At 41.9% G+C, this 130998-nt stretch overlaps 6 protein-coding genes, 3 long non-coding RNA genes, 2 other non-coding genes and 2 pseudogenes across 14 annotated transcripts; 5 read left to right on the top strand and 8 right to left on the bottom strand.

The window, feature by feature from the left end:
• Positions 1 to 1971: 1971 nt before the first annotated feature.
• On the bottom strand, positions 1972 to 2043 carry trnaa-ugc (transfer RNA alanine (anticodon UGC)). Its single transcript has one exon. It is a non-coding gene; the product is annotated as a tRNA-Ala (tRNA).
• A 413-nt stretch (positions 2044 to 2456) lies between these two features.
• LOC146524079 (alpha-1,3-mannosyl-glycoprotein 4-beta-N-acetylglucosaminyltransferase B) lies at positions 2457 to 35023 on the top strand. Its single transcript, XM_085184059.1, has 15 exons — positions 2457 to 2785; positions 5359 to 5532; positions 7106 to 7234; positions 7505 to 7638; positions 9653 to 9699; positions 10700 to 10813; positions 11937 to 12012; positions 12502 to 12616; positions 14327 to 14457; positions 14842 to 14949; positions 19541 to 19734; positions 23362 to 23440; positions 28633 to 28699; positions 29498 to 29610; positions 30472 to 35023. Exons 1-15 carry the CDS (start codon positions 2695 to 2697, stop codon positions 30487 to 30489), a joined length of 1590 nt encoding a protein of 529 aa, XP_085040185.1. The 5' UTR covers positions 2457 to 2694; the 3' UTR covers positions 30490 to 35023.
• On the bottom strand, positions 32051 to 36053 carry LOC146524080 (short coiled-coil protein B-like). Its single transcript, XM_085184393.1, has 4 exons — positions 35907 to 36053; positions 35265 to 35333; positions 35107 to 35187; positions 32051 to 34256 (listed from the first exon to the last, which is right to left on the bottom strand). Exons 2-4 carry the CDS (start codon positions 35278 to 35280, stop codon positions 34114 to 34116), a joined length of 240 nt encoding a protein of 79 aa, XP_085040519.1. The 5' UTR covers positions 35281 to 35333; positions 35907 to 36053; the 3' UTR covers positions 32051 to 34113.
• A 372-nt stretch (positions 36054 to 36425) lies between these two features.
• Positions 36426 to 41184, bottom strand: mgst2 (microsomal glutathione S-transferase 2). 2 transcript variants are annotated; one of them, XM_085184387.1, is made up of 5 exons: positions 41073 to 41184; positions 38184 to 38248; positions 37212 to 37311; positions 36832 to 36984; positions 36426 to 36714 (listed from the first exon to the last, which is right to left on the bottom strand). In XM_085184387.1, exons 2-5 carry the CDS (start codon positions 38245 to 38247, stop codon positions 36612 to 36614), a joined length of 420 nt encoding a protein of 139 aa, XP_085040513.1. In that variant the 5' UTR covers position 38248; positions 41073 to 41184; the 3' UTR covers positions 36426 to 36611. The 2 variants fall into 2 exon arrangements, with proteins under 2 accessions (XP_085040513.1, XP_085040509.1); XM_085184383.1 differs by lacking the exon at positions 41073 to 41184 and having other exon boundaries at positions 38184 to 38507.
• setd7 (SET domain containing 7, histone lysine methyltransferase) lies at positions 41080 to 51294 on the top strand. Its single transcript, XM_085184079.1, is given in 9 exon segments — positions 41080 to 41188; positions 43395 to 43524; positions 45056 to 45257; positions 45359 to 45548; positions 47592 to 47673; positions 47769 to 47886; positions 48982 to 49087; positions 49090 to 49138; positions 50749 to 51294. Coding segments are annotated over 9 exon segments (1167 nt in total). The 5' UTR covers positions 41080 to 41091; the 3' UTR covers positions 50942 to 51294.
• A 514-nt stretch (positions 51295 to 51808) lies between these two features.
• On the top strand, positions 51809 to 60298 carry LOC146524083 (uncharacterized). Of its 2 annotated transcripts, none has more exons than XM_085184367.1 (6): positions 51809 to 53040; positions 53198 to 53257; positions 54081 to 54212; positions 55437 to 55583; positions 57095 to 57149; positions 57762 to 60298. In XM_085184367.1, the coding sequence occupies exons 1-6, from the start codon at positions 52876 to 52878 to the stop codon at positions 57869 to 57871; spliced, it is 669 nt and encodes a 222-aa protein (XP_085040493.1). In that variant the 5' UTR covers positions 51809 to 52875; the 3' UTR covers positions 57872 to 60298. The 2 variants fall into 2 exon arrangements, with proteins under 2 accessions (XP_085040493.1, XP_085040503.1); XM_085184377.1 differs by having other exon boundaries at positions 57765 to 60298.
• On the bottom strand, positions 58316 to 66109 carry rab33ba (RAB33B, member RAS oncogene family a). The gene is made up of 2 exons (XM_085184320.1): positions 65691 to 66109; positions 58316 to 62444 (listed from the first exon to the last, which is right to left on the bottom strand). Exons 1-2 carry the CDS (start codon positions 65916 to 65918, stop codon positions 61950 to 61952), a joined length of 723 nt encoding a protein of 240 aa, XP_085040446.1. The 5' UTR covers positions 65919 to 66109; the 3' UTR covers positions 58316 to 61949.
• Positions 66110 to 66346: 237 nt separating this feature from the next.
• Positions 66347 to 66418, bottom strand: trnam-cau (transfer RNA methionine (anticodon CAU)). The gene has a single exon. It is a non-coding gene; the product is annotated as a tRNA-Met (tRNA).
• A 1282-nt stretch (positions 66419 to 67700) lies between these two features.
• Positions 67701 to 73636, top strand: LOC146524086 (uncharacterized; annotated as a pseudogene). The gene is made up of 9 exons (XR_014869784.1): positions 67701 to 68355; positions 68444 to 68510; positions 68640 to 68764; positions 68952 to 69047; positions 69151 to 69228; positions 69423 to 69491; positions 69592 to 70682; positions 70818 to 71897; positions 72027 to 73636. The product of XR_014869784.1 is annotated as an uncharacterized LOC146524086 (transcript).
• LOC146524087 (uncharacterized) lies at positions 72426 to 74055 on the top strand (annotated as a pseudogene).
• A 27017-nt stretch (positions 74056 to 101072) lies between these two features.
• LOC146524088 (uncharacterized) lies at positions 101073 to 102082 on the bottom strand. The gene is made up of 2 exons (XR_014876530.1): positions 101616 to 102082; positions 101073 to 101228 (listed from the first exon to the last, which is right to left on the bottom strand). It is a non-coding gene; the product is annotated as an uncharacterized LOC146524088 (long non-coding RNA).
• Positions 102083 to 117035: 14953 nt separating this feature from the next.
• Positions 117036 to 118735, bottom strand: LOC146524089 (uncharacterized). Its single transcript, XR_014876260.1, has 2 exons — positions 117580 to 118735; positions 117036 to 117191 (listed from the first exon to the last, which is right to left on the bottom strand). It is a non-coding gene; the product is annotated as an uncharacterized LOC146524089 (long non-coding RNA).
• An 8162-nt stretch (positions 118736 to 126897) lies between these two features.
• Positions 126898 to 127878, bottom strand: LOC146524090 (uncharacterized). Its single transcript, XR_014869180.1, has 2 exons — positions 127547 to 127878; positions 126898 to 126972 (listed from the first exon to the last, which is right to left on the bottom strand). It is a non-coding gene; the product is annotated as an uncharacterized LOC146524090 (long non-coding RNA).
• Positions 127879 to 130998: the final 3120 nt, after the last annotated feature.

Below are 130998 nucleotides of genomic sequence, written 5' to 3' on the forward strand. Positions count from 1 at the left end.
CTTGAACCTGCGTTCTCTTTAATTACCAGCAGGGGGTTAGCTACTGTGGCAGCCAAAAGAATTCTGCTTGTATAGACCTACAGGGGAAAACAACGCTAGGCTCCTTTATTCTATGATCTCAGATACTTTCCTGGTGGGCTCATGGCTTCAGTTGCTTGTTTCAAGGGTTACTGAGTACATCATAAAGCTGATTTTGTAAAATATGGTCTCCTTTAGCTGCTACAGTATATGAGAGTGCACTGTCTGTGATATCCACTTCTAAAAAGCTAAGATCACAGTACAACAACTGTTCTAGTCCTGGTTAGTTACAGCATATGGTACTCCAGCTTAAAACACTTTTGCAGTCAGAAACATCACCATATATATTTCCATACAGGGATAAACATGTGGATAATAACAAAAATAGTCAGATTTTAAACTTTTTATTCCTTGTGTGTTTTTGTTCACTGTTTAAGAGGTAAATGAAAATAAAACTGCTCCTCAGTCACCGTGACAACAGCCTATTTCCCGATAAATGCAGCTGCTGGGAGGTGTCAAAGGTCACTCTGGGGTAATGGGTGATGGATGACGGGTGGGGGGATCTTGGTAAATATGTGAATGGGGCTGTGTGTGGTTCATAGTGACAGAAATGGCCCTTTTTGGTGTGCATGGTGTCTCTGTTAACTTGTCTGAATGAGCCTTTCTGAAGCGCTGCACACATGGGATCGCTCTGAACACATCTGTGCTGCAGTGGGACTGATGTTCTAAAGGCCATGTGGTTATTTTGAAGCTCAAGCTGTTAAAAGACAATATATTGTTTCAGTATCCGTGATCTTAACAGACATGAAGTCAGGGTGTCCGCAGCTGATTACCTTATGATGGAATATGCCATTAGCCTGAGGTCAGGCTACACTGTATGGCGCTAACAACGGCCAGCCGTACCGCTGGTCCTGATGGAGTTGACCTGGTGATCTGATGGTGGCAAACCCCAAACAGAGCTGTGGGTGGAGGAGAGGTCATGACCACAAAGAAGGCAGTGTGAAGAGTGATTACTAATGTAGATGTCAGAACTGAGATCATCAGACTATGAAACTCACAACAAAGTTAACTTGATATTTCATGTAAATCTTTCTTAAATTCATAACAGGATAAAATCATTACTTGGTTCAACAATGACACTGCTGTCAGCTGGAATAGTACAATAGCACATGCTGTGTTGCCAGTCTTGAATGCATTTGGCTACGGATGCATTTTCTATTGCCCTGAGTGTTCTCTCTGTTCCAGTAAAGGTGATGATGGTGATGAAAACTACGGGAACTTTTTTCTGACAAATCATTTTGTTCTGAATTTCTTGCACAGGTGGATCTCATGATATGTAAAGTGGGCAGTGGTGTGGTTGTCCATACTGCTGACTCAGAGCAAGAAGATTCTGGGTTTTGCTCCATTCTCCATGCCCTCTCTGTGCCGAGTGGTGCATGGATTCTCTCCAGGTAATCCGTCTTCCTCCAGCAGTCCAAAGACATGCATGAGTTTGGTTAATCGGTGATCCCCCCACTTAGAATAAATGGATGGTAGGAAAGAAGTCTCAAAGGAATCGGATTGAGCAGGCAGGACACAATGACAAAAATATAATTGTTCTCTACAACCTAAAATCGTCTTTAAAATACGGGAAACGGGGATATGTCATCTAACTGAAACAGTCACTTCCTGCACTTTGTATTTTGTCTCAGACATCAATTAAAATATCTACTTTAAAATAAATAATTAACTTAATTTTACTTTGAAATCTTCTTGCTTTTGTTTTGAACATCATACTAACAGTGCTTTCAAACACAGAGTAACTAGTGCATTTGGCAAACTAGTAGCTTAACCATGAAACGAGATATATATTACTAATTGCTACTTTTTTAAAATTAGAAAATTTGACTCGGATACAGAATCCAACTGTCAATTTATGAATTTATTTAAAAAAAACAAAAACAAAAAAAACGCTGGAGATGCCGGGGATTGAACCCGGGGCCTCATACATGCAAAGCATGCGCTCTACCACTGAGCTACATCCCCACACGAGGGCTGGCTTACACCGTAGCCTATATAAACATGGCACGTTTCGTACTACTATATTCTCAGCGTAAGCATAGATTGTCAGTGGTAACTTTCCGTACCGGTCACTTAAAAGGACTTACACAGGCTACCTTGAAGTACACGTTTCCTTAACCATACTGCGAACTACGAAACACGTGATACTAAAAATCTGCTGCCTACTAAGACTTGGGCTAAGGTTTATTTCTCATGCTAAACCTGAAATATGACATAAAGAGATAGTAAGACTTTCGATTGCTACTATTTATTTTATTGTTCTGGGGTTTCCTGTCATAGACCGGTTCGTCCGAGGCTGTGAACGCCATGACACGACCAGCAGGTGTCGCTGTTGGCCGTGCGTGCCTACAACACGTTAGATTGTGCTCTCCGAGAATTTCACAGCGTTTTGTCAGGAACTGTCATCATGCGACCGTGTAACAACGTTTTCAACATGCGGAAAAGCATGAAAGCGGACACGCGTAGATGCTTGGCTTTGACATAGGCTAGAATCACAGTTGTGACCATTCACTAAGCGTTTCTTCTAACTTACGTGCATTTACCTGGTCCGCTCACATCCACCTGTTGTCCCATCGGCGGCAAGTAGACACACAAAGACTGTGAGTGAGGAATGAAATGAGGTTTTACCCCTATAAGTTAGCATGTCTCTTGGCGTTCGGGTGTTTTGTGTCGGTTACTTGGATTAAATCGATTCCCAGTGATGAAGGTGAGTGTACCTGCTTTTACTTTTCACATGCTGACTCAAACGGAAACTTTATACTCATCTGCTGTTTATTCTCATGGAAACAGAAAATACCGCAGGGTTAAAGTTCGCGTCACAGTGTCGCATGGGCAACTTTTACATTTTTATGTTCTTAAATTATTTATTTATTTTTACAAATTATTAGCATAACCTTCTCGATAGTCGGGCGACGGTCTCTCTGTATACAACACTATCTGTTTCACATGGAGTACAAACGTCTTATTGAAGAGGCTGTGGGAAATGTTGTTTCCTAAGAAAAAAAAAGAAAGTTATACCGGTTATAAAGTCTTTCCCTAACGTCATAACATCACCGTGTGAGTTTTAGTAGTAAGCCAACACACCCACCATACAGTTCTGATGTAGGTAAAAATGTATCTCGTCCTGCCAAACTGCTCCATTACTAACATCACTAACCATTACTTTCTGCTGTTGCTTTTTCTGTTCTTCTTTATCAGCCTCATTCCGAGCTCTTGTATTTTATTGCGAATGACTTTGTTTATCTTTTAAGTACAAATACTTATTTTACCTGGTAAAGAGAAGGGAGTAAAGACCCTAGCAAGCTGAAACACAGTTTTATTGAAACCAACAGTTTTATTGAAAATATAATATTTACATGATTAATAAGGCACTGCAGTCAGACAACACACATCTTAACATAACAGCGAAAGCACAGGTATCTTCACAGCTGGGCTCCTCTCAGCTGCTGTCGTGGCTTATTGGGATGCTTGATGGAAATGAGCCATTGTCATTAGGCTTGTCCTTTTTCCTCCTTACCTTAACACAGTTTTATTAATAGTGGGATAGTAGTTTAAAACCGGAAGTTAATACTAGAACTTTAATTTGGTATATTTTGAGTTATTTGAGGATTTTTTTTTGACATATTCAAGCTGTGCAGGTAAATGATCTATCACAAATACTCCAATAACTGTAGAAACCATCAATGCTGGTGAGCTCTCATACCAGAGCTTTCATCTTAATGCCAGAGCCACACCTGTGAAGTTGGGTAGACAAAACCCGCCCACAGAAAAGCAGAACTGTATGGCTAGCTATAGAAAAGCTAAATGGAAAGGCACATACTGAGTGCTCTTCTAATCAATTTGAGCACCTGATGTGCTTTCTTACTACAAGCCTGCATTACAACAATGCCTAAACAAAGTCTTATATGAGATTTTTATCAGTGAAGTTGAGCTCCCGTAGGAAGACTAATTAGGGATGGGTATCATCCCTAATTGCCTTGGTGGGTTGCGCAGTATGGGGGTGCCTGCAGGGGTCAGCGGGGCAGCTGGCCCCTTCCCTCCCCATCTCCAGCTGCCTCCCTCTTCCCGCTCCACCATAATCACCCACACATGCAGGGCCTTGGGGTAAAGGTGTGTCACCAGGGTGCAGGGGAGGCACCCCCACCCCCTACCTCCTCACCCACCCCCGTCCCCTTCTGGTTGCCTGTGCCTCAATTTTATTCCACAACTTAGATATTCACATTACTCACACTCTCATAACACATACATATAGGACCTTGGGGGCACAGCAAGCTATCAAATACGGTGCATTTCTTGGCTTTTTTAAAAAAAGCTATGCGTCACCAGGTGTTTCATCAGATACGAGGTGTTACCTCCTTTGACAGTATCACAGTATCAGCTTAAAGCACTTGTTGCAGCTGCTGAGTTTGCATCTTTTGCTGTGAAGTACAGCCAGACCTTTGACCGCTTCGCCTTGGTCATTTTTAATCTGTAGCTCTGCTCTAAAAGAACGTACGTACCTGGGCCCGCCTACTACGCTTGCAATGGTAAAATGATTGGCTAGAATCCAAAGTGTATGACATCTCAGGAAAAAAAGCACCAAAATGTGCGCTGCTTTTCAGTTTGGTTACTACCGTTTATGTCAGAACCCAGCACCCATCCCTAATACTAATGTGACCCCAAGAGCCTCTACAGCTTAGGAAAACTCAAAGTCATTCATGCATAAAAAAAATTGATTGTTGAACGTGTAACATGTCCTTTCAAAAGTAATCAACTGTCATTTATAAAAGTGGCAGATAAAAGCACAAAGTGTGAACTGATTACATGAAAATGTTCCATGAGTGAACGTTGATGTCAGAGAGTTGAAAGCAGTTGAACAAAGAGATTGGAGTGATTGAAAACAAGAATGTCTTCAAGTGCTGCAGACGGTGTCTGCACTACAAATAGAGCTGCCTGGTGTATAAACAGAGAGAGAAGCGTCTGTTAGAAACATGAATGTCATTGGGAAAACAAAAATATGGGAAGATGCTGAAATGCCAGCTCCCAAGCAAAGATGACAAAAGCTTACTGATTCCAACTTCTTTGAAGATTTGCATATTTATTTGTTTTCTGTGGTCATTCAGATAAAATAAGGAAAGTTGACTCAAGTTAGGCTTTCCACCATCTGAAGGGACATATCTGCTTAAGGTGGGCGGTTATTATGGAATGATGTGACTTCAAGTTAGAAATTAAGCCGATAAGCAGTCAGTTTGCAGACAACTAGTGTGTCTTAACACTTTAAACTTTGCTGTATGCATCCAGGTTCAACAGTGGTGCCTGACCTGCAGATCCTGTACAAGCGTCTGCTGCTGGCCGAGGAGCTGGGGGGGCAGGTCAGTCAGGATCTCAGCAGCCTCCTGGAACAGCTAAAGAACCTTTCCAAAACTGGCAACGACACCTATCTTTACTCTGTCCACAACTGGACAGGCTTCAAAGGTGGGTAGCAGAGAACCCAGCACTAGTTGTTTTTATGACTTTGAATAAAGGCAAATGTCTTTGGAAATGCACCATAAGAGCAAGATATTAGAAACAAAAAAGATAACTACATGGATACACTAAACAGCATCAACAGACCTAAAGCTGAAAACACTGAACACCGTCCATGCTGGATAGCATGTACTGACCAATGCTATTCACCATTCACTGGGAATCATTCCCTTTATGTGTAAGGCAACACTGGACTCGACTTTAAACACAGATTTCTTAATGTAATAAAAATGATAAAAAACAATAAAAAAGACAATCATGGTGCTAAAGTTCTACAGCATCTTTGAACTTGCCAAGGCCTGTTCATTTCTTATTAGTGATCACGATTGACTCAAACTGGCAGTTAGTTTGACTGCACTGTTTGATGGCACTCATTGGACTGAATAGTAGGCCAAGTAACTCAGCGAAGATCTGAGGGGAAAAATTGTAGTTTGGAAGATCTGTTGGAGACATTTTTAAGCAACTGGAGATTCCAAGGTCGTGAATTCAAACAAGTGTAAGTTGGTACAGATTATTCAGTTGGAAGAAGACCCAAAGTGTCACTCTCAGATGAGAGGAAATTGGTTCAGAACAACTCAGAGGCCAACGAGGCTCAAGCCTGCCAAACTGAAGTTAGTTTTATATTGCTGTGGACTGAGGGCGTGCCAACCAAGAAAAAAGGCCTCTGCTCTAAAACTGATCCCTTCAAGCTTGACTGGAATTTGCAGCTTGCGCTATCTGGCTGTAATGACAAAGGTATGTTTGGAGGAGTAAAGGTGAGGCTTTCAAACATAAACACTGAAGCCAATTGTGAAGCATGGTGGTGACAGTTCCATGTTCTGGGGCTTTTTTGACACCAGTGGTAGTGGAACATTGCACAAAGTGGACGGAACAATGAAGGAGGACTAGCTCTAAATTCTTTAGCGTAACATCAGATGAAGAGCTAGTTGATTGAAACTTGGACACAATTAAATGTTCAAACAGGACAAACACACAGCAAAGCTGCTTTTAGAACTGAAGCAGGCTAACATTATTCTTTCAGAGTGGCCTTTCCACAGCCCTGACCTCAACCCTATTGAAACTTTGTAAATTCATGCAATGGTGAATACACAGTATTTCTAGGATTTCTCTGAATCTGGTTAATTCAATTGGCGTTTTTTGGCTTAATGAAGAAAAAAAAAAAGTCACAACAGAGACCTCTAGCTGAAACTGTACTTTGTTTAAGCATTTCCACACAATCAAAACAAATGTGGACCTAAGTCATTTGACTTGTAAAACATAAGATCACCCAGGTTTCTCTCTGTGTAATGTATCATGGGCAGTTTATCCACAGAAGTTGCAGTTGATGGTTGACACAGGAGCACAGGTCTCAAATTTTGTCTGTCTGCCATAATTCATATTTATTTAGTTTCCTGTATGTATAGGAAACAAAATACATGTGAAAGTTAATCATATATTTTTACCTGGCCTATTAGCATGTTGTGTGCTAACTGTGCTAACTATAACACCACATGCCTCTATCCCTTTTTCTTTGTGTTTACAGAAACAGAAAAGCAACCTACAGGCTTGAAAACATTCCTTCAGCCCAATATTTACATTTTCATGCCCCACCTCAGACACCATCCGGGCAGCCTTGTGCCTAATGTAGTGCTGGGACAGGGACGTCGTGGAGGTATGAAGCCCTCACATTTAATAAAAATGCACAAATGTGGATGGTCAATTTGGTAAAGAAAATCCGTTGGGCATCTTTCTTCGCCTTTAGACAATAATTCTGATGGCAAAAGAGCCAAACGGGACAGGCAAAAAAAATAAAATAAAAAATAAATAAATAAATAAATAAATAAAAATGCACAGCCCTACTATTCAATGAATCTTGGTAGGATAATATATATATATGTATTTCTCTGGTTTTTCTCTGGTTCTCTATCCTGTCATCGCTCAGTGTCCATGGTGCTCGGCATTCCCACTGTGAAGCGTGACAAGCAAAGTTACCTGGTCAACACGCTTAGCTCTCTGCTTTTTAGCCTGACTTCATCACAGTGCCAGGATATCCTCATCATCGTCTTTGTTGCTGAGGTTACACACACACACACACACACACACACACACACAGTCAGTGCTCGTGCAAGCTAGCATCAGCCAAAACAGATATGAGACATGCATATAATTCTGTATAGTTCTGTATTATATGTATGTCATGGAACAGTATTATAAAACATACATATACACATGGGGCGATCGTGGCTCAAGAGTTGGGAGTTCGCCTTGTAATCGGAAGGTTGCCGGTTCGAGCCCCGGCTCGGACAGTCTCGGTCGTTGTGTCCTTGGGCAAGACACTTCACCTACCGCCTACTGGTGTTGGCCAGAAGGGCCGATGGCGCGATATGGCAGCCTCGCTTCTGTCAGTCTGCCCCAGGGCAGCTGTGGCTACAACTGTAGCTTGCCTCCACCAGTGTGTGAATGTGAGGGTGAATGGGTGGATGACTGGACGTGTAAAAAGCGCTTTGGGGTCCCTAGGCGGGACTAGTAAAAGCGCTATACAAATACAGGCCATTTACCATTTACCATAATGAATATTAGTAATATGCCAGACACTCATATAATGAAGCGTGTGGTGTAGTTAAATTCTAGCTGGCTAACTGCCTGTAAATTTGCTGTTACTTTACAAAACAAATGTAAGTTATTTATATCTTTGTTTTGAATCATTGGATCATTTCCTGCTAGACACAGTGTAGTTTCATATTAAACACAAGTTACTAAGAAGAGTAATGTTAGCCAGTGAAGTAATTTGTCCTGCTATATAACTTTAATTTCTTGCCAGAGTTTCGGGTGAGTTCATTGTGAAACCTGGCCCCACCTTAACATGCGAATTCCTGAGGTCAGATGGCCCAGGATGTGAATGGGCGTTAAGGCGTCTGGGAAGGGAACTCAAAACTGGATTATAGATGGCAGACAGTTGGTGTTGTAAACCACCGCCACCTTCGCATGATAAGGTGGGGCCAGGTTTCACAATGAACTCACCTGAAACCCTGGCTGATTGGGACCCACACCCAGTTCCACACCTTGGCTCAGGCGATTAGAGGATCATCAGGGGGTCCTTTTGTCCCTCTGTGGGGGGAAACTCCCACTAGGTTTAAATCTGGGACTCTCCACCATTTGACCTTAGAACTGAAGAAGCTTCTCGGATGAAGGTGAAACGTCTTCAAGTAACTTAAAGAAGTCCAGACGCTTTTCTTTGCAAGCTCCTTTGACAATTATGCTAAGGTATAGTTAGCCAGCTACATGTAACTTAGCTACGGTGCATTCATGTGGTGGTGGTTAATTTATAAAGTTAGCTGATAACTTTAAAAAACAACCACCAAATCTCAAGCACAGTGGTAAAAGTTTCACGTTGTGGGGATGTTGTTTTCCCCTCTCACTCAGATGGGCTTCATTGGATTAAAGTTGTTTTTTCCTTTCCAGCTTATGCTAGCTAATTTTAGCTTGCCTATAATAAATTCCTTGATATGCAGTGTAGCAGCTGGCTTGGCTTACCTAAGGCACATCAGTGTTTGTTCAATTGCATGTCATAAATTATAATAAATCATAAATAAATACCATAAATAGTATTAAGGACCAGAATGACCTTTGCTTCCTTCTTTGCTCCCACATGCTGATTTACATATTGGGTGAGATGTGACACACAGCAGTGCCACTAAAGAACTTTTTCTGATGTCAGTCTGACTCACTGAGAGTGCTCTTGCATGTGGACTATAATGTGCTGTTTGCTAGACATCTGAGAGAAAGGACACATGAACACCTAACGACTTACATACCTGCTCATCTTTGGGGTTTTCTTTTATTGTTTTTTTTGTGAGTAACAAAAACTATAAACAGGAACACAACAAATCTTTATCAACCCCCAAAACTGAAACTGATAATATGTCTGGCCTTCAAGGGACTTACACAGTTATAGTCTCAGTCTGTAAGAGCACCAGCGTGTATTCATTGTTGCAAAAGCCTCGAGGAGCTCAAGTTTAATATTAACTCGGTCAAATATGTCCCCCCTCCCCATCACTGACCCAGTCCTGTCTCTCTCTCTGTCTTTCAGACAAACTTAGACTATGTGAACAGTGTAGCAGAGACCATCATGAAGAAGTAAGTGAGCTAGATTGCCTCCCATGGGGCAGTTTCTCTGTTGTATCAGTGTTCACGTTAGACTTAAGTTTCATGCTCTTTATTGCTTGCAGCACCTTTCTTTCTGTAAGTTTATAAAAAATAAGATGTTTATTGTTACAGTAGCATTGTATTGCATGTGGGCATTCACCAATCTATCTTTCTTTAGTCAGCCATGGACTAACTATGGCTGATGGTCATATGTGTGAGATTTACGTCTACTGGGGAAGTATTTCTCTTTATGTGCAACTTCAACATGGAAATGGTCTGTTTTATGTATCGCTTTACAAATAAAGGAAAAGTTAGGCAGCTACATTTCCATTTCTCTTCTTTGAGATTCAACCACAGATTAAAAGAAATAAACCTGAGATAACAGGGGTCATCTGTAAGCATAAAACTACACATTGGATGTAATTTTATGCAAAGAGAACACAAGAAATGTCCAAATCTTAAATGACTGTCTCACTGGAGTGTATAAAACTTGTCTTCATACATTCATTCATTTTTTTGAACTCAATTAGATGTTCTGGTAAAATGGAACTGGAAACGCCTGATTACATTTCTGTTTACGCAAATGCTTCAGTGTAGTCTATGTGCACCGATGCTTTACATTAGCCTCTACTACATGCTAACAAAAGCTGTCACAAAACAGGTTTTTAATGTTGTTGCTGCTCTTCCTCCCGGCAACGGGAAAGTGTGAAAGTTGGTTCCCAGCACATGTTTTCAGGAATTTGTTCTCTAATTAACCTAAACGCCTGTTGGTCAAATACAATGTTTGATCTGCGATTTAGGAAGAACTTTTCAGGACAGCTAGGTAAAGTGTGAGAATGAAACGCCCTACAGTTCACAAGACTTGTTATTACATATTTTGTTAGCATACACATAACTGTTTGATTAACCTCTAAATACTAACAAAGAATGTCTATTATTTCCTTTGTATCTTGATGTTGATCTCTGCAGTTAACTAGCTCACTCTTTGCAGTTTTCCCAAGGAGGTGCAGTCTGGATTGCTGGAGGTCATCTCTCCTTCACAGTATTACTACCCTGACTTCGCCAGCCTTAAGGAGACCTTTGGAGACTCCAAAGAAAGAGTCAAGTACGGTGCATATACAAAATCACATGATGCAGTCTCGAAATGCTACAAATGTTTTGTCAGTGATGGTAATTCTGAAGTGTTTTTTACCGTATTTTTCGGACCATAAGGCGCACCAGATTATACATTACAGAATCCTGCCATGCGATTGCATTTGTCCATAACCATCGGGAACCTTCGCATTAACATTTTTGTCGAGTGGGGAAAACAAAGTTAGCGTTCATCCTCCAGCTTCACTGTATTTATGTTATGCTAGCATAGCTGTGTCGCTAGCGAGCACGTAGCACAACATTATATACCAGCTAGCCGAACTTTAGTAATGCTACAAACGTCACTGTTTAGTTTAATTTATGTTAGAAGTCATAGTAGAGCTATACGTTTGAATTTTGTCACAAATCTCTCAGTCAGAACATGCTATATCATGTTTAGGTGAAAGCTAGTGAGCTAACTTCCTGCTAACTTCTAACTCCGTTAAATTTAATAAATTCTGTTTTCATGGATGCCTGGATGTTAAACTTAATTGTTACACCTGGTAAAGCAGCAACGCTGATCATTTTATTAAAGATGAAAGAATTTAGACAGTTTTTAACTCTCAGTGATGCTGCAGTGTATGTTTGACTTTGGGACCTGAAGAGACGGAGTTTAGGACCCAGATTACTGCGCGAGGCTCCTGCCTACGGTAGCCGTAATGCTCAGACAATCCATCAGGCGGTGCGGCTTCATAGCTTAGCAAAGTCGTACTAAAACACTTTTTGACAGATTTTTGAGCGCCATGTACCACATAAAATCGGTTCGAGGTCAGTAAGCACAACCAGTATTCATACATAAGACGCATCAGATTATAGGGCGCATTGTTGATTTTGGAGAATATTAAAGGATTTTTAAGAGCACCTTATAGTGCAGAAAATAGAGTAGGTGCTGCTGCAGTGGCACAGAGGACACAAAACCCACATATACACCATATAACCTGATAAATAAATGATGAACAGTAGGTTCATCATTTAAAGAACAATAAACTTTGATTTATTGAATGCAGAGTGGTGTATAAACACACAGTGAGTACCAAAACCAAAAAGGGGAGTGAATTTCTGCTCGGGTTATATTTGTGCTTCTTGTTTGTTTTTAGATGGCGAACAAAACAGAATCTGGACTTCAGCTTCCTCATGCTCTACGCTCAAGACAAAGGAACGTTTTATGTTCAGGTTAGGGTCAGACTTTAGTTATTATTTATTAAACACCTTATTTCTATTGTGCTTTGCATATCATGTTTCAGGAAAGTTATTTTTAGCACCATTTATTTGTTTGTGATATCAGCCAGAGTAGTTTTGTATGTTATAATTCTTCCTTATATATCTTTCGGGGCACTGCAGATGAGCTCAGACTATAAATGCTTACAGAAGACCCAAAGATGACATCACAGAAATGTGAAACACAAAAGTCTGAAATGATGGCCTGTTGTAAACTCTTTCTCCTTTTCACCAGGAGTGGTCTGATTGGGCTGTAGCTGTGCTAATCTTTAAACTTTTTATAAATAGTGTCTACTTCCTGACACGACTGTTTTTAACAAGCTAATCAGATCTAAAATGTGTGGTCGAAAGCCTAAGTGCAGCACAGAGTCCTGTTACGTTTAGGATAACTAATAAAAAGGGATAAAGGAGCGAAATTATTATTTGTTGTCTGTTGTTTTCCAGTTAGAGGATGATGTTGTTGCTAAGTCGGGCTACTATGACGAGATGAAGGCCTACGCCACAAACGAAGATTCAAAGCCATGGCTCTACCTTGAGTTCTCCCAGCTTGGATTTATAGGTGTGCTTTTGTGTAAAATACTGAAGTGATTTTTTGTGTGTGTGTGTGGATTTTTTCAAGTAATATTACACGAATGCATTTGTGTGTACAGTGGGGCAAAAAAGTATTTAGTCAGCCACTGATTGTGCAAGTTCCCCCACTTAAAATGATGACAGAGGTCAGTAATTTGCACCAGAGGTACACTTCAACTGTGAGAGACAGAATGTGAAAAAAAAATCCATGAATTCACATGGTAGGATTTGTAAAGAATTTATTCGTAAATCAGGGTGGAAAATAAGTATTTGGTCACCTCAAACAAGGAAAATCCCTGGCTCTCACAGACCTGTAACATCTTCTGTAAGAAGCTTTTCTGTCCCCCACTCGTTACCTGTGTGAATGGCACCTGTTTGACCTCATCATCTGTATAAAAGACACCTGTCCACAGCCTCAACCAGTCAGACTCCAAACTCCGCCATGGCCAAGACCAAAGAGCTTTCGAAGGACACCAGGAAAAGAATTGTAGACCTGCACCAGACTGGGAAGAGTGAATCTACAATAGGCAAGCAGCTTGGTGTGAAAAAATCAACTGTGGGAGCAATCATCAGAAAATGGAAGACATACAAGACCACTGATAATCTCCCTCGATCTGGGGCTCCACGCAAGATCTCATCCCGTGGGGTCAAAATGATCATGAGAACGGTGAGCAAAGATCCCAGAACCACACGGGGGGACCTGGTGAATGACCTGCAGAGAGCTGGGACCAAAGTAATAAAGGTCACCATCAGTAACACACTACAACGGCAGGGAATCAAATCCCGCAGTGCCAGACGTGTTCCGCTGCTGAAGCCAGTGCATGTCCAGGCCCGTCTGAAGTTTGCCAGAGAGCACATGGATGATACAGCAGAGGATTGGGAGAATGTCATGTGGTCAGATGAAACCAAAGTAGAACTTTTTGGTATAAACTCAACTCGTCGTGTTTGGAGGAAGAAGAATACTGAGTTGCATCCCAAGAACACCATACCTACTGTGAAGCATGGGGGTGGAAACATCATGCTATGGGGCTGTTTTTCTGCCAAGGGGACAGGACGACTGATCCGTGTTAAGGACAGAATGAATGGGGCCAAGTATCGTGAGATTTTGAGCCAAAACCTCCTTCCATCAGTGAGAACTTTGAAGATGAAACGAGGCTGGGTCTTCCAACATGACAATGATCCAAAACACACCGCCCGGGCAACAAAGGAGTGGCTCCGTAAGAAGCATTTGAAAGTCCTGGAGTGGCCTAGCCAGTCTCCAGACCTCAACCCCATAGAAAATCTGTGGCGGGAGTTGAAAGTCCGTGTTGCTCGGCGACAGCCCCAAAACATCACTGCTCTTGAGAAGATCTGCATGGAGGAATGGGCCAAAATACCAGCTACTGTGTGTGCAAACCTGGTAAAGACCTATAGTAAACGTTTGACCTCTGTTATTGCCAACAAAGGTTATGTCACAAAGTATTGAGTTGTATTTTTGTTATTGACCAAATACTTATTTTCCACCCTGATTTACGAATAAATTCTTTACAAATCCTACCATGTGAATTCATGGATTTTTTTTTTCACATTCTGTCTCTCACAGTTGAAGTGTACCTCTGGTGCAAATTACTGACCTCTGTCATCATTTTAAGTGGGGGAACTTGCACAATCGGTGGCTGACTAAATACTTTTTTGCCCCACTGTATGTGTGATTCTCCAGGCAAGTTGTTTCGGACCCGGGACCTCCCAATGATCGCCGAGTTCTTCCTCATGTTTCACAGAGACAAACCTATTGACTGGCTGCTGGATCACATTCTGTGGGTGAAGGTTTGCAACCCCGAGAAAGATAATGTAAGTCAATTATATCAAGAGTCAAGAAATGTAAAGTATAGATTCATTTGTGTTTTGGGAAAGAGTCAGACCACTTCAATTTTTTACACACTTTACAGTTTGTTACAGCCCTACAAATAAGAAAAAACACGCTGTTGTTGTAGATTTTTGTTCAAATGGAGCATAAATCTCTAAATAAATCTGTGGTTAAATAGATCTATGACTCAGACTCTACATACTCTATGTAGATGACACCTCTTGTCTATACAAAGCATGGTATTTCCAGTACTGAGAAAGCATTGAACAGTACATTTTTTTCCTATTGCTTGTTTTTTTTTTGTTGTTGTTGTAAAGAGCAGCTTTTACAGTGTGTTTCAAACTCACATGTTCTCATATTTTATATAGAAACACTGCACAAAGCAGAAGGCACTACTCAAGCAGAGGTACAAGCCTTCCCTCTTTCAGCATGTTGGTCTCCACTCTTCTCTGCCCGGGAAACTGCAGCATCTGAAGGTGAGAGTTCTGTTGGGGTTTGAATATATAATCTGGATGCGTATTTGCTGATTATATTGTTTTAATATAGGAGAGGCCTAACTCTGAGTACAGTCTGTGCCAAAAAGACAGGAATCTGCATGCTTTTGCAGAGCATGCTTTTGCAGAGCATGCTTTTGCAGCCAGAAAGTGAAACTAAGCAGAGTCTTTGATCGAAACTTATAGTGGTGTGACGTAGAGAGCAAGTATATAAATACCTAGGCTTCCGTTTGTGCTTCAGACCTGGGGTTGTGTGTCTTGTGTTCAGGTCTGTAAAATAAAGATAATCTTTAAAGTAAAAGGACCACTTTTGAGCTGTGTCTTTCTTGGCCGTAAAGAATACAAAAGAACCGGATTTAATAGTTCCTTTGACTCCCAGGAAACGTGTTTCATGGTGGATATGAAGGTTTATCTGTCAGAGCCATTGGAGAACATTGGGGATATTTGGTGAAAACAAGTGCATCCGCATGTATTCCTCATACCATCTGTGAAGCCACTGAGTCGACCATGAACTCCTCCCTATACCAAAGTCTATTCCAATTGAATCTAAGGCCAGATGTAAAGATAACACCTGGGCTAATTTGGGTAATGCAACAGGACAACGGCACCAAGCACAGAAACAAACTGAATGGCTGAAAAAGAAAAGATTCAGGGTGTTGGAATAGCCCAGTCAAAGTCCAGCAGGAGTCTGATTTACTCTTTATGACACTTGTAACACAGTAAATGGAAAGTTGCTCTCCCAGTTTTTTTGCCGTCTTTGGACTCTATCAACCAGATGACATCTTGTAAAATGCCAGTGAGTAAATAAAATGTGTTTGACCCTGTAAATGGCCATTTCCGTGCATGTACTTGAGCCCTGAGCTTTTCTGTCCAGTGGAGGTTGAGGTGAGAATGCAAATGTCTCGACCCAAACCAATTTGTGCAGATTAAATTCAGGCTTCGAGCACTACTCGGCCAGCACTCTCCTAAACCAATCAGGTCATTAGTGAGAACATGGCTGATGTTAATGTCCCCTGCTGAACATTTTCTACAGTTCATTTGTTATAAAGAGCTTTGATAACAAGGTTCAAGGGTCACATGTGCAGGGGTTGCATATTACTAGAATCTGGTGGTGATGGTGTCAGGACACCTGAGTGGGAGTAAAAGAGAAGGTGCTTTTCTAGTCATCTTCTGTTAAATTAGTAGGCCTTTACTGAAGACTCGTAAAATATTTTTCAGATTTAAATATTTAAAAGCTGTTTTACAAACATGAACCAGGAAATGTGTCAAACGTGACTTAAACAACAGAAGGCTAAAGGTGAACAGGGTGGTAAAACATCTCTGAACTACCTGTAAAACTAGAGTTACATAAGAAAGCGTGACAGCTGAGCAATGAAAAGCATTCCTGTGAAACACTTCAGGGCTTTGGAGTGAGATGTCACGGGAGGGGGCGTGACCACCGAGGCGCCATTTTGGCAGGCCAAACAAAGGAGCGAAAGCATCAGCAGTGGTTCGCACTTGCTGTGTTGTCGGTTGTAATGTTAGATCGCACGATCGGGAAGGGAATAAGCTGGAAAATGGGCTCTCTTTTATCATTTCCCCACCTGGAAGCAACATGAGGGAGCTCATGTATCAATGTTACCGAAAGAAGGCGTCTAGCCTGGATAGCAGCTGTGAGACGAGCTGATATCCAGTTCTCTACCATCTCCAGATATCTGTTGGTGCTCCAGATATTTTCATTCAGGTAAGATCTAAATAAGTTCATATTACTCTTTTTAGCCTAATAGTTTTATTTTCAATGCGCTCTGAGGTCATAGCAAATTAGAACAAACATTCTAATGAGTGATTTTGTAGATAGAGATATATATATATATATATATATATATATATATATATATATATATATATATATATATATATATATATATATATATATATATATAAATAGAATTCAACTTTATTGTCATTGCACATGTCGCAAGTAAAGGCAACGAAATGCAGTTTGCATCCATCCAGAAGTGCTTTAGCCATGATATAGATATATTACAGAAACGGGTCTGTTATAGGTATGAGGGTACAAAATATGGGTCTATTATGGATATGTTACAATGTACACAGTATGAAGGTATGTTATGAATATGCTATAACTATAAGTATGTACAGGCTGTAGTGAGTGTACAGGCTATGAACAGGATATAAATATGAAAACTATACAGAAATATGAACTATGCAAGTTATAAACAGTTATAGAATTATAATTATTATATACGTTCTCTTTATAGAGTTGCTAATTGTTTTTCATTATTGCAGCAAACCAGTCTATGAAATGGATGAAACAAATCCTGACTGGGTTCCAGCGCTACACATGGGGCTCTACGAAATCCCTGCTTCAAACCACATGCTGCACACCACCATGCTACTCAGATTACTTCTTCCATGTGAGGGTGAAGAGGTGACCCTTCTGGATAAGATGGTGAAGGTTTGCTGCGTTTTGGTGAACATGTGCCCCAGTGTGGTAGTAAAACCAGGGGAAATGCTTTTGTTAAATACTCTTAAAAGTCTTGTGCTGTATATGTAGTGAGAAGTTTTCAAAAGAGACAGTAAATTACAAAATGCTGTGGTGGGTGATATTATATAAATGCTGTCATGATTTTATGTGAACATTTTGTCATTTGTAAACTAAACAACATTGATACATTGTTACTGATGTGATGTTCTACAAAGTGCTTTTAATTAAAGGCAAACATTTATTTGTTTCTTTATTCAACTTTTGAACTGTGGTACTTCGTAACTACATATTCAGTAAATGCTAATTATTTACATGGCCCCCTAAATAAAACATTATGGGTTATTCAGAACAGAACTATGCTTGGAGAAATATTTTCCCATCAGTTGATCCAACTCCTCCATAGTAGCGGGTGGAAGTTTTCTTTTCTGAGGACGGCTTCTTTTACCTGTCACTACAGATGGTCTGTTTATGTTTTGATGGAGAGCCTTTTTTGGGCGGCTAAAGAGGAGAAGTTTATCTTATGGCCAACCTCTGACTGTATCTTGGTCATATAAAACAGCAAAACCCAGCATGCAGGTTCATCTGTAACAGTCCTTGTGCCACAGATCAACACTGTTGCTTCTACTTTAAACAGAAGAGCAGTGACGTGGGTGCAGGTCTCCACGACTCCGGTCATACAGCTGCAGTGGGCGGCTTCAACCGTCCCTGTGATGCTCACAGTGACGCATGGCTGCAATGCTGGTTCATTCAGTCTTTGAGAGTGCAGGACCTGAAACACACACAAAGTTAATTTAAAGACAAGAACTATGAGCCAAGGCCGACATAAATCTGTTTTTATCTACTTTCAAATCCATGTATCATAAATGTAACAAATAAAGTGTTTGGAAAGTTAGTTAAATTTTTTATCTTTTTATGTATCCATCTAAAGAACGCTGCCTGTTCTTGTTCAGAAACCCGCCTGCAAAAATGAACCTAAAGTATGTAATGCAAGGATGCAATCACTATCAAGATGGAGAAAGCATAAAGTTCGGGACAATTATGAATCACCTAATATGATAAAGAGATTCTGCAGGTCATTAATCGATGTATAAAACCAAAATGGAATGTATTTTTAGTTACACAGGACACAAACACGGAAGCAAGATGTGTGACTAAATCCTTCAGGACAATGTCTCATCAATGCACTGAACTCACTGTTATCCCTCTGACAGCCTCCACATGTTCTCACTGTAATTTCCCCTCATGAATGAATTTATGCTGCACTAATCTGAATGTTCGGGGGGAAATCAAACGCATTTTACTCGCATTACTCGAGCTGACTTACCTTTGTTTGAATGACGGCGTACTCACAACGTGGAGGCTTAAAAATAGCCAAATCTTGTACCCGGTCCTTGGTGGATGTGCACCTCCACAGAGATTTGTAATTGCAAAATTGGTTCGCCGTGTACGCGCTGACTCCACAGACAAGGTAGGAAAATATATCAGGCTAAGTCAATAGCGGTTGGCTTAGTGTTTCTACTCCACTGTCGTTATTTTATACGGGTCCACATTTCCAGTGCACGCTATTTTTTGCAAGTACCGTCTCTTTGCATCCGGACGCAATCTGTCTCTATACCGTCCTTTTTGTTTTGAGCTGCTTTTAAGTGTGCTTCATTCCTTCCAACACAGTGTGGTTGTTTTGATTCGTGGCCTGCTGAAATGGTGCCGCGCTCCCACAGTGCATTGCGGCGTGACGTCAACTCCAGAGCCCTATAGGATCAGCCATACAGTTTAACCTGAGCAGAAAAAATGTTGTTGATCTGCTGTTTGCTTAGCTGACAATAGAGTTCAAGACAAGAGAAAGTGTGAAAGAATGATGGTGTTTGTCATGGAGCAGATACCTGACAGCACAGCCCGATGAGTGAGAACATTTAACATGAACACTGGCATATAATGTGAATGTGCAGCTTTAGCATTTTAACTGTATGTGTTTTGAATTGACTGCAAGCCCAGAATCATTCATCTATGTTGTTAAGTGTTCTCGCCTGTGGATGTGCTGTGCTATGTGCAAAGATATTTTTCTCTTCTTTCTCTTATCCACTTCAGGACAAAGACTTTGGGAAGCAGACGCTGTACAAGGCTCACAATAACCCACCTGCAGAGGTGAGCAGCACTTTGAAACACTACCAGACGCACAGTTTGAAAAGTGCTTACGAAGGACGAGATTTCTTCTGGGCAATAACTCCCCTCCAGGGTGACTACATCCTCTTCAACTTCTCCCAGCCAGTCTACACTTCTGGGTTAGTTTGATTAGTTATTTTCCATACATTCTGTAAATTTTGCAAATTAATGTTTCCTATTTAAAGAAAAGAAGAGGACAAAGACACAAATGCTGCTCAATCAAATTCATCCAGACGGATGATGGTGACCCAGTCTGCACATTAAAACTGCTTTCATTCATACACACGCATGAAACAAGCAGCAGCTAGAGGATGATAAGGTACAGCACAAATGCTGCGGCAAGGCAGAGCTAGGATGTTGGGTCAGGGGGAAATGTCATTATCACCACCCTCAGAGACCGGGTACCAAGCCCTAAGAGCAACTGGTGCGTCGAAGGTGTTGAATGTGAGAGCAGCTGACCCGAAAGTGAAGGTCGTGGCTAAGCTGGAAAACATGAAGTACCCTCTGAAAGTCTACTAGACATTAGAAACAATCCCTACTGTGACCATTACTGAAACCGACTGATCTACACCACAGCAACAGTGATCATCAGTGTTGGGAAGGTTACTTGTAAAATGTATTCCACTACAGAATACAGATTACATGCCCCAAAATGTATTTTGTAACGTATTCCGTTACGTTACTCAATGAGAGTAACGTATTCTGAATACTTTGAATTACTTAATATATTATCATGCTTTTTACAACAACATGAATGTACTATTGCTGTGTGAATTATTACTTTTTACTTTTACTGAAGGTTACTCTCCATATCAATACCAACTAGATTTTTAAATCTGAATATATTTGCAGCGATCTCGTATAGAAAAGTATTCCTCGCGTATATAAAACAGGTCAGCGGCTCCGAACTGTAGTAAAGGGACCTCTGGCTAATACGTCGGGTTCGTGTCGGGCTCGTAGCCGAAAACTAGCTTTACTTTGTTGTCTGGGTCAACTTTGCTAGCAGAGACAGAGAGAGGCGTTGAAAGGCTGCTCCAACAGAACTTATTGTTTTGGAGGAAAACACGAACACGGTGTGCAGTCGAGTCTTAACAGCTTACTTACAGCTGGGCTCGTCAGGCTCTCTTCTTGGCTGCAGTGGTTATTATTATATTTACATGCTTCCAGCTCCTGTTTTTGCTCGATGACAGCTCGGACTTTTCCATTTTCTCCCTCCTCGCTCACAGACACATCACGGGTCCATTCTCCCTGCAGCACGGACTACACTGCCTATGATGCTACATTCTTTAGGGTGATGCCTGTAACACTCTGCTATTGCCTTCATATTAAATAATTTTTGTGAATAATTTTTTAAAATATTTCTTCACATCATTATGCTGCTTCAAGCAGTGGTGACATGGGCGGCGAGATTGAGACACAGACATTAGAGCCTCTTAATGCGTGTTTTGTTTGGGTCTCCATCGGCATGGAATTACTGAAAACAGAGAGGGCATAGCCGAACATATGAAACAGGAAAAGACCGCCGTGTAATCCATTTATTTCAACAAAGTAACTGTATTCTGAATACCCCTTTTTAAACGGTAATTGTAACGGAATACAGTTACTCATAGTTTGTATTTTAAATACGTAACGGTGGTACATGTATTCTGTTACTCCCCAACACTGGTGATCATTCAGATGCTTGACTATAAGATGAACAACGGCTACAAGGAGCAGTACCCTCCATGGAAAACTGTATCAAGGCTGCATGGAGAGAGGTTAGCCAACTATCAGAATGGCAGAAAGGATTAATGAAGATTGTTGTACAACAAACTGCCGATACCTGAGGCCTTAGAGACAGTCAAACAAAGACTCAAAGCCTTGGCTAACTGCTTGAACAAGACCGAAGGATCCAGGAGAATAAACCAGCCCTGCTCCACTGAACTATCCAAGCTGTACTCTCAGTAGTAGGGAAGCAATGTGAGAACAACCCCAGAGAGTCTGGAGACGGAGCAATACTGGAAGAACATATAGGAGAAGGACACAGCATATAACAACAATCCTTATTGACTAGTGGATCTAAGAATAGACCACAACAACCTCCCTAAACAGGACCAACCATCACAATGGCAGAAATCCAAGAAAAAGTTTCCACTATAAAGAGTTGGACAGCAGCACACCCTGACATGATTCACTCCTGCTGGCTAAAGAAGCTAACTGCACTCAGTGAATGTCTAGCAGCACAAAGGAACCAGCTGCTACTGGATGAGATGCACCCAAAATTGAGGCCGGACAGCCCTTATCCCCAAGAAACCCAAGAGCTAAGCAGAAGGAAGGTGGCCAGGGGCAAGTGAGTGTCAGAACCTCTATCCAGGCTCAAACATTTCACCAGGAGTACATCAGGAAGATGGCCACAACCAACCACGTGCTTGGTGAGAAACCAGAGAAAGAAGAGGAGCAAGGAGAAGAACCATAATGGACCAGGTAGAGGAAGTGGCTGACATCCAGAAATTCAACTAGTGGCTGGACTGAAAGACGGCGCAGAGGCTGGGGTCTACCACACCAGGCAAGACCCCAGGTGCAGGCTGTGTAAAGATTAGACAATCCAGCACATAACAGCAGGGTGCAAGATGCTAGCAGGCAGGGCGTACATGGAACGCCATAACCAAGTGGCTGCCATAGTATACCGAAACATCTGTATACTATCACCCCCTAGGGTGATTGAAAATGACCAAGCTAAGATTCGGTGGAACATGTACAGACAAACGGTGATGGCTAACCAACCGGGCTTTCAAAACATGAGATTTAAAATGTGTAACTAACAGATATCAGGAAGAAGGAATATGGGTGGCTCAAGAAGTCCCAAGGATTGAGAGAGGAGCGAGAGAAGATGTGGAAGGTGAACGCATTAGTAGTCCCCGTGGTAATTGGAGTACTCAGGGCAGTGACGCCCAAACTGGGCGAGTGGCTCCAGAAGAGCGCAGTCTTAAGTACATCAAAGATACTGCACAGGAAAAAGATACTCAGATTGCTATCTGAGTATCTTTTTAAAAAAATGTTAGCACTCATATTCTCTACCAAATTTGATAAGAACTGATTATTTAATAGTTTGTGATATATTTCCTAAGAATGTTTAAATCTCCTTGTGCTACTAAGTAAAGAGAAACTGGAGCATCAAAGTCAGTGTGTCACTCGTTTTGTGAAACCTGTGCTGTTATGGTCAAACAAAAAGCGATGATTGGTTGCACCACGTCTTTCTGGAAAGTCAACATTCTCACTGTATGAGCTTTATGACTTTTCCTGTACATGTGCCATACGCTGATCCTGTGCTGACAGGACCGTCTGGTAGTCACACAGCTGTTTGCTTGGTTCCAAAGAATGACTTCCCTCCATAATATGAACCAACTACAAAAATGCATCAAGATGAAAACTAGAAAAATGACAGTTTCTTTGCTCAATTTTAAATATTTTCCTCCTGTCAGGTGATACTGTAGCAGTTTAAAGCATCTTTGCACAGGTTTCAGTTATTATTCAGAATCATTTCCTTATGTTAGAGCAGTAAAGTTTAAAGTCATAGGTTGAAGTTTGTTGGGTTTTTTTTTCATTGCACAAATGAACATGAACGCCAGTTTAAGGAAAATGTCATTTAGAAATTAAACTGATATGACATGTGATAATAATGCTGCGTGCAGCAGCATCTTTGTGTGTAGATGTTACCAGTTTGGCGTATTTATATTCCACCTGTGCTCTTTTCGTTAACAATGCAGGTACCTGTTTCGCAGCGGAAGTATCGAGACCAATGGAGATAAATTCTTCAATACAACAGTGGAAGTACTGCCTAGCAGTGTGAGTCACGTGTGTGTGTGTGTGTGTGTGCTTATTTTCTGGGCGTGTATTCTTTAGTTCTAATGTTGCGGTTGAGTAGGTCTTGGTTTTCATCTCGGGTGTTGATGAAAAGAGTAGCAAGGCAACAAGAAACATCTACCACAGCAAGCTATCAGCCTGCAGCCTCTATTTAGCCGTGTGTGTGTGTGTGTGTGTGTCAGTTGACATGTATGTCACGCTGAAGGGGAAAAGTGGTCAGGCCAGCGGTGGCCTTTGAGTAAAGTTAGACAGACATGGAATCCTTGTGTGGAAGATAAGAGGGAAACCTCATCGTTTAGTTTCAGGTCCACAAGCTTTTCAGTTCACAATAACAACAAACAAACAAACAAACAAAGGATTGGAACAAGATTTCTGTTTTTATTATTTATTATGAAATATCCAGTGCTAGATGTGGTTCCTTAAAGGCAGGACAGTTGATTCTGCTCATCCGCACACAGCAGTGTCAGTGGGAGAAACGCTCACTCATCCAAGTGACTCAAGTCAAGTCATCTTTATTTATATACCACAAGACATCAAGTGTCGGCCAAAGTGCTGAACAGAGGGATAATGTGATAAAAAGAATTAAAATAGATGAGATGAAAACGTTCAGTTTTAGCTGACTGCAGGTTTCTCCAACCTCACCAACAGTAAAATTACATAATGATGGAAACTATCACAAGTTTTTCAGTCGCAGTCACGCACAGACAAATCCCACAGTAGCAACTGATCACAACCATAAAACAGCCGTTTCAAACAATAACGCTGCAGATGTCTCAGCAATACAAATATTAGGAAAATGGTGATGGACAGATTAGGAGGAATTTGAATAGGGCACTGATACTGATCAGGCCTCAGCGCAGAGTGTACCTGGGGAAATTACACCAAGTCTGTATAGTTTGCCTAAGATACACAGCATAAGCAGCTCAGGCCTTTAAACTTCTCATAAGTGATCGTGATTGACTGCGAGGGGTAGTTTCTTTTTGCCATTATTTATTTGAACAGAATGACATCACTAGTCCCCAGAGTCTGTCTGTTCCCAGACCAGCTGAATACAACTTTTGACTCAAACAGTAAAATGATTAAATGCGGACGATCCAATATTATGTTTCTCTTTTCTAAGTTAATAAATGATTTAATAATTGATCAAAATACAGATTTTTTGTTTTGTTTTCCTTCAAAAACCTGGCTGCAGCTGGATGAGTTTGTTTAAATGAATAACCCACCCAGAGTTCTGCTAAACTGCTCATAGCACAGGCTGAGGACGAGTTTTTACTCAAAGAATTATCAAGAAATCCAAATATTTTGACAGGTTCATAATTCATTTGAAAGCCTCACTCTTGGCCTTGTACCCTCTAACACATAAAGAAGTTTGGTTTAGTTTCTTCTGATTTCTTAGACTTTTTACCTGAATTGGTGCTCATAACGTTCACGTGGATGCGCCAAATGACGACCCCGACACTGCATTGTTACTCTTTGCTAAATATGAATGAACTGACTGTTTTGATCACAGACGACATAGAAACTGACCAATAACCCAAATCTGTCTGGACAGCAACGTTTTACAATAATGGACTGCACCGTTTCAGTACACTCTTTATTTATTTATTTATTTTTTTATAAAAGTGCTTTAAGGCAAGTTTATTTATATAGCACAATTCAACAACAAGGTGATTCAAAGTGCTTTACAGAGACATGGTAATAAAATGTTATCTTCTTCAGTGGAAGAATATGCCACAGTAATGTAGAGCAGCTATGTAAATTTTATTCTCAGAAGTCAAATATCTCGTGTTACATCCTCACTGCACACATTGCAGAGAACTGTGGCTCCTCTGAAAAAAGCTTGAAATCAGAGGTTTGATCGGCTGATATAAGACAGATAACTCGTAAACTGGAGAGGAAATGACATCGCACTCATTTAAAAGAACTTTGTTTTGCACGGAAAGATAGTTTGCAGCTCTGTAAAAATCCTTCCACAGACTAGGTCATTTTACTACTGATGTAGTAAAATGAGATAACCCCAGGCTGACAGTCAGGGCTCTGCTGCACCACGTCTTCCTTTTTTTACTTGTTTTACTTGAACTAATAATGAATTTTACCACAAATAAAATGTTCCAGTCACAAAGAAAAGAACATGTACATTTTATTGCATACGTATACATTTTATTTTTGCGGGTCATACCCAGATGTATTGAGCTATGAAGCTGGATGACACCAATTTAAAGCAGCGGTCCCCAACGACCAGGGCACCGGTACCGGTCTGTGAGTCGTTTGGTACCGGGCCAGGAGAGTTGGGCTCAGGTGTGAAGTTTATGGTTAACTCTGTTAACTCTGTTTCCCGGGGTCTTTTCCCGTGGTGTAGCTGTGTGTCTTATTTTGAAAGTAATATTTACACGTTGCCATAGTGACCAGGGAGCGTTAAGGGGCAGAGAGGAGGATGTTACTCTCAGTGTTGTCTGCGAATTTCAGGAGGGCGCTGCTAACAAAGTTACACAATTACACAGTGAAGTCACATTTGCTATTATTATATTTACAAAATATCTTTGTCCTGTCAAAGACAGCTTAAAGGTGAAAATATCGTCTGATATTAAACCGATACGTGGCGCAAAAAACAAAAAATGCTGGACTGCTGATTCAAAGTCATGTCTTAATGACATAAAAGGCTGGCTGACTTCTAATTTCTTACTTCTGATCTCAGACAAAACTGAGATTTTGTTACTCGGCCTGAAAAATCTTAGTAACATTGTTTCTAACCAGGATGGCATCAGCTTGGCCTCCAGCAACACTGAGAGAAATCTTGTCCTTCAGGGTCCAAATGAAGCAAATATGTAGCGCTGCTTTCATCCACAGAGTATCTCTAAAGTTATATCCTGTCTCTGAGTGATGCCGATGCTTTGGTGCTGGACTGCTGTAGACCAGGATTAGGAGGTTGTTCTAAAAGTTCCTGAAAAGCCTCCAGTTAATTCAAAATGCTGCAGTGGGAGCACAGAGAGAGACTGTATTTCTCTAATACAGACATCCTCTCTTCTTTTAAGATTAGATTCAAAACTTTTGGATAAACCTTATAGTTGGGGCTAAATCACATGACCCTGAGCCATCTCTCATTTTGAAGTGCAGTCGGGCATCCTGGCAGTCGTATGACATCAGAGACAGATGACACCTATGTGTGCAGTCTATTCTGATTGTATGGGTAGAGAGCTGTTGGGAATATCGTCGCGCAAACCTCAGCTTAAAACGGACTTAAACTCTGCAGAAGACTGCCTGCTTCCTCAGTCTTCTTGTGGTGACGGACCTTGACCTTCAGTTTGGAAACGGTACTAGTGCCTGTACTGGGTTTACACTTTCAAATGATGACATATAATCTAATGATTTCTCCCCTTATATTACTCGTTGACTCTGACTACATGTACTGATAGGACTTCGTAAAAACCTGTAAAAATGCCAAAGCAGTAAGGTAACCAAAAAGACAACATGATGGTTGTTACGTAAATTTACAAGTTCATAATTGTTCCATAAACATGCCCAACACTGGTAATGCTGTCCAAGTTGCTTTGAAAAAGTAATTAATTATAGTTACTAGTTACTTCTTCAAAAAAGTAACTGAGTTAGTGAGTTAGAAGATTCTAAAAGTAATTAATTACTTGAAAAGTAACTATTGCATTACTTAAAAAACAATGTTTAACCCTCTGGGCTCCAGGGTATTATTGGCCATTTTTAACTACTTCTGATGTTTCCTCCACATTTCACCATTAAAAACTATTTATTTGCCTTGTTTGGTCTCATCAGCACAACCTCACGTGTCTGAATTTACAGTCATGTTTTCATTTTGACAAACTGTATTAACACAACTGATCTAAAATCAGACAAAAAATATAACTTTCTACTCGGATTTTATATTTTTTACTGTAACAACCACAAACATGTTTATTGAATCATATTTCATAACTTTAAATTTCATGTACACAAGTTTTGCAAACAACAAAGTTATTTGCAGCCATTTACCTTTTACCCCTTTTTAAAAATAAACTATTTATAGAACAATCAGCTGTTCTTCAATAAGATGCCACAAATTATTTGTATCACTCCAAATATTTCTGTCCACTGTAAAGGAAACATCACAGCCTGATACCTGCAGGTCTGACAGCAGCAGGTGTGTCACTGCTGTTTCTACCTGGAGACAGCAGTCGCCTCATTGTTCTGACACACAACACAAAACTATCCACAACACTACACACTAACTACACAAGACAACACACTAACTACACACTCCAAACACGCTAAAACGTCACAAATCTCTCACATCTCAAAACTCGCTCTCTCTCTCTCTCCTCCTAAACAACCAAACGTCATGTTGCCATATCATTTTTTTGATTGGTCGACATGGTGCATTCTTCCACCAACACCAACGGGCTGTTTTTTTAGTTTTTTATTTTTTGCTCATAAGCAGAGAGGTCTCGCTGCGCTTCCTTAGACATTAAACGTCACGAAGCTATTCAGGAAAAAACAGGCGTACATATTGTTTATCATGACTCTGGTTTTACGTGGCCGATCAACACAATTTAAAACCTTGTTGCTTTGTCATCTTGAAGTGGTCATGTGATTGGCTTACCACTACTTTATTACACTCATGCCATTGTTTTGCCCCCTGAGCTCCAGGTGTCCAGGTGTTACTTACTTCCATGCAGCTGATATAAGGCGCAGTAAGCTGAACACAGCTTCATCTGTCTGTGTGTTGAAAAATAGTAGCGTGATCGCAATTTCTTATTAGTAATGGTAACACCGTTATTCCCATGACTGAGCATTACCTCACATTACACACTGACAGGTCCAGAGTGATCAAACTGGTTCAGGGAGCAGTGGTGTAATCAAAGCATTGCTGTGGGTGTGACAGATGAGCTGGTGTGTCTGCGTTTCGTCGTCGTTTTTTTCTCTGCCCCAGTGATTTAAAATTAACGTCCACACACTCACGCTCTGATGGTCGTATCTACGGTAACTCAGTGTTCAGTGTCCTGCTCAAGGCTACCACCAACCCTCAGCAGTAACCCTCTCTACCTCCTGAGCTGCCCCACATTACCTGGAAAAAAGGGAACCATCCAGTATACATGCAGAAATACAGGAAGTCAGTCAAATGTCAGTTCTTGCCTTTTACACCTGAGATACTTGTTTTCTTCTTTCAGGTGCTGGCAAGGCACAAACTGGCCCTTCCTCATTACAGGGAGTCGGGCAATGGCTTCATCATTGTTGGTACGTACATAAAGCAAAGGAAGGGGCTTCCAGCGTGTACGAGCAACTCTCAAAAACACTCAGTTATCGTACATTTAGCAGCAATCACACATTATTCATCAACCATCTGTGTTAACCCTCTCAGGCTCAAATTAAGTTTTAGTTGCTAATGCACAACCGAGTCCTGCAGTGGTACTTCTGAGTAAAACAAACTCATAAAATATGTATGTGGGGTAATCAGGTTGTTCGTTTGTAACTGTTGCAAATCGGCAACGCCTGCCTGCAGAGGGTTAAAACTAATGAACAAGGAACAGCATGCCAACAGGTTCCTATTAAACGCTGTATGGCCGAGGAGGACGCAGCTACTTATTATTCCAAAAGGGAAATATTATTGTACATTTAGCCGCTGCTCAGGTTGCTCCAGCTGATGTAGCAGCAGCTGGTGCTTTGAACCTCTGCTGTGATGCCTGAGAGAAGCTTCCCTGTTATAGAGCGGCAGGTAATTGGCCAGTAGTTTGATGATGTCACAGCCTTGTAGGGTCATAATCAGGACTGTTCTCTGTTAGCGAGTCGCTTTGTGATGCTCTGGTTCTGGGAGAGAACTTCACCAAAACTCTGAGCAGCTGTTCTTAGTTTGTTCTTATTACCATCAAACGTGTTCACAGCAAAGTATTTTGCATGTTTGAAAAAGCTTTTGCATTGTATGAGAAAAGGAAGTTACTCTGTTACCTGTGCTTTTTATAGACCCCCCCCCCCCCCCACACACACACACACACACACACACACACACACAACCAACCTACCGCTGTGTGTTTCCAGGTGAATTTGTGAATGGATTAGCTGAAGGAACGATTGAAGCAGCGCTGCAGCCGGTCTCTGCACTGCGCCTGGTGGTCCACTCCAACTCTGACGTCTGGGCTCTGCTGAGTGAGGTCTGACCCAAATACTTGTGTTAAGTGTGTTTATGCACGTAAAAACAATCTTGTGTTAAAAAAAAAGAAATGCACAAAACTAAAAGCGAGCAGCCATCAAACGAAAGTTCTTCCCTGTTCTTATGTCACATGATGTGATGAAACGTATGTGATCAAAGTGTCTTGTTGGATTTCTGTCATTCAAGTTTCTGATTCTTAAGATGAACCTTTAAAACGGACTCAGCACCACTGTGGTCGGCTCACAGTAGTGCTGGTAGATTAGGCCACATGCTCTGGATGCAACAGTTTCTCCCGTCAGTGTCCCAGCCACTTCACATACGGCTGCACCCCCACTCCCACAGAAGATCATCATCTCAGGAAACAGAGTTCAACTAGTACAAGAAAAGAGTCAATGTTGTGGTTTCAGACCACCTTCAGTTCCTGTTAAATCAAACAGGAATATTCATTAAAAACAGATCAGGTAGAAAACCAGGCGTGCTGTACAACCGGTCCGACCTCTTACTCTCGTCCTACGACAAGTATGAGGTCAGACTGGAAAGAACAGAAATAATAGAAAAAAATAAATATGACGAAACGCCCTTATTGAGCTCCGCTGTTACTTTCACACCTGGGCTTGTGGTGGCATGCAGACGTTCAGTCACACAGCAGCTAGTCTGACTGAAGTTAATCTGAGGTGCACCAAGTTGTTCCAACATATACCGCATGCATGCGCGCAGGTTTCCCTGCAATCTACAAAGCTCAGTTTTTGTGTTACTTGTTAACCTAAACGCCAGGAAGAGGTAGGTGGTGGCGTCAGTGGACGCTGTGTGTGGTTTTCTTCAGCTATGGTTTGCTTAACACTTTTCTTTTTCTGTCTGTCAGATACTCATTAAAGTTTGAAGACCACAGACAAGAAGGAAACTCACTCAGATTAGTGCGCCACCTGCTGCACAAAGACTTTGTCGACATGGACGTCCAATAAAAGACTCACATGTGCCTAAACTGCCTGTTATGTGAATAAGGATGGATGGAAGTGTCCAAATTGGCCACAGTGGTGGCTCATATTAGCTGCTTAAATTCACTCCGCTCAAACGTTTCACTGATGCAACACCAGAGCTATTCACTGAGTAAATTACTGCACTATTCTATTTTTGTTACAAATAAAGAATATCTGGTATCAAGTTGTCTTGTAAGGATTTCATTTCAGCTCTTTGTTTACATGAAAAAACGCAAAACAGGTTCTTCAAAGTCCAAATAATCCCCTGCAGCGACAGCACTCTTTAGTTTGATGCTCAGAGTTGTCAAGTTTCATCTCATCATCTGATACAGGCCATTCCTATAGGCTGTCCAAGTATGGTGACACTCGATATTTTACTTGACGTAAACAAAATCCAGCATTAAAGCATGCAGAGGATTCTGATGTAGTGTTTGTATCCACAGTCTGATGCTGTATGGATGCACAGAAGGTAGCAGCTGCATCAGTTCCCTGAGAGCTATACACACACTGTAGTTTCTTCTGACTCAATGATACTAAAGCACCGCTGATATAAATATAACCGAGCAAAATATTTTTAAATTCACATCTGCAAAAATTAAATATTGCCTTTTTTGGTCTTGAGCAGCAGTTCTCCAGGCTTTCTGAGGGTCTTTCTTTGGATAGTGGCGTTTGATGCTGGTCACTTTCACTCGAGTCCTGAACTGACCACTTCCAGAGAAATCGTTTGTTTGTTAAGCCACTTAGCATAAATCTATGAACCATTCAAGCATGAGAAACTCGAGATGATCCAGTGTTGTTTAGACCAGCGGTCCCCGACCTTTTTTGCGCCATGGACCGTTTTAATGTCAGACAACATTTTCACAGACCGGCCTTTAAGGTGTTGCAGATAAACACAACAAAATAAAAACTGTGGTATCTTGTAAATATAATAATAAATGCAAATTCACTGTAATTGTGTAACTTTGTTAGTCCTCCTGAAATGCGCCAACAACACTGAGAGTAACATCCTCCTCTCTGCCCCTTAATGCTCTCTGGTCGCTATGGTAACGTGTAAATATTTATTTCAAAATAAGACACACAGTCACAAAGCAAATATAAGGCACATGAAAATATATCGAAAAGTTATAACACACAGGAAAAGACCCAGAGAATCAAAGTTAACCATAAAAACAACTCAACTCTTACAATGCAGATGTAACGCTGTAGCAAAGATACGATTTTAAATCGCATCTTTGTCATCATTTGTATATATTCTTCTTCTTCTCGTTATTATTATATAGTTGAATATACCAAAATTGTTTCTTTCCTTGTTTTTTAGTTTGACCACCTTTCTGTGTGTTCTTATTCATACAGCAGCTGCTAAATGCATAATGGATGGTATCAGGTCCTGGTGAGCACCTTTGACTCCGTGAGCGGCAAATAAAACAAAGAGATTGTTAGCTCAAGAAATATCACTTAGAAACGTCATGAAAAGATCGTAACTTTATTTAACTAAGACTTGCCGAGTCAAACTGGCAATCGAACAAAATGTAAACAGTATACAGCATGGTTAAAGAGAAGTTCATCAATCAGCGCACACAGGCTCAAATCAAAATGACACATCATGGTTTTAGCTGTGAACTCAAACAGCGCCACTAGTGTTGTTTAATCCCAACCTGAGCAGCACGAAAGAGGAAGTGACATCACGCTGAAATGACAAAGACCAGGAGTTTGGAACTAAAGTAGCCATTCAAAGATCTGCTGGAGCTGTAGCAACGGCAGCAACACTGACTCAGAATTAAAACAAGGTGTGTCAATCCCATCTTAGATCAAGCTCCTCACTAACGAGTATCGAGAGCAGAAGACAGAATTTAACATCTGTGGTGTGGAAGTTTTCTTTTTGTGTGTCTGTGTGCAGCGTTCAGGAGCAGTAACGTCACCGGTATTTTCAAAGCATCATCTGAACTGTGACAACTGGAATCCAGTTTCAGTTCTTCGGTGATGCCTTCCTGTGTCAGAAGATCTGCAGGAGGTGTAACACTAACCACACTGACTGGAAGCTAATCTATTATTCTTGTTTCCGCTGATTTACATCTGTGAGCACCGAATACATGAAAACACCGAGACTTTTGTCACACTCACAGAATAGCCACATAAAATCAAACCATTATTTATTTAATGACTCCAAACCGTACATGCAGTACAGCTCACAAGACCTGTCTGCTGCCCCTCGGCAGGCTTCCTAAAGGTAGAAAGCTAACCACGAGTTCAGCTTGTTTGCTCGTACACACAAGGCCAGTGTAAGATTGCACTTTTGTCTTTACTTTGTATGTGTGCAAAATGCCAAAAAACAAAGTCTGAATACATAAACATGGCACAAAAGCTGAGCTCTTACGTCTTCTGAAACTCAAAGCACTCATCCTCGCTTAAACAGGAAGCCCATCTTACACACTGTTTGGGTCTGGTTTCTTTGTTTACATCAACAGATTACACAACAGGATTCTAGAAAGTCGAGTTCCATTTATCTCACCGGTTTCCTGTTTGTGTGCCACGAGTTTGCAAACATAACTGACTGACTGTGATGTCCACAGAGTTGGTGTTACAGTTAACCAGGTGACAGCTGCTCGAATCGTATCTCATCATTTAGATATTCCAGAAAAACAAACGGGATTGACAGTGTTGTGTAAAAGTGTTCCTGCAACTTCCTGAGGTCGTATTCTTTTACATATTTGTCACACTTACATGTTTCAGATCAAACAAGCGTTCATATTAGACAAAGATAACCGGAACAAATATAAAATGTAGTTTTTAAATGATTATTAGATTATTTAAGGGAAATAAACGATACAAACCTACCTTTCTGTCCCTACTTATGGTTATTACCCCCAAAGACCAAATAACTGGTTGTGCAAAAACTGCTGTCAGTGGCAACGAGTCTCTCACATCGCTCAATCGGATCAAGTCGGGATTACTTTTCCCACATAGGTTGGTTGGCATAGCTTTAACATGTGTAACAATCATTTAAAAACTACATTTTACTCATTTCAAAGTCTAACTTTTGATGATCTGTAACAAATATGCAAAGAAAATAAGAAATTAGGAAAGTGCTAAACACCTTCTCACAGAACTGTACTTTATGAAATAGGACTCATTATGTGGGACAAACTTAGCGAAGCATGTTTTCCTTCTGTAGACTTGCACAGATTTCAGGCACTCAGATATCAGAAGAGGATTCAGGCCAGCTGTCCTTCCTGACACAGAGCTGCAGTGTGTGTCAGCTCGTTAGCTTTAATATTAATGTGCAGCTCTGGATCAGGTCTCCCTTTCTTCTTTTTCTTCTGGACATTCTCTTTTAATGAATGCAACACTGGCCACTGCAGCCACATTACGAAAACAACAAATTCCCTTATTTGCACATGTTAGAGACAGAAACGGTTTCAGGTTTCAGCAGTATTAAAGGGTCCGTGAGTCCCGTCCTCTGGTACGGTCTGGGCTCTGTTAGGGACGGTGGAGGGGTGGATTTAGGTCAGGCCTCTCTGAAGGTCTCCTTACTTTCGTTTGCTCTTGGTGTCAGTGGTCTGAAAGACACTGGAAGCCGACATGAGGTTCTCAATGTACTGACCCAGGACCTGGTTCTCCGACTTCAGCTTCAGGTTCTCTTCCTTTACAGCATCGACTCGGGCCGACAGGTCTGAACACGTCAACAAAAACATCAGTCAACCATACAGGAATGTGGAAACTACAAGGGTGGTGAACGTATTCATTACAGTTTAAAACGTCATCATTATCCTAGAATCCATTAAAAACATTTATAGCTCATTCATAGTTCAGCAAACACTGTTATGTTAGATGCACCTATTCTGTGTTTCCTTCATTTCTGTCACACCTGATCTTTCCACTCTCCAAACACATAAAATAAATGTGTGTCTGTTCACACAACACATCTCAGTGTTGCACGTGCAACAGGGAAATTAGATTTAACCATAATAAGAAGATTTGTATTGATTCAGAAAGTAAGGCCACCATCGACCACTGACTTGGCGTGAAACACCAAGGACTTTGTCCACTCTGCAGAGACTGTAGGGTTGTGTTGAAGTCACTTCGACCCACTGATGTTCAAACACTGCATCCAGAACTCTCAGAATGAGTTTCTACTATCAGCCAGACGGTGCAGAGTTCAACGGGCCAAACTAAGCTGGTTTAAAAATGAGGCTAAACAGCTGCACTTCAGCTCAAATCCACTCTGAGTGATGTAGTGTTCCTGCGTGTTATCAATCTGTATCTGCTGGTACAGACACATTTATGAGTAACATTCACACAGAGAAATAAACATTCTGATGCTTCCCACTAAAAGCTCATCTACAGTGTAAAGTTAGGGGCAACTTTTAAAAATGTAAATGCACAATTTCATCTACAAATCCCAGCGTGACATGAAGCTGCAACACGAGTCGAAGCCACCCCACAAGAAACCTCACAGTTTATATTTAAAACATTCATTTTCCATTTTAACAGGTAACAGCTGTGAGGCTGCACGTGCCTACCCTCTAAAGTGTGCTGAAGCTCCAACACCTGGTTGATGAGCCTGGTCTTCTCTTCCAGCTCAGCCTGGTTCTCCATGTCACCTGCAGCAGGCGAACGGAGCCGTCAGGCACAGGAAAGAGTGAACATGCACACTGTGGAGGGGTGTGTGTTGTCTCACCATCCTCTGAGCTCATGGTGAAGTACTCGTCTTCCTTTTTGGAATGCAGGGCTGCGACTCTCCGGGACACTGCAGGAACATTTGACAGTTAAATATCTGTAAGCTAGCTTATCCACTGTTTGTAGCAAAAGCTACGCATGCTTGAAAACGACCGTACAGCTGTTCACACTTATGTTACACAACATGATGAAATGCTGTTTAGCAAAACTGCTCTGGGCAGCTGCCTCTGCTGTCACTTGGCAGTAAACGTTTACATTTTGTTGTCATGCGGTGCACACAATTCTTTTTAATCATCACTTTTGCCACACCTATAATAATAACAACACGTTTTAACAAGTTTATTATTGTCAGCACACCAGTGCAGCGCCGTGACTAAGACAGTACCTACAACAGCGTTAATAATGCTAACAGCTAAACCCTAAGACCGCTTGTTTGTCTGGTATCTGACCCTTCTAAAGGTCACGTGAACCACGGATATTTTTAAAACTGATCAAAGAGACCAGCTGGCCAAAGTAAACCACACCGTGCTAACAGTGTGGTGCTAACTAGCTGCTGCTATGCTAATAACCGTTAGCCGGATGCTATTTAAAATTAGCTGCCACACGCAGTTAGGTATAAGCTGTAAAATGAAAGGACCCATACCCAGCGACGTGAAAAACAAACGTTGCAGCGCTAAATATCGATAGGAAAATTAAAGACTAGCGTAATTTAGCACTGCTTGAATGTTCTCGGCAGTGCTAGAATTCATTGGATATTATCAGGCATTTGCACCTCACAGCCGCCAGGGGGCGCCGTACAACCCTGCAAACAACAGAACGGCATCAGAATAGTTCATCTTTTTCCCCTTTTTTTTCACTGTTTGCAGTTATTTCATTGTACCAGAGTTCTTGCCGGAAACAACACTTAAGGTGTTGCACACTTGAAGGTAAATCGCTTAAAGACACTTCTTTTTTTGAAGTTGGAAAATGCTGTTTTAGATAAGCTATGCAGGCCATGGTCACACAATTAAATATAACATATATTTATGCTATTATATGTCTTTGTTCCAAGATTATATTAATGAATCAAAACTAAGCTAAAAGTATAGAGAAAGAAAATAGTTAACTCAAAAAGTAAAACTGAAAAGTTAATCGTAAATACACACATAGTATAATAATAAGGAAAAATATACAGCACTGAATCAAACACTGAAACTAATTTAGAAACAACAACAACTGAACATGTAAACCTACTCTAAACTATAAAGAACTGAAAATATAAATATTGGAAAATAATTTTATAAAAAATTCTACCAAATACAAATAACTTTATTTGTTGGTTTGCACAGTTTGATGACATTTTTCAAAGTTAGATAAGAAAGTATTTGTATAGTATTCCACGCAGTACTCCAATCGACCCCAGCAGAGACAGAATGCCGAGGACAACCAAATTCAGAATAAAGCCAGGTAACCTGCAAACCAGAAAGTACTCAGTCAGCGTGCTGTAATAGGTCAAACATCAGATACTTTAAAGTCAGCGCTGCCACCATGTGCTTTTAAGTATTTGATATTTTATTATCATGAAAGACCTTTTCTTGGGGGATGTGATATATCCACTGAAATACATCTGTCGAGCGACCATGTACACTAGCCCTCCTGCAGCTGCAATCACCTCACTGAAGAAGGTACCACAGGTCCACATCGACACCAGGAAGAGAGGGTAGAACTCCACACAGTTCTGACTGAGAACAAACACAGGTAATGTTAGGACATCCGTGGAGCTCTTCTTAACCTAGCTTCAGAAACTCCTTTGGATAACTTCATGGTATGGTACCAGTAAACTGTTTCTCCATTCCTCAGGCATTCTCTCCCATATCACTCTGTAATCAGACTACTTTAAAGTAGTCTGTTTAAACTAGTTTTACCCTTCAGTTCATTTGACTATAGCATTACAATCAGATCTTCTTACTGTGCACGGAAGGTCCTCTCAAATTCTGGAGGTCCAGTGACAACAGGCGGTACGATGTTGTAAGCCATCCTGGATCTTCCTACCCGCCGAGCCAGGTAGCCTGAGAGGAGACAGTGACAGAGGTTTCTTTACATTTTTCTTTGTATAATTCACAAGTATATTTCCTATTTTAGCCACCTAATTTGTTTTGCACAGTTTAATAAATTGTAGATTTTGTTTTCAAGGGATAAAATTGAACATTGGAACAAAATCCAAGCTATGAACTTCTCTCTGTAGACCTCCATGATAAAACTGACCAAGCTCCATGAAGTGTCAGTTGAACAGCAGGCACTTCTCAGCTCCTCTATCTCAAAGCAGATTCGTAGTTGTCCAAATGCTCTACAGAATCTAGATTCTACCCAGAAGAATATTCTGAGCTTCATGGTGAGCCGTGGTGTTCGCATTATCGTGTTTTTGACATTCTCCTCAGAATGATTCCACATTAGAAAATGCATCAAGAATTCTGGTTAACACTGGCCTGGTGATAGTTAAACCTTTTTGGGCAAAGAAACGCTTGAAGCCACATTTAAGGCCCACAAGAATCAAAGTCTGAAAATACTATAAGAATACTATACTATAAAACACGGCAACATATACTGCTCAACATATGTGCAAAAAGTGGAGATTGCTCAGTATAAATCAATAAACTAGCATAAAGTTAAATGTACACATTTAAAATAATAAGGATATTGTTTGCATTTAGAATGTATGTGCTTTTCTGTGTGGGACACCATGTTCAAGCTGCTGACAAGAGGAAATCCGTAGATGTGATCTGATGATCACTAAATGAGTGGAGTGCTAAGTGTAAAACTTGCCTTGTCTTGCTGTTGCACAGTACCTACACAGGAGTGGCAAACCACGCCCACATTATTATTAAGTTGGGACAATACCTTGATATGCACAACATCCATTAAGCTGCTGTGTTTTACTTACCCATGTGCAGAACTGACAGCAGGGACACTGCAGCCAACAAAAGAGGGGAGTCCGCTTCCATCATACTGTTAGGAAAAAACAGCCGTCCTCACAGTTTGCTCCTAAACACAAAGTCAGCTTTACATAACAAATAGGAGGGACTTCCTGGGGCAAAGGGACTTTAGCTCATCCCACAAGTTCTGCAAGTAAGCAAGTCCTGTGACTCTTGTGCAGCTAAAGATCTGCCATGAGTGGGCAGCGCTCTCTGTGAACTCTATCACTAACACTCCACAAGAAAAACCTGGCTAAAACTTGCCTAATAATAATACCTGCTGTTAATTTATCATCAGCATATCATAGTCATATATGCACATGTATAAATGCATGCACAGAACTGAACAATTAAAGTGTGATGGTCCTTAATTACAGTGGCTCCAGCTTCATTTATCATGCCACTGTATACCACGCGCTGTGCGCCATGGCAGACCCAACGATGTTTGCATGTACATGCTTTTTTCTTTATTGAACACTTTTCACACATTGTTGCTGCCGCCACACAGCCAGCGGTAGTTTTCCAGCTCACAGCCCGACACAACAGCAGAGACAGCACACACTTTAAGGCAGCGAGGCGTGATTGCGGATGCCGCTCAGGTGCGTCCGCCTCCCCTGTAGCGTGCAGACCACGCCCCGCCACACACGTCAACCACTTAAAATAAACATTTATACAGATATTTTGCAAATATTTATTTTTCATTTTTTTAGCAGTTGAGTGAATTTTTCCAATTACTTTCAAAATTCCGCTCAACGCTACAGTTTTTGTTCGGTATATGAATAATTTAAGTTCAGCTTTTTAATTCATTTAAGAGAGACCTTCAGCTGTCTTTCCTTTTTGTTATATTTTTTAAGAGTTCAAAATGTGTTCATTCCATAAATAAAATTTAATTTTCTCTGTAGCACTTCATTGATTTCACAAGCAACACAATACAGGCGTTTATACAAAGCATAACAATAACAGTGTTATCTTCATTTTAGATGTCAAAAAGTATTTGCGGCTCCCAGTGTTTTCTTTTCCGTGGAAACTGGGTCCAAATGGTAGACTTGTAGTCAAGACTGCCTAAACCAAGAGAATACCAAGACCAGAGGGAGACCGAGACAAAAAAGTCTCACCCTCTCTGTTTTTCACATAATGATATTATCCTATATCCTCGCATGTGATTGGCCACAATATGGAGGGATTGGAGCACAGCTGAGCCACTCTGTGAGAGCTGAGCAGCGAAAGGAAATTAAGTGAGGAGCCGGCTCTCACTCAATGGGAGTCGACTCTTCTGATTCACAACAAAGTACTCTCTAAGCACGGCTCTTAGAGCTGATGTTTGGCACATGACACATTATTGAACGTTACGTTGTTACTGTTGACTCCAAATCTCCCGACCACTATGTCGATCTGAGACAGCAAGACTGAGACAAAAGTCAGTCGAGACCAAGACCACGGAAAGTCTCGAGACATCCAACTCTACCAAATGGCTCTTTGGGTGTTGCTGACCCCTGGCATAGTCTGTATAAACTGCAATTGTATGTGAATGATACGACAAAATATAATGTATGTATTTAATGTTTGAGAAATGAATGATTACATCTGTATGGAAACTTTCACCACATATTCTTTGTTTTGAGATAGTGGTGATTGGTTGATTTTAGTGGATTTGTAGGTGAAAGAAAATTGATAATGAGAAGGTGTTGGGTAGGTATGGACATGAGAGTAAGAGGATGACATAAAGGGATGTTAATGAATCAGGAAGTATAAGGAGGAAGTGAGGGCAGCTAGGAAAAGGCTGTGGGAAGGTAGTGAGACCTGATGATTTACATGTGGAGATATAGAGATGTCTGAGAAAGAGGGCAGTGGACTTTTAAACCAGATTATTTAACACAGTTTTGGAAAGGATGCCTGAGGAACGAAGAAGAAGTGTTCTGGTACTGATCTTCAACAAGGATGCGGCTATAGGAAAATCAAGCTGATGAGCCATACAACGAAGTAGAAGCTAGAGAGGTGACGTCAGCGGGCAGCAGTAGGGCTTCATGCAGAGAAACAGTGTTGAAAGTGTTCATGAAGATGTACAAAGAAGGCAGGTGTAACACTGAAGCTGCAAGGAGTAGATGTAGGGAATGAGGAAGGGTTGAAATACCAGGAGTCAACCATGTAAAGAGGCATTTTATAGAGAGGTGATGAAGAGATTGTTACAGAAGGATAGGCGTAAGAGTGAATGGTGGGTTTACAAGATGGCAGTAGGACCTGTTATGATGTTTGGTTTGGAAGTGATGCCACTGACAAAAAGAGGTGGCAGAGCTGAAGGGCTTTTCCCCTGGGAGTGACCAGCATTGACAACATTAGAAATGACCACATCAGAGGGACAGCTCAGGCGGACTGCTTTGGAGATGAAGCTGAGCAAGTTTGCACATGGATGTTGACAATGAAGTCGCCCGGCACAAGGAGAAGAGGAAGACCACACAGGACGTTCATAGATGTAGTAATGGAGTACATGCTGGTGTGACAGAAAAGGTTAGGGTGAGATGACCTTTTCTTCTTCTTAGTGCAGAAAGAAGAAGAAAATGTGACCTTATATAATGGTTATTTCGAAACACTGGTTTTTGTAGAAAACCCCACTTTGAGCAGCGACAGATGTCATTAAATGTTTACATAAATTCTTTATGTAAATTTTGGCTCTACTGGGGGGAATCTAGTTGCACTGTCAGTTTGTTTACTCTTATTAAAGTAAGCTCGTTGAGATTTCTTATTTTTAATAATAACCTACTAGTTTTAAACACGCTATATTTCCGTGCAAATTACTGCTCAGTGAAAATGCCCACGAAACGTGTGGCATGTGAAAAACGTGTCGCCGGTTGTCATGTTACCGTCCCCAAACGACGCCACATGGGTGGCAGGAAAAGCAGTCGAAGCCGTGGGTCGGTCACAGCGGTCTCCTGCAGCATGGACAGCGACGATGAAAATGTAGAAGAGGTTGTAGAAGGTACGTGACCTCTGCCATTTGTGCCGTGCACGCGTGAACGACTGCATTTGCACTGCGGAGAAGGTATTCTCAGCACTTTGGCTGAGTGGTGTCGATTCTCATTAAACAAATCTTCAGGAGTGGATCTGTCGGCGGGCCTGCGCGGTAGCTCGGAGCGCCAGGCCCTCTGTTTGACAAGGAGACCCGCCGGTCAGGCGCGTGAGGGCGGCATGTGGGGTATTAGTGCTCCGCTGCCAGCGTGGCTGCTGTGTTCAGTCAGCAGGGCAGGAAGTGCAGAATGACACCAAATGTTACTTTTTGTTTTAGTGCTGCGCTCGTTTACTGCGCGTCTTTGTTTTTAAACCAGCACCACCGTCACACGCGGGTTCTCCCTTGTTCAGAGGCTGGACTGAGATTTCACGGTGTCGGACTAAAGTAGTGCTGTCGCGTTAGGAGACCCGGGCTAAGAGAAACCCCGCTGTGGTGCACACAGCGCTGAAAGCTACGGACCCGAAGCCCCCGTTAGCACACAGCCACACAGAGCTAATCACAGTGCCCTTTCAAAGGAAACCGACTGGACACGTTTTAAGAAGTCAGAAGGTTTAAAAAGCCCAACACCGTCGTAAAGGCTTTCTACCCACCCGACTAAATAACTGCCCCTCGTCTCAGTGGTTGAAACGGTTTAACCCGTTTCCCTGACTCAGCACTGCTTTGCACGTTGGAAGTCTGGCCTACTGAATTCTGCAAATACAACGGTATCGTGTTGCACTGCTGTTTGTTTGCCTCATTCTAGCTGTAACTTAGTTTCATTTGCTGTAATCTCAGTTATCTATACTCACTGTGAGTGAGTAACAATTATGTACAAATATGCTGTCAACCAAACTCTCACATAACAAATATTAAGAAATGTTATTGTTACTTGAGTACACGATGATTGGTGGTTGGTTAAAAGTGTGTCGAGTTATTATTGTTGAATTTATTTATTTATTTCCAGGGAGTGTAGCTCAGTCAGTGATGTCTGATTAGCACGTGTAAATGAAGCTTTTATTTCCACTCCAGGGACGCACTGATACTTCTTTTTGTAATAAAATAGATTTTAGTTGGTGTTTTGTCACCAGCATTGCCGTTTCATTTCCTGACTGCAGTAAAATATTGTAACTGGTTCCGTGTGTCATTAACAACTAATTGGAACTGATTAAATTATTCTTCTGTTCGAGTTTTCTTTGAAAGGAACTTTAGTGCAATTAAACATAGAGAAACAACCGTGTTTGGTGTTTAATTGCATTAGAGCCTGACTGGTTTATCAGCAGGCTGATAATATGTTTGCCGGATTATCGATGGCTGATAAGAACCTATAAATCCAATAAAAAGAAGAGATGGGAGAAGCACTCAACAACTTTGAGTGTTGATGTTGCAGTTTGTCCAGCAGAGGGCGCTCTTCAACTTCATTGCTTTTTAATTTGCATTGTCACGATCTTATCACAAAACCTGTGATATTAGAAACCTGGGTTACTAAATCACCAAATATGAGTATCAGTCTTTAAAGAAACAAACCCTGTATCAGTTGGGGTTTAATTTCTATCGCCGTGTGGAACGACCAAGTGTTTCTGCTGAGCTATGTCAGCACCACTGAAGAAACACCTGATGTAACCTACACTGAACTTCTGGAACATTGAAGGATACTTTGTTTATTGTGAGGATTTTGAAAATAATGACCCATCTATGCTAAATAGACTTTAGGCATCCTTGGTTCATACTTTACAAATCACAACTGATGTTTTGCTTGGATGTAACGGTTAAAGCAAGAGGTTAACAAGTAAGTTGTTGGAGTAGACCAAGAGAGAGTAAAAATAGAGATGTCACTATTAGCAAAAGTGTCCAAAAACAAATTATTAGAGCTTTAGACTGACATGTCTTTTTAGCCCGGTGCCTCTGTAATCATCCACGGGTCATGCTGCTCCATGAGGGACGTGGCTAAAATGTAACAATAGATACAGGAAGTACTTTAGGCGTTTATGAAGGGCGCTTGAGGACCTCAGCAGAAACCTTTACAGGCTTTATTTGTAGTACTCGTTTAAATCAGCTGAACGTGCTTTGTTTAGTATTTTGTGGTAGATCCATGAAAACAAATGGATGGGCCTATCTGGGATCTATTTCAGATAACCTGATTTCATTATAAAAACACATCCTCATCACACTGAAACATTGTTTCTGCGTGAATTTTCAGGTCCATTGGATGAAGATGGTCAGCCCCATGGTTTCTGCACTGTGACCTACTCGTCCAGTGATCGCTTTGAAGGACATTTCACCCATGGAGAGAAAAATGGCAAGGGCAAGTTCTTCTTCTTTGATGGAAGGTACTGTAAACATAACAAACTAAGGACTTAAATAATCTGTTAGGATCACTGATGAGGACGTAAATCTGACATTTACTATATCTGACCGCTGTCACAGTCAGATATGAAAGATGTATGTTCTGCATTTATCTGACAAACGCCTCATTATTGTGGATATATTGGAAATAATAAAAGAAAATTAAGATTATGCTCGTGACAGCAGAGGACATGGCTTTGAGCAGCAGTCAGTTTCCTCCCAGGAGAAGAGTGTAACACTGCAGGAGCAGTCAGACTCAGGTATTGTGATAGTGTGCTGTGTGATAAGTGAACATCTGTGTTACTGCAGCTTTCCACCTTTCCAAAGCTACATATTTATTTGCCAATAGAAGGTTTTGAGACTTGCTTATTAATATTGTGTTAATGCATGTGTGCTTTTCAGTAGAAAAACAGTAAAGTTCTTGAGCATTACAGTTACAAACATTACTGGATTACAGGCAGTGGCATCAGAAGTAAACAAGAAAACAACTACTCTCCTCCTTCAAGTCCAAACATACAGTACAACACATGATTGAGCGATTATTAATGGGACCATTGCAGATATACCAACACAGTCTGTTTGTGGGGAGAAAACCTGTGACCAAACCTGTCCAATGTAATTATAAAACCATCACAGATGGAATTTCCTTTTAAAACTACCCTGAAAATAGTCTTGCAGTACACATCGTATAAACAGTAAAGAATACAGTTTACAATTTCTAACCTCAGAATCTGACTCTTGTATTTCTGTTAAGTAGACTCAGATCTTGTTTTCAAATATATTGCCTGTTTTATCAAAAATGCTCTCTTTAATTACAGAATATATATTTTATAACTTTACTTTTATAACTTTACCGCAGATTTTTTTTCCATATTAGTTTTAATTGTAGAATATGAGTTATTTTATGCCATACCACCACTACCTCTCTCAAAACAATACCACAGAAATTTTAAAAAGTTTTGTTTGTTCTTTTTTAATAAATGATATTATATGACTGATATAATGATAATATTATGTTGTACTTTTTAGAATGTCAGCACTGGGTTTGTTTTTCAGGATCAAAGTTTGTCCTGAATAAGAAGGAATAGTTAGACCATAGGTGTCAAACTCTGGCCCACGGGCCAAATTTGGCCCACAGCCTAATTACATTTGGCCCGCGAAGCCATACCAAATTACTATTAGAGCTGGCCTACTGGTATTATACAGCTTATATATATTGTTTAGTATTAAACTTTACTTGTTCCATATTCAGTTTTTCAGCAAAACATGTTTGAGTCCATAAGAAAAGATTAATTCTTATATCTGGAGGAATTAACGTTAGCCCACGACTTTGTTCCAGTTGTGAATTTTGGCCCACTGTGTATTTGAGTTTGACACCCCTGAGTTAGACAAACCTCAGAAAGAAATACTGGAGACATAAATAACCTTCGTCTGGCCCTATTCACCTTGAAGGTTGAATTTAGACTTTAAATGTAAAAATCTTAATTGCAGTTGTCCTTCTTTTCCCTCCCACAGCACTTTAGAGGGGTTCTATGTAGATGATGCTCTGCAGGGCCAAGGAGTGTACACCTACGAAGATGGGGGCGTCCTCAATGGGACATATGTGGACGGAGAGCTTAATGGGCCTGCTCAGGAGTTCGATGGCGAGGGTCACCTGATGTTCAAGGGCCAGTACAAAGACAACAACCGCTGTGGGGAATGCTGGGTCTACTACCCTGTGAGTCAGCTTACTGTCTAACTTCTGCTTATACAGAACATAGCAGAAGTATTTCTAACCATGTGTATTGTGCATGTTGGCGTGTACTGTGGTGCGTCTAGGACAGAGGCTGTGTGTTTGGGGAGGTAAACGAGGACGGGGAAATGACTGGTGACTCTGTAGCGTATATCTACCCTGACGGCCGAACGGCTCTATATGGAAGCTTTGTGGACGGGGAGCTCATTGAGGCCCAACTTGCTGCTGTCATCTCCAACCAGACTGGGAGACCACGCTTCGAAATCAGCCCCAATAGTAAGGAGTGATGCGAACGTCCACTTAGGCTGAGTTGGTATTTGTTTGTCGAGACTTTTGTTCAGGAGTTGATGCATTTAATAAGAAATTGCCCTTTTCCTAAAATTGATTATGTTGGATTTTCAAGATGCAAAAGGCTAAAGCATGAATAGATGTAAATAAATAATAATACATTTATTATCAAGAAACTGTGTTATGGTATAATGCATGATGACATGGATTGTTTCAGTACAATGTAATATACTGGAAACGTGATGATAGAAACCTCAATCATGTGCACGGGCAAGCTGTTAAATTGTTTAGCAGTTTAATAACTTGCCAGCTTGACAAATGAACCAGACTAAAACATCCCATTTCATAATTTGTACTTCCTGTGTGGAAGTCTCTCCTTTGCATTTTGCTGCACTCTGCCTGGACAGCTTTACTTTCTGCTCCTACCAGGTTTAAGAAGATTAACATATAACCAAGTTCACGGTTCATGTATGCTAATATGAAAGTTTTCGGTTGAGCCAAATTGTGAAACTGTGTTAAAACCTACAAGAGCTGATCTTATGTTCTTGAAAGTTTCCCCTTAAAGTTCTAAAGGATTTATTAAAACTGCTTTAAGTTATACACTAACTGCTTCACATCATGTGATCACATAAGTGATCACTAAGTGCTGCTCCTCTCTCAGCTGGTCAGTGTCCAGAAACGTGAGACACAACAACTATTAATATTTAGGCTAGTTTCAAGAGCCAAAAGCCAGCAGGAGCCATGGATGCAACCGTTTATTTAAGATGGCTAATGTGACTGAACAGTTCTGAGACATATGTAGAGGAATTACTGTCACTTTGGTATCATTCTAATTAGGGCTGCCATGATTAGTCGACTAGTCATGATTACGTCAACTATCAAAATCGTCGACGACTGATTTAATAGTCGACACGTCGTTTGAAGCTTTGTAAGATCACAAAAGACGCAGGAATAAGTAGTAGGATTTAAGAGTGTAATAACGGACTGAAACAGAAGATGGCAGCACTGCATGTACAAGGATGCCAGCTGCTGTTAAACCCCGAAGAAGAAGAAGCTGTGTCCCAGAATTCATAGCACGGTCCTTCTCAGTTTCCAACAATGGTGGCAGCTAGTTAGTTTTAATATTACTCTTATTATTCTTTCTGGGTCACAAAATAAACGTTTAACATATTTTCAGGCGAGAATGTAGCTGTGTAAACCTCAAATATCTGCTCAGTTTATCAAGACACCACATATTTTCAAAAGCGCTCCGACGTTTTCGGAGACGTCTGTTACCCACTAGCTCGATAGCTAGCCGGGGGCTAGGCTAACTAGAGCCGTGAGAACACCGGACTCCCGGCAAATCGTTTTCAAACCCACCGCTGTCTTTCGCTACTCGAGTTAAATATATATAAGTCACTTAGATAACTTAAAAATGTTATTGTTTGGCTTTTTTTAGTATTTTATTTGTTCCTGAGTAAATCGGTTTGGCTGAGATTAAAGTTATAGTTTTTACACAGCTGAATAAAAGTCAAGCAGACAGCTGATTATCAGAAGTGTGAGATGCTGGAGAATATACTCCGGTGTCCTGTTATATTTTAGATGGCAAGGAGTTTATTAAACTTCACCGAAACAATCTGCAAATTTCATTAACATTTAATAAACTATCATCTTGTCTTTATTTTTAGTTAGCACATACCTTAAACACTTAAAGCTGTAAGCTAATGATAGTTATATAAGAGCAGATGCTACTGGTGCAATAAGCTGTACGTTTTACGTCCAATGGATGATGATCTGATTAGTCGACTAATCGCAGAAATAATCGGTGACTAGTCGACTATCAAAATAATCGTTTGTGGCAGCCCTAATTCTAATTGAAGTTTGTTTGTTTTTTTACATTTCACTCATTAACCAATGCTGCCTTGCATGTCCTGTCCACCACCCATGCTCGTGTCATTTCCTGTGGCCCTGGTTAATATGGTTCCACTTGTATTTCATGGAGAAAGGCCTGTGGTTAAAGAATCCCACTAATCTGACAATCTTCTTTTACAGGTCCTGTGTACTCGTATGACAAATCCACATCCACCTGTATCGCCACCCATACTCTGCTTCCAGATCCTTATGAGAGCCAAAGGTAGATACGTTTTATAGGAATCCTGACCAATCACATTGTTCCTCTTGAATTCGTGGTCAGTATTTCATTTTCTTACCCTTGCCTCTGTTTGTCAGAGTGTTTGTGGCAGACTCTACAATCAGAGGAGCAGGACAGGGACTTTTCGCCAAGACAGATGCTGAGGCCAACACTGTGATGGCTTTTTACAATGGAGTACGCATCACCCACTCTGAGGTATGAAACACAGACCACAAACAACGCACCAAGGTCATTAAGAGTCATCATGTAGCAATTTCAAATATCCAGTGGCCTCGAGGTTTCTATTGATGAAGAATGGACCCACTATCGTTGTACCCCATATACCACACCAAACCATCACTTTTGTTGTTCCAACAGTCTTGGAGGGATCCATCCAATGTGGGTTAGTGTCAGACCAATAGTGGTGGTTTTGTTTGTTAACTTCACCATTCACATAAAAGTTTGCCTCATCACTGAATCTTATGCGTGAACTGAGGGTCCTGTTCCAATTTTTGTTTTGCCCATTCTGCAAATTCTGTGCTGATCTGGGTCATCCTCGTTGAGATGCTGCAGCAGCTGGAGTTTGTAAGGGTGCCATTTGTGAGTAGCTAATATCCGCCGAAGAGATGCTCGACTAATGCCACTCTCCAGTGACATGCGGCGAGTGCTACGCTGTGGGCTCTTGCTGAATGAAGCTAGGACAGCCACTGATGTTTCTTCATTAGTGACAGTTTTCCTTGCGTCCACATTTTGGCAAATCCAACACTGAACCAGTTTCACGAAACTTAGCAAGCAGGTTGCTAACTGTAGCATGGGAGATGGGTGGTCTCGTAGGGTGTCTTGCATTGAAATCTGCTGCAATGCAACGGTTACTGCGTTCACCAGATATCAACACAATTTCGATCCGCTCCTCACGTGTTAACCTCTTCGACATGTCAATGGCTGTGAACAAAGAGAAACTTGTAAATAACTCATTGGTAATGTCACAAGAAAAACAATGGTGTGCTTGGTTTCAACGTAACTTTATTCTGTCATAAGTTTGATGTGTCACATGGCCCTCTTCCTATTGAAAAAACAAAAGTTGTATCCAAGATGGCTGACTTCTAAATGGTCACCATGGTCACCGCCCATCTTGAGGAGTTTGCCCCCTCACATATACTAATGTGCCACAAACAGGACTTTAATATCACCAACCATTCCCATGTTATTACGCTGTATCCATAGAAATGGCCCACCCTGTAGTTTTATCCCCATTAAATGCGCTTGTGTTTTCTTTGTGTTTTCTTTGTGTTTTTATCCGTGACTCATCAGGTGGACAGCAGGGACTGGGCACTGAATGGAAACACAATTTCACTCGATGAGGATACCGTGATTGACGTCCCTCAGCCATTTGACCAGACGGACAGATACTGCGCGTCTCTGGTCATAAAGCAAACCACTCTTTCATCCCCAACTGCAAATATGACCCGTGAGTATAAGCTGACAGGTTGACCAGCAGAGTCTGACATTTAAAAAAAAGAAGCCTGATGTGATTAGAAATTGAACAGAAATAACCTCACTCACACCAGCTGAAGACTTTCTATAGTCATGCACCACCAATGTTGTTACTGTTCCCGAAGACATCAAGCAATCTTTGATGAGTTATACAAAAGGGAATTATTCTTAATAGAAGTGTTTTTCCTCAGCTAGATCAGTGGTTCTCAAACTTTTTCATCATTCCCCACACATTCACGCCCCATCGAAGCAAAACAGTGACAGAAAGCTGCAACTTTACTTAGATAACAAAGTCATTCACAATGAATCCTTCAGTAATTTTTGTTTTAAACAAACAACTTTCATTTCAAACAACTATTTGAGGCTTTTGTCACTCGACTGCTTCATTAAAAAGCAACAAGTTAAATAGAATGTGAACATTGCCAAACATGGAAAAATAAAGTTCAGTCTTAGTTTTATTAAAGAAAAGAAATCCAGAAACTTGTTCACAGAGATGAAAATATATAATTTAGTGAGAGTTTAATACTCTTCACTGTTAGTGGCTGCAGTGAGCCTGTTTCTGACTACATGGTCTGCGGCTGCAGGGGAGACGGGCACACCTGATCACGCCAATCCCCAATCATGCCTCGCTGGCTTAAAACTGAATGAACTGGGTCCTGTTGTTGTTGATGTGTGTAGGCTGTAGCACAAAGCTGCAGCCCAGTGTGTTAGTGGACAGCTGCAATAAGAAGTATATTGAAAATGTGAACACGTGGTCGGGTCTCGTGACCCAGTCCTGGTTTTCGGCACCACTGTAAACGATGCACGACAGACCCGACCACGTGTTCACACTTTTCAGTGCACTTCTTATTGCGGCTGTCGACTTGGACACACGGCTGCAGCTTTCAGCGGAAGTGCATATTATTAATCCTAATTAATTATAAATTTCTTTGTTCTGCCGTAAAAGTTGTTTTTATAAGCAAATATTAGCATTAGCAGCTTATATCTCATCTGTGTAGAGTAAACACTGAGTTCAGGGTCATCAATCAACCATCATTACTCTCATCATGCACACATTTATTTATTTACGTGTTCGTCTTTGTAAACCAGCGAGGTTTCTTTCCAGGAGCAGGTGCTTAGAGCATCGTTTGCCATCCCATTCAATAAAATAACCATTCATGTGGAAGCTCCATCTATTCTATCCTTGTGTTAGCCTGCCGCACCATCTGAGAGTACAATGTAGAAGTCTCTAAAACACAAAGTTAGATGCTTTGAGAATAAATTCAGGCACCTGTTTACTTTAGTTAACTTGATAGCTTTAAACTATTTTAAACAACACTTTCAGTCACTGCCACTTAGAGCAGTGGGTGATTCTAATAGGACCATGTCCATGGTGCATCCTGCCTCCGGCCCTGTCTCATATCACCTTTCCTACACCAAAAATGTTCAAAAGATTTGCCTCGAGACCCAGTAATATACTAAGCCTCTAACTTGTGGTACCATGACAGACGTCACGGTACCACAATGTCATATCTCACAATGAAATCACAAAGTTGTGTTTCTTGCCTGACTTTGTGCATGTGTGTTTATCCTGGGTTTGCACAGGTTTGTCCATCCTCGTTTTGGGCCAATCAAGTGCATCCGAACCTTGAGGGCTGTGCAAAAAGACGAGGAGCTAACGGTCGCCTACGGTTATGATCACCAGCCAACTGGAAACAATGGCCCAGAGGCTCCTGATTGGTACAAGCGAGAGCTAGAGGCGTTTGAGCAGAGAGGAGGGGCTCCTACTGGACAGTGAGATTGCAGATGAATACCTCTGGACAATGAAAACGTTCCCCTCTACCTGTGCTACCACCTTACAAGACTGCTGGAGCATTGTGGCAATTGATATTAGAGAAATATTTGCAAAGTTACCAAGTTTAGTGTTCAAATGGAATACTACTGGAGCAATTCAGGATGATTGGAGGCCTCTCTCAGGCCAAAGAAACACAAGAACTATGCAAGAAACCAAATGATATTAGAGGAGACACATCTGTGGCTGGAGGTGCTGCTCTGTCTGACATCCTCTTCATCACACACACCCTCATTCAAATCAAGATTTCTGTGCAATGATGACTTCCTTCAGTTTCCACTGTCTGAATCCTCACTCACTGTATGTGTCTTCTAGCTGCTGTTTACCTAACAGAGCCCCCCTCCAAACACCACTATCTGGACCCCACAGTCTTTGTGTTGTCTGTTTCAAACTGTTCAGCCCACACTTCATTTGCACTAATTTACGTATCCCAATCTATACATTTCATAAAGTGTAACTTGACAGATCTGTTTACTTGCCGTACAGGATAAACATTGCAGTGGCTAATTTATTTCTAAGATCTGAAGTGGTTTGGTACTGAACTCCCTGAGCTTTGTAAAGGGAGTTTCTAATCCAAGAACTTCGGGAGAAAATAATGGAACGTCTGCCATTACTCACCTGTGAGCTTGTTTCACTTTTCTAACCAAACTATCTGTGTGCATATGCTCTCGGAAATAAAAGTACAAGGTAAGGAAACCCAGTCTGCATGCATCATCATCTTAAGACATAAGAATGGAAAGTTTTGACTGTAGCAGCAACTACCCCCATAACATCGCTGCTGATTTATAAAACGATGAGAACAGACTATTGACGAGTTCTCATCCTCTCTTTACCCGTGTGCTCATTATCCTGTGTCCTGATTTATCACATCAGCCAAAACAGCGCAAATACAGTCACTAAAGAAAATAAGTTTTCACAGCTCTGGTTTCAGATCTCCAGGAGGCTACTTGGTAAACATGAAAGTAAATCTTGGCTCCATACTTTTATTCCTTGACTCTAGCTTTGTGTGAGCCGTGTGCCTGACATCATACAGATGCAAGAATAGAAAGACTGTTTGAATCCTAAAGGTTTGGTTCGTGTGGATTAGGTGTAGATATCACAAAGAAAATCATGATCAAGATCTTAAAGATAACTTGTAAACACACTGACGCTGTACAAGAACAGCTTCTTACTGCAGCAAAACAATGTCCTGTAAACTTGTCTTCTCCACAAAGCTACTTGTGCAACAACCATTAACCTGACAGATGAGAGGTGGATCAAAATGTTGTCTAAATCGGGAAAGTCTGGGAGCTCCATTGCAAGTTTTATTTCAGGGGAAAGCCTGGCTGCTTCTATGCAACGTGTCTTATCGATTTAATTCATTATCGTGGCTCAAAAATCCACACAGTTGAGAGGATCGCTGTTTTCAGAGTCCATCCATCGTTGTGCAGCTTAGGAGACCGCAGGGCTGAAAGTCTTTGGACTGTGGAGAGCACAGTCACTCCACGCCGAAAGGAGCGGGCTGGGTTTAAGGTCAGGAGCTTCCACAGTGTGAGTGTTAAACCTGCGGTGAGGGTGGGGCTTGGCTGCCCACGGTCCAGACTCTGGACTCGGAAATCCCTTCCTGCTCCACCTGCCGCCGGGCACAGGTTAATGGATAAACTTCCCACCTGCTGAACCAACATCGAGATCCGTCGACTGCCCGGAAGATTCACTTTACCCGATAAAAGTTGGACGATAACAACAACGACACAGGTGTCGGTAACGGGACTCATGTTTCTGACACGAAAACCCAAGAAAACCGCTGCGAGCATCAAAGTAACTTCAGCTCCACTTTTCTTCTGACCACAGTTGGCACACGAAGCACTTCAGTGCGCTTTGCGTCGGGTTAGCACCCGGACATGGACCGATACAGGTACTTTATTTTTAACCAGAAGGGCGTGCTCGGCCTCGGTATCCTCCAGGTGGCTTGTGCTGGTCTCTGTGTGGTCTGTGGGCTCATGGACGCTGTTTTTCGCAAGGACACTCCGCTGAGTACCACCAGGACGCCGCTGTGGGGAGGACTGGTGAGATCTCCCGCTAGGATCCTTGTTTTGTCATCACTTTCCTTCTAAGCACTGTTTTCACCAAAGCTTTAGGCAACGAGTCTCTCCGTGAGAAATACACGCGTGAACAGTCTGTTAAAGACTTTCTCCCTGCATTTTAAACTGTCACTTTCTTTAGATCATGGCCTCTCCAGGTGTGCTGGCGCTGTTCGCCTCCCAGAGGAAGAACCCAGTACTGGTCAGTGTGATGTTGCCATTTATTCTTGACTGATAATGACGTCAGCATGAATGAACGTGTCTGTTTCTCTGGAAAACAAACAAAAATAACAAGTAACACAACTAACAAGAAAATAAAAAGATTCGGCAAAGTAGGAGGAGTAAATGTTGTACTTTAGTTAAGGTATTGGTGCGTCTCTCACATTCACATTAAAGGCCAGCCATGCACCTTTGCTGAACTCACCTGTTATTTGATGCCTGTGTTTGTCCCCCACACTGCACTGTGAATAAGAACACTACAGCCAGTGAAACTTCACACAGTGTGTGATGGGTGTTACTTCAGCAGCCCTGTCACAATAAATAACCGTTTAAGGACCCCTGGTTCAAACGTGGATTTGGGCCGTTCCTCACCTGCCAACCTGCTAATGTTTACATATTAAATCTGCCACCAGCAGGTTCCTGTTCAGTCCATCAACAGGGATTTGGACTAAAAATAAATTATTTGGATTATGATGGTCAAGGATGCAAGGGACCAGGCGAGGTAGAGGCAGACGATCCAGTGTGGAAGAAGAAAGTTTATGATGGACTTAATTTATTTTCCTCTTCAGATGTTCTCTAATCGAACTCTAACAAACCGATACCCCACCCTACACCTAACTCTAAACCAATACTAAACTCCTACAGCTCTTTGGAGCGCTGTAAGAACCAGCCAGACTGTATTCACTATCTAAAAATGTCCTTTCTCTAATGGTTTGAAACTCAAACTTGGCTTCATTAAAAGGTAGTCATACACACATGTGCACAGAGTCCTCTTTCTTTGGCTGAACTTGTGTGTCTGTCCTCAGGTGAGTGTGATGGTGGTGGCCTCAGGCCTGTCTGTTTTGGCTGCAATCATCATATCAAGTTACTCCTGTCTGACCCTCACCTATGGGCAGGAGGATAAAGAGGTCTTCCATCACCACAACAGTCCTCAAGTGGTAACCAGCACACACACAATCACTGTTTTAATCAGTGACTCATTTCTTGACAAAGTCAGTTGTAGTAAATAAGACCTGGTTGCATTTCATCAAGAACGAACACGTCCTGCTGTTGTGAATGACCAGCTTCAGGTGCTTTTACACCACGAGTTTCAGGAACTTTAACTTCTCAAGATCATCTGCAGGGATAAAGTGGTTGAAACATTCAGGAAAATACGTTCAATCCCTGTCTGCTCCAGTCTGCATGCCAAATATCCTTTGGGAACATACTGACCCCAAGTTGCTCTCCAGTACATCCATCGGAGTATGAATGTTAGATAAGAAGTGCTTGTGCAAATGGGTGAATGAGGCAAGTTGCTTTGAGTGCTCAGAGTAGAAAGTGTTATAGGAACAGGTCCATTTATCATGTTCCTTATCTGAGGTCTCCAATTATTTTAGATTTGACATTTTGACACTGCTCACCTGCATCTCCTGCATACTTGTGCAGGAACCTAGCATAACCTTTCTGAATGTCCTGACACATTAATGTTCAGCAAACAAACGAATCAAATTCCAATGTTTTGGGTTGTTGTTGTTGTTTTTCTGTTCCTCTGAGTGGGTTGATGAGTTACATATTTACCAGCAGCTCATGTTAGCATGCCTTTAAGCTCACATCTCTGGTCTGTTAGTGTGATTTCCAACAATGTCAGAGGCGTCCTATTGGAGAGGGAAACCCCGCTATGTGTTCTCCTGATATGATATTGACTCACATCAGCAGCACTTCTGGCCAGCTGTTTCACAATAGTGCAGACACTAGGATGAAGCATTGATGTGCGAGCTGGTGTTGCTGCTAAGGGATGTCAGTGCTGCCTGTGTCACATCCTGATGTTTTTTATATGCCCTCCTTTGTACGACTCTATATATGCAGACTTATCCACAGTTCATGAGTTGATTACACACAAACATGTCTTGTGGCTTTTTTTGGGGTAGTTTGCTGAAATGTGTAACAAAAATGTCCAACACATGGAGGGATAAATAATAAGCTTTTTAGTTTCTGTGCTGGTGTTTCCACACAGCAGTGCTGTCACAGTGGCGTGCAGTTCACCTCTACTTGTTTTATTATTTCAAAGTTCCTCCTCAGGAGAATATCAGATATGTATGTATATATCAATAGCTTTGATCTCCCCACATTTCTTTATTACACACACACTTCATGGCTGTAATATTGTTCGTCTCCCTGCACAGACGTTTGTGCTTCATCGGATGGTGAAAGGTGCCAACGCCACCATCCTGCTAACCTGCGCCATCAGCCTGGTTTTCTCCTCTGTCATCGGCTACACGGGCTGTCGCAGCATCCCCTTGTGTGCCTGCTATGATGCCAGAACTGGACTGGTGAGGACAACATAGTAAAAAATCGTGTTTTCATCTCAAATTATTTATTTAGAATGAACAAAAAACACATAAAGGTCAAATTTACTCTGTGCTGTAATTGTAAGGAACAAGAACCCTGAAAGTCACGATTTCATTTGAAAACACTAAGATTAAAGCAACATGATAACCCTCACATTAAAATATGAGTAACAGTGTATTGCAGAGGAAGTTGACTCTGGTTTTTAACTAAACGTGCAGAATGTTTTTATGTTGCAAACATACTTGGACAAAGACACGGGTCAGGACTAAATGTGTTTGCCACACAGATTTAAAGAAGCTACCTGTGGTTGTTTTCGTAGGATTGTCCACATTCACCAAGGAGCTGCTAACATTAGCCTAAAATATTAGTTACAGCTTGCTAGTACCAGCATAGCTCCGCATGTTTCCAGACTAGATGCTGCAGATTTTGGTCCATACTGACAGTTGCAGCAGTTGCTATAGATTTGCCATTTGCACGTCCCTGATGCAAATCTCCCACTCTGCCACATCCCTGTAATGGATTGAGGTGTGGTGACTGTGGAGGTGATTTGAGTGCAGCGAACTCAGTGTTACTGAGCTGTTAGAGATGAGCTTTGTGACGCTGTGCAGCCATCAGAAGATGAGCACACTGAAAGACGACATGGTCAGCTTCATTTATAACGAGTCTCCAAAAGTGGCTCCACCATTACAAGCGCCACCGGCATCCTGAGGAGCAGCTGAAAGCCAGGATGGAGCCGTGCGTCTGAGCCTGCCATCTGAACGCTGCAGCAGAAATTGAGACCATCAGAGCACAGTTGATAACATTTTGGTGAGTCACTGTGACCTGATTGGCTCATAGGAGTAGCACCCAACGGCGTCTTCTGCTTTAGCCCGTTTGATTCAAAGTTCAACAAGGTTGTGCTTTCTGAGATTCTCTTCTCCACACCTTGGTCACGTTCACGTTGCATCAGTATCAGATTGAAATAGTCTGGCTCTGATCTCTGGCACTATACATTTACATCAAAAGGGCTTTGAACAGGCGTACCTAATGAAGCAGATCGTAAATGTTTACAGGAAAATGGCCCAGCTGTTTGAGCTGGTTTATTGATTGTGCGATATCAGGAAGCGCTCTCTGATTAGTTTAACGTCTCATTACAAAGTGCTGTGAATTTCCCAACTGTGGGACTAATAAAGCCCATCTTATCTTACGTGTCTTATGATTATTTTCAAAGTGATGGTTCCAGGTGGAGTAAACAAGGCAATTAAGGCCAGATATGATTAAGGGTGGGCGCTGTGGTTGTCAGGTTGCTGCCATATAAGTCCAGTGTGTCTTCATTTCTTAGTTGGGTCCACCCCTTGGTTCTCATGTCCAGTTTCATAAACCAAGCTGGTGATGTCTTAAAAAAAAAAAAAACTTTACTAACCAGTGTGACATAATCACAGTGGGGGTTCTCATGAGGCCACACCTGGATGTTCTGTTTTCACTTCACTTTGTGTCGTGTGTGTGTTTTCAGGAGAGCCTGGTTCCTCAGTGCGAGCCCGGGGACACTGAGATGTGCACTTTGCAGAGTAAGTTTTAAACATGGATCCTGTGTTAGGACATTTTCTCAATAATCAAGGTAAACCCAGCATATAAAATTTAATGTGGTGGATTTAGGTTAAGTTAAGTGTGTGTTGGTGTTTTATCACCAAACAATGATAACAAAGAAAGAAATTTCAGACACTACTCAGGAAATCTCACCATGAAGCCTCTGACAGAGAATGAGACAATCATGTAGGATGAAGCAGCAGGTTCAAAGGTCACGGGGCATCCACATTAGTGTGCTGCTCTGTCAGGTTTGTGTAGAAGTGTGCCTGATTGGTCTCTAGTGGTAAAAGTAGCATGAGCACTCTTCCTCTGAAACATATTCAATAATCTGTTTTCTTGTACTTGTCACATGAAGCATTGTGGGAGGGGCTTGAATCTAATCTGCAAAACAACAGCATCGTTTTTCTGATGCCAAACAACACAGGCTGAGCAGGCCACCACTATGATCCAGAGACTTCTAATAAACGTCCCACCCATTAACTAGTCGTGCCTTTATGCACCACAAACTCAGGGGACCGAAGTCTCGCCCGTGTTTCTGTTTTTTGTTGTCCAACTCTCAGCAGTCCTGTAATGAAGTTCTCACATGTGTCCAGCAGGAGGAGACAACAGGCTGTTTAACTCTCCAGCTCAAACGACTCACAAAGATGATCCAGAAGAAAAGGAGGGTTCCTGCAACCTGGCCCCATACAGCAGACTGACCTGACACGCATGCCTGTTGGGGACTTCATCCTCCTGCTTGCTTCCTTCTGACTGCAGGTTCATTATATTTAAAGCTAAAGTCTGTGGGTTTACTTCTGAGCACACACAGAGGAGGAATTACATAATTCAAGTGAAGCTCAAGATGCCAAGTCTTGAACAACTGGACTTTTTACAGATGTGTTGGAGAGACACAAATTGTTGCGCTGTGGCAGTTTCTTTTGGTTAATGGCCTCACAATCCACAGTCAGACTCACTTAAACTTGCCAAAGCCTGAATACCTGTGTGTGCATCGTGTCAGTACTTTCATGTTTAATTCTTTTTACGCTGTGTGAATGACTTTTGCTCTGACTCAATATACTTAATAAATATGCATTAAATACAAATTGGACTGAACTGTTGGAGAGCTGAAACAATGTGGGTAGTTTATTGCACATAAAACCACAGGATCTCCCTTTTTCTCCACCAGTTTAATGGATTTAATTCATTTCTTTCGGCCCATTTACAGTAAGATATACAGCAAGCCTGTCTTGCATCTTTAACGAACAAAAGTAAACCAAAGGAAGTTACAGTAGAGCCCAGTGTGAAGGCGGACGTGGAATGAAAACAAAGGACACTTTGCGAACAGAAAAAAGCAGCAGCCGAGCCCACAACAATTAAAACCCACGCAGTGCCCACCCCCCATTCCAGTCACATCACTGACAGGCTCCACAGATGCTTGGGCTGTGAACAGCAAGTCCTGAGAGAAAGTGGTGTTGTCATTTACTGTCTGTGTATTAAGACGACGCAAGCAAAACCTGTAGGTGATTGGCAGAATAGCCACAGGACCAGCTGTGGTCAGACATGCACAAACTGACACAAAGCCACAAAATTACTCTATGGACACCAGCCGAGGGGCCGTCGCTGCGTGTGGACGGAAAGATGGCGTTTATTGTAGAAGGCTGCCAGACATGCTTAGTATTATATCACAAGCTTATGTGTAATCTAAGTAGCGGATGTAGACATTACTCCACATGTTAAGACACCTGAGCGACACACTATGAAGTAGGGAAATCCAAGGTCAGCGCAACGTCTGCAATAACAATTTGCCTGATAGTTACTTTCCCCTTTTTTTGTAAAGAAAAAACTATTTAAAAATTGAGAGTCCCGGGTATTTAACCCTTTGATGAACTATCCTCCTGGAGGTGGTTCCAGAGTAGATTCACACCTCTAGGTCACGCTAGCCAAGGTGTCAATCCTTCATCAGGTGTCCCCCCCCCCTCCCCACCATCCTGTGAGTTGCTATGGTCACACAGACAAAGGTGTGAGTGAGGGCTTAATGACCTGGGAGGGGATCTGAAGAATGCATCGTGGGTGGATGATGGCTGGCGTCACCACCACCACATTGATACATACTTAACTTATTTGTTTTAATCATCTGATTGGCCAGCTATGCGGAATTGTACCCTACACATAAAAAGAAGCAGGCAAACAAAAAGTTTTAACCAGTATTTCCCTTAAAGGTTCCTTTTTGACTGACTGAGCACATTCCTTATATGTCATTGCTCCTGAATTACAGACAAGATTAGGAATTGGAAAAGCAATAGCGCCATATTTTTGTGGGGCATCTTAGAACATTAGCATCAATCTAAAATGCTTCAAAAAGCCAAAGGTTTTTTCAAGATTTATCGATATCTTAATTATTATAATCTTATTTTATATTCCTGACAACTTCTGCAATGCCATTTAACCACTTCTTAGCTAAACCACAATCTCAGTGTTCATCAGCAGGGTATTTACTCCCAGTTTTTATGTTATAGGAAAACTACAGATCTTGTTTCAGGAAGCAAATCCATTCAAAAACAAAAACCTGGAGAAAAGAGGGCGAAACAGTGCTAGCTCTATTCAGACTGTTTCCTGTGCTACTCTATTGCAGTATACAAAGGTTATTTGAAGGCCTAATAATAACAACTGCTGCACACAGACTGTACATACATAGAAAACACCTTACCAGTTCCTCCCACTGTTCAGAAGTGAAACAAAAACAGAGGAAATTAGCAAACTAGATTAGCAGCTAGATGGTAGCCATGATTTCCTGGATATTTTCGCTCCAATTATGAGGAGCTATATTAAGGCCTAACATGAAAAAGACTTGATCATTTCTTCACCTTTTATTGGCACAATTTTTCAGTAAAGGTGCGAAAGATAATACCGTTTGTTAACTGTCCGCTAATGCTAATGCTAATGCTACGTTTACAAACAATTTATTAGCAAAGATTTTGCTCAAAAACAAATTTGAGTTGTCTCGTAATTATGTGGATGTTTTTGTGCTTTCCTGGGACATTTATCAGGACATTAAGTACCAAGTATATCTACTGGTAGCTGTGGTTAGCAATGACTGTACATGCACTGAAAACACCTTAGCAGTAATATCGTTTTCTCTGAAGCAGCTTCAGCTGTAAAAATAGAAGTGAGCTGAAACAGACGGGAGTGGTTCACTGGGTGTGATGCCAGTAGCAGACATCAAGGCATGAACTTGATGTTGAATCTTTTTGTTTGGCTGGAAAAGATGTGATGAATTATAATGGACACATGATTGTTGTACATGCTCCCAGACCCTCCTGTGGTTTGAGGTTGTCCTAATAATTGACAAATAGCTAAAATTTGCCTTTAACTTTACGAAACCACTCTGTAAAACTGTCATTGAAGTAATCATACTTCTTTACTTTCCATCTACTCTTAATATTAAACAAACTTCAGGCCACAGACCAGGAATCCACGTATCCATTGTTCAGTGTTTGGTAATGTTCTCGTTTTTTTGCATTATTTGTTAAAGGCTTTACAGTCAGTCCTTCTTTAAACCCTCAACTGATGCAAATGCATCGGCATAATAATAAAGTTCATATAGTAGGAGGAAAAAGAAAGGTTGTTCATAACTCAATAAATCAGCCCAAAACTGAGTGGAAAAAACTCCACTTTTTCTATAAAAAGTCAATAATGTGGATATTGTTCCCTCCATGCATTTCATTCCAATTTAGTATTTCAGTGAACTCGTTATGACTAAGTTACACACAGAATATTAATATAAGTGGACTTCCATTGGCAATTTTTTAATGACTGGAGTAAAAGCAACAGGATTTAAAGGAACCCTGTGAAGTTTTCAACTCACAGTTGTAGCCGCTGTTTTTAACGCTCTGCACACTCTGCTAGCACGCGCCTGTTTCTGGTTCTTATAATTAACTTTATTATTAATGGTGATAACAAGCTAAGAAAGCAAGCAGTTCAGCAAAAACACCCTCAGCTTCTGGAGGGTGACCAATCAGAAGAAAGTGTATGAACAGAGGGGATACACTGGAAATTCAAAGTTCCAGGAATAAAGAATTAAATGTAGTGTTACTTGAGAAAAGTTAGTCTGATGGTGTCCCAGAATAGAAACATAGACCGTGGACTGGGAAGACCAGATCCCATGTGAAATATTCAGAATACTGCATCTGCATATTCGCACTCAACATAAACAAAGAGTGAAAATACTATTTAGATGCAAACGTCACGGGGAGCCTTTGATGAGACAACTAAAACCAGCCACCTGCAGAGTGTTACACCCACGAGGGGGGTGGAGATAACATGACCAACACCTTTAAGATAATGCAGTCTACAAACATTATAATACCACAGTGACACCGCTCTTCTAACATACAGTCTAATTAAATGGCATGTAGTGCATTACTTTGTAAAGTGCTGTTATTTTGACCCTACATATCTGCCTCTGCTGAAGGAGTTAAACGAATAATTACTGATTTAATATCAGATTTTTGGCCCCAGTTTTCCAATCATTCATTGGCACAGTTCATTTCCGTGAACCCTGCCAATCCTAGACAGTCACATACTGCCTCAAATGGTTATAAGTCAGTTAAGCACAAGCAGTGAACTAATATGTCCTCTACTGGAAACATTCATCTGTTGTTCTGATTGTGAAGCCATTTTTTAAGAACAATTTTCTCTTTTTTGACTCCGTTCTTTGCTCTGCCCCGTCTGCCTCCAACCTCATCGGCCATCAGCCGCCTCGGGCCGAGCTCGTCTCCTTCTATCCTCTCCGTTAGCCTATCTCAGCAGCTGGTGCAGCCCCAGCTCCTGGTCCCGTCCCCCCCATCATCCCGCCCCCTGTTTAGGTTGATGGTTCCCCCTGATGCCTCAGGGGGCTGGCTGAGCACCAGGGGCTTCTGAGACTTTAGCTTATGGGCGACTGTCATGAAAATAGCCTCGACATGGTCACTATTTCCATAGTTTCTGTCTCCTTGGCTGTTGGGATTCTTTGCAGATGTCTCAAACAGCGGCATGGAGTGGGCGTCTGCGAACTGTTGAGCCAAGTCCGTGTTTACTTGCACGGAGTCTTGGAGGTCACACTTGTTTCCGACTAAGATCCTGGGTACCTCTGTGCCCAGTGCGTGCTGCTTGCACTCTTCGATCCAAGCAGGGAGGCTGTGGAAGCTGGCAGCGTTGGTGATGTCATAGACAAAGACAACAGCGTGCACGTTGCGGTAGTAGTGCTGCACCATGGACTTCCTGAAACGCTCCTGGCCTGCAGTGTCCCACAGCTGGATCTGTAGAGACAATACAGAAGTGAAATCCTGCCAGAAGACAAGCAGTGATGTCATTTACTCACAAATTACGTTCATTATTATAATAAGATTATTATTATTTTACCGTTTTTCTAATCTTACTGACCGCTCCAAACTAGAACTGTGTTGTTATCCATATTATTGTGTCACTAAGTTCTACTGTCAGCCAAAAACCATTACAAACACAACACTGACACACTGTTTCTACATTGTTGCAGGTCTCATGATCTGTGCATCAGTATTAGAAATTGGGGAAGAGTCAGTTAGTCTTGAAATGTGGCTGTCATTGTTAATGGGCAGATTATTCATATTTTAATAATGTACTGTACAATGCCAGTTAACTGAATTAGCTGCCAACTGGAGATACCACAGCAGCTGTTCTTATTGTATTACTTCCTATGATGACGTATGTGTCGCTGGCACGGTTAAACATTGGCCACACAAACATACATTTGAGTGGATTTAGGAGCCATTAAAATCTTTGATAATCAAGTCATGTTTTAAATGTTGTAGGAATGTGTGGCACTTTGTAAATATTACTGAAAACAGATTCGTTTGTAAAGAGTGGCTAATGTTAGCAAAGCTAGCAACAGCAACTTTTCCTTCTTTACAGGCTCACAACTCAACATGGTGTGGACCAAACTGTTGAGGCAGTAGAGTAGAGTGCAGTAAAAAAATTAGAATCACAATTGACAGAACATTTTACTCAACTCGATTAACATTCTTTTATACATACACACCATACACAGAAAGAACAGACTGAGCGTGAGCTGACCGATTTGTGCAGCTGGCTCGATGTTTGAGTTTGTCTCTGTGATGCTTCCATGTTGCAGCCTGGACTCAGAGTAACGATGCACTCACACCTTTACCTCGGAAGTTGGAAGTTGAGTGACTTTACTCCAAAACTGTGGTAAAGTCATAAAATCAAGCTAAATCCATAAGTAACAATACAATGCAACGCTTGTCTTCCTGCCTGGTCAGTGACTGTGTAATGCTTATCTATAGCCATTTTCCACTAGTACCTACTCCGGTTGGCTCGACTCTGTTGTTAGGGTTTTCCATTAGCTGGTACTACCTGGTACAAGATACCTTTTTAGTACCTTCTCGGTTGGGGTTTCATGCCAGCCAGGTGGTCTGAAAATGTGACGTCAACAGACTGCATACCAAATATTGGCTAGTCAGTGGCACCACTTCTAAAACCAGATCAAACTGAGGTTATTGTACTTGCTCCTAAAAATCTTAGAAATATGGTATCTAACCAGATTCTTACTCTGGATGGCATTACCTTGGCCTCCAGTAATGCTGTGAGGAACCTTGGAGTCATTTTTGACCAGGACATGTCCTTCAAACAAACTTCAAACAAATATGTAGGACTGCTTTCTTCCATGTGTGTAATATGTGCACCAATATCTCTAAAATCAGAAATATCCTGTCTCAGAGTGACGCTGAAAAACTAGTTCATGCATTTATTACTTCCAGGCTGGACGACTGTAATTCATTATTATCAGGAAGTCCTAAAAATTCCCTGAAAAGCCTTCAGCTAATCCAAAATGCTGCAGCAAGAGTACTGACAGGGACTAGAAAGAGAGAGCAGATTTCTCCTGTTTTGGCTTCCCTTCATTGGCTTCCTGTTAAATCCAGAATTCAAAATCCTGCTCCTCACATAAAAGGTCTTAAATAATCAGGCCCCATCTTATCTTATTGACCTTATAGTAGAGTTGGATGTCTCGAGACTGGTCTTGGTCTCGAGAAAACTTTTACGTGGTCTTGCTGTCTCAGTCTTGCTGTCTCAGATCGACATAGTGGTCGGGAGATTTGGAGTCAACAGTATCCATGACACACAACGTAACGTTCAATAATGTGTCATGCGCAAAAGCATCAGCTCTAAGAGCCGTGCTTAGAGAGTACTTTGTAGTGAATCAGAAGAGTCGACTCCCATAAAGCAAAAGCCGGCTCCTCACTTAATTTTCTCTCGCTGCTCAGCTCTCACAGAGTGGCTCAGCTATGCTCCAATCGCTCCATATTGTGGCCAATCACATGCGAGGATATAGGATAATATCATTATGTGAAAAACAGAGAGGGTGAGAGACGCAACAGTCAAGTGGAGCGTGCGTCTGTCCTCTCAGTAAGTGTCGGTCTTGGTTTAGGCGGTCTTGACTACAACCTTACCTTACCTTATAGTAACATCCATCCATCCATTCGCTTCCGCTTATCCTTTTCAGGGTTGCGGGGGGCGCTGGAGCCTATCCCAGCTGTCATAGGGCGAGAGGCAGGTCTGGACAGGTCGCCAGTCTGTCGCAGGGCCAACACACAGGGACAGACAACCATACGCACTAACATTCATTCGCACATTCACACCTAGTGACAATTTGGATTATCCAATTAACCTATCCCCACAAGCTGCATGTTTTTGGACGGTGGGAGGAAGCCGGAGTACCCGGAGGGAACCCACGCAAACACGGGGAGAACATGCAAACTCCACACAGAAAGACCCCGGCCTGATGTTGGAATTGAACTCAGGACCTTTTTGCTGTGCGGTTACTTATAGTAACATATATTTTTTAAACCTGGCAACGAGGCTTTATAAAAAACAACGTGGCCCCCACGTGTGACAAATAGCCATAGACTAAGCAATAGGTATATCATTGCTCAACATCCTCCATTGTTGTGGTGTTCACAACAAATGACATCACAGGACTTTTGGCCAGTTCGTGGACATGTTCGAGTTGAAAATTCCGACTTCAACTGGAAAACACTACATGATTTAAAGGAGACAGAATTTAGAAAGAAAAGATGGGCAAGAGTACTTCAATTAGAGCTTCTGAATGTTGGTTTTCATTTAATATCGATTAAGTGCCCATAGCTGATGTCACGATGACTACGTCCATCGTTTATATACAGTCTGTAATCACTTGCCTACAGATGAGAACTTGTAACAAGGATTAAATAGTGCTGTTTCAAAGTGACCATCCAAATGATCCTAATGACCTGCACATCAGGGTTGGTATCCAGTGAGGTTGAAGTAAAACATGTCCCAAGTACTACTGAAGACATTTGTTACATAGCTGCTGCAGTGGACCTGATCAGAGGCCCACTGATAAGACCTGCCACTAGCTGTCAATCACCATATAGCATACACCATTTTGTGTTGTCTTTGAATCTTGCAGTCCAGCCAAGACACCCTGAGGAACTGGATGCGTAACAATGAAGCTCCTCTGCAGTACACACCTTGATATTTTCGCCGTCAATCTCGACCAGTCTCTCCCTGAAGTCCACCCCGATCGTGGCCTCGGTCTTCTCGGGGAACTTGCCGGCACAAAAGCGGTAAGTGAGACAGGTCTTCCCGACCCCGGAGTCCCCGATGACGATGATTTTGAAGATGCGGGTCCTCGGCGGTGGAAGACTGGAGCTCGTCAGGGAGCTGGAGAATTCAGCTGACGACCCGCTCTCCGCCATATCACAACGACGAGCTGGACGACTCTGGGCTCCGCTGCAGCTCCTGCTCGGTCTGAACTCAGGCGGTTACAGGACGAGAAGAATAGCTGCTGCGTGAGCCATCTGTAGAAAATGTCAATGTATACACTGATCTTTGTCTCTAAACGAGCGCATCCCTGTAAACACTCCTATCCGCAGCCTACCTGGGAAGACACGTTCAACGTAGTCCAAACAACGTGGCGTCTCGCGAGATTGTATTTTATGTGAGGTTCATGTCCAGTGAGAAATAATGTAAAAATGAACTTCATATAAGAAACCTCTAATCACTAAAAAAAGGACACTGAATTTAACCGATCATCCATGAGCTGTGTGGGAAATGGATAAAGATTGGGATCACTGAATTACGTCAGAAATCTTGAAGGTACAAAAAGGGGGGAAAAAAAAACAGATAGCAGAGGATGGTTTCGATCCATCGACCTCTGGGTTATGGGCCCAGCACGCTTCCGCTGCGCCACTCTGCTGCAGCTGAAGATTGTTGACTGTTACGTGTATTGGTTTATAAAAAAGCATAAAAAAGGAATAGGTTTAATTTCCGAGTCCAAATTCCGCTTCAGGTCCCAAAGTCAAACACACACTGCGGCATCACTGGGAGTTAAAAACTGTCTAAATTCTTTCATTTTAAATAAAATGATCAGTGTTGCTGATCATTTTATTTAATGACCATTCGAGCTCGAATGCACATTGGATGTGCTTTTGGCAGACTGAAAGCGCGGCTTGGGGCATTGTGAACATTAATCTAAATGCCCCCGCGCGATGCTTGGGATTGTTTAGCTAAACGGCCCTAAACCGTTTCCCATTCATTCTCTATGGTAGCGCTAAACCACTACGGGTGTAATATATTTTTGGCCACTACGGTCTTCCGGCGCTGTTGCGAGTTTGAGATGCGGCGGCACTTTTAAAAAATCTCCTCTTACGTTTCGGGAGAGAAAACAAGTAACTCACCGCTCGCAACACATCCCAACGCTCCTCATTCATTGATCAAAGGTAAGAAACGTCGTTTGAAATAAGAATAAATCAACAGAATACATTTACAGGTGTATATTACAGGTAATAGGCGTGTTGCGAATGCATTTACGAAGCATCCATCGCTTAGTTAAAGACGGTGGGAGTTTATCCGCTGTTGTGAAGTGGCACGGAAAATCATGAACGATCCTGCTCCTTAAATAAATTGCGTGTTTCATTGACGTGTTTTACTGTTAAATAAACTTTGTCGGTTTCTGACTGCTGTGACGCTGACATTACTATAATGTGGTACAATTAAATAACCGATAAGTGGCTTGTTATGAGATGACATGCTAAATGACTGAACCTGCTTAAAAAAATGTATTGCTTTCGTGTTGTAATGGGCAGTAATCTTATCAGTGCGAAAGTCTGTCTTGATATCTCTCTAACATGAGCAATGCCCACTCGCGTATGAATAACCACGATAGCTTAAATAGATATGTTGATAATCTACCAGCAATTCTTATGTGCCATGACTACTAAGCAGTTATCACAAATTTTGCAGATAATCATTCAACCATGAAAAGTTTTTATTTACAGACAGAACAATTTGTTATACCTGCAGGAAAAAACAATTTTATCACAAATGTTGTCAATGTTCTTTCAAATTGTGTCTCTTTATTGTTCTCCTGCATCCTGCTGTCTAAACCCAGCAGCAAGATTATAACCTGAAATGTCTTTGTCTCTGTTTGGAATCAATTTTGTTTAATATAATTGTTTATTTTTTCACTGCATGTCAAGATGAACAAGAAAGTTGCACCATATCCAGGGAAAATCTCTGTGGCGTTCCGCAAGGGGCCACTTGGATACCTTCTCCAGGACTCGTCAAAAGAAGCTCGACGGATTAAAAATGACCCCAAGCTTCAGGACAAGTCTGCACCTGTGAGGGAGGACGTTGTACATCAGAATGCTCTGACTGTCACCTATCAGAGAGGAGACGATGCCTCCAACATGAAGGAAGAGCAGGGAGAGTACATCCTGCAGTTTGGAAAATATAAAGGGAAATCTTTCTGGTGGCTTCTGGAGAATGATGTCGGGTACACCATGTACCTGATCAAAGATCTCAGGAAGGAAGAGGATGCAGGGACCTCTTTGGAAGAAGGGCATGGCAAGGAGAGCTTGCATTCATTTGTACAGTATATCCTCAGCTTTGCAGAGATAAAAACTCTTCTGGACTACGAGGCCAGCAGAGTGAGTGTTGCTGCAGAAGCCTCTGAGGATGATCAGCTGGTTGGCTTTGGCTCATGAGCCAAGAGCACCTGGAAGGAGATTTGGGATGGCAGCGGTGACAGCTATGCAGACTTTATCATGAGGAAGAGCTGCAGTCAAGGAACATGGATGCATAAGCTGCAGCAGTCTGGTCCTGCTTCCACAAATGCTCCAACTAAACCCCTGGGTAAGTTGTTTTAATAATATTTTAATAACATTGTTGATGTGAAATATAAGTTCATTATATATTTATCTAATTGTTGCCTGCATCATAGGGATGGATCAGGATAAAGACCTGGAGGACGCAATGCTGAGCATCTGTAAAACTACACATGCAGAGCTGTAAGTACTGCGTTATTACTAAATGTCAGAAGCGACAATGGCTAAGTCTGTTTCTGTCTCATATGTCCCTGAACTCTGTCTCTGTATAGCTAGTCACTGTGCCAGCAGCAGCTGAACTTGAACTTTTATATATTGTCTTGTTCTTGTTTTGTGTGTTCTGGCAACGTTCTGGCGATGTTCCTCTAATAGTATAGTTGTATGCTGGCATTATGCTAACTGTCCTAAGGACTATGAATTGATACCAACCACAAAGGGTGAGTATGTGTTCTTGTTCTCTATGAATGTGTTAAAAACAAGTAGCAGTAGTTACTAACACCTGAATGCATGTTGTTCACTGACTTATACCGCTCCTCCTGCTTCGATGAGAAGAGGTTAAAATGATTTGGTTTGGCATCTCTGTTGCATATAAATAAATTACATTTGTTTTGCAATGAGAAACAGGAGAAGTAAGAGTATGGATGTGTGAGTTCCTACTAACAGCACTGTCCATACCACCGTCCAGTACAACTGCTGAACCTCAGGCATCATCAGCCGAGGGTACAAAACAACTATAATGTTTTTCATATAATTAAATGTTCTGTTTATTGTGTCTAGAGTAAAAAAATGTTTCCATGACTCTTTTCGATTACTATACCTGTAGGTGCAGCCTCAGGTGTGAAGAGGAAGTCACCTGTGCCCCTCCCACAGGAGCTGGCATTTCTACTAAAGGAGACCACAGGTCAGTGAAACAGAAAGGCCTGAGTCAAATCCTGGTCCCTCTCTATTTTCATTTACAGTTGATGTTCAGTTAAACATCTGCTTAAAGCATAGATCATTAATGATAGCATATTATTCACGCTCAGCTTACATTTTGTCATCTTGCTCATAATTTGCACAAATGAATTACAGAATGACTGCATTCATTTGTTTCAGGACCGAGTACAGATGTTGCTTCCACATCTGTGTGCAAAGTGCTGACTTTTGAAGACAGCAGTGAAGATGGTGAGCGTATACTGCATGTCTTTTATTTTTTTCTGTGTATTCCAACAGTAACGATATAAGAGTAACACTGTTTTGTCAAATATTTACGTTTCAATCCCAGCTCCTTCAGCTCAGCCAGCTGTTCCAGTTCCAGTGGCTGGTTATGAGTATGACCTCAGCAGCTGGAATTGTTCTCCGCACCAGCAGCTGTGGATGAAGACTGAGCTTCAGGACCTTGGACTGTGGCCTGGGTCTCGACCAGTGCGTCACGCAGGGAACGCGATTTCACTCTGGCGTTTCCCTCCACAGCCTGAGCTCATAGATACAGTGGCTGACCTACCATCGCCAAATTTCTTCCAGCTCCACCCCTTCTTTATTTGGAAACCTGAGAGTGCTATCATGGTCAGGTTAAGAAACAATTATATCTTGCCATGTCTCCATTGTTGCTTTGGTTCACAAGTGGTCTCTGCTGGTGTGGGCAGGCCACGAGTAATTGTTGGCACCAGTGGTCAGTATTACATCCTGTCCTCACGACTGTGCTGCAGGGCTTGTCGCGGGAACTGGTTTGCTGACAATCCACGATGGCTGGAGAAACTGCCCAAAAGGTTTACCAACCTTCTCCCTGCTTTTCTTACATATAAAAAGGCCATCTGCAAGTCTGTTATGGATGAGCTCAGGAGGACTGGCAAATCTCCAGCAGACATGGCAAACCAATTAAATGAACTCATGCACCTCAAGTATGAGCGAGCTCACCTGGCGTACCTCCATGCCACAGAATCGGTCTGGGATTCTGAGGCAGGAGCTCATGGACAGAGGACCATTGGGCAGTTCCTGAGGAAGGAAAATAAGCCACAGGAGTTGAGGTCTTATGAAGACCCACATGCCTGGTGTGGCGTTTCTGTGTCCAGCCATTACCTGACTGACTGCCTGCTCGACAAATTCCGACGTCAACATCCAGCCATATCCAAACTCCTCCAGGCACTTTTGACCACATCTTCAGGTTTGACCACACCAGGAAGGTGGCACGAAAAGTCACGCTGGCATCTGGGGTCATGTCCAGTTATTCCATAATGAATGAAAACTGGCTGATTGTTTCGTGGGTCATGGTTCAGTCTGAGACAGAAAGGTCTCAGACTGAACCATGTACCAGGGAATGGCCAAGAGGTACAGTGATGCAGGAGTGGAAAAGGCCGGCTACCACTGGGTGGACAGGTAAAAACAGAAATCATCGTTGTCATTCAAACTGCTAATCTGTCTGGACAAACGGAGTTTTTCTTTGTAAGATCAATTTGATGCACACACATAATATTCCATATACTTACAGGTATTTGTATTTCTTATATTTAGGGATTGCTGTGCTCCATTTAAGATCCCAGACTGCATCCCTGGTGAAAATCTATCGTGGGATGCCTGGAAAACTACTCCTGCTGTTGTTGCTGCGGCCACATCTGGACCAGTGGCAAACAGCTGTGCCTCTCGAACCCACTACAATAAGAACATTATTGTAAAACTGGACCTGTTCCACTGCCTGAGGCGATTTTCGCAGGAGTGCACCTGTGAGCATCATCCTCTGTTCAGCACTTTCTGCCAGCTTCTCTCTGCTGCATTCTCAGTGGTTGATTGGACGGACCTGAAGAGGCTCCAGGATGCTTATAAGTTCTGTGGCATCCATCCTGCTAATCCCACAAAGCAACACCTACAGGAGCACTGCAGGATCCAAATACCACAACCCACTGAGCTGCTGAACAGAGCGGAAAAGATCCTGAACCATTTTCACCTGGCCACAGACCCCAACAACGTCCCACTCTTCAAGCCATCCGTGCTGAAGGTGTGGCGCATTCAGAGAGTCCACATTCTGCGTGGCTGTCTCAGTGACCCTGAACTCTCAGAGGGTGTAATGTTTAGGTACGGTGGGACTCTTCAGCTTAACCATGTCCCAGGTGAAGGTGCCAAGGTCCCCATCTGGATTCCTGTCCGAGGCACTTCACAGCAGAAGGGTTATCATTTCCACCAGGCCCAGTGGATTACCGGGACTCATGTATCCACTGAACTATTCCAAAAATAGTTCAGCCCCCAGAAGAGTGACTGATCAGGAGAAGTACCCTGCACTTCACCTCTCTGACAGAGACACTGGAGAGCGATTTGGACTTGAACACAGAGAGCCAGGCTGCCGTCCAGTCCCTCTGAACTGGGACAAACACAAAACCCTGAGAAAAGATGAACCGGCTGCCCTTCAGTCCCCATCCTCTGTTCCAAAACCTGTGGCTGCCCAACTTCAGGTTCCAGCAGCGTGACCCTCTTCCAGCCTGGCACCGCTAGGTGTTGCATACCCCAAACCAGCACCACCTGTTACCCACCCTTTCTCTGGTGCACTTTTAAAGCAGGACTTAGCATCAGAAGACACCCAGCAACCTACAACAGTCATGGGTAAGTTAACATAATGGTATTGTCAAACAATTCCGTGTAATTACTATTATTATTATTATTATTAATGTATACGTTATTATTATTAGTTCATCACATGATATATGAGTAACTATTACTATTGTTTCCCAGAAATCTCTGAAGCTCTACCTCTGCCGATGCGAGGAGTGCTCACACTGGACCTATAAAGACAGGTGGACAGGTTTTTGTGCTGGACCACACATGCTGGACACAACCCATGAAAGAGGCAATAGATGATGTAGGGAGACCGTGGCTCAGGGGGTTGGGAAGCGTATCTGTAACCGGAAGGTCACCGGTTCGATCCCCGGGCTCTCTGTCCTGGTCGTTGTGTCCTTGGGCAAGACACTTTACCCTACCGCCTACTGGTGTTGGCCAGAGGGGCCGATGGCGCGATATGGCAGCCTCGCTTCTGTCAGACTGCCCCCAGGGCAGCTGTGGCTACAACTGTAGCTGCCTCCACCAGTGTGTGAATGAATGGCATTGTAAAGCACTTTGGGTGCCCTGAAAAGCGCTAATTATTATTATGATCTGTTGCAAAAGTACCATGGGAATAAGGACATCCTGAAGCTTGTGGATCAAGATTATGCAGACATGGTCCATCGCTCTGCTACAGATCTCAACAGCCTGCTGCGTTCCACATCCAAGGTGCACATATCCTGGTATGTGAAGCACTAGGCTAAGCTTCTCAACACCAATTCATCTTTGAACATAAGCCCAGAAAAACTGCTGGAGACTCAGCAGCTGTGGCACTCTTTAACTGAAGGCAGTGAAACAACTAGTGTCCCTGTAGTCACCATAGAGCCTGCCGTGTTTAACCCGCCTCCTCCTGCCCCGTCTACACCACTGACACAAGTCTCAATTGAGAAGATTGTGGAGGGCATCTTAGAAAGGCAACAGCAGCAGCAGCCTGAGGGGAAAAAGGCACACAAAGACTTCAATTCAATTCAATTTTATTTATATAGCGCCAAATCACAACAAATGTCGCCTCAAGGCGCTTCATAGATACAGAGAAAAGCCCAACAATCATATGACCCCCTATGAGCAAGCACTTTGGCGACAGTGGGAAGGAAAAACTCCCTTTTAACAGGAAGAAACCTCCGGCAGAACCAGGCTCAGGGAGGGGCGGCCATCTGCTGCGACCGGTTGGGGTGAGAGAAGGAAGACAGGATAAAGACATGCTGTGGAAGAGAGACAGAGATTAATAACAGATACGATTCAATACAGAGAGGTCTGTTAATACATAGTGAGTGAGAAAGGTGACTGGAAAGGAAAAACTCAATGCATCATGGGAATCCCCCGGCAGCCTACATCTATTGCAGCATAACTAAGGGAGGATTCAGGGTCACCTGCTCCAGCCCTAACTATATGCTTTAGCAAAAAGGAAGGTTTTAAGCCTAATCTTAAAAGTAGAGATAGTGTCTGTCTCCTGAATCCAAACTGGAAGCTGGTTCCACAGAAGAGGGGCCTGAAAACTGAAGGCTCTCCCTCCCATTCTACTTTTAAATACTCTAGGAACAACAAGTAGGCCTGCAGAGCGAGAGCGAAGTGCTCTAATAGGGTGATATGGTACTACAAGGTCATTAAGATAAGATGGGGCCTGATTATTTAAGACCTTGTATGTGAGGAGCAGGATTTTGAATTCAATTCTGGATTTAACAGGAAGCCAATGAAGGGAAGCCAAAACAGGAGAAATATGCTCTCTCTTTCTAGTCAAGACAAGTCCACTTGTCTTGCCTGTGGACAGCCCAAGTCTCAATGTGAGACAGATGGATCCACCGTCCATTATTTTTACCAGAGAGGGCCTGTGCGCTATTTCTATTGTTCCCACAAGGTGCATCAAACTTATGCTGCTATTTGGCTATACTGACTTAAGTAGGAAAGACTCGAATGCTTTTTAGTTCTCAAGTAAGAAGCCAAATTTTTATATTTGTTGTTATTGTTCTTCTTGAAATAAAGTTGGAAGTAAAAAAAAGTTCCGCCGTCTTTCCCGCCCTGGCTTCAAGACTTCTGATTGGCCAACATTTCTGCAAGGTTAGGATTATATCGCCACCTGCTGCTTTGGCGTGCTCCTTACAACGTTTGCCTTTGTTTTTGTTTTTTTGGAGGGGGGGTTACACGTGGACGGAGATATTTTTCTCAAAACTGCACGTGTGGACGGGATTTTTTTAAAAAAAAAACGACAACGGAAAATCTCTGTTTTCAAAAATACCAGTCTAAGTGTGGACGCAGCCTAAACAGTGGAGACGTTTGTAGCTTTACGTTAGCTGGACTGACCGGAAGCAGGGTCCATGCGTCACGACTAACCGGATAGAGTTTTGAATCGGTTTAGTCCTGCATGTGCTGGCAAAAGGGAAGGCACGAGAAACGATCTCCTGGCCGCATAAGCAAATCTATTTAAATATCCGTGATATCCAGTGATCATGAACTCTGAGTACGAGGATAGCTCCGCGTTATCCCCCGTGGAATCTGGGGACGAGGAGGAAGAGGAGGTATCAGAGGCAGAAACAGAGCAGCTGGGGTCCAGTTCCGACTCGGATGAAGATGAAAACGGAGAGAAAATTGATGAAACAGCAGCGGCTGGAGATGAAAACGGAGGGAAAATTGATGAAACAGCAGCGGCTGAAGATGAAAACGGAGGGAAAATTGATGAAGCAGCATGGACGTCAAAAAATGGAAAAATATCTTGGTCTCCCACAAACGCTGAGACGTTCCGCTACATCCCAGCACCCACTGGTCTGACCCCGGGACCTACACGCTATGCCACTGCCCGAATCGTTGACCCCATATCCAGCTTCGCACTGTTTCTAACGGATGAGATCGTGATGCATATTGTGTCCATGACAAACCTGCATGCGAATCGCAAAATTCCCGACTGGCGAGATATAGACGCAGATGAGTTTCGGGCTTATGTGGGGCTGCTCGTTTTGTCCGGTGTTTTCAGGTCAAAACACGAATCAACGTTGAGCCTCTGGACTGAAAAATGGGGACGGAGCATTTTCCGGGCTACAATGTCCGAGAAGAGGTTTCAACACATCAGCAGAGCACTGCGGTTTGATGATAAGCTATCCCGCCCCCCACGCCGTGTTGACAAGATGGCTCCCTTCCGCAAAGTCTGGAACATGTGGACGCACCGCCTGGAGATGCTGTTCAGCCCAGACAGAGATCTCTGTGTGGATGAACAACTCGTCCCGTTCAAAGGCAGGTGCAGCTTCAGGCAGTACATGCCAAAAAAGCCGGCCAAATATGGTATCAAGATTTGGGCAGCCTGTGATGTCAAAACATCCTACGCCTGGAGACTGCAGGTGTACACAGGCAAAGCAGCTCCAGATCGTGTTGAAGTCAACCAGGGGATGAGGGTGGTCCTGGACATGACAGAGGGGCTCCAGGGACACGTCGTCACCTGTGATAATTTTTTCACTTCCTGTGCACTGGCAGATAAGCTACTCAAGAAGAAAATGACCCTGGTTGGCACAATTCGCCAAAACAAGCCTGAGCTTCCACCTCATTTGCTCCAGGCAAAAAAGAGAGAGCTCTTCTCCTCCATCTTCGCTTTTACAAACACCCACACACTTGTGTCTTACACCGCCCGACGGGGCAAGAATGTGCTGCTACTAAGCACAAAACACCGCCGTCCAGACGTGAGCAAAGAAGGGAAGAGAAAGCCTGTAATAATCGAAGATTACAACAAATGCAAAGGAGGTGTCGACAACCTTGATAAGGTAGGTGTCATTACAAACCAGTTACACATTTATTCATTCATTCTTGCTCATATATTCTTGTCTAAAATATATGTAAGTTTTATGCTTCTTCTTTTTTTTGCTAGGTTGTTGGCACCTACTCCTGCAGGAGGAAAACAAATTATTGGCCAATGGCCCTCTTTCACAACGTCCTTGATGTTTCACTTTACAATGCCTTCGTCCTGTGGACATCAATCGAGTTCTCCTGGCAGGAGAAGAAAGGATACAGACGGAGGCTCTTCATTGCAGAAGTGGGAGAAATGCTGGTGAAACCACACATAGCAAAGAGAGGGTACCTTCCCCGCTCATCAGCCGCTGCAGCAATAGTCACAGGTATGACTGCAGTGGCTGCAGGCCCCTCTCCCATCATTAAATGTAAGGGCAGGGGGCAGTGCGAACTTTGCAAAGAAAAAAGGAGAAGAATTGTCAATGCCTGCTGCAAATGTGAGAAGTTTACATGCAAGGACCACAATGTGTCCATTTGTAACAACTGCGCTGCCTGAGTAAGACTCTCACACCCAGACACATACTACCTCTCTGTCTGTCTGTCTCTCTCCCCATCCCCAACAACATAAATGTTCATGTTTATCTTTCTAAAATAAATGTTTTTCTAGTTCAAACCGAGCTTGTATTTTTATTTACGTTAGCAAGGTAATAAACATTTAGTGTGGAAAAAGTGAAACACATCATATACCATTATAGGTTATGATTATTACATTTACTGTGCCCCTGCAAAAAAAATAATGATGAATCAAAATCTAGCTTGGTGCCAATCTAAAGGCCTAATTATGATAGCAATGAAATCTTTCTTGAAATGTATTTTATGGAATACATTTTAGTTTTTTTAAAAATAAAGGTTAAAAAATGCCAAACACGCTACGGAGAAGCAAGAGAGCCAGAAGAGTTAGTTGTCAATACCGGCCACCAGAAGCTGTTTTTGATACGGGCGGTTGCCCGGGGCGACATCGTGGTGAGGGACGGCATCACGAGCACCGGCAAAAAATAAATAAAAAATGCTTGTACTCATGCTGCCCCGACGTCATGCCAGCGCATAGTGGGGATGGCACAGGCACCGATCAGTTCGCCCATTTGCTGGGAGTAAGGGCGCCCTCCGTTTGCGAGGTGCGCCTGCTGCTTGCGGCACAGGGAGGAGAGGGCGGGGCGGCGGGGGAGTCTCTGACCGGCTGGAGCAGCGTCTAATAACCAACTCGCAAAATAAAAGAAAATAAAAACAAAACAACAAACACGAAAACACCAGACATTATAATAAAGACTTATAATTTGCACCGATGTTTTTTTCGAAATTCTATAAGCGAAAAGTGAGCGCGAGAGCCCTCGGTGCGCATGCTCGCTGCTGAAGTCAAAGTAAACTTTATTGTCATCTCCGTTACATACAATATATATAAGAAGAGTAAGAAAATAAATATACACTTTGGGACTCGGGGTAAAGGGATCAATAACAATTTAAAATTTATATTTATTTGATGATTTAAAGTCTCACGCGCAAGCCGTCGAAAGGGGAGGAAGACCTGCTGCTTCCAAGTAGAGCACATTTCATTCATAATGTTGTAAATCCGAGCCCATTATGTATTCATGATTTGAATCCTGGGTTGTGCGAAATCCCAGAAATAAACAAAGTGAATCTGTGAACTAAGGTGTAGGTCTGTTAGATCCAGTGTTGGGACTAACGCGTTATTAAGTAACGCGTTACAGTAACTACGTTATTATTGTGGTAACGAGCACGGTAACTAGTTATTATGCCAAAATCAGGAACGCGTTAGTCGTTACTGGGATTTAGATAGGGTCGTTACTCGTTACTTCGTGTGGTGGCTATCGCGGAGCTTCCACCACAGATTCTGTAACATTGGCAAGTGGTGGAGGCAGCAGGTGGATGAGGGAAAGGGGACGCAGAAGGAAAAGAGACCCGAGGCGACCGCCAGTCCAAGTGTGAACTGAACTTCAGGTAAGAAGTTGTGACCTGCAGTCTATCTGGGTCAGATATAAACCAAGTTTAGGTGCAGTTTATTTTCGTTATTCTGACTTTTTCCATACTGCGTACTAGCTAGCATGACGGAGTTTCTATACAGCTGGGTGGGTGCTATGAAGTTAATGATGTTGAACTTTATTTTGTTTGTTGCCAACCGTCCCGTCTGGTATTCAGAGAAAATATTACGCGTTTCTTATTGAGGCGAAAAGGAACAGTTTGTCCCGTAATTCAGCTACAATGAAAAAGACACAAAGCTGGAGTTATTCTGTCTTTACGCTGCACAGCTGCCTCTTCTTCTTTCATTCTCCCCCCTCCCTCTCCCGTTTCTACTTCAATCATGAAAACTGATCAATGATCAGCTGATCGGCTCTCTTGTTTGTTTATCGCCCACTTTGCACCAGAAAGAGGAAACCAGCCGATGTCACGCTAAACAACAGCAGCACTTTTAAGCTTGATCAGCTGTTGTTAGAATTGATTTAATATTAATTTCTAGTATCAGCTGATGTTTGTTGGAGCCACAGCTGCAAAAAAGCTGCTGGTCATGATATCGGTTTGGTTATCTGGTGAGAGGGAAACATGAAGATGAAACCAGGAGATGTCCTTACTGAATCATCAGAGCTGAACAGGTGATGGAGAAACAGGTTTACCTTTTAGGTGACATAAATGAGTTGAAGGGAAGTTATGAACTGTTTCTGAGAGACAGATAACCCCAGGATCCTTTTTAGGTAGTTGACAGCTGGTAACTGTGCAGGTGCGGATCTAGCAAAGTTTTGCCAGGGGGGCCAGGTAGGGCATTAACAGGGAGAGGTGGGCACAAAGAAATACTTTTCTTTCTTATTCTCATTTAAAATGTCTAGCTTTTAAAAAATAATTATCTCAATCTTACAACAAACGATTGATGCATATATACCATCAAAACAGTGAACATCACTGTCACAACAGCGTTTGTTTTCATTCAAAGGCTTTATGATTTTTCCTATAATGGTGGGCCAGTCTCTAGTCAAAATGCCCGGGCCGATTTTTTGTCCCCGTCCAGCCCTGTATGCAGCTCATCTGCAGTCTGGTGTTACCTACATCTTCCTATTCAGAAGGCAGAATTTCCGAGTTACAATACAGTAAGTTGAGTACAATCAAAGCATCACGACTGCAGTTTTTGTGTTGGATGTAAAAGGCGCACATGACGCTGTGACGTAGGCTAGAATCATGGCAGCAGTCAATGACGGTCCAGGCGTGGGATTTCTCTCGTGGAAACATGCACAATATCTTTTCCTTTCTATTGGTAGGTGGCACAGTGCACTTGTGGCAAGTAAGCAAGCTAGAAGACTGGCAAAGTTATGGAAGCAACACATTAACAAGAGAATTCTGAGTAAAACCAAAGTTACTTTCCCTAGTAACTAGTTACTTTGAAAGTAACGAGTAACTTGAAGTAACTGAGTTACTTTTGATAGAAGTAACTAGTAATGTAACTAAGTTACTATTTTAAAGTAACTTACCCAACACTGGTTAGATCATGTTGTGGTGATCCTCGAGTTGGGGGATGGCTGTTTATACTGGAGTGCCAAATTAAAACCAAGATGGACAAGAAAAGTTGAAAGCCATCAGGTCCTCAGTTTAGAAAAAAGAGAAAAGAAGAGGAGGAGAAACGAGCAAAAGATGCAGGTAAGCAGATGTGTGATTGGATAATGGCAGGTCATCCTGAAACAATCAGAATCAGAATACTTTATTAATCCCTGAGGAAATAATGTGGGTTACAGTTGCTCCAAGAAGAAATGGTAAAAATAGTAACAGTAACAGACTAAACTCCAAAATACATTATGTTACAGATTCTAATATTAATTAGTCATTGTCAGTTGTTGATTTGTCCTGTTCTGATTGTATGACAAATTATGATGGCTGTTTGGTAGCTGTTTGCATACCATGCATACTCTCTCTCTCTTCACATGTGTGTGTGTGTGTTTCTCTGGTGAAATGGTGTGGTTCCGACAACAGTTTTGTGTTAATGTACAATCCTTAATATGTTTTGTGTGTGTGTGTGGTGGTGGTGGAGGGCTGGGAGGAGGAGTTGGCCGTCCAATTGGGGTCTGGAATGTGGGGCCTCCCTGCTGCTGCCGCGTCGGGCAGTCTGCTTCTCTCCACCGCAGGGAAAAGGGTAACACTACCTGGGCTTGGTTGAGTTTCCCCCTCCAGGGGCAGGGGTACCTAGACCCGGGGCTTAGAGTACGCTTGGGGAGTGTGACTGTGTGTACAGTGTCTCTCTATGTCTGTCTCCACGTTGGGTGAGTGTTGAGTAAGTGCATATAATAGCATGAGGGTGGGAATGGATGTTTGTGTCTGTGTGTGCCTGTTTGTCTGTGTCTATATGTCAGGTTGGGTATCAGACGCCACCTCTCTGAGGACATCTCAGGCCCTCTAAGGTATGGAAGCCTATCTCCCCCCACCACTCCCCCTGCCAGTGGCAGACGCCCTCAGACATCGGTGCACTGGTGGTTCTTAGTGTCCGGGGATGGGCGTTCAGGTATGCACCGGCTCACTCCTAATGGCTGCTTGGCAGGGCGTGGAGCCTGAGGCCCCCTTTGAGGCCCGGTCCACTCTGGCACAGCTGGCTGCCGGTGGAGCTCACAGGCACGTCACTGCAACCCCTCATCTGGGACTCTCCCCAGCTCTTTCTGGGAGAGTGGCACGGCTGCCCCTCTGTTGGTCTTCCTTGGTCTCTTGTGCTCTGAGGGCCTCTGGATGTCTGGAGCCTGAAACTCCTCCATACCTGCTTCATGCCCTGGAGCACGGGGCTATGGCTCCCCACACCCTCTACCAGATCGTCACAGGTGCTCACTGACACAAACTACACCTTTTTTGGCTGCTAACTCAAAGCACACTGTGCACTGTCGATCTTACGTGCTGCACAATAATATTCAATATTTAGTATTTACTGTTATATTCACATAGATCATCGCAATAATGTTGTTTATTATATTGCTCTCTTTTTTTTTGCTTGTTTTCTCTTTTTTCTTTCTCACCAGGTGATCCAGGTGATTGATATTTGTATTTTTTGTCTTTTTGTTTTGTTTGGTTTTGTTTTTTGCCTTTGTTCCTCTTCCCTGCTGTTTTTCTTTCCCTACCTCTCTTTCTTTCTCCCTTTTCTTTCCCCCAGTCATGTTTGTCCCGTGTGTAGCAAGTGAAAATAAAATAAACAATAAAGACAAAGGTCAAATAAATGGACCAATACGGTAAGGCTGGGATGATCCATTTGGTAAAGTAAATCCGTTGGGCATCTTTCTTGGCCTTTAGACAATAATTCTGATGGCAAAAGAACAAAAAGAAGAAAAAAAAGGAAAAAGTCGTGCCCTGTATAAACTTGAAGTATTTGTAATGACTGTTACAGATTCAAATATCGGGGATGGATACAAGAGGAAAACCAAAATAACCACACTGGTCCGGCCGGGTTGAGTCAAACGATGATTTAATGAACACACGTGTGGGGGATGGACACCATACAACAGACAGCATCAGATCTCTCAATGGTGGAGCCTTGATCAAACTCTTATAGCCTCTAGTGGCCCCCACCTAATCATAAAAGCCTAAACATTCACATTCTTTCTCACACAGCGCCTAAGCTACGACCTTGGCTCCCTGTTTATCTGCTCCTGCTGAGATGGGGCAGTAATGCTCTGTTCTCTTCTAACCAGACAAATAAGGCGATGACTTTCTGTGAACAGTATTTCTTATAATGCACAGTATAATGCATCATAAAACAATATCATTCATTCACAATAAATCAACAGTCTAATGTAATGCAAATCAGTTTACCAAATGTAATAGTTATCACCTTCTTCTAATTCAGGAGAATAATGCAAACTAAAACTACATAGTAATTCACAATCTTTAATTAGGGGTCTAACATGGCATAAAATAATATTATAATCCGACAATTCCCCCTGATGAGCTCTTTAGACTTAAAGAGCTCACTTACACCCTGCAATCCAGTGTTGCCGGGTTCATTTCTCCTTACTCCTCAGGCCCTTTGTCCCCCTGTTGGGTGAACCATATGCGAGATGACCTCTGTGTTTGCGCAGTTCAGATGCAAGAAAAACTTTTATTACAACAACAATAGTAGGTACAGATGATACTCCCATCACTCCCCAGTTCTCCCACAGCTTTATTTCGGTGCTACCTTATACCCTCCAAACGTACTCAGACTAGAACCTCTGTCCGAGGAGCTTTTAGCCTTTATTTTATTGCTGTAGGCACCAGTGTCTTCCAGTCGGGTGATCCTCTGCTCCTCTTCCTTCAACATCAGGGGTTAGACAACCCTTCAGTCGTTGCACAGATCAGGGGATTATTCTGCCCCGATTTCAAACAATGATCTGTGTATTCTGGGGTCACCGCTGTGTTCCCCAGAAAAAGGAACAGGAACGTGTCCCCCTTTCGACCAAGAGCCTATCGAACCTTGTTGGTCTGGTGTTCCTGGATTTCCGTCAACCCCTTCATGGTTATTGCTGTGTTTATGGGATCCATCCATGAGGTGACTAGCTGGAGCCCAAAATGCCATGACACTTGAACCCAGTTGATGTTTCAGCAGTCACCGTATCTGTCTCTGCTGCGAAGGATCCTCGTATATCTGTGACCTCGTCTGGTGTCTGTTCCTTTCTCTGTAAGAGACAGAAAACCAAAACACCTCTCTTCCCAGCTCTAACAATCTAATGTTGCTGTCTACTGATCTTTTGGTGGTTCAGAATTGGTTTAGAACATTCAGAATGTCCCAAGGACTTATCCTAATTTAGTGTATGTGTGTGTAAGCGTGTTTGCATTTAGCCCGCTGCACTGGCATTTCCTACACTTTATCAGTCCGGACTATCGCCGAACGAAGCTTATGACCTTCAAAAGACTGATTGCCAACTCATTATAAGCACATTTGCAAGGTATGTATGAAAATGATTAAAACCACTCATTCTAATAAAAGACATCAAAAACAAATCGGCCATTTCTAATTCTAACATGTGTCAATTCAACGGAGCTAGAAAATTAAAAGAACAGGTTAGTGACCTCATATCTTAGAAAGTATCAGACTTTCTCCTATCCAGTGTCATTGCTCCAGTCTTGTTATCCTGTGTTAGGGAATGAAATCAATTTAATTGAGTTAGATCTGTTCAACTCCTGGCTCCGCCCAGAGCCTGCGTCTTCACAATTGTCTACAAACAAAACCTGTATTAATATGAACTTCACTTCAACATGAACTTGTTGGCTACTTTTGACACCTGTAAATAGAAGATTAACATGAGGTTATAACAATCACTGTAATACAAATGTTAATGTAATATCAATAGCTTCAATAAATGTTCAATGCAATGCAATAATGCAATAATGCTGATGCTAAAATAACAGTAAAACACACCCTTTTTATCCCTTACTGACCACAGCAGGGGCATCTATGTTTTAATTCAGCCATGAATCCAGCTCACCTGGTTCATCACTGAGCCCCACCGTCACTGGCATCTGACAGGGTGGTGCTGCATATTCTTCCTTTAATGTCACTATTTTCAATCTGCTAATTAGAGTGTTTAAACATGGAGTAGACTACGTCCACAACAAGTCAATACAGCTATAAATGTGGCCAATTATCAATCTATTACCAATCAATAACAAACGACAGCTTTTATTTTATGCATGCTTTTAGTCAACCACTCACCCAGAGGATCTCCAACCCCAGAAAATTCCTTCTCCTCATTTAATGAGTCTGTCCTCCTTCCATGCCCTGGTAACTGGTCCATCCAGAGCCATATCATCTTGAAATATACATACAACAAGCCAAACCACACCTTGGTCACACCAACCCTTTTCCGCCCTGAAGATGTCCAACGCCATCTTAGTCTGGACTGTCAAAGGTGACTTTAACGCTGACTGTTCCGACAATCCATTTTATAACATTTCCTGGTCAGATTAGCCAATCTCTGCACACTAGAATAAACATAATCAACATGATCAACATTTTTCCTGCGTGTTTTTTCACCATCTTATTAATTCCAACGCTCCATCCTTATGTGGTTTGCTACATTATGTTTATCTAGAACTCCACTCTGTCTCTAAATGTTTGAAGAATTTTTCATGTTTGGGGTCAAGTTTTAAGAATTTGACCATACGTGAAATTAATGATGTTATCACCCCCATCGGGGCTTACCTTTCCCACTTCTGATGATATTCCTCCCTATTCTTTGCAAGTACCCCCTTTTGGTGGCGAGAAACTGTTGGTGTGGTCAAGTGGGCGCTGTAAAAACAAAAGCTCAGGACAGAACAGTTATCAGTCACGTACTTCATACAAAATTAGCATATATTGAATTTCATATTGATCCTCTGAGTGTAATAGTACATTTTAATTTGAATTTATCAAAGCTAAACACAATAATTTTTCTTTATTTTGCTCTTGTTCTTGTGCAGCACCACATCTCAGCACATGCCCCTGTTGGTTCTATCTTACTTTTCTAAATTATTGACTATTTCAATGGAGAACCTAAATGACGTGGACCAGTGTTTGTCATTACATATCTCTATTTTGAATGTGAAAGTCTATCATCCCCCTGTTATTCATAGACATCAATAGAGTTTTTTTTTTTGCTTTTTTTTTTTTCTATAAAAGTTAATTGACTCTTTACAGTGGCCTGCTATGGTTAATAATAACATGTTCAGTCATGAGTGAAATCAAAGCTTTTCTTCACTTTAGCATTTAACATTCCCAACAATATAATGTGATACATTAATCGAAACACAGCTAATAAAACACAATTTTCTTAATGCAAACATCAGTAACTCAAAATTAGCAACCAAAGGGTTAAGTCTGCAGTTCACACTCTCATGTGAAGCTACATTCTCCCCCTCTGCTCTCTCTTATCCTTCTGCTCCTGCAAAAACAAAACAAAGCAAGACAAAACATCCACCCTTCTTTTACAGGCTGGGTGAATTGTTTGTGGACATTTACTAATCCTAAAGTCGGTACCGTTTTTGTCTCAGTATCAAGTCAGTTAAAACTTTTAGTCGTCAGTCCATCACAGTCCAGTCACATGCATACATTCACACACATTCATACCAGATATTGCTGATAATGGAGTCTCACACGCAACCTATTCGAGGCTCCATCACCAGCAAGACGACGTCATCATTTTAAAGGAAAAACAGTTCCTTGTTTTTTGGACTAGATTGACTCGCTGCAATCCTTTTAGGCTCAGGACTTCTCATGTGATCAATGTCCCATATAAGTGAATTTCTCCCAAGCCCATTATAATTATGGAGAAAAATACTTTGCGACTGTTTTCAGTAAGAATGTTTTATAGCGCTTTAAGGTTCAATCTCTCAGGCCTGGATTAAAGAGCTGATTTGTTAAATCAGGAACTCACAAAATACCAAAATATCACCACCGGTGGATCACACTCTCAGATGTTCTTATTTCAGTGCACTGTAACAAAAGCAAAAACAAACAATAAAATACTCATATAATAACAAATACTGGGGCCCGTTGGAAACATGTCCAAACATAAAACCACCTTTCTCTCTCTTAGAGAAAGAAAACAATCCAAACCTCACTGATAAAATCAACCTAGTGTTAAGCAAAACCCAAAATCAACCAAAACTTCACCAGAAAGTTTTTCTCCGTCCCGGGACAATATTGTGTAAGCATACAGGTACCGTAACTTGTTTTTGCACTGACAAAAAACATGTTGAACTTATTTGATTCAATAGTGGACACTAGTTGCACACAAATGTTTTGCTTTGGTAGAAACTTAAACAACTGAGTTAAATCAACACAACCTTTCCATTTTCAGTAAACCTGTGCATTTTGAGTTCATAAAACACGATTGAAACATGTTCAGATGGAGTAAGTTGAGCTCCTGGAATATTTTAATCCTTCACAATTCTGTCATTTTATTTCAACACTATTCAATAACTTTTATCCAAATTCTACTTGGTCCCTTAAATACTACATGTTGTCTTCATATTGCCTACGGTTCAACAAAGTCTAAATTCTGGTTACCATAAAAATTGAATGGGTCTACAACAACTACCATCCTCCTATCTTTATCCTGATTGCAGGAGGGCTGGGAAATAACCCTGAAGTGATAGGTTACGAGGCAGGGTGCACCCCGAACAGGTCACCAGTCTATCACCTAGAAACAAACAACCATTTACACTTACATTCACAGATAATTTAGAATCATCAATTAACCTAGCTCTAACAGCTGCATGACTTTTCACTGTGGCAGGAAACCAGAATACCCAGAGAGAAACCACTGCAAACTAGCCAGACTGTGGACTTGCACCCAGGACCTTCTTACTGTGGAGCAACAGCACTCACCAGCATGCCAACAATGTAGGAAATACAGGGAAGCTATGATTTCCTGTTGAATTTTGTACAGATCTTTAAAGCCTGAGGCAATTGTGTTAAATACACGTGGGATGCTTACGTAAATCCAAGGGCTGGCCCCCTTTTCTTTCTTTCTTTTTTTTTTTTTAGTGTGTTCCTCCTTCAATTAAATCTCAATCACAAAAATGTGGCGCTCCGGAATAAGGCTCACACCGTTAATTCATCATTTTCACTCTGTACCATTGCTCCTTATCAGGCTGTGTGAAGCACAGTAAACAATTCAGTCGAGACCTTGAGCCATAAACAGACATCACTCACAGATATTGTTTTCATAACCCAACTGCTCTAGACCCTGTCCCCTAAATCTACACAAATGCCCTCTGGGTGACATGAAATGCATTTAACCAATAAACAATCAATGGCTTCTTGTTGTTGTAACAGATTCTGTATTTGGACGTTTGTGTGCAGCATTTTGCGTATCAGCATAGCATTTGTTAGTAAAGCATTCTTCATTGCATCAGCGTGTGTGTGTGTGTATCACTCTTCATTGCACAAACATGTGTATGTGTGTGTGTGGATCACTTCTCAGTGAATTGAATCAGCATTTCGATTTGTGTGCGTGTGTGTGTGTCATTTCTCAGTCAATCAACGAGTGGATATGTGTTCATATGTATGTTTCTCTTGATTCTGAGTCAGTGTATGTAGATGTGTGTGTTTTTGTGTGTTTGTGTGTGTGTTTGTGTTCATCACTTTCCTGTTCTGGTGTTCTGGGTAAACGAGGGCCTGAAGCGCTCTCTGGGGTCCTGCCCTCCCCCTTTTCAGTCCGTTTGGGTCCATTGGTGCTGCTGCCCAAAGTTCTGTCCATACTGGTTCTGGCCCCAATTGAGGCAGTCCTTTTCTCCAGTGTCCTGCATCTTCTCCTTGTCCAGCTCCTCCTTAACTTGACCCTTTTTGCTTCTGTAGGTCCTTCAGGGTTTGCTCCTGGTGTTGGAGCTTCTCGTCAGGTTTGGCAACCTCCTGCTCCAGCAAGCTCCGGCCTGATTTCAAGTCCTGTATCTGGGACTCGAAGCCTGACAGATGGGTTCGATTAGCAGCCAGCTCCTCCTGAGCCATGCTCAGTTTCTGCTCTGATGCCTTGAGCTCTTACTGAGGGCAGAAACCTCAGAGTCTTTTCCGTACACGTCAGATTGAAGTTTATTGATGTTTTCCTTGCTTTACTCCACGGCCTTCTGCAGCCCTGCTGTCCGGCTCTTCTCAGAGGTCAGCTCCTGACTGAGCCCCGACACCTGTGCCTTCAGCTTATGTTCTTCTGGTGCTTTTGTCCAATCTGAGGTGCCTCCTGACCTCAGTTACTCCTCATGTCTCTGGCACGCCCTTTTTGCTGCCCGATCATCCGTGTTGGTCTGTCACTGTCCTGCACCGTTTTAATGCAGAGTTGTTAAGGTCAGCATTCTTTTGCTCGGCCTCACTTTTCATCCGGGCTTAATAGGCGTCTCATCACAGCTCTGTCAGCTGAAGCCGTCTGGAAATCTCCCCCGTGTAGTGAAACGGGCCTTGGATTTAACGTTCTCCGTCTCCGCTGCATGAGATCGTTTTCCTGCAGCACTGTTGACATTCTCAGGCTGTTGTTGTGGGTCCAGCTGCTGTAGCATTTGGTCAGGGTCACATCAAAGATGGTAGAGGGGAGAGCCAAGATGGTAGAGGGGAGAGCAGGAGTCCAGGTCAGCCTCGGCTTTCCGGGCCGACAAAGCAGCCTGTAATTAAGCATAAAGAGAAAAAACAAAAACAAAACAAAAACAAAACAAAAACAGACGAACAGGAAAATGATGTTGTTTTGGCTGTGTTATTCAGAGAGGGGCCAGGCCTTCAGCCTTCTCCCCCCCCTTTTTTTTGTTTTTTCTCACTATATAATCAACTCATAACCCACCAAGTTGGCAGGACAACACAGGTACACGTTAAAATTCTTAAGATCATGTTTAATAATTCAAAAAGGAATTTTATTTCATTCAGTAATCACTTGTATTAATCAATCAGAAGAAAATGTGTCACAATTTGACTCTTTTAACCACTAAATTTGTTGTTTCATCACTGGTTTGTCATACCAGTGTCTTTCTTTTTGAAGTCAAGTTGTTGTCCTGCAACCCAGAGAGTTTATTTGTTAGTAGTGGATAAACTTTATCATTTAACAACCGGTGTATGTTAAGTTTCGCTGCTTTAACCTTGCTGGAAAATTTTCACGTGTTCATGAATGTAAGCTGTTTCTTCATTGCGTGTGTGTGCGTTTGTGGGTGGGTTATTTTAACTTTTTCTCAAACAAGGCATTTCTCTAATTGTGTGTGTTTTTAATTTTGTTTCCCAAATTTTGATTTCCCACCTTAAATAACAGCATTCCATGTCTTCAGCCAGGAATTAGAGCTTGCTTGTGAGATTCAGGGACACATGGTGCCAAAAACAATTCAGTGAAAAACTTGCCTGAAAATTTCCAGTGATGGTAACCGATAACTGGAGGAGAAGATGTCCTTTAAGCTTCTTTTTCGGGTGGGGACAAAGTGAGAGGTCAAGCTGTAAAATTTTGAGCCAGAGCTTGGCCTGTCTGTCGTCCCAATTTTGTTAATCTATCCTTTTGCTGCTGTACTCAGGTTTCCAGGTTGAGAGAAATCCACCTGTATTAAGAGACTAAAACATTCATTTACTATTTTTCTTAAAACATCCATTTGGTTCATCTGCCTAGATTTTAGAGAGAAGAGTTTCAATCAGGTTTCAGAGTTCATCACAGCACAGAAACAGCTTTAGTGAAGGTTACAAATGATCTTCTTATGGCCTCTGACAGTGGACTCATCTCTGTGCTTGTCCTTCTTGACCTTAGTGCAGCATTCGATACTGTTGACCATAATATCCTATTAGAGCGATTAGAACATGCTGTAGGTATTACAGGTACTGCACTGCAGTGGTTTGTATCATATCTATCTAATAGACTCCAATTTGTGCATGTAAATGGAGAGTCCTCTTCACACATTGAGGTTAATTATGGAGTTCCACAGGGTTCAGTGCTAGGACCAATTCTGTTTACATTATACATGCTTCCCCTAGGCAGCATCATTAGAAGACATAGCATACATTTTCACTGCTATGCAGATGACACCCAGCTCTATCTGTCCATGAAGCCAGATAACACACACCAATTAGTTAAACTGCAGGAATGTCTTAAAGACATAAAGACCTGGATGGCCACTAACTTTCTGCTTCTTAACTCAGATAAAACTGAGGTCATTGTACTCGGTGCTGAAAAGCTTAGAAATATGGTATCTAAGCAGATTCTTTCTCTGGATGGCATTACCTTGGCCTCCAGTAACACTGTGAGGAACCTTGGAGTCATTTTTGACCAGGATATGTCCTTCAACGCACATATTAAACAAATATGTAAGACTGCGTTCTTCCATTTGCGCAACATCTCTAAAATTAGAAATATCCTGTCTCAGAGTGACGCTGAAAAACTAGTTCATGCATTTATTACTTCCAGGCTGGACTACTGCAATTCATTATTATCAGGATGTCCAAAAAACTCACTGAAAAGCCTTCAGCTAATCCAAAATGCTGCAGCAAGAGTACTGACAGGGACTAGAAAGAAAGAGCATATTTCTCCTGTTTTGGCTTCCCTTCATTGGCTTCCTGTTAAATCCAGAATTGAATTCAAAATCCTGCTCCTCACATACAAGGTCTTAAATAATCAGGCCCCATCTTATCTTAATGACCTTGTAGTACCATATCACCCTATTAGAGCACTTCGCTCTCGCTCTGCAGGCCTACTTGTTGTTCCTAGAGTATTTAAAAGTAGAATGGGAGGGAGAGCCTTCAGTTTTCAGGCCCCTCTTCTGTGGAACCAGCTTCCAGTTTGGATTCAGGAGACAGACACTATCTCTACTTTTAAGATTAGGCTTAAAACCTTCCTTTTTGCTAAAGCATATAGTTAGGGCTGGACCAGGTGACCCTGAATCCTCCCTTAGTTATGCTGCAATAGATGTAGGCTGCCGGGGGATTCCCATGATGCATTGAGTTTTTCCTTTCCAGTCACCTTTCTCGCTCTCTATGTATTAACAGACCTCTCTGTGTTGAATCATATCTGTTATTAACCTCTGTCTCTCTTCCACAGCATGTCTTTTATCCTGTCTTCCTTCTCTCACCCCAACCGGTCGCAGCAGATGGCCCCGCCCCTCCCTGAGCCTGGTTCTGCCGGAGGTTTCTTCCTGTTAAAAGGGAGTTTTTCCTTCCCACTGTCGCCAAAGTGCTTGCTCATAGGGGGTCATATGATTGTTGGGTTTTTCTCTGTATCTATGAAGCGCCTTGAGGCGACTTTTGTTGTGATTTGGCACTATATAAATAAAATTGAATTGAATTGAATTGAATTGAATTGAATTGAATTGAATTGAATTGAATTGAATTTTACTCTCTCTCTTGGTGCATAGTTCACACAGTCAGGCAGTTGCCTTTTATGGGTATGCAAATTTCCGGTCAGTCACCCCCAGCAGCTGCAAAGCCGTCTCTCCTATATCAAAACCCAGCCAAACATCAAACATTCACCGTAGTCATTCAAAACTTTATTTGTAATATTATAATCAGCAAAATCAGCGTTTTAATTACAGGCATGTATCATTGTTTGCAAATCATAATTATAAAACTCAATAACACGCTAAACAGGAAGTCCTCTGTGGGCTTCACAGCAGCCACCTCATTTGCATGTTCACACACTGTCTAAAAATAGCTCGCAGCGCTGCAGCGCGCTGTCGTCACACACAGCCTCGTTTCACACTCAACTCTCTATCTTATATTTACAAAGACGTCTTATATTTACAATCACTCTCAGGCCTGAAAGTTTTAGCGCCTACACAATTTTGACAAATTTAAGATAACGGGTCCAACCGAAGAAAGTCCAACTTTTTTGTACTCAATTAACCAGTATCAGACTCTAACTGTATCTGGCCTCATCTCTAAAATCCCTAAATCAATTTAGAGTGTCCAAAAAAGCGCAGATACCGTTCAACACGGTAAGGAGACTCTAACTCCTAGCTTATTCCAGGATGCCCATACCCCACAGTCAAGCCAAACTGTACTAACCCTGCTCGCCGACAGGTCAAGGTCGCGCGTCCGCGGCCAGAAGGGAGTGTAACCTCCAGGCAATGCGCCTCTTAGCTATTGCCGTTCTTAAATAATTTATAATACTTTTAAACCGCCGTCAACCCTCTAAAACAAGAGTATGACTGACGCAGATGCAACGGTATGGACAATGGAGACTCTAACTCGCAGCATGGCCAACACAGATGCAATCCTTAGACCAATGGAGACTCTAACTCACAAAATGACTAATTCCCTATCAAACTACCTGGGACTCGAACCCAGTATTATTTTCCTTTATCTTGGGACTCAAACCCAGTATTATTTTCCTTTATCTTGGGACTCTAACCCAGTATTATAACTTATAAGCTTACTTCAAGTTTCAACACTCATGAGATTTTTCATCAAAATCAAAACAGGCCTTCACCAGTAATTTCAGTGAGTAGACTTTTAATTTATACAGTCCAATTTGGCACAGTTTGGATTTACATTCAACAGGTTGTGCCTCACCTTTAGATGTGCCGGCTTGCCCACTCACGTCAGACCACTGGCACGTGCCTGCCCGTTCAACCACCTCGGACCGTCCAAACCTCCAAAACTTCCACCCCAATACCACAGGACGAGCCCCCAAAACTGTTACGGATTCAAATATTGGGGATGGATACAAGAGGAAAACCAAAATAACAACACTGGTCCGGCCGGGTTGAGTCAAACGATGATTTAATGAACACACGCGTGGGAGATGGACACCATACAGCAGACAGCATCAGATCTCAAAATGGTGGCGCCTTGATCAAACTCTTATAGCCTCTAGTGGCCCCCACCTAATCATAAAAGCCTAAACATTCACATTCTTTCTCTCACACAGCGCCTAAGCTACGACCTTGCCTCCCTGTTTATCTGCTCCTGCTGAGATGGGGCAGTATGCTCTGTTCTCTTCTAACCAGACAAATAAGGCGATGACTTTCTGGAACAGTATTTCTTATAACGCACAGCATAATGCATCATAAAACAATATCATTCATTCACAATAAATCAACAGTCTAATGTAATGGAAATCAGTTTACCACATGTAATAGTTGTCACCTTCTTCTAATTCAGGAGAATAATGCAAACTAAAACTACATAATAATTCACAATCTTTAATTAGGGGTCTAACATGGCATAAAATAATATTATAATCCGACTTGAAATAAAGTTGGAAGTAAAAAAAAAAAAGTTCCGCCGTCTTTGTTTATGCTTTCCCGCCCTGGCTTCAAGACTTCTGATTGGCCAACATTTCTGCAAGGTTAGGATTATATCGCCACCTGCTGCTTCGGCGTGCTCCTTACAACGTTTGCCTTTGTTTTTGTTTTTTTGGAGGGGGGGTTACACGTGGACGGAGATATTTTTCTCAAAACTGCACGTGTGGACGGGATTTAAAAAAAAAAAAAACGAAAACGGAAAATCTCTGTTTTCAAAAATACCAGTCTAAGTGTGGACGCAGCCTAAACAGTGGAGACGTTTGTAGCTTTACGTTAGCTGGACTGACCGGAAGCAGGGTCCATGCGTCACGACTAACCGGATAGAGTTTTGAATCGGTTTAGTCCTGCATGTGCTGGCAAAAGGGAAGGCACGAGAAACGATCTCCTGGCCGCATAAGCAAATCTATTTAAATATCCGTGATATCCAGTGATCATGAACTCTGAGTACGAGGATAGCTCCGCGTTATCCCCCGTGGAATCTGGGGACGAGGAGGAAGAGGAGGTATCGGAGGCAGAAACAGAGCAGCTGGGGTCCAGTTCCGACTCGGATGAAGATGAAAGCGGAGAGAAAATTGATGAAACAGCAGCGGCTGGAGATGAAAACGGAGGGAAAATTGATGAAACAGCAGCGGCTGAAGATGAAAACGGAGGGAAAATTGATGAAACAGCAGCGGCTGAAGATGAAAACGGAGGGAAAATTGATGAAACAGCATGGACGTCAAAAAATGGAAAAATATCTTGGTCTCCCACAAACGCTGAGACGTTCCGCTACATCCCAGCAGCCACTGGTCTGACCCCGGGACCTACACGCTATGCCACTGCCCGAATCGTTGACCCCATATCCAGCTTCGCACTGTTTCTAACGGATGAGATCGTGATGCATATTGTGTCCATGACAAACCTGCATGCGAATCGCAAAATTCCCGACTGGCGAGATATGGACGCAGATGAGTTTCGGGCTTATGTGGGGCTGCTCGTTTTGTCCGGTGTTTACAGGTCAAAACACGAATCAACGTTGAGCCTCTGGAGTGAAAAATGGGGACGGAGCATTTTCCGGGCTACGATGTCCCAGAAGAGGTTTCACAACATCAGCAGAGCACTGCGGTTTGATGATAAGCTATCCCGCTCCCCACGCCGTGTTGACAAGATGGCTCCCTTCCGCAAAGTCTGGAACATGTGGACGCACCGCCTGGAGATGCTGTTCAGCCCAGACAGAGATCTCTGTGTGGATGAACAACTCGTCGCGTTCAAAGGCAGGTGCAGCTTCAGGCAGTACATGCCAAAAAAGCCGGCCAAATATGGTATCAAGATTTGGGCAGCCTGTGATGTCAAAACATCCTACGCCTGGAGACTGCAGGTGTACACGGGCAAAGCAGCTCCAGATCATGTTGAAGTCAACCAGGGGATGAGGGTGGTCCTGGACATGACAGAGGGGCTCAAGGGACACGTCGTCACCTGTGATAATTTTTTCACTTCCTGTGCACTGGCAGATAAGCTACTCAAGAAGAAAATGACCCTGGTTGGCACAATTCGCCAAAACAAGCCTGAGCTTCCACCTCATTTGCTCCAGGCAAAAAAGAGAGAGCTCTTCTCCTCCATCTTCGCTTTTACAAACACCCACACACTTGTGTCTTACACCCCCCGACGGGGCAAGAATGTGCTGCTACTAAGCACAAAACACCGCCGTCCAGACGTGAGCAAAGGAAGGAAGAGAAAGCCTGTAATAATCGAAGATTACAACAAATGCAAAGGAGGTGTCGACAGGCTTGATATGGTAGGTGTCATTACGAACCAGTTACGCATTTATTCATTCTTGCTCATATATTATTGCCTAAAATATATGTAAGTTTTATGCTTTTTTTTTTTGCTAGGTTGTTGGCACCTACTCCTGCAGGAGGAGAACAAATTATTGGCCAATGGCCCTCTTCCACAACGTGGTTGATGTTTCACTTTACAATGCCTTCGTCCTGTGGACATCAATCGAGTCATCCTGGCAGGAGAAGAAAGGACACAGACGGAGGCTCTTCATTGAAGAAGTGGGAGAAATGCTGGTGAACCCACACATAGCAAAGAGAGAGCGCCTTCCCCGCTCATCAGCCGCTGCAGCAGTAGTCACAGATGTGACTACAGCGGTTGCAGGCTTCTCTCCCATTACGTGTAAGGGCAGGAGGCAGTGCGAACTTTGCAAAGGAAAAAGGAGAAGAATTGTCAACACCTGCTCCAAATGTGAGAAGTATATATGCAAGGACCACAGTGTGTCCATTTGTAACAACTGCGCCGCCTGAGCAGTAGTGATGTGCGGATCGATCCTGAAATATTGATTCCTCCGATACCAATCATTTATGTTCTAGAATCGATACTCACATTAAAATATCGATATTTTAGTAGTTTAGAGTAAATTTGTAGTTTATCATTAACAGGAACACAGTGGAAAGAAACTATCATTCGGATTGTCTACATTCAAAGGAACTACTTCCTCTTCCGCCTTTCACAGTCATGTGCGAAATACGGCTGTATAAATGTCTTGCGGCCCCTTGGCGCGCGCACTCGCAACACTGGCTGAGCGTAGTTGGAGTCATGTGCGGACGTATTTTACATCAACAAACAGCCGAGACGTGGTTTGCATACATGTGTCAAAAAAGGGAGGTGTTGTCGTCATACTTGCCAACCTTGAGAATTAGGGAGACATAAAAAAAGGGGGGGGGGGATAAATAAATTACAGTGTTTATTTATCGGATAAAATACGTTAAATATCACCGTTCTTATTGGCCGGCCCGGAAACAGCAGGGGTCCAAATTCAGAGGCTGCTTCCACCTGAGGACCCGGCCTTCGCGGTCTAAAGAAAGCCGGGTAGTACGTCACGAGCTCCCTCGGTGGAGTGAAACTGCCGTCTGCTCCTTGCTATCTAAAATATAACCGGGCACTGACGTAAACTCTTCTGTTTAATCAGTTTTCTGTTTGACGTTTATTCAGCTGTGTGAAAACCCCGGAGGAACCCACCCGAGGGATTAATAAAGTTAATTGAATTTAATCTAATAACTTTAATCTCAGCCAAACCGATTTACTCACGAACAAATAAAACACTGAAAAAGCCGAACAATAACATTTTTAAGTTATCAAAGTGGCTTATACATCATGTTTAACCCGAGTAGTGAAAGACCGCGGGGGTTTGAAGACGACGTGTCGGCTCAGATATTTGAAGTTTACACAGCTACATTCTCACCTGAAAAATATGTTAAAAGTTTATTTTGCGACCCAGAAAGAGAAATAAGAGAAATATTAAAACTAAGTCGCTGCCGCCATTGTTGGAAACTGGAATTGGCTGGGCCTTATGAATTCTGCGATATGGTTTTTTAATTTTGTTGTCCGGGTGGACAATCGGGAGAAATTCGGGAGAATGGTGGCTCCGGGAGATTTTCGGGAGGGGCACTGAAATTCGGGATTCTTCTGGAAAAGTCGGGAGGGTTGGCATGTATGGTTGTGGCAACATCACTAACCTTGTTAAATGCCTCAGAGTAAATCACATCACAGAATATGACGAGATTATGTTGAGGCGAACTGAAGAGGAGGACAGGGACAGGTGCTCTCACTGAGTACTTTAGTGCTGCAGGCTGGCAAGGTGTTCAAATAGCAAATAGTTCAAATAACAACTTCAGATTTTTTATTTCTATATGATGAATTCTGCATTATTAAGTGATAAGAACAAGTATCTGATGTCCTGTAATCATTATGACGCTATAATATGAGCTACAATAAAAGATACAATAAATCAGTGGTATCGCACATCACTACTGAGCAGGACTCTCACACCCAGACACATACTACCTCTCTCTGTCTGTCTGTCTCTCTCCCCATCCCCAACAACATAAATGTTCATGTTTATCTTTCTAAAATAAATGTTTTTCTAGTTCAAACCGAGCTTGTATTTTTATTTACGTTAGCAAGGTAATAAACATTTAGTGTGGAAAAAGTGAAACACATCATATACCATTATAGGTTATGATTATTACATTTACTGTGTCCCTGCAAAAAAAATAATGATGAATCAAAATCTAGCTTGGTGCCAATCTAAAGGCCTAATTATAATAGCAATGAAATCTTTCTTGAAATGTATTTTATGGAAAATATTTTATTTTTTAAAAATAAAGGTTAAAAAATGCCAAACACGCTACGGAGAAGCAAGAGAGCCAGAAGAGTTAGTTGTCAATACCGGCCACCAGAAGCTGTTTTTGATACGGGCGGTTGCCCCGAGCGACATCGTGGTGAGGGACGGCATCACGAGCACCGGCAAAAAAAAAAAAGAAAAGCTCTTACTCATGCTGCCCCGACGTCATGCCAGCGCATATTGGGAATGTCATAGGCACCGATCGGTTTTCTATCGCCCATTTGCTGGGAGTAAGGGCGCCCTCCGTTTGCGAGGTGCGCCTGCTGCTTGCGGCACAGGGAGGAGAGGGCGGGGCGGCGGGGGAGTCTCTGACCGGCTGGAGCGGCATCTAATAACCAACTCGCAAAATAAAAGAAAATAAAAACAAAACAGCAAACACGAAAACACCAGACATTATAAAACAGACTTATAATTTGCACCGGTGTTTTTTTCGAAATTCTATACGCGAAAAGTGAGCGCGAGCCCTCGGTGCGCATGCTCGCTGCTGAAGTCAAAGTAAACTTTATTGTCATCTCCGTTACATACAATATATATACGAAGAGTAAGAAAATAAATATACACTTTAGGACTCGGGGTAAAGGGATCAATAACAATTTAAAATGTATATTTATTTGAGGAGGAGGAGTTGGCCGTCCAATTGGGGTCTGGAATGTGGGGCCTCCCTGCTGCTGCCGCGTCGGGCAGTCTGCTTCTCTCCACCGCAGGGAAAAGGGTAACACTACCTGGGTCTGGGTGCAGTTCCCCCTCCAGGGGCAAAGGTACCTAGACCCGGGGCTTAGAGTACGCTTGGGGAGTGTGACTGTGTGTACAGTGTCTCTCTATGTCTGTCTCCACGTTGGGTGAGTGTTGAGTAAGTGCATATAATAGCATGAGGGTGGGAATGGATGATTGTATCTGTGTGTGCCTGTTTGTCTGTGTCTATATGTCAGGTTGGGTATCAGACGCCACCTCTCTGGGGACATCTCAGGTCCTCCAAGGTATGGAGGCCTATTTCCCCCCACCACTCCCCCTGCCAGTGGCAGATGCCCTCAGACATCGGTGCATTGGTGGTTCTTAGTTTCCGGGAATGGGCGTTCAGGTATGCACCGGCTCACTCCTAATGGCTGCTTGCCGGGGCGTGGAGCCTGGGGCCCCCTTTGAGGCCCGGTCCACTCTGGCACAGCTGGCTGCCGGTGGAGCTCACGGGCACGTCACTGCAACTCTCTCTGGCTTCTGCTCCACAGTTGCTGAGTGACCCCTCATCTGGGACTCTCCTCAGCTCTTTCTGGGAGAGTGGCACGGCTGCCCCTCTGTTGGTCTTCCTTGGTCTCTTGTGCTCTGAGGGCCTCTGGATGTCTGGAGCCTGAAACTCCTCCATACCTGCTTCATGCCCTGGAGCACGGGGCTATGGCTCCCCACACCCTCTACCAGATCGTCACAGGTGCTCACTGACACAAACTACACCTTTTTTGGCTGCTAACTCAAAGCACACTGTGCACTGTCGATCTTACGTGCTGCACAATAATATTCAATATTTAGTATTTACTGTTATATTCACATAGATCATCACGATAATGTTGTTTATTATATTGTTCTCTTTTTTTTTGCTTGTTTTCTCTTTTTTCTTTCTCAGCAGGTGATCCAGGTGATTGATATTTGTATTTTTTGTCTTTTTGTTTTGTTTGGTTTTGTTTTTTGCCTTTGTTCCTCTTCCCTGCTGTTTTTCTTTCCCTACCTCTCTTTCTTTCTCCCTTTTCTTTCCTCCAGTCATGTTTGTCCCGTGTGTAGCAAGTGAAAATAAAATAAACAATAAAGACAAAGGTCAAATAAATGGACCAATACGGTAAGGCCGAGATGATCCATTTGGTAAAGTAAATCCGTTGGGCATCTTTCTTGGTCTTTAGACAATAATTCTGATGGCAAAAGAACAAAAAGAAGAAAAAAAGGAAAAACTCATGCCCTGTATTTGTAATGACCAATGTGGTGCAACTGCTGTCGTTCCAAAAAAAAGGCCAGTTGTCTTGCCTTTGGCTTCCATAACCACTGATGTCAGAAACTTTAAAAAATTTTATTTACAGTTTATTATTTGATTTTCTGGTTTCAGGTATTAGTGAAGACAGTATACATCATGTCTCCAAAAGTTGATTCTGTTCATCTGGACGTAGCGTTTTCTGGGAGAAACGTTTCGTCACTCATCCAGGTGACTTCTTCAGTCTCAGCTGACTGCAGGTTTGGGCTGTGAGCCCACTGTTCCTTCAGTGGGCTGATTTCAGTCATTATGCAAATGTACTGTTTATAAGATTGGAAACCTGCAGTCAGCTGAGACTGAAGAAGTCACCTGGATGAGTGACGAAACTTTTCTCCCAGAAAACGCTACGTTTCAAGAATCAACTTTTGGAGATTTATTTTCCTAGATGATTGAGAATGCATCAAGAAGTATACATCATGGTTATTTTGTGATGTATGACAAAATAACCCATTACAGTCTAGATGGACAGTAAAGCAGCGTATGCTTTCAGCTTGATCTTCAGGTTGCTGCTATATAACTGTAGCAAGTCATACAATCACTTGATCAATTTCTCAGGAAGATCCCTCTCTGGCTCACAGCCAATGGGTGAGTATTGATCAAGTGTGCAAACCATTCCTCCCTCAAAGTGGTTTATGCAGTTGATTAATGGTGTAAATTTGGGTTAAAATAGCATTAAATGCCGTTTTTTTTTTTTTTACTTTAATCAATGCATAAAATCTTGGTCTCGTCTCAACTTTGTCTTGGTCTTGAGTCAGTGTGTCTTGGTATTGTCTTGGTCCTGGTTTAGGCGGTCTTGACTACAAGTCTACCTTATAGTAACATATATTTTTTAAACCTGGCAACGTGGCCACCACGTGTGACAAATAGCCATAGACTAAGCAATAGGTATATCATTGCTCAACATCCTCCATTGTTGTGGTGTTCACAACAAATGACATCACAGGACTTTTGGCCAGTTCGTGGACATGTTCGAGTTGAAAATTCCGACTTCAACTGGAAAACACTACATGATTTAAAGGAGACAGAATTTAGAAAGAAAAGATGGGCAAGAGTACTTCAATTAGAGCTTCTGAATGTTGGTTTTCATTTAATATCGATTAAGTGCCCATAGCTGATGTCACGATGACTACGTCCATCGTTTATATACAGTCTGTAATCACTTGCCTATAGATGAGAACTTGTAACAAGGATTAAATAGTGCTGTTTCAAAGTGACCATCCAAATGATCCTAATGACCTGCACATCAGGGTTGGTATCCAGTGAGGTTGAAGTAAAACATGTCCCAAGTACTACTGAAGACATTTGTTACATAGCTGCTGCAGTGGACCTGATCAGAGGCCCACTGATAAGACCTGCCACTAGCTGTCAATCACCATATAGCATACACCGTTTTCTGTTGACTTTGAACCTTGCAGTCCAGCCAAGACACCCCGAGGAACTGGATGTGTAACAATGAAGCTCCTCTGCGGTACACACCTTGATATTTTCGCCATCAATCTCGACCAGTCTCTCCCTGGTCATTGGATGTTCTTTTGGCAGACTGAAAGCATGGTTTGGAGTATTGTGGACATTAATCTGAATGACCTTCCCCTTGTCATTTATGCCAGATTTGTCCTCCACTACTACTGTGAGTCTAACAGGGACATGATAGATTACAGTCACTGAAGTAATTCAGCAGGAAAAGGTCAACCACCCAGACACACAGACTTACTACAGAGCTGATTGCATGACATCAGAAGGGAAGAGGGTCAGGAGAGTCCTTACTAAATTCCTCATCGATAAAAAAGGGTTTCTGCTCTATTGAAGGACTGTGTCATATCTACAGAAATTGTAAGTCAGGATATGTGACACTTCACAATCTATGAACTGTGATCCTGAACATGCATCGGCGTAACTTTGTGCTGAACATTGGGGGGGGGGGGGGGGGGGGGGGGGGGGTCAAGATCTCTGTCTAAATAAATAAATCTGGGTAAATTCCCAGATGATTAAACATGCAACTATTTTGTTGGTAATAACTGAAATGAGTAAAGAAAATCAACAGCCTATTTATGTAAGATAAGATAATTTTATTGAAGGGGTTATATTGGTTGGGTCTGATTATTTGGGGGGGGGGGGGGGGGGCTGTAAATTACAAGGAAAACCTCTTACACTTAAGTCAAAGTCAAAGTGAGTCAAAGATTTGAGCTGCATAACAGCTAATAGAAAACATTTAACATGCCAAAAGTTGAGCATACAGATGCAGCCCCAAAAGCTCCCGACATAAGTTATTTTTTGCCCAGCATAGGTAATGATGCAGATTATTTCAAATATCATCCTCCAAAAGTGCTTGTGTGAAGAAAAATTGCCCTGCTCCCTGCAAAGGGTGGGCTGCTTGGCAGCTCAGTTATGGTACTGTTGGGTGGAAATGAGCCAGGTACAGCGTGTGGTGGTGGTGCACATGCATAGATGTGCCCACCATGGTGTGGTGGCAGGTTGAAAGGTTGTGGTGGTGGATGCATGACTTGTCTTAGCAGTAAAAATCCATCTGCAACTGAACTTGTCTCTCAAGAGTGACTTATAATTTACTGTGATGTTCAGAAGCTCGCCTCTCAGATGTCTCCATCATATCCAGAATTCTTTTCTTCATCTGTATGTCCACCTCTGCAACATTACGCAAATGTGTTTCAGTTGAAAGTCTTCTTTTAAGTCTGTCCTGTCTGTGGCCCTTGAGTTTTGCCTTGACAAAGGTAGAATAATGAAAAACAAATTAACCACAATAAATGTTAAAAATAAATCAGTGGTGGAATACCAAGATTAATATTTACTTAAGTGCTACACTTAAATATTTTAGGTTAAGTGTTCTCTTTTCCTATACTTTTAACTCTACAACATTCTTGAGGTAGGGATTCAACACCAACACAGTTACACTGCAGATTCAGATGAATATAAATCTGTCATTATGATGACTTCGTATAGACTTTATACGAAGTCGTATAGACTTCGTATAAAGAAATGAAGCCGAGCTGTATCATTACTAGGTCAAACCTAAAGGTGCTAAAGGCATCTATAATTGGGCTACTGAAATACAGTAGGGCATTCGTTTATACATGTATGGTAGGCTAACCTTATTTCCCCTGACAAGTCTCCCAGTCCACGTTTTCTTGTTTTTTTTTGCTGTTTCATATTCCAGTTTGATATTGAGGAATAATTCAACCTCACTGTCTGTCACATGTACGACTCAGTTCTGCTTCTATGCGATGTCTTATCAGATTTTGTGCTTTTTTACCAAAATGTGCTATTTGGCTATACTGACTTAAGTAGGAAAGACTCGAATGCTTTTTAGTTCTCAAGTAAGAAGCCAAATTTTTATATTTGTTGAAAAGTTCCGCCGTCTTTGTTCATACTTTCCCGCCCTGGCTTCAAGACTTCTGATTGGCCAACATTTCTGCAAGGTTAGGATTATATCGCCACCTGCTGCTTTGGCGTGCTCCTTACAACGTTTGCCTTTGTTTTTGTTTTTTTGGAAGGGGGGGGGTTACACGTGGACGGAGATATTTTTCTCAAAACTGCACGTGTGGACGGGATTTTTTAAAAAAAACGAAAACGGAAAATCTCTGTTTTCAAAAATACCAGTCTAAGTGTGGACGCAGCCTAAACAGTAGAGATGTTTGTAGCTTTACGTTAGCTGGACTGACCGGAAGCAGGGTCCATGCGTCACGACTAACCGGATAGAGTTTTGAATCGGTTTAGTCCTGCATGTGCTGGCAAAAGGGAAGGCACGAGAAACGATCTCCTGGCCGCATAAGCAAATCTATTTAAATATCCGTGATATCCAGTGATCATGAACTCTGAGTACGAGGATAGCTCCGCGTTATCCCCCGTGGAATCTGGGGACGAGGAGGAAGAGGAGGTATCGGAGGCAGAAACAGAGCAGCTGGGGTCCAGTTCCGACTCGGATGAAGATGAAAGCGGAGAGAAAATTGATGAAACAGCAGCGGCTGGAGATGAAAACGGAGGGAAAATTGATGAAACAGCAGCGGCTGAAGATGAAAATGGAGGGAAAATTGATGAAACAGCATGGACGTCAAAAAATGGAAAAATATCTTGGTCTCCCACAAACGCTGAGACGTTCCGCTACATCCCAGCACCCACTGGTCTGACCCCGGGACCTACACGCTATGCCACTGCCCGAATCGTTGACCCCATATCCAGCTTCGCACTGTTTCTAACGGATGAGATCGTGATGCATATTGTGTCCATGACAAACCTGCATGGGAATCGCAAAATTCCCGACTGGCGAGATATAGACGCAGATGAGTTTCGGGCTTATGTGGGGCTGCTCGTTTTGTCCGGTGTTTACAGGTCAAAACACGAATCAACGTTGAGCCTCTGGAGTGAAAAATCGGGACGGAGCATTTTCCGGGCTACGATGTCCCAGTATAGGTTTCACAACATCAGCAGAGCACTGCGGTTTGATGATAAGCTATCCCGCCCCCAGTGCCGTGTTGACAAGATGGCTCCCTTCCGCAAAGTCTGGAACATGTGGACGCACCGCCTGGAGATGCTGTTCAGCCCAGACAGAGATCTCTGTGTGGATGAACAACTCGTCGCGTTCAAAGGCAGGTGCAGCTTCAGGCAGTACATGCCAAAAAAGCCGGCCAAATATGGTATCAAGATTTGGGCAGCCTGTGATGTCAAAACATCCTACGCCTGGAGACTGCAGGTGTACACGGGCAAAGCAGCTCCAGATCATGTTGAAGTCAACCAGGGGATGAGGGTGGTCCTGGACATGACAGAGGGGCTCCAGGGACACGTCGTCACCTGTGATAATTTTTTCACTTCCTGTGCACTGGCAGATAAGCTACTCAAGAAGAAAATGACCCTGGTTGGCACAATTCGCCAAAACAAGCCTGAGCTTCCACCTCATTTGCTCCAGGCAAAAAAGAGAGAGCTCTTCTCCTCCATCTTCGCTTTTACAAACACCCACACACTTGTGTCTTACACCGCCCGACGGGGCAAGAATGTGCTGCTACTAAGCACAAAACACCGCCGTCCAGACGTGAGCAAAGAAGGGAAGAGAAAGCCTGTAATAATCGAAGATTACAATAAATGCAAAGGAGGTGTCGACAGGCTTGATATGGTAGGTGTCATTACAAACCAGTTACGCATTTATTCATTCATTCTTGCTCATATATTATTGCCTAAAATATATGTAAGTTTTATGCTTTTTTTTTTTGCTAGGTTGTTGGCACCTACTCCTGCAGGAGGAAAACAAATTATTGGCCAATGGCCCTCTTCCACAACGTGGTTGATGTTTCACTTTACAATGCCTTCGTCCTGTGGACATCAATCGAGTTCTCCTGGCAGGAGAAGAAAGGACACAGACGGAGGCTCTTCATTGAAGAAGTGGGAGAAATGCTGGTGAAACCACACATAGCAAAGAGAGAGCACCTTCCCCGCTCATCAGCCGCTGCAGCAATAGTCACAGATGTGACTGCAGCGGTTGCAGGCTTCTCTCCCATTAAGTGTAAGGGCAGGAGGCGGTGCGAACTTTGCAAACGAAAAAGGAGAAGAACTGTCAACACCTGCTCCAAATGTGAGAAGTATATATGCAAGGACCACAGTGTGTCCATTTGTAACAACTGCGCCGCCTGAGCAGTAGTGATGTGCGGATCGATCCTGAAATATTGATTCCTCCGATACCAATCATTTATGTTCTAGAATCGATACTCACATTAAAATATCGATATTTTAGTAGTTTAGAGTAAATTTGTAGTTTATCATTAACAGGAACACAGTGGAAAGAAACTATCATTCGGATTGTCTACATTCAAAGGAACTACTTCCTCTTCCGCCTTTCACAGTCATGTGCGAAATACGGCTGTATAAATGTCTTGCGGCCCCTTGGCGCGCGCACTCGCAACACTGGCTGAGCGTAGTTGGAGTCATGTGCGGACGTATTTTACATCAACAAACAGCCGAGACGTGGTTTGCATACATGTGTCAAAAAAGGGAGGTGTTGTCGTCATACTTGCCAACCTTGAGAATTAGGGAGACATAAAAAAAAGGGGGGGGGGGGATAAATAAATTACAGTGTTTATTTATCGGATAAAATACGTTAAATATCACCGTTCTTATTGGCCGGCCCGGAAACAGCAGGGGTCCAAATTCAGAGGCTGCTTCCACCTGAGGACCCGGCCTTCGCGGTCTAAAGAAAGCCGGGTAGTACGTCACGAGCTCCCTCGGTGGAGTGAAACTGCCGTCTGCTCCTTGCTATCTAAAATATAACCGGGCACTGACGTAAACTCTTCTGTTTAATCAGTTTTCTGTTTGACGTTTATTCAGCTGTGTGAAAACCCCGGAGGAACCCACCCGAGGGATTAATAAAGTTAATTGAATTTAATCTAATAACTTTAATCTCAGCCAAACCGATTTACTCACGAACAAATAAAACACTGAAAAAGCCGAACAATAACATTTTTAAGTTATCAAAGTGGCTTATACATCATGTTTAACCCGAGTAGTGAAAGACCGCGGGGGTTTGAAGACGACGTGTCGGCTCAGATATTTGAAGTTTACACAGCTACATTCTCACCTGAAAAATATGTTAAAAGTTTATTTTGCGACCCAGAAAGAGAAATAAGAGAAATATTAAAACTAAGTCGCTGCCGCCATTGTTGGAAACTGGAATTGGCTGGGCCTTATGAATTCTGCGATATGGTTTTTTAATTTTGTTGTCCGGGTGGACAATCGGGAGAAATTCGGGAGAATGGTGGCTCCGGGAGATTTTCGGGAGGGGCACTGAAATTCGGGATTCTTCTGGAAAAGTCGGGAGGGTTGGCATGTATGGTTGTGGCAACATCACTAACCTTGTTAAATGCCTCAGAGTAAATCACATCACAGAATATGACGAGATTATGTTGAGGCGAACTGAAGAGGAGGACAGGGACAGGTGCTCTCACTGAGTACTTTAGTGCTGCAGGCTGGCAAGGTGTTCAAATAGCAAATAGTTCAAATAACAACTTCAGATTTTTTATTTCTATATGATGAATTCTGCATTATTAAGTGATAAGAACAAGTATCTGATGTCCTGTAATCATTATGACGCTATAATATGAGATACAATAAAAGATACAATAAATCAGTGGTATCGCACATCACTACTGAGCAGGACTCTCACACCCAGACACATACTACCTCTCTCTGTCTGTCTGTCTCTCTCCCCATCCCCAACAACATAAATGTTCATGTTTATCTTTCTAAAATAAATGTTTTTCTAGTTCAAACCGAGCTTGTATTTTTATTTACGTTAGCAAGGTAATAAACATTTAGTGTGGAAAAGTGAAACACATCATATACCATTATAGGTTATGATTATTACATTTACTGTGTCCCTGCAAAAAAAATAATGATGAATCAAAATCTAGCTTGGTGCCAATCTAAAGGCCTAATTATAATAGCAATGAAATCTTTCTTGAAATGTATTTTATGGAAAATATTTTATTTTTTAAAAATAAAGGTTAAAAAATGCCAAACACGCTACGGAGAAGCAAGAGAGCCAGAAGAGTTAGTTGTCAATACCGGCCACCAGAAGCTGTTTTTGATACGGGCGGTTGCCCCGAGCGACATCGTGGTGAGGGACGGCATCACGAGCACCGGCAAAAAAAAAAAGAAAAGCTCTTACTCATGCTGCCCCGACGTCATGCCAGCGCATATTGGGAATGTCATAGGCACCGATCGGTTTTCTATCGCCCATTTGCTGGGAGTAAGGGCGCCCTCCGTTTGCGAGGTGCGCCTGCTGCTTGCGGCACAGGGAGGAGAGGGCGGGGCGGCGGGGGAGTCTCTGACCGGCTGGAGCGGCATCTAATAACCAACTCGCAAAATAAAAGAAAATAAAAACAAAACAGCAAACACGAAAACACCAGACATTATAAAACAGACTTATAATTTGCACCGGTGTTTTTTTCGAAATTCTATACGCGAAAAGTGAGCGCGAGCCCTCGGTGCGCATGCTCGCTGCTGAAGTCAAAGTAAACTTTATTGTCATCTCCGTTACATACAATATATATACGAAGAGTAAGAAAATAAATATACACTTTAGGACTCGGGGTAAAGGGATCAATAACAATTTAAAATGTATATTTATTTGAGGAGGAGGAGTTGGCCGTCCAATTGGGGTCTGGAATGTGGGGCCTCCCTGCTGCTGCCGCGTCGGGCAGTCTGCTTCTCTCCACCGCAGGGAAAAGGGTAACACTACCTGGGTCTGGGTGCAGTTCCCCCTCCAGGGGCAAAGGTACCTAGACCCGGGGCTTAGAGTACACTCAAAAAAGTCAACTAAGCTAGTTGTTTGATTTATTCAATATACATTTGTCTATTTAACATGAACATATTGAGTTTAGGTTTTTAAATCATTATCAGTTGTTGGTTTAACATAAAATAACAAAAAGTTTAATGAACTAGATTTGCATTCTTCAGTTCAATTAAATGTAATTATTTTAAATCAACAACTCTAAAACCGATGCCTAGTGCGCATGCTCAAACTTCCCAGAAGTGAAGAGGCGGGAACGCGGAGAAAGTTATATGTGTTCAGTGAACTGCCGTTTCCCTCTGCGGAATCTTCCACAATACAGGTAAGTAATAAATAACTGAAAATATCTTAGTCAAACAAAGTTGTTCCGTCCGTTAATTGTTTAACAATGTTTTTAATTCCAAATGTGTAATTTGTCATTAGACAGCGGGAGTGGAGCAAATACAGTGAAAATCGGGTATTAGACGGTGCCAATCGGTACCGTCTAATACCTGATTTCTAATCCGCTCCGGCTATATTTATATTATTATTAGCATTTCCATTTCATTCTTTTTTTTGTTACCCGTTTTTGCAGTTAGTCTTATAGTGTTTTTAGCGGTTATTAATGTGTTTAATTCAATATTTAACACGTTTGAAATTCAATTTCAAAGTAAATGAAGTTAGCTAAAGTTGTATGGTTGTCTCATTGAACTTTTACCTAGCTCTGTTAGCATTCACTTTGGTTTTAAATGACTGTTATTGCAAGACATGGTCTTTCTTCACTTTTTTTTTTATTATCATTTGCATTTCTTCTTTCATTCTCTCTCCTTTTTTTTAAGCATTCGGCCTCTTGCAGTAATGCAAGTTAAACTAGCATGCGCGAGTTGCTAAATATTAGCTGTGTCCAAATTCAGGGACTGCATCCTTTGAATTGACTTAAACGCTAGTGCATGGGGAAAAGAGCATAAACACGAGGTCAGAGGAAAAGGCAATGGCGGATAGTTATGAAAATTGCCTGTCGGACCTTTACCGCAACTACCAGCATCTTTATTGCATAGTGTGAAACACTGCTATTACATTTGGCAACAGATTGGATATTTATCTGTGAATTTTATATTGCAAGAGGTATTTATATGTATTTGTATTTTTTTATACGTTTGCAACAAAGTTAAAAAAAAATCCACTGTGGAGTTTTTATAATTTTTTTTGTCTGTTTTCTTTACCATAGTAACACCACAAAGAAAGTTGACCCCTTTTCTGATTGTTTGTGCCTCCTCTTTAATACATGGTAAGTTTTTACCATCATATATTTTTATGATAGTTTTATGATTTAATCAAAGTAAAAAAAAAGGTGGTCAATAAAACCATCCTTAAAACTGCTTCTCTTTTTTTCTTTCAGTGACTTGTATGTGGCAGTGCAAGCGTTGTTCCATCAGGGAGAGTAGTAGGTAAAAAAAAATGAAACACTGTACAGGGCTCGCAAAATCGCTAGCCCGACATCCCGGGGCTAGCGATTTTTCCAGTCGGGCCACCAAAATCTATCTCTGCCCTGCCCGTCGGGCTGTCATAGGAAGGAAAAATATATGTCAATGCTTTTGCATTCTTTCGGAAATGTAGCTGGGTAATTATGTCATTGGCATTGGTGAGCCACTGTCAATATGTGACATATTGAAATCGCGTTTGAATTTGCGCTTGTTTTTTGCTTTCACTTTGCAATCGCGCGAACTGTGTATAGAGAGCGACAGCACTGATTGGTGAGTGATGATAATTTGCGCACCAATTCCTCTGACATCGTCTTATCAATTGTTAGCTTACTATGCAAACATGACAAGTGAAATCTCCCGCAGCAAGCTTAAACATGTGAGAGGTTGATCGCACAGAGAATCGCTGAGCGTTATGTGAGTGTGTGTGTAAAAGCAGCAGGATATATATTTTAGTTCTGCTGAGCCAAATAAGACAGGTCAGGGTGCAGAAGTGACAGCCAAAGAAAATCTTACCACAAAACGGAAAAATTATTACAAATCAGACTATAAGGCAAAAAGAAAGTGCAGCTTAATGGTTTCATGGACAAAAGAATTTCTGTGGCTGCAATATGACAAGCTATATAACCAGGGGTGCACATAAGTGGTCCGCAGGTGCGCATTCACTGTCAAAATAAAAAACGTGCACAAGATAAGAAGTTGCAACGCGTGTTTGCGTACATAAGATTTTCTGGAGGAGGACAGACATTTGTTTAGAACTCTTAAAGATGTCGAAGAAGCTCCTTTAAGCAATTACTTTGTTGTTCCTCCACCTCCAAAGAAATGTCAGAAGGAGTCAGAACCACAAAAGAAGCGCGTATTCTCGGAAAAGTGGTTGCAGGAGGTGAGCTGGCTTCAAACAAATGATGAACGCACAGAGATGTGGTGCAGAATGTGCCGTGAAAATCCCACTCTAGCGGACAAAAACAGTGCCTTTTATATGGACGCAAATGCGCGTTGCAACTTCTTATCTGGTGCGCGTCTTTTATTTTGACAGCGAATGCGCACATGCGGACCACGTATGTGCACCCGTGTAAATAACATAATGTTCTGCCGGTTGTGTTGTTGGTTTTCCCTCGATTTCTGAGTCGACAAGCGCCTTTGTTACTGGGACCAGTACATTTAAGAAAGGCCCCCATTAGAAATGCATTATTGCTCAGTCTGCAATATCTTTCCCAGAACAAACACCAATTGCAAATAACATACTAAAAATAAACCTGAAAAATCTGTTTAGACCAGCGTACTATGTTGCAAAGAGTGAACTACCACTGGCACAATTTAGCAGTCTTTGCAAACTTCAAAAAGCAAATGGCCTAGATCTTGGTTCCATTTGCCCTCTTACCTGTGACTTCAGTGGAAATTTTAAATTCAGGATCTGACACAGACTGATTCATGTTCTACACAGACAGCACTGATGTCTGCATGGTCTTCTAAAAGCAGCTTTAGTCAGCTTAGATGTGAAGTTAGTGAAATATACAGTTGAGTTTTTAATCAATGTATTTATTTTCTATTGCAGATTGACAAGGAGTTTCTGCGAATCACCAGAAAGCCTCTGCTATCTACTTTCTTTGCCGAGCTTGACCAATACGCGCCACGCTTAATGGAAATCTTTCTGAGCAAAGGAGGGACACCTGGAAAGAAAATAAGAGGTCTCATGCTTGCCATCTCCAAGGTTTGTATTAGGATTGAGTAGATTTTGTCATAGGCAGCAAAAATAACTTTTATTTGGAGATGAAGTTGTCAATTTTGTTTCGGCTTAACAAATGGAGAGTTGGGAGTTCGCCTTGTAATCAGAAGGTTGCCGGTTCGAGCCCCGGCAGGGACAGTCTCGGCCGTTGTGTCCCTGGGCAAGACACTTCACCCGTTGCCTACTGGTGGTGGTCAGAGGGCCCGGTGGCGCCAGTGTCCGGTAGCCTCGCCTCTGTCAGTGCGCCCCAGGGCGGCTGTGGCTACAATGTAGCTTGCCATCACCAGTGTGTGAATGTGTGTGTGAATGGGTGGATGACTGGATATGTAAAGCGCTTTGGGGTCCTTAGGGACTAGTAAGGCGCAATATAAATGCAGGCCATTTACCATTTTATTTACCATACAAATTGTGACGTTGCCTCAAATGCAAATCGTTAAAATTAAAATTTTGAGATTAGCAACAAGACACCTGGTATTGGGGAAAGGATGTCTTGAATACCAAACAGTATTAAGCGTTGCAATAAAGAATTTATGGAATTTGGTATTGGAAGGAAAGAAATTTATGCATACCGTAGTTAAACTTGATACACAAACATACAATGCATTTAACATGCATCAAGACAATATTGCTTTTGAATCTGCACTTGGATTAAAACAAGTCCTGTTGTTTTTTCATTGCTATGGTCATCAGTATTTGTAAATAGAAATGTCTATGAATTTTGAGCTGTTTAGTACTAACACTTCTATACCTGTTTTATTTTAGCAGCTGAGTTAGCCTTTTCTCGAGTCCTGTCCCCCTAAGTTACTCTTGCTATGTCCGACAAACAAATGGTTTCCTCTGCGCACCAATGGGTACCCAAATGTGCGAGCAGACATGCTTCATAATGTTTGGTACATTTACCTGGGAGTGGGGCCATCCACACTGTTTAATCCATTCACGTTGTTTTTGACTTTGTGAATGGAAAGAACACAACTCCTCCAGACACAATCTCTCGGGGTATCGGTGGGCACACTGCTTCTCCATCTTGCTTGAGGTTAATGTTTGTCAGACACAGTAATGGTTGCTATAATGTGTAATTGGACAATGGCCCTTTTGGGGGAGGGGCTGGTGAGAGGTCAATTATGCCACCTCTTTTGACATGAGAGGTGTATTTTATAATTTATGTATTGGAGTAATTACTAACAACTACTTTAGTGGTGTAATTTTCTGTTTATTACTTTGACTACTTGGATTTTATGAACAGCATAGAAACAGTTGTTTAAACAATCTCTTAAATTTTACTTTGTTGTCTTATATTTGTTCATGTAGGATACGGACAGCGAGGCAAAAAGCTGCATGGAGCAAACTGTGATGGGGGTGTACGTCATCCAGAAGGAGGGTGCTGAACCTGAAGATGACCCAGAGGACGTTGGTGTCCTGATTGAGGGTGTGGAGGCTAACACTGATTTGGGTAACATTGCACAAGCATGGGCTCTGTTGTTTGGACTCGTATACTGTTTGAACCTGAGCTACCCACCAGAACTTAAATGCACCTTTGAAGTCCTCCAGAAGATACTTTTAAATCTTGATGGACAAAAGCTCTCTTCAAAGGCACAGTTTCTGAAAAACAAGCTTATGGGGTGAGAGCACTTGAAAATGATTGATAGGTCTTGAATGGTTCATTGGTGCAATGGTGATTTCCAATATATAATGTTAATATTTGAGTTGTTTATATTTTTTCTATTATTTAAAAAATATTTTAAAGTTTTTGGATTCTCTCTGTTGGGCAATTCACCTTTTATACAGCACTGCAGATGATTTTTGTTTGTCCTTATATAGATGGCTCAAAATGGATCAGAAGTACTGACAGAAGTACTGTTCTGTTAATTATTTTTCATTTAATTTTGACTTTGTAGTATAGGTACTAATTCACACATACCATAATGCTGTCATGTGTTGAATGAAGAAAAAAAAAAAAGAGGGGGGCACTAAAGCACTCCATTGGAGTGCTTTAGCGCCCCCCTCTTTTTTTTTTTTTTTCTTCTCCTTTGTAGAACAAAGTTACCATTTTACAGAAACTGCATTGAGGGGTTTTCCCAAAGAAATGTTCATTGTTGTTTTTAGCTGCACTGTAACTATGTTGTGTCAAGGGCCTGTAAAGTTTAAGACCACTGCCACCTGTTAAGTTCACTGTATTATTGTGTCAATTTTGCTTGCTAGCATGTTTTAATAAACACAGCAAAACTATATTGGTAGCTGTGGAGGACTGCAACAAAAATTAAAAAATAAATACAGAAATATAAAAATTGGTCAAACTAATAATTATTACAATGAGATACACCAAACAAATACAGATTTTCATTTCAAATAATTAATTGCATTTGAAAAAAAAATGTCATCTGTCATTTAATTTGATGTTAAGCCTTCTGTTTCTATTTTCGTTTTACTTCCTAAATTTTTTTTAATCCCTATATTTTTTTTATTATTATTATTTTTTTTTACCTATGGATTTTTTGTTGTTGTTGTATTGCCCCCAAATTATTTCTAATTTTTTTTTTTTTTTTTCCAAATTCACACAATAGTAATTCTATTTTGTCACATGTTTTAACTTGCCAAGTGGGAGATGTATTTTTATCTTTTAGTTTAATTTTTTAAAATACAGTTGAAATATTTAGCAAATTTTGCATCTGTTTTTAGTTGTGGAAGCTTTGGTTCCAACATATTACCTATGTAAATAAGTATTCTAACGTTATACCTTTTGAAGTGGGATAATGCTTGCAGGTGTACAAAAATGGTAAGCTTTTATATTGTCCACTAAATCCAGTTAATAAAGTTAATGTTATCATTATCTGATTGTGACTTTTTTTTGTAAAGTAGTGGGTTTCTAAATGTGTAACAAATGTAAACAAATCTAATTGAAATAATTCGATTGAAATGAGTGAAATCATCAACCCCCATATTGGTTTATTAAGCAAGACTTGCAGTAGTTGCCTTGATTAACAAAGTAGTTGTTGAAACAACAAGATTTAATTGTGTTTTCCTAAACTTTTTAACGTGTGTAGAATGAATTAAAACAAATTTCACTCTACATACTTAAATAAATCACTTCAAATCAATGTAAGTATACTATGTTGATCCAACGTAATCTGATTACATTAAACCGCCAAATGCTAAATGTGTTGGTTTGACATGATTGAAAATGGTTTATTGTACTTGGTTAAATCGTGTGCAAATTGGGTGCCATGATTAAATTGTGTTCATCCAACAACACATTTTTTTGAGTGTACGCTTGGGGAGTGTGACTGTGTGTACAGTGTCTCTCTATGTCTGTCTCCACGTTGGGTGAGTGTTGAGTAATGGCATATAATAGCATGAGGGTGGGAATGGATGATTGTATCTGTGTGTGCCTGTTTGTCTGTGTCTATATGTCAGGTTGGGTATCAGACGCCACCTCTCTGGGGACATCTCAGGTCCTCCAAGGTATGGAGGCCTATTTCCCCCCACCACTCCCCCTGCCAGTGGCAGATGCCCTCAGACATCGGTGCATTGGTGGTTCTTAGTTTCCGGGAATGGGCGTTCAGGTATGCACCGGCTCACTCCTAATGGCTGCTTGCCGGGGCGTGGAGCCTGGGGCCCCCTTTGAGGCCCGGTCCACTCTGGCACAGCTGGCTGCCGGTGGAGCTCACGGGCACGTCACTGCAACTCTCTCTGGCTTCTGCTCCACAGTTGCTGAGTGACCCCTCATCTGGGACTCTCCTCAGCTCTTTCTGGGAGAGTGGCACGGCTGCCCCTCTGTTGGTCTTCCTTGGTCTCTTGTGCTCTGAGGGCCTCTGGATGTCTGGAGCCTGAAACTCCTCCATACCTGCTTCATGCCCTGGAGCACGGGGCTATGGCTCCCCACACCCTCTACCAGATCGTCACAGGTGCTCACTGACACAAACTACACCTTTTTTGGCTGCTAACTCAAAGCACACTGTGCACTGTCGATCTTACGTGCTGCACAATAATATTCAATATTTAGTATTTACTGTTATATTCACATAGATCATCACGATAATGTTGTTTATTATATTGTTCTCTTTTTTTTTGCTTGTTTTCTCTTTTTTCTTTCTCAGCAGGTGATCCAGGTGATTGATATTTGTATTTTTTGTCTTTTTGTTTTGTTTGGTTTTGTTTTTTGCCTTTGTTCCTCTTCCCTGCTGTTTTTCTTTCCCTACCTCTCTTTCTTTCTCCCTTTTCTTTCCTCCAGTCATGTTTGTCCCGTGTGTAGCAAGTGAAAATAAAATAAACAATAAAGACAAAGGTCAAATAAATGGACCAATACGGTAAGGCCGAGATGATCCATTTGGTAAAGTAAATCCGTTGGGCATCTTTCTTGGTCTTTAGACAATAATTCTGATGGCAAAAGAACAAAAAGAAGAAAAAAAAAGGAAAAACTCATGCCCTGTATTTGTAATGACCAATGTGGTGCAACTGCTGTCGTTCCAAAAAAAGGCCAGTTGTCTTGCCTTTGGCTTCCATAACCACTGATGTCAGAAACTTTAAAAATTTTTATTTACAGTTTATTATTTGATTTTCTGGTTTCAGGTATTAGTGAAGACAGTATACATCATGTCTCCAAAAGTTGATTCTGTTCATCTGGACGTAGCGTTTTCTGGGAGAAACGTTTCGTCACTCATCCAGGTGACTTCTTCAGTCTCAGCTGACTGCAGGTTTGGGCTGTGAGCCCACTGTTCCTTCAGTGGGCTGATTTCAGTCATTATGCAAATGTACTGTTTATAAGATTGGAAACCTGCAGTCAGCTGAGACTGAAGAAGTCACCTGGATGAGTGACGAAACTTTTCTCCCAGAAAACGCTACGTTTCAAGAATCAACTTTTGGAGATTTATTTTCCTAGATGATTGAGAATGCATCAAGAAGTATACATCATGGTTATTTTGTGATGTATGACAAAATAACCCATTACAGTCTAGATGGACAGTAAAGCAGCGTATGCTTTCAGCTTGATCTTCAGGTTGCTGCTATATAACTGTAGCAAGTCATACAATCACTTGATCAATTTCTCAGGAAGATCCCTCTCTGGCTCACAGCCAATGGGTGAGTATTGATCAAGTGTGCAAACCATTCCTCCCTCAAAGTGGTTTATGCAGTTGATTAATGGTGTAAATTTGGGTTAAAATAGCATTAAATGCCTTTTTTTTTTTTTTTACTTTAATCAATGCATAAAATCTTGGTCTCGTCTCAACTTTGTCTTGGTCTTGAGTCAGTGTGTCTTGGTATTGTCTTGGTCCTGGTTTAGGCGGTCTTGACTACAAGTCTACCTTATAGTAACATATATTTTTTAAACCTGGCAACGTGGCCACCACGTGTGACAAATAGCCATAGACTAAGCAATAGGTATATCATTGCTCAACATCCTCCGTTGTTGTGGTGTTCACAACAAATGACATCACAGGACTTTTGGCCAGTTCGTGGACATGTTCGAGTTGAAAATTCCGACTTCAACTGGAAAACACTACATGATTTAAAGGAGACAGAATTTAGAAAGAAAAGATGGGCAAGAGTACTTCAATTAGAGCTTCTGAATGTTGGTTTTCATTTAATATCGATTAAGTGCCCATAGCTGATGTCACGATGACTACGTCCATCGTTTATATACAGTCTGTAATCACTTGCCTATAGATGAGAACTTGTAACAAGGATTAAATAGTGCTGTTTCAAAGTGACCATCCAAATGATCCTAATGACCTGCACATCAGGGTTGGTATCCAGTGAGGTTGAAGTAAAACATGTCCCAAGTACTACTGAAGACATTTGTTACATAGCTGCTGCAGTGGACCTGATCAGAGGCCCACTGATAAGACCTGCCACTAGCTGTCAATCACCATATAGCATACACCGTTTTCTGTTGACTTTGAACCTTGCAGTCCAGCCAAGACACCCCGAGGAACTGGATGTGTAACAATGAAGCTCCTCTGCGGTACACACCTTGATATTTTCGCCATCAATCTCGACCAGTCTCTCCCTGGTCATTGGATGTTCTTTTGGCAGACTGAAAGCATGGTTTGGAGTATTGTGGACATTAATCTGAATGACCTTCCCCTTGTCATTTATGCCAGATTTGTCCTCCACTACTACTGTGAGTCTAACAGGGACATGATAGATTACAGTCACTGAAGTAATTCAGCAGGAAAAGGTCAACCACCCAGACACACAGACTTACTACAGAGCTGATTGCATGACATCAGAAGGGAAGAGGGTCAGGAGAGTCCTTACTAAATTCCTCATCGATAAAAAAGGGTTTCTGCTCTATTGAAGGACTGTGTCATATCTACAGAAATTGTAAGTCAGGATATGTGACACTTCACAATCTATGAACTGTGATCCTGAACATGCATCGGCGTAACTTTGTGCTGAACATTGGGGGGGGGGGGGGGGGGGGGGGGGTGTCAAGATCTCTGTCTAAATAAATAAATCTGGGTAAATTCCCAGATGATTAAACATGCAACTATTTTGTTGGTAATAACTGAAATGAGTAAAGAAAATAAACAGCCTATTTATGTAAGATAAGATAATTTTATTGAAGGGGTTATATTGGTTGGGTCTGATTATTTGGGGGGGGGGGGGGGGGGCTGTAAATTACAAGGAAAACCTCTTACACTTAAGTCAAAGTCAAAGTGAGTCAAAGATTTGAGCTGCATAACAGCTAATAGAAAACATTTAACATGCCAAAAGTTGAGCATACAGATGCAGCCCCAAAAGCTCCCGACATAAGTTATTTTTTGCCCAGCATAGGTAATGATGCAGATTATTTCAAATATCATCCTCCAAAAGTGCTTGTGTGAAGAAAAATTGCCCTGCTCCCTGCAAAGGGTGGGCTGCTTGGCAGCTCAGTTATGGTACTGTTGGGTGGAAATGAGCCAGGTACAGCGTGTGGTGGTGGTGCACATGCATAGATGTGCCCACCATGGTGTGGTGGCAGGTTGAAAGGTTGTGGTGGTGGATGCATGACTTGTCTTAGCAGTAAAAATCCATCTGCAACTGAACTTGTCTCTCAAGAGTGACTTATAATTTACTGTGATGTTCAGAAGCTCGCCTCTCAGATGTCTCCATCATATCCAGAATTCTTTTCTTCATCTGTATGTCCACCTCTGCAACATTACGCAAATGTGTTTCAGTTGAAAGTCTTCTTTTAAGTCTGTCCTGTCTGTGGCCCTTGAGTTTTGCCTTGACAAAAGGTAGAATAATGAAAAACAAATTAACCACAATAAATGTTAAAAATAAATCAGTGGTGGAATACCAAGATTAATATTTACTTAAGTGCTACACTTAAATATTTTAGGTTAAGTGTTCTCTTTTCCTATACTTTTAACTCTACAACATTCTTGAGGTAGGGATTCAACACCAACACAGTTACACTGCAGATTCAGATGAATATAAATCTGTCATTATGATGACTTCGTATAGACTTTATACGAAGTCGTATAGACTTCGTATAAAGAAATGAAGCCGAGCTGTATCATTACTAGGTCAAACCTAAAGGTGCTAAAGGCATCTATAATTGGGCTACTGAAATACAGTAGGGCATTCGTTTATACATGTATGGTAGGCTAACCTTATTTCCCCTGACAAGTCTCCCAGTCCACGTTTTCTTGTTTTTTTTTGCTGTTTCATATTCCAGTTTGATATTGAGGAATAATTCAACCTCACTGTCTGTCACATGTACGACTCAGTTCTGCTTCTATGTACGGTGGCCCCTAGAGACAAAGCACGTACAAACTCCAAAACACTTGCAAACTCCAAAACACTTGCAAACTCCAAAACACTTGCAAACTCCAAAACACATGCAAACTCCAAAACACTTGTAAACCCCAAAGCACATGCAAATTCCAAAACACAACGGAAGTGCTCCAGGACGCTAGGGGCAGTGTTGAGCTTTTGTTACCTAGTAACTACACAAGCCAGGATGTAATGACCGGATTTGGGGTCTGCAGCCTTTTTTTTTTTTTTTTTTTTTTTTTTTTTTTTTTTTTTTTTGTAAACTTTATTTATCACATTTTAGACATACAGTCGAGTAAAACAGGGATCACATAAAAGATGACATTGTGGTAGTACAATGAGGAACAGAGAGAGTGACAAGGACAGTGAGACAAAAGTGAGTACAAAAAATAAAATAAATTAAGGGGAACATAAATAAACAAAAGTTTGCAAGAGCCAAAATCAAGTTAGCAGTTTCAATCGGTTATAGATGTTAACAGTCTTGAGAGCCTTAGTGTTTTTTGATGAGGAGATTGTCCTTATATATTGTGCAAGTTCCATTTTTAATACAAGAAGTTCAGGCTTTCTGCCGAGGACTTTGCTTTTGTGTATATGAAATTTTGCCAAAAATAAAACCAAATTTATAAAGAAGAAAGCATCATTGTCCTTGTCTTTAAAATTATAATAGCCAAAGATAACATCCTTATAGTATAGTTGAAGATTAGGGAGAACAGAGTCAGTAATAAACTTGTGGAAATCCTTCCAGAATTTACATGTAAATTTACATGACCAAAACAGATGAGAAACTGTTTCAGGTTGCTCTTGACAGAAGGTACAATTTACATTTATTTCAGCCATAAATTTGGACAAATATTGTTTGGTAGGGTAAAACTTATGAATCAACTTAAAGGAAATCTCTTTAATTTTGTTTGTTAAGAAAAACCTTTGTGGTAAAGTCCAAACTTTTTTCCATTCAATATCTGTTACAAAATTGGCCCAATAAAATATGGCTGATGGTCTGCAGCCTTAAAGTCCGCATTTTAAGGCCGATTACGTCACAGCGACACGACGAAGGCTGTCCCAATTCAAAGGCTGCTCGAAATGCGGCCCTCAAATGCGTCCTTAATTTCCCTGAATTTTAAGAATGGGTCGCTGTAGCCTTCATGGCCCAACATATCCCAGATTTCATAGCTCGCCTGTGATGTGGATAATTTTGCCGAAAAAAAAACGGCTGAAGCGGAGCCGCCAAGAGTAAACTTTCAGAAGTAAGTACTGAATATTATGTCACTTATTTATGCGCAAATGTTTTTTATAATGAAGAACATTAAAACATTACTGTTGGCCACATGTCGGGAAAGTTATGTGACATTAGCGATGTTTGTACTAACTTGGTTTTAAAGCCTTTACTCCAAAATATACACCGTTCAATAGTTGACTTTAATCTTACAGAGAATGTGATGATTTTATGGATAATTAAAGTCAGTCATATATCCACAAACACAACAGGCTGAAAGTCAGTGATGCTGCTCGGTTTGCAGTCCTGAATATCATGGCACAAGCAGGATTCACTGCACTGTTAATGTTAGCTATGTTATATTGCTGCCACTGTTCGGTGGTGTCGAGCCAAACGGACTTTAACGTGTGTTTGAACGAGCTGACGGTTCACTCGTTAAGCTGAAAGAAAGGTGCTTTAATCACAGGAGTCACACACGTGTCCACTGTACCATCTGGGAACTCTTCTTGTTTTGTAATAACACAGTCCTCCTTCTTTTGTGCTGTTTTGTAGCAGTGTATACACCTGAGGCTGTCACCTGTGTGTCTGTCCTGCACTCTCTCTCTTTTTCTTTCTCTCTGATTGTGTAATAAAAGTATGAACATGTATTTATAAGTTACATTTGTGTTTGAATCCTGCAGCTTATCACGCATTTGATTTCCATGTGTGACAACTGCAAGTGTCCAGAGTGAGGACAGACTGAGGGACTCACTGCTGCACATCATCTGTGAGGCTTTGCACCCCTGATGATCCACCAGGACTCAGCAGTGTGTGAGGAAGAGGAGGAGGAAGAGCCAGCAGCAGCTGACAGATGGAGAGAATAGACAGACTGTTCCCTGTTTGTGAAGGACTGCTAGGAAAGTTTAACATAACTAATTGTCTGTCCTGAATCAGTCTTATTAGGTAATGTTCAAATAATTTTATCATTCCAGTGTTTGCAGTGTGGGAGAAAGTACTCAGGGCCTTCAAGTTACACACTATGAAAGGAAGAAACAAGTTTAATATTCAGAAACCTAAAGTATGTATCAGCAGCTGAATGGACCTAAAAATAAATGTTTGTTTCAGTTCTATGAAGCTTTGAGTATTTTGGATTAGTAGCAGTGCTGTGTTTGTTGCATCATATTGCTGTAATTGTTTATATGCTTTATATATTCTGAGGTAAGTTGATCTATAGTGTTACATCATATTCTATAATGATGCTATGTGTTTGTATACTTTCTGCCCAATTTGACCCATTTAGCAGAAGTCAGCCTGTTTAAGGCTCTGATATCTATTCTGTATGACTTAAAGCAGTTATGACATGGTCTGATTTTCTCACCCAATAAAGGAATATTCAATATATCAGTCTACTCTTCATTTTATCAGAAACAGTTATCACAGCTCATATAATTTCTTTTTACACACGTATGTAAGCAATGAGCCAAATTTAGTAATGCCAACATACTGAAGGAACAACATTTCTCTCTTATATATGATACACCTATATATGCACTGTCAAAGATACTTGTCTTTGAGTGAAGATTTAAGGTGATAAGACCTATAAATAACTGCAACTTGAATCTGTACTGTGGCTCAGTATTTGACACAGAGTTCATGTTCACTGCTGTAATAGCTAATAATGATTAATATAATAACTATAATATTGGCCATATTATATTTACATTACCAAAGTGATATGACTTTAGTCTCATGAACAACATTAGCTAATTGTTATTTACTAACTAATCTTAAATGACTGTTCAGTACAGAAATGAAGCCCAAAAACCATGTTTTACTGTCCTGTGGTCTCAACCTCAGATACTTATCAAATCACACAAAGCTCTTGTAGAAACAAACAAACAAATGAACAAAATATGTTTTCCTTCATTTCTGTCAAACAAAGTTGTATGACACGTTTCCAGCGGTTAGTATCATGGTTGCTAGGCAACCTGGGAAGCGCGACAGAGACTAGACCGTCCCATACAGACAAACTTGCCGTTTATTTTGCATATCGAGCTCAACACTGCCCCTAGCGTCCTGGAGCACTTCCGTTGTGTTTTGGAATTTGCATGTGCTTTGGGGTTTGCATGTGTTTTGGAGTTTGCAAGTGTTTTGGAGTTTGCATGTGTTTTGGAGTTTGCATGTGTTTTGGAGTTTGCATGTGTTTTGGAGTTTGCAAGTGTTTTGGCGTTTGCATGTGTTTTGGAGTTTGCAAGTGTTTTGGAGTTTGCATGTGTTTTGGAGTTTGCAAGTGTTTTGGAGTTTGTACGTGCTTTGTCTCTAGGGGCCACCGTATCTATGCGATGTCTTATCAGATTTTGTGCTTTTTTACCAAAATGTGCTATTTGGCTATACTGACTTAAGTAGGAAAGACTCGAATGCTTTTTAGTTCTCAAGTAAGAAGCCAAATTTTTATATTTGTTGAAAAGTTCCGCCGTCTTTGTTCATACTTTCCCGCCCTGGCTTCAAGACTTCTGATTGGCCAACATTTCTGCAAGGTTAGGATTATATCGCCACCTGCTGCTTTGGCGTGCTCCTTACAACGTTTGCCTTTGTTTTTGTTTTTTTGGAAGGGGGGGGTTACACGTGGACGGAGATATTTTTCTCAAAACTGCACGTGTGGACGGGATTTTAAAAAAAAACGAAAACGGAAAATCTCTGTTTTCAAAAATACCAGTCTAAGTGTGGACGCAGCCTAAACAGTAGAGATGTTTGTAGCTTTACGTTAGCTGGACTGACCGGAAGCAGGGTCCATGCGTCACGACTAACCGGATAGAGTTTTGAATCGGTTTAGTCCTGCATGTGCTGGCAAAAGGGAAGGCACGAGAAACGATCTCCTGGCCGCATAAGCAAATCTATTTAAATATCCGTGATATCCAGTGATCATGAACTCTGAGTACGAGGATAGCTCCGCGTTATCCCCCGTGGAATCTGGGGACGAGGAGGAAGAGGAGGTATCGGAGGCAGAAACAGAGCAGCTGGGGTCCAGTTCCGACTCGGATGAAGATGAAAGCGGAGAGAAAATTGATGAAACAGCAGCGGCTGGAGATGAAAACGGAGGGAAAATTGATGAAACAGCAGCGGCTGAAGATGAAAACGGAGGGAAAATTGATGAAACAGCATGGACGTCAAAAAATGGAAAAATATCTTGGTCTCCCACAAACGCTGAGACGTTCCGCTACATCCCAGCACCCACTGGTCTGACCCCGGGACCTACACGCTATGCCACTGCCCGAATCGTTGACCCCATATCCAGCTTCGCACTGTTTCTAACGGATGAGATCGTGATGCATATTGTGTCCATGACAAACCTGCATGGGAATCGCAAAATTCCCGACTGGCGAGATATAGACGCAGATGAGTTTCGGGCTTATGTGGGGCTGCTCGTTTTGTCCGGTGTTTACAGGTCAAAACACGAATCAACGTTGAGCCTCTGGAGTGAAAAATCGGGACGGAGCATTTTCCGGGCTACGATGTCCCAGTATAGGTTTCACAACATCAGCAGAGCACTGCGGTTTGATGATAAGCTATCCCGCCCCCAGTGCCGTGTTGACAAGTTTGCTCCCTTCCGCAAAGTCTGGAACATGTGGACGCACCGCCTGGAGATGCTGTTCAGCCCAGACAGAGATCTCTGTGTGGATGAACAACTCGTCGCGTTCAAAGGCAGGTGCAGCTTCAGGCAGTACATGCCAAAAAAGCCGGCCAAATATGGTATCAAGATTTGGGCAGCCTGTGATGTCAAAACATCCTACGCCTGGAGACTGCAGGTGTACACGGGCAAAGCAGCTCCAGATCATGTTGAAGTCAACCAGGGGATGAGGGTGGTCCTGGACATGACAGAGGGGCTCAAGGGACACGTCGTCACCTGTGATAATTTTTTCACTTCCTGTGCACTGGCAGATAAGCTACTCAAGAAGAAAATGACCCTGGTTGGCACAATTCGCCAAAACAAGCCTGAGCTTCCACCTCATTTGCTCCAGGCAAAAAAGAGAGAGCTCTTCTCCTCCATCTTCGCTTTTACAAACACCCACACACTTGTGTCTTACACCGCCCGACGGGGCAAGAATGTGCTGCTACTAAGCACAAAACACCGCCGTCCAGACGTGAGCAAAGAAGGGAAGAGAAAGCCTGTAATAATCGAAGATTACAATAAATGCAAAGGAGGTGTCGACAGGCTTGATATGGTAGGTGTCATTACAAACCAGTTACGCATTTATTCATTCATTCTTGCTCATATATTATTGCCTAAAATATATGTAAGTTTTATGCTTTTTTTTTTGCTAGGTTGTTGGCACCTACTCCTGCAGGAGGAGAACAAATTATTGGCCAATGGCCCTCTTCCACAACGTGGTTGATGTTTCACTTTACAATGCCTTCGTCCTGTGGACATCAATCGAGTTCTCCTGGCAGGAGAAGAAAGGACACAGACGGAGGCTCTTCATTGAAGAAGTGGGAGAAATGCTGGTGAAACCACACATAGCAAAGAGAGAGCACCTTCCCCGCTCATCAGCCGCTGCAGCAATAGTCACAGATGTGACTGCAGCGGTTGCAGGCTTCTCTCCCATTAAGTGTAAGGGCAGGAGGCGGTGCGAACTTTGCAAACGAAAAAGGAGAAGAACTGTCAACACCTGCTCCAAATGTGAGAAGTATATATGCAAGGACCACAGTGTGTCCATTTGTAACAACTGCGCCGCCTGAGCAGTAGTGATGTGCGGATCGATCCTGAAATATTGATTCCTCCGATACCAATCATTTATGTTCTAGAATCGATACTCACATTAAAATATCGATATTTTAGTAGTTTAGAGTAAATTTGTAGTTTATCATTAACAGGAACACAGTGGAAAGAAACTATCATTCGGATTGTCTACATTCAAAGGAACTACTTCCTCTTCCGCCTTTCACAGTCATGTGCGAAATACGGCTGTATAAATGTCTTGCGGCCCCTTGGCGCGCGCACTCGCAACACTGGCTGAGCGTAGTTGGAGTCATGTGCGGACGTATTTTACATCAACAAACAGCCGAGACGTGGTTTGCATACATGTGTCAAAAAAGGGAGGTGTTGTCGTCATACTTGCCAACCTTGAGAATTAGGGAGACATAAAAAAAAAAAGGGGGGGGGGGGGTAAATAAATTACAGTGTTTATTTATCGGATAAAATACGTTAAATATCACCGTTCTTATTGGCCGGCCCGGAAACAGCAGGGGTCCAAATTCAGAGGCTGCTTCCACCTGAGGACCCGGCCTTCGCGGTCTAAAGAAAGCCGGGTAGTACGTCACGAGCTCCCTCGGTGGAGTGAAACTGCCGTCTGCTCCTTGCTATCTAAAATATAACCGGGCACTGACGTAAACTCTTCTGTTTAATCAGTTTTCTGTTTGACGTTTATTCAGCTGTGTGAAAACCCCGGAGGAACCCACCCGAGGGATTAATAAAGTTAATTGAATTTAATCTAATAACTTTAATCTCAGCCAAACCGATTTACTCACGAACAAATAAAACACTGAAAAAGCCGAACAATAACATTTTTAAGTTATCAAAGTGGCTTATACATCATGTTTAACCCGAGTAGTGAAAGACCGCGGGGGTTTGAAGACGACGTGTCGGCTCAGATATTTGAAGTTTACACAGCTACATTCTCACCTGAAAAATATGTTAAAAGTTTATTTTGCGACCCAGAAAGAGAAATAAGAGAAATATTAAAACTAAGTCGCTGCCGCCATTGTTGGAAACTGGAATTGGCTGGGCCTTATGAATTCTGCGATATGGTTTTTTAATTTTGTTGTCCGGGTGGACAATCGGGAGAAATTCGGGAGAATGGTGGCTCCGGGAGATTTTCGGGAGGGGCACTGAAATTCGGGATTCTTCTGGAAAAGTCGGGAGGGTTGGCATGTATGGTTGTGGCAACATCACTAACCTTGTTAAATGCCTCAGAGTAAATCACATCACAGAATATGACGAGATTATGTTGAGGCGAACTGAAGAGGAGGACAGGGACAGGTGCTCTCACTGAGTACTTTAGTGCTGCAGGCTGGCAAGGTGTTCAAATAGCAAATAGTTCAAATAACAACTTCAGATTTTTTATTTCTATATGATGAATTCTGCATTATTAAGTGATAAGAACAAGTATCTGATGTCCTGTAATCATTATGACGCTATAATATGAGCTACAATAAAAGATACAATAAATCAGTGGTATCGCACATCACTACTGAGCAGGACTCTCACACCCAGACACATACTACCTCTCTCTGTCTGTCTGTCTCTCTCCCCATCCCCAACAACATAAATGTTCATGTTTATCTTTCTAAAATAAATGTTTTTCTAGTTCAAACCGAGCTTGTATTTTTATTTACGTTAGCAAGGTAATAAACATTTAGTGTGGAAAAAGTGAAACACATCATATACCATTATAGGTTATGATTATTACATTTACTGTGTCCCTGCAAAAAAAATAATGATGAATCAAAATCTAGCTTGGTGCCAATCTAAAGGCCTAATTATAATAGCAATGAAATCTTTCTTGAAATGTATTTTATGGAAAATATTTTATTTTTTAAAAATAAAGGTTAAAAAATGCCAAACACGCTACGGAGAAGCAAGAGAGCCAGAAGAGTTAGTTGTCAATACCGGCCACCAGAAGCTGTTTTTGATACGGGCGGTTGCCCCGAGCGACATCGTGGTGAGGGACGGCATCACGAGCACCGGCAAAAAAAAAAAAAAGCTCTTACTCATGCTGCCCCGACGTCATGCCAGCGCATATTGGGAATGTCATAGGCACCGATCGGTTTTCTATCGCCCATTTGCTGGGAGTAAGGGCGCCCTCCGTTTGCGAGGTGCGCCTGCTGCTTGCGGCACAGGGAGGAGAGGGCGGGGCGGCGGGGGAGTCTCTGACCGGCTGGAGCGGCATCTAATAACCAACTCGCAAAATAAAAGAAAATAAAAACAAAACAGCAAACACGAAAACACCAGACATTATAAAACAGACTTATAATTTGCACCGGTGTTTTTTTCGAAATTCTATACGCGAAAAGTGAGCGCGAGCCCTCGGTGCGCATGCTCGCTGCTGAAGTCAAAGTAAACTTTATTGTCATCTCCGTTACATACAATATATATACGAAGAGTAAGAAAATAAATATACACTTTAGGACTCGGGGTAAAGGGATCAATAACAATTTAAAATGTATATTTATTTGAGGAGGAGGAGTTGGCCGTCCAATTGGGGTCTGGAATGTGGGGCCTCCCTGCTGCTGCCGCGTCGGGCAGTCTGCTTCTCTCCACCGCAGGGAAAAGGGTAACACTACCTGGGTCTGGGTGCAGTTCCCCCTCCAGGGGCAAAGGTACCTAGACCCGGGGCTTAGAGTACGCTTGGGGAGTGTGACTGTGTGTACAGTGTCTCTCTATGTCTGTCTCCACACAGCAAATCCAGCATGTCCAAATTAACACTGTCAGATTTGATTTCAACACTTTTAAAGTGTCTATATGGGTCCACACCAGAGAGTGTTAATTTAACTCTTTTTGGAGAGTTGGTATGTTAACTCTGATTTAGTGTTAAACACCAAATCTCTCTGGAGTTGATAATTTAACACTTGGTGTTAAGAGTTTATATATTAACTCTCAAAGAGTATTTTAGTTTAACTACGTAAGAGTTATCTTCTAATTAATTCTAAAAAGCGGGAATTTTACTGTTCTGAACTTCTAGAAATTTCTTTTGGAAATAAACATTTACTAAAAAGACGCAATAGTTTTTGAAAAACATTGATTCTGAACTGTGCACCACAATTTCAAAACATTTTCTGAAAGATGTAACAGTGTACATGTTCTCACTTTCATTAGAATTTCGTTTATCAAAAGGTCTGACATAGGTGAGCTGGTAAATGCAAATAACAGCATTCTCATCACTTATTTCTTCAATACAATATGCATGTCCTTCATTCATCACTTTGTGGAACTTCAACGCACTTCTGCTCTCCCCCATATTCCATCTTCACAAGCATATCCTGTGTGGAGATTGAATAAAAATTAGTTGACACTAATTAATGGCACAAATCAATTGCAGCACAGTAAAAAAAAAAAAAAAGGAATCCTTTTTGAGCGATTACTTGTGTAAAGTATTTTCCCAAAAGACAAGGACACAGACAACAGGTAATACTGAACTAAATGTAAAACCTCAACCTTTTTCATTTTTACCTAAACCGTGTGCACAAAACTGGAGGAATCTAAGTGCTAACGTAGAACTCAGTCGGGACATCTGCTACTGCTGTTTGCTCGTTTTTTTATGGGAGATCGTTTTTCAGGCTTCAATTAGCACCATTATACCAACATTTCACATTCTAGACATTGTTTTAAGTGTATTTGACCAAGAAATTTGACTGAAAATTCACATGCAAGCTTTTTTTCAAGGCTGTGGTATTTGCCCGCAAACAATACCTTTCAGCTAGCTAAAACAGAATATTATGCTATCACCGAGCAACATGGCTAATGCCTTTCACACAGCTTTGTCTCAACTCCAAAGAGCCACAGAAGTAAAAGCTAATAACAATAATTGAAACAATCTTTGAAAACATGACTTACCAAGCATGGCAAACAACTCAAATATGTAGAGCAAAATGTTCTGAAACGGCTTCACTTCAGCTTCGATTGGAGCCGTGCTGGGGCGGAGTCTGTGAATTTACTCTATTGGTGTCATAGCCCCTGTAGGAGTTCAGAGTTAAGAGGTCAAGAGTTAATGTTTCCATTGTAACACCTCCAGATTTGAAATAGAAACACTCATTTTTAACACTCGATTTTAACTACTATCATTTTACACCTCAGAGTTACATTAAAAGAATGTGACTCTACTTAGAGTAAAATTAACTCTAAGACTACTAACACCAAAACATTTAACACTTTTGAATTTGCTGTGCACGTTGGGTGAGTGTTGAGTAATGGCATATAATAGCATGAGGGTGGGAATGGATGATTGTATCTGTGTGTGCCTGTTTGTCTGTGTCTATATGTCAGGTTGGGTATCAGACGCCACCTCTCTGGGGACATCTCAGGTCCTCCAAGGTATGGAGGCCTATTTCCCCCCACCACTCCCCCTGCCAGTGGCAGATGCCCTCAGACATCGGTGCATTGGTGGTTCTTAGTTTCCGGGAATGGGCGTTCAGGTATGCACCGGCTCACTCCTAATGGCTGCTTGGAGCCTGGGGCCCCCTTTGAGGCCCGGTCCACTCTGGCACAGCTGGCTGCCGGTGGAGCTCACGGGCACGTCACTGCAACTCTCTCTGGCTTCTGCTCCACAGTTGCTGAGTGACCCCTCATCTGGGACTCTCCTCAGCTCTTTCTGGGAGAGTGGCACGGCTGCCCCTCTGTTGGTCTTCCTTGGTCTCTTGTGCTCTGAGGGCCTCTGGATGTCTGGAGCCTGAAACTCCTCCATACCTGCTTCATGCCCTGGAGCACGGGGCTATGGCTCCCCACACCCTCTACCAGATCGTCACAGGTGCTCACTGACACAAACTACACCTTTTTTGGCTGCTAACTCAAAGCACACTGTGCACTGTCGATCTTACGTGCTGCACAATAATATTCAATATTTAGTATTTACTGTTATATTCACATAGATCATCACGATAATGTTGTTTATTATATTGTTCTCTTTTTTTTTGCTTGTTTTCTCTTTTTTCTTTCTCAGCAGGTGATCCAGGTGATTGATATTTGTATTTTTTGTCTTTTTGTTTTGTTTGGTTTTGTTTTTTGCCTTTGTTCCTCTTCCCTGCTGTTTTTCTTTCCCTACCTCTCTTTCTTTCTCCCTTTTCTTTCCTCCAGTCATGTTTGTCCCGTGTGTAGCAAGTGAAAATAAAATAAACAATAAAGACAAAGGTCAAATAAATGGACCAATACGGTAAGGCCGAGATGATCCATTTGGTAAAGTAAATCCGTTGGGCATCTTTCTTGGTCTTTAGACAATAATTCTGATGGCAAAAGAACAAAAAGAAGAAAAAAAAGGAAAAACTCATGCCCTGTATTTGTAATGACCAATGTGGTGCAACTGCTGTCGTTCCAAAAAAAGGCCAGTTGTCTTGCCTTTGGCTTCCATAACCACTGATGTCAGAAACTTTAAAATTTTTTATTTACAGTTTATTATTTGATTTTCTGGTTTCAGGTATTAGTGAAGACAGTATACATCATGTCTCCAAAAGTTGATTCTGTTCATCTGGACGTAGCGTTTTCTGGGAGAAACGTTTCGTCACTCATCCAGGTGACTTCTTCAGTCTCAGCTGACTGCAGGTTTGGGCTGTGAGCCCACTGTTCCTTCAGTGGGCTGATTTCAGTCATTATGCAAATGTACTGTTTATAAGATTGGAAACCTGCAGTCAGCTGAGACTGAAGAAGTCACCTGGATGAGTGACGAAACTTTTCTCCCAGAAAACGCTACGTTTCAAGAATCAACTTTTGGAGATTTATTTTCCTAGATGATTGAGAATGCATCAAGAAGTATACATCATGGTTATTTTGTGATGTATGACAAAATAACCCATTACAGTCTAGATGGACAGTAAAGCAGCGTATGCTTTCAGCTTGATCTTCAGGTTGCTGCTATATAACTGTAGCAAGTCATACAATCACTTGATCAATTTCTCAGGAAGATCCCTCTCTGGCTCACAGCCAATGGGTGAGTATTGATCAAGTGTGCAAACCATTCCTCCCTCAAAGTGGTTTATGCAGTTGATTAATGGTGTAAATTTGGGTTAAAATAGCATTAAATGCCTTTTTTTTTTTTTACTTTAATCAATGCATAAAATCTTGGTCTCGTCTCAACTTTGTCTTGGTCTTGAGTCAGTGTGTCTTGGTATTGTCTTGGTCCTGGTTTAGGCGGTCTTGACTACAAGTCTACCTTATAGTAACATATATTTTTTAAACCTGGCAACGTGGCCACCACGTGTGACAAATAGCCATAGACTAAGCAATAGGTATATCATTGCTCAACATCCTCCATTGTTGTGGTGTTCACAACAAATGACATCACAGGACTTTTGGCCAGTTCGTGGACATGTTCGAGTTGAAAATTCCGACTTCAACTGGAAAAACACTACATGATTTAAAGGAGACAGAATTTAGAAAGAAAAGATGGGCAAGAGTACTTCAATTAGAGCTTCTGAATGTTGGTTTTCATTTAATATCGATTAAGTGCCCATAGCTGATGTCACGATGACTACGTCCATCGTTTATATACAGTCTGTAATCACTTGCCTATAGATGAGAACTTGTAACAAGGATTAAATAGTGCTGTTTCAAAGTGACCATCCAAATGATCCTAATGACCTGCACATCAGGGTTGGTATCCAGTGAGGTTGAAGTAAAACATGTCCCAAGTACTACTGAAGACATTTGTTACATAGCTGCTGCAGTGGACCTGATCAGAGGCCCACTGATAAGACCTGCCACTAGCTGTCAATCACCATATAGCATACACCGTTTTCTGTTGACTTTGAACCTTGCAGTCCAGCCAAGACACCCCGAGGAACTGGATGTGTAACAATGAAGCTCCTCTGCGGTACACACCTTGATATTTTCGCCATCAATCTCGACCAGTCTCTCCCTGGTCATTGGATGTTCTTTTGGCAGACTGAAAGCATGGTTTGGAGTATTGTGGACATTAATCTGAATGACCTTCCCCTTGTCATTTATGCCAGATTTGTCCTCCACTACTACTGTGAGTCTAACAGGGACATGATAGATTACAGTCACTGAAGTAATTCAGCAGGAAAAGGTCAACCACCCAGACACACAGACTTACTACAGAGCTGATTGCATGACATCAGAAGGGAAGAGGGTCAGGAGAGTCCTTACTAAATTCCTCATCGATAAAAAAGGGTTTCTGCTCTATTGAAGGACTGTGTCATATCTACAGAAATTGTAAGTCAGGATATGTGACACTTCACAATCTATGAACTGTGATCCTGAACATGCATCGGCGTAACTTTGTGCTGAACATTGGGGGGGTCAAGATCTCTGTCTAAATAAATAAATCTGGGTAAATT

The sequence above is a fragment of the Neolamprologus multifasciatus genome, chromosome 2 (assembly GCF_963576455.1).
Source record: "Neolamprologus multifasciatus chromosome 2, fNeoMul1.2, whole genome shotgun sequence".
Classification (NCBI taxonomy): Eukaryota; Metazoa; Chordata; class Actinopteri; order Cichliformes; family Cichlidae; genus Neolamprologus; species Neolamprologus multifasciatus.

Coding starts and splice junctions, on each gene's coding strand:
- mgst2 (XM_085184387.1), bottom strand. CDS start 38,247: ATGATGGAAGCGGACTCCCCTCTTTTGTTGGCTGCAGTGTCCCTGCTG. Junction 37,312..38,183: donor GCTGTCAGTTCTGCACATGG/GTAAGTAAAACA, acceptor GTCTCCTCTCAG/GCTACCTGGCTCGGCGGGTA. Junction 36,715..36,831: donor ATCACATCCCCCAAGAAAAG/GTCTTTCATGAT, acceptor TCTGGTTTGCAG/GTTACCTGGCTTTATTCTGA.
- LOC146524079 (XM_085184059.1), top strand. CDS start 2,695: ATGAGGTTTTACCCCTATAAGTTAGCATGTCTCTTGGCGTTCGGGTGT. Junction 5,533..7,105: donor CAACTGGACAGGCTTCAAAG/GTGGGTAGCAGA, acceptor TTGTGTTTACAG/AAACAGAAAAGCAACCTACA. Junction 9,700..10,699: donor GCAGAGACCATCATGAAGAA/GTAAGTGAGCTA, acceptor CACTCTTTGCAG/TTTTCCCAAGGAGGTGCAGT.
- rab33ba (XM_085184320.1), bottom strand. CDS start 65,918: ATGGCGGAGAGCGGGTCGTCAGCTGAATTCTCCAGCTCCCTGACGAGC. Junction 62,445..65,690: donor TTGACGGCGAAAATATCAAG/GTGTGTACTGCA, acceptor TTGTCTCTACAG/ATCCAGCTGTGGGACACTGC.
- LOC146524080 (XM_085184393.1), bottom strand. Junction 34,257..35,106: donor GCTTCAGCACACTTTAGAGG/GTAGGCACGTGC, acceptor TGACGTGTTCAG/ACCTGTCGGCCCGAGTCGAT.
- LOC146524083 (XM_085184367.1), top strand. CDS start 52,876: ATGGACCGATACAGGTACTTTATTTTTAACCAGAAGGGCGTGCTCGGC. Junction 53,041..53,197: donor CGCCGCTGTGGGGAGGACTG/GTGAGATCTCCC, acceptor CACTTTCTTTAG/ATCATGGCCTCTCCAGGTGT. Junction 53,258..54,080: donor AGAGGAAGAACCCAGTACTG/GTCAGTGTGATG, acceptor GTCTGTCCTCAG/GTGAGTGTGATGGTGGTGGC.